The sequence below is a fragment of the Vipera ursinii genome, assembly GCF_947247035.1.
Source record: "Vipera ursinii genome assembly, chromosome: 3".
NCBI lineage: Eukaryota > Metazoa > Chordata > Lepidosauria > Squamata > Viperidae > Vipera > Vipera ursinii.
Window position 1 is genome coordinate 146083376 of NC_139516.1, and position 144179 is coordinate 146227554.

General features: G+C 41.0%; 1 protein-coding gene across 1 annotated transcript; it reads right to left on the reverse strand.

The window, feature by feature from the left end:
* Nucleotides 1-22514: 22514 nt before the first annotated feature.
* NEDD9 (neural precursor cell expressed, developmentally down-regulated 9) lies at nucleotides 22515-88140 on the reverse strand. Its single transcript, XM_083359936.1, has 7 exons — nucleotides 87926-88140; nucleotides 59046-59468; nucleotides 33113-33214; nucleotides 30424-30525; nucleotides 26918-28111; nucleotides 25392-25481; nucleotides 22515-24295 (listed from the first exon to the last, which is right to left on the reverse strand). The coding sequence occupies exons 1-7, from the start codon at nucleotides 87935-87937 to the stop codon at nucleotides 23786-23788; spliced, it is 2433 nt and encodes an 810-aa protein (XP_083216062.1). The 5' UTR covers nucleotides 87938-88140; the 3' UTR covers nucleotides 22515-23785.
* Nucleotides 88141-144179: the final 56039 nt, after the last annotated feature.

Consider the following 144179-nt stretch of genomic DNA (forward strand, 5'->3'; position numbering starts at 1 on the left):
TGGAAAGGAACAACCAGATCCCTGCGGCGCTAATCTTTCTAGATGCTGAAAAAGCTTTTGATCAATTGAATTGGCAATTTTTGATGAAAGTTTTAGATAAAATGGACTTTGGGGAAAATTTTTTACAACCGATTAGGGCATTATATCAAAAACAAACTGCCCGAATTATAGTTAATAATAGCCTGACAGAAGCATGTAATATTGAGAAGGGCACAAGGCAAGGGTGTCCGTTATCGCCCTTGTTATTTGTGTTAACATTAGAGATATTATTGGTTAAAATACGGAACTCGGAAAAAATTAAGGGTATACAAATTAGAGATCAGGATTATAGATTGAGAGCATTCGCAGATGATCTGGTTGTTACAGTGACCCAGCCAGAGAACTCTGTTGTGGACCTGATGGAGATAATAACACAATACGGGAAGGTTTCTGGATTTAAAGTTAATATACAGAAAACCAAAATTCTGGCCAAAAATATGACAGTTTCGCAAAAGGCTCTCTTAGAAGGATTAACTGGATTTGAGATTGTTAAAAGGGTTAAATATTTGGGGGTGCTTTTGTCGCCCTCTAATACAAAGTTATATAAAAATAATTATGAAAAATTATGGGGGAAAATTCAAAAAGAATTGGAGAGTTTGGAAAAATTGCAATTGTCTTTGTTGGGACGGATCGCAGCAGTGAAAATGAATGTCCTGCCTAAATTTTTATTCTTATTTCAAATGATACCGATTCTTAAGAAAGATTCTAATTTGGAGGAATGGCAGCGAGGTATCAATAAATTTGTTTGGGCAGGGAAAAGGCCACGAGTTAAACTTAAGATTATACAGGATACTCGTGAGAGAGGTGGTCTTAAAATGCCTAATCTTAAACTATATTATGAAGCTGCTGCATTAGTAGGAATAAGTGATTGGATTAATTTGACACAAGAGAGATTATTAAATCTTGAGGGCCACGATTTGTTGTTTGGCTGGCATGCATATTTGCTGTATGACAAGAAGGTAGACAATGTGTTTAGAGTGCATATTTTAAGACAGGCATTGTTGAGAGTTTGGAAGAAGTATAGACATAAGCTAGATTGCAAGATACCACTGTGGGCAATTCCAAAACACGCAATAGAAAATATACATGCTGGTTTCAAACATGATGTGACTACGTACAAGGAGATCCTAAGCTTGGAAAGAAATGTTTGGTGTTTGAAATCATATAGCCTCTTGCGAGAAGAGAAGGTTGTTCAAAATTGGTTTCAATATACTCAGTTACGGGCCAGGTGGAAAGAAGACCAGAAAAATGGTTTTACAATGACTGATGAAAATTTGATAAAGCAAATCAGAAATCAGGGACCAGCACATATTAAACGGATATATCTTGCGTTGATAGAGATTGATTTAGAAACAGAACTTGTTAAGGATTGTATGATAAAATGGGCCCAAAATATCCAGGAAGTTATTACAATGGACACGTGGGAAAAGATTTGGGTGAGGAATGTAAAATTTACACAAGCTCAAAATCTAAGAGAGAATTTTTACAAAATGTTTTATAGATGGCATTTAGATCCTAAAAAGCTTGCAAGTATGTATCCGAATTATCAGCCTAAATGTTGGAGGTGCGGTGATGAAGACGCAACATATTTTCACATATGGTGGACTTGTAAAAAGGTTAAGGCCTTTTGGATAAAAGTCTGGTGGAACATGCAGAAGATTTTTAAACAGAGGATAAAGTTTTGTCCGCAACTTTTTTTGTTGGGAATAATTACAGATGCTACAGTTGTGGACACTAAGTTGATGTTGAATTTAATTACGGCAGCAAGACTTTTGATAGGTCAGTACTGGAAAAAAGAGGAACTGCCGACCATAGAAGAGTGGACCTTAAAGGTTTCCGACCTGGCTGAGATGGCGAAGATTTCGGCCTATTTGAAAGATCACTCGCAAGAACGCTATATTATGGAATGGAGAAAATGGATTGAGTTTATCCAGAACAAGTATAGGGTTAAGAAGTTTTACGTAGCATTTGAATAAGTCTTCTTTCTTTTCTTTTTCTATTTTAGTTTTTCTATATATATTTAATATTACTAAGGTTTGTTTTATCCTATATAAGCTAGAGAGTGATGGATTTTAGAGTTTATGGTTGTTAGTATATGGTTGTTTGTGATTGTTTTTTTTATATATACCTTGTATTTAGCTCTGGGAAGTCGGGGGGGGAGGGGGGGAGGGGGAGAGGTAGGGGGGGAGGGAGAAGGGAGGGGGAGGGGGGATTTTTAAAGGAAAAATTGTATGTTAAAACTTTTCAATAAAAAAAAAATATGACAAAAGCTCTAAGCCTAGAACAAGAAAAAGAGGAAACCCCCGCCCCACCGCCTTCTTACAAAGATTAAAAGACACCATGAGAAGGTATTCAGGAATGGACCCTGATGACGCAGCAAATGTACCACTCGTTAGGATCCAGTTCGTGACTAACGCTTGGCCAGATATTTCAAAGAAATTGCAAAGACTGGATAACTGGACTACCAAACTTATAGATGACCTATTAAAAGCTCAGAAAGTGTATGTCCAGAGGGATGCGGAGAAAGTAAAGCAAAAAGGGAGAATGATGGTAGCTACAGTTAAGGAGGTAGTAAAGCAGCAAGGACCCTCACCTCCTCGAGCTCCGGAAGGAGGACCAAGGACATGGGAGACCAGTTTGGAACAGGGGAAGTTGGAATCAAGGATTCAGAGGAAGGATACAAGGAAGTAGGAAAGGCATGGGCCGAGAGGAATGCATAAGGAGATGTTTTGGGTGTGGCCAGCCTGGACATTTTAAGAGAGATTGTCCCATGCAACAGAAGGAAATGCAAGTATACAAGTTAATGGAAGAGGATGAGGATCAATATTAGGGGTGTCAGGGGCGCTTTATATTTAGGTCCCATGGAGAGCCCTTGATAAATTAGTGGGACCCAACGAAGAAGAATTAGTATTTCTAATAGATACAGGAACAGCCTGAACCTCTGTTTCTGTAATTAACACCGGAAATGAATTTAAGTGGACAAACGATCAAAGTTTCTGGAGTAAAAGGGGAAGGATTTCAAGTCCCCAAAATAGATTCCCTGGAAATTAGGGTAAAAGATGGGGAACAGAAAATTAATATTGAGCTGTTATATATTCCCAAAGCTGGGGTAAATTTGTTAGGGCGAGATGCTCTGATGGCATTACAATTAAAATTAGAATTCAAGCCTGAGGCATTTATGAGAAAGGAAGAGGAAGATGAGATCAACCCCTCTGTTTGGGTGAAAGAGGGGAACTGAGGGGGATTACAGATCCCTCATTTAAAAATCAACTTGAAAGAACCTAATGAAATAATTAGGCAGAAACAATGTTCCATTTCAATGGAAGGGAGAAAAGGTCTGCAACCAGTCACTGATAATCTCTTAAAAGACGGTCTTTTGGAATCCTCAATGTCACCTTATAATACTCCGATATTACCAGTTTTTTTTAAAAAAACACACCAGATGAGACCTATTGAATGGTCCAAGATTTGCACGTTGCAAGCAGTGGGAAAATTGAAAGGGCTAATGGAAAGATAAAGGAATCATTAACCAAATTAATTTTGGAAACTCACATGCCTTGGACAAAATGTTCACCACTAGCCTTGTTACAAATCAGGACACAACCTCGAAGGAATATTGGGTTATCACCATATGAATTGTTATTCGGGGTCGCATTTACTCCGGGACAGGTTTGTATAGACTCCCTACAAACAAAAGATAAGAGTCTTGAGGCAATATGTGCATAAACTGTCCAGATATTTTGATTATCTTAGGAGACAAGGATTGCTGGCACATTGATTTGTATTTTAGATTGTAAGCCGCCTTGAGTCTTTGGAGAAGGGCGGGATATAAATGGGATTAAAAAAACAACACACCACCCTTGGAGTTTCCAGTCCATAGATTCCAGATCGGAGATTGGGTGCTGATCCAGAGTTGGAAGGAAGAGAAGCTGGTTCCGAGACTGTGCACCAATACACTGAGACTGCAGAGAAGAGTGCGATATAGTGGTCATTGAAGACTGGTGTCCCGAGTACCAGTCCCAGCCCCTGCTGCAGACGGAAGTGTTAAGACAAGAAAGGGAGGAAGTACCATTCCAGGGTGGGACAGAATTGGAACAATATCCAACTTCAATATGACCTTGATTACAGGAGTAATTAAAATATGGATTATAGTGGGAGTAGTAGAGCTCGGGAGCATATGCAAAGGCCAAAGTACAAATAACTCTGATAGCTGTGATGCCTGCATTAAAACCACCAAAATGGGTAATAAGATAACCAAAACTCTTAACATATCATACCCAAATGAGGACTGCAATTTACCAAAATAGGCTAGCATCGGTTTATTTATTGGTAGAAGAAGGAGGGGTCTGTGGAAACTTTAATTTAACCAACTGTTGCCTACAAATAGACAACGAAGGGAAGGCCATTGAGGAAATAACAGACAGAATGAGGAAAATAGCCCATGTGTCAGTCCAAACCTGGACTGGAATTCTTGATGATGGGTGATACCTGGGAGGAATTTTTAGGAATCGGAAACAAGCTTTATTCATGTTAGCAGTGGTATTTTCAGGGTTAAATGTGCTTACCCTGCTTGATCCCTATAATAAGAAGTATTGTACAAAACACGGTGGAGGATCCACCGCGCTTTGCAAACCACTTTTCTGTTTTCCCCAGAATAAAACTCTTTTCTTACCAATCCAATTTTGTTGGTGTTTTAATTCTGTTTCTAACAATGGGACACTGTCTAGAGTACTTCAGAGGTTCTGAAGTCTATGAGGAGAGGTATTGCCAATCACTGGCCTATATATTGCCCTCAAAGCAGGTCTTCTATTTCCTTGGTGTGAAGACCTCAGGAGGCCCCCTCAGCATTCACCCTTTACCAGAATTTATGCTGGGCTGTTGACAGGAGAATTCAGCTGAAAGCAGAAATGCAGACGGTCCTGCTTATAGCAAACAGAAATTTTGAGAGGAAAAAAAATCTTGAGAGATTCATGGAATATCTCGGAGGAAGAAGAAAGTTGACACAAATAGGTCTTCCTACAATTTCTCTTTTGATGCATTGTCGTCAACCTTCTCACTAAAATTAAAAGACCATTCCTGCATATTGTTGCCACATGGGGGCATCGCTCAGCCAGGTTTGTTAATATGTCTTCTCTTCTGAAAAGCAACAGGCTTTTTTTAGCAGGAAAATTCCACTGGTAATATTTCTTCCAATTTAAAAGCAAACGCTGATAATGGGCATACCACATTTCAATCTGCAGAACTATGTAGAGTTCGTTCCCTTCTTTCTTCTTCTTCTTCTTCTTCTTCTTCTTCTTCTTCTTCTTCTTCTTCTTCTTCTTCTTCTTCTTCTTCTTCTTCTTCTTCTTCTTCTTCTTCTTCTTCTTCTTCTTCTTCTTCTTTTCTTTTTTTTTTTTTTAAAGGCTTCGATTGTTTAAGATGTAGTTCAGGCCCTTATCAAACTTCTGTGAGTTGGGAATGTTTCTTTGTTGGAGAGGCAAACACACTGCCAGAGAAGTACCAAGATTGCCAGAATTGTGAACCTGCCTCTCAAGCTGTGTTGGGTATGTATTTCTTCGATCTTCAGCTGCCAATTCAGGCTGGTGCTAAAGAAGCTTACTTCACAATGTGACATTTTTGTAACCAAGGTAATGGAGGTGCATAGCCACACAGGAAGTCAGAATCGGTACACAGAAAAAAAAAGATGCAGCTTAACACATATTGGTACAATAAGGTTGCCCAATATGGCAAGAGTATTCATTCCAGTTCAGGCTCTCTCTACTTTCTATGGCCCATCTCTTGAAATTCCACAAGGTTCTGCCATGCTAAGGAGCAATTTATTTTAAAAAAAATTTTTAATCCCATTTATATCCCGCCCTTCTCCGAAGACTCAGGGCGGCTTACAATCTAAGCACAAACCAATGTGCTTAGCAATAGCCTTCATTCTATGTATATGCCTGCTTATTAGGGCTTTTGCCCCCCCCCAAGCGGCATTATTACAAAGTCAGCTTATTGCCCCCAACAATCTGGGTCCTCATTTTACCTACCTCGGAAGGATGGAAGGCTGAGTCAACCTTGAGCCTGGTGGGATGCGAACCTGCACTAATTGCAGGCAGCTGGTGTTACTTAAGGAGGCATTAGCCCACTGCTCCACCAATGAATTTATTTTAAAAAATTTATATGGCCACGCATATTGTAATTACCACCCTGGGTGGCACACACAAAGAACAGAAACAAAGAAAAATAAAAAATCAGTAAAAACCTGATAAAACTTATTTTTTTAAAAGACCTCATGGCGCCCTGGGGCAGGACTTTCCCATAGGTCTACACACATCTTGCTGGTCTCTTAACCTCATCCTGCCTCCCCCCAGTGCTTGGGGGAAGAATCAGCTCTTCAAGGTCTTCCAGAAGGCAAAGGGTACTGCAAGGTTTCTGGGCGAAGTGTCCACATGGGCAGAGTCAGCTACAGAGAAAACACACTTGCTAAGTCCTGCTAGATGGCAACATTTAAGGGAAGGAACCTGGAGTATTCCTGGAGAGCAGTCCGGCACGTAGCCTAGTCCCATGCATATTTAGGACTTTCGAGAGGATAACCAGCACCTTGAATGGTACCTGGAAGTAAACTGGAAGCAAGTAGGCTTCTTTGTGAAAGCTTTGTGATGATTGTCACCAGTGGCGTAGCGTGGGGGGTGCAGGGGGGGCCGGCCGCACTGGGTGCAACATCTGGGGGGGGCGCTCACACTCGCAGCTCTCTGCCCCTGCCTGGCTCACTCACTCTCTCTCACTGCAGTGCTGGCTGTACGAATCCGATCCGAGCCGCCGGGTCGCCGCCCACTGTGGAGGAGGGGGGTGCCAGGTGTGCGGTAAGGGGGCGCAAATTACTTGCCTTGCCCTGGGTGCTGACAACCCATGCTACGCCACTGATTGTCACGGAGACCTGGCTACACCCAGCTGTATCCAATGCGGCAGTGGAGTTGGCAAGCTGAGTCATTTATCGCTCCGATAGAAATGGCACTTCCAGTAAAAGCAATGGAGGAGAACTCTGTATCTACAGTATATACACAGTGACTGGTGTGTTAACAGCAGAGTAGTCTATACGTATTGCTCCCCAGATGTGGAGCTGATGACTGTCACATGTAGGCCATTTTGTCTGCCTAGAGCAGCCATGTCAAACTCGTGACGTCACGTGACGTCACACGACATATCGCGACTTTTTCTCCATTGCCAGCAATGGGGTGGGCGCGATTTCGGGATGACGTGTCCAGCCTGTGGGCCGGCAGTTTGACATGCCTGGCCGAGAGAAATCACTGTGATAACTATTATAGCTGTCTATATTCCACCTGATGCCAATGTCAGCGTGATGCTTTCTAAGCTATACAATGTCATCTCCAGGCAGCAGCAAACTCACCCAGAGGGCGCTCTTGTCGTGGCTGGAGACTTCAATCTAGCCCAGGGGTAGGCAACTTTGGCTCTTTTATGACTCGTGGACTTCAACTCCCAGAATTCCTGAGCCAGCATAGCTGACTCAGGAATTCTGGAAGTTGAAGTCCATGAGTCATAAAAGAGCCGAGGTTGCCTGCCCCGATCTAGCCTTTCTAAAGACAGTTCTCCCTAAGTTTGTGCAGTATGTGCAATTCTCCACCAGAGGGAAGAACACTTTAGTCCGTGTGTACTCTAACCTGAAACAGGCATACAGCGCAATCCCCCTCCCCCACCTGGGTACATCCGACCATCTTTCACTCCTGTTGTGCCCAAGGTATGTCCCTCTCAGAACCCAGCCAGTCATGCAAATGGTTAAAATCTGGCCAGTGGGTGCTCTCAGTCAGGACTGTTTTGAAACCACTGAGTGGAGTGTATTTGAACATCAAGACCTGCATGAACACACTGATGCCGTAGTCTCTTACATCAAAGTGTGCACTGACAGTGTAACAACAGAAAAGTGCATCAGAGTCCATGGGAATTGTAAACCCTGGATGACGGCAGAGGTACGGACACTTCTGAGAGCCCGGGATTCTGCCTTTAAGGCAGGGGATAGGGATATATAGAGAGAGGCCAGGGCAAATCTTAGAAGAGGCATTAAGACGGCAAAACAACCATACAAATATAAGGTGGAGAACCACCTAGCAGATAACAACCCGAAGCAAGTGTGGCAGGGACTGCAGCACCTAACTAACCATAAGGGTAATACGAGGAACACAGTCAACGCTGATGCCTCATTGGCAGAGGAGCTGAATATCTTCTTCACTCGCTACGAGGTGAAAAAAACAGACCCCGTAGCCTCTGCTGGCCGGCCTTCTGATTCTCAGCCACTCACCCTGTATGAACATCAAGTGAAAGCTGTATTGAAGGCTGTGAATTCCAGCAAAGCTGCAGGTCCCAATAGGGTGTTGGGGATAGTGGTAAAGAATGGTGCTGACCAATTAGTGGGGTCCTGACAAGGATCTTTAACATCTCCCAGCAAACGGCCTGTGTTCCATCATGCTTGAAAGCAGCCACTATTGTCCCAGTCCCGAAGAAAACAGCAATTAACTGCCTAAACAACTATAGACCTATCACACTAACGTCTGTAGTGATGAAATGCTTCAAAAGAGTGGTTCTCCAACACCTCAGGACCTGCCTCCCGCCGGACTTTGACAAACATCAGTTTGCCTACAGGGGGAATAGGTCGACAGACGGACGCTATACCTACTGCTTTACATTCTGTAGTGAGCCATCTGGAGAAACCCGGAAACTATGTCAGGATGCTTTTCATTGACTACAGCTCGGCCTTCAATACTATTCTGCCGAGCATTCTTATTGAAAAGCTGACTGACTTGGATTTTCCCTCTTCCATCTGCGACTGGATCAGAGACTTTCTGACGGACCGGCCACAAACAGTGAGGGTTGGGTCTGTCCCATCCAGCTCCCTGAAGCTTTGCACTGGCTCGCCACAGGGCTGTGTGCTCAGTCCCTACCTGTATTTACTGTACACATGATTGTGTATCATATGACCCATCCACTGTGATCATTAAGTTTGCAGATGACACCACCGTATTGAGTCTCATTACAGGTGGAGATGAAACAGCGTATAGGGGAGAGGTTCAAAAATTATCCTCATGGTGCCTAGAAAACAACCTGTACCTGAACATCAGCAAGACAAAGGAGATGGTGTTAGACTTCTGGAAGAAAAGAGAGGAACCCGCCCCACTTTACATTGAGGGGGGCTGTGTGAAGAGAGCTTCCTCCTTTAAATTTCTTGGAGTCTATCTCAGCGAAGATCTCACCTTGGAAATCAACACAACCCAGGTGGCCAGAAAGGCCCAACAGAGACTCCACTTCCTTAGGGTCTTGCAAAAGAACAAAGTGGAACAACGACTGATGACCTCCTTTTACTGGTCCACTATAGAGAGCGTTCTCTCACATTGCATTATGGTGTGGTATGCTGGCTTGGCAGCTGGGATAGAAAGACACTACAGAGGGTGGTGAGCACAGCATAAAACATTGTGGGCTGTCCCCTGATACCACTAGATGACATCGCTAGGGCCCACTGCCTTAGAAGAGTGAGGAAAATCCTTAGGGACGACTTACACCCTGGTCAGCACCTCTTCACTCTCCTACCATTAGGTAAGAGATATAGAAGCATAGCCAGCCGCACCAACAGGCTGAAGAACAGCTTCTACCCATGTGCTGTCAGACTTCTGAATGGAAAATAAGTTCATGTCAACATAGTATGATAGACTTGTTGGACCAGCGCAGTGTGCAATACGTTCACATGGTGCAATAAGATTGTGTGTTTGTTAGTAGGATTCATTGTGTTGGGGGGGTGCAGGAAGGGAGACTCAGCTAATCTCATTGTACACATGTTGTACTCTGACAATAAAAGTTGATTTGATTTGATTTGGAAGCCAGTGCAACCTGTGGGAATAAAATGGGCAAACCTGGAGCAACTAAAACTGCGCAAGTCACCACATTCTGGGCCATTTATAATTTCCAGATGTCTTCAAGGACAACCCCATTGCAATAATCCAATTTTGCTATGTGAGGCATCAGAAAAGTTGTCTTATCCCTGCCTCCAAGTTCTATTGGAGAGAAATCAATCATTTTAGTATAAATGCCAGTCCTGTACCCCAATGCAAGTCAGGGCAACAAACAATTTTTTTTAAATGGAGAGGACATTTAATGCCCTTGGCCTCTGCAAATAAGTCACAGCTAGAGGCTTTCTTATGGAAAGCATTGCTTCACAACTACCACAATAGCAGACAGAACTGACAAGCTTCTGAACCCACTGGAGATCCTGTCAGGGGTCTTCAGACTTGGCCCTTTTATGACTTGTGGACTTCAACTCCCAGAATTCTTCAGCCAGGCAGGCTGGCTGAAGAATTCTGGGAGTTGAAGTCCACAAGTCATAAAAGGGCCACGTTTGAAGACCCCTGTCCTATGCGATGGGAAAGTAACAGGTAATAGATGTTTTCAGGATCACCTTCAGCTTCCTGCAGGTCTGCATGGACTTTTACTCCGTGTCTTGCTAGTGGGGTCCTGTAGGGCTGCTCTCCCCAATTGGAAGAAAAGGAGCTCAGAATAGGTCTTTCCAACTGTTAGACCTATTTTTAAAACTGGTGTACACATTGACTTCACAGCCTTTTGGCAAGTCTGTTTTGACCATTAAAAATATTTCTAAGTTCATCTGGTAGTTCAAATGTTTTCCTTCACGCGAACGACAAGCATACCTCTGTTTTTAAATTGCCTACTTTAAAAGAAGCTGCTGAGGAAATGTAACCAGATGACTGGAATTCATCTAGATTTAATCAAAGCAGCTGTAACCTCGTGTACTTCTCTGAAAGTACAACCCGACTTTTACATTAAGCATCCTTGGCTGAAGGAAATGTACAAGAAACAACCCCTATCAATGTAAAGCTGCAAAAGCCTGTTGACACTACCTGTTTTTGTTATAAGCAGAGAGTTGCAAAATATCACAAGTCCATCTTGGGCAAAGCTTTTAAGTCACTTTCAGGGTGCATGGCTGACTAAAGACATACTTTCTGAAGAGCTAAGGGAAGTGAACTTGATAGAAATAAGCAATTATTACCTAAACAAAGAGGGCTGAAACACTATATAAAGTCTTGGGAAGAAAGATAATATTTGGAAGCGCCTGAGGCAAATGTCTCCCCGATTCACTGGGCTGTAAGAAGGAGGGGCGGTACAGCACAATCAGACCTGTGAGATATTTTTTACTATAGTCATGCTCAGTAAAGTATAATTCTGATTTTCCTGTGGAGTTGAAGGTCTGGTCTATGTAGTGCAGGGGTGTCAAACTCGCAATGTCACTTGACGTGTCGCGATGTATCGTGACTTTTTTTCCATTGCCGGCAATGGGGTGGGCATGGTTTCGGCATGACGCATCCGACCCGCGGGCTGGCAGTTTGACACCCCTGACCTAGTGGGTTGATGCTCCCTCAGAGATTTTTAAAGAGGCAATTTTCTGACAAGTCTCCAATTACCTTGTTTACCCCTGCAAGTGCTCCTGAACTTACAACAGCTCGTTTAATGACTGTTTGAAGTTACAACAGCACTGAAAAAGTGACACTTGCAACCACTGCAACGTTCCCATGATCCAGATCAAAATTCAGATGCTTGGCAACTGACTCACATTTATAACATTGCAGTGGCCTGGGGTGATGTGATCCCCTTTTGCAACCTTCTGACAAGCAAAGTCATTGGGGAAGCCAGGTTCACTTAACCGTCTTACTAACTTAAATGACTGCAGTGATTCACCTAACTGTAGCAAGAAAGGTCACAAAACAGGGCAAAATTCATTTAACATGTCTCGCAACAGAAATTTTGGGCTCAGTTGTGGTCATAAGTCAAGGACTATCTATAGTCTTTTATAGAAAAGAGCCCAACAGGCTTGCTGCTTTCAACACTGCAGCTGAACCAAATGGCTGCTGCAGTTTCTCTCATTATCCCCTCCCAAGATTCATTTCCTTTCTTTGTCGGCTGTCGGTTTTTTTTAAAAAGGTTTTGTTTTATCCTGCCTTTATTTTTAAAAGTCAAGGTGGTGGACATAATCTTCCTTCTTTCTTCTGTTTTCCCCACAACAACCCTGTGGGATGAGTTGGGCTGAGAAAGTGACTGGCCCAAAGTCACTCAGTTGACTTTCATGCCTAAGACCGGACTAGAATTCATTCCCGATTTCTAGCCTTGAAGTGGACACCCAGTTTAATGGTAGAAGGGGAAAGTAGACAAATGAATAAAGAGTTTCAATCTCGCTTCCAGAAGATTTAGAGGTATAGGACAGATGTGGCTAATTGGGAGGGGGAAAGAGCTGAGCTTGGCCCTCATTTAGAAGTTCTTGGGGGCAGGTGAAATGAACTACAAACAGCAATTAGATCCTAGACTAGGAAAGAGGTGAAGTTGGTTTAATTTCAGCTATGGGAGTAGAGATGGCCGATGTGAAATTTATGGGTGAAAACATGAACCTAGCCCAGGAAAATAGGAAGGTATGAGAAAGAAATGGAAGACTTCCTTTCCTTTGGACTCTCCTTGGTAAAACAGGAGGGAAGGAGAAATATGCTATCAGACTTTCAAGATACTATTATGGTAGCCTACACCATTCAACAAGGTATTCTATTATTTCTTTTGGTACAAGTTTCCTGACATAGTCTACCTCAGGGGTAGGCAACCTCGGCTCTTTTATGACTCATGGACTTCAACTCCCAGAATTCCTGAGGCAGCATAGCTGACTCAGGAATTCTGGGAGTTGAAGTCCATGAGTCATAAAAGAACCGAGGTTGCCTACCCCTGGTCTACCTCAAAGAACTGATGGGAGTAAAAAAAAATAAGATAGCAGCTGCTGCCAATTCAAGACCTTTTCTTTTTGGTTCAAATTGCAGCACATGTAAAAAAAAAGGCAGGTTTTGATCGTAGAGTTATGATCTTGATTTTCTAAACTACAGTCCACACATCCCCCCCTTGCGGATGCTTGGATTTTATTTATTTTTGGTTCCATTTTCAGAAATCTTTGGAAAAGACATGATGGTTGGAAAACAAAGGCAGGCTAGCAAAAGTTGTCGGTGACATGAGCTTACAATAACACTAAAAAGGAGGGGCCCCCCAACAGATGATCCCGATGATCTATGGCCATTCGATAATGAATAGGCAGAATGGCCTGAATCACCGAGCCAATTCTAATTACATGTATACAGAAGCAAACTGGATTTAGTTAAATACAACTGATAGATTTACTCCACATATATGTAATGCTTTGTATCTTCGATGGTAGAAATTTTGATAGGCCCTGAAAAACCATGCCCATTCAAAGGTTACTTATGGCTTTTAGGCCTCAGCTTCTACACCACAGTGTGACAGGCTTTTTCATATACCTAAATCGATAGGCTCCAAAATCTGAGCTAACATTACCAGACAGGTCCCAAGACAACACACAAACAAGTACTCAAAGGATAGTAGTACTACTCACTGCTCCATTTTTTCTACTACATCTCCTACTACTACTCCAACTACTACTGTACTTCTTACAAATCCTACTGCTGGAGAACAATCTTTGCTTTAGGCTGCTTCAGGAACACACAGACACAGACACACACACACCTCCTTTCTTCCCTGACCCCACAACCACCACCACCACCACACCCAGTTGCCTCTCTGCTCAGCTTTTATAGGCAATAATAGCTGTGCTGGCCAGGGAGAGGCCTTAAAGGGACAGAACAACCAGCATAGTTGCTGGCCATTTTGTAGGCAGCTTGTTCTCACACATTTTCTTATTAACTAGGACATTAGGAGGCAACAACTTGAAGGATCCTTAGGTGATAACATAGATTTACTTTTTTTCTATAGCTTTTAGCCATTTGTTGGTTGATTGGATTTTTGCAGCCTGAATCTGGTAAGTGGCGAGGGGTACATCTGCCCCTCTAGGACCAGTATTTCCCCAACCTTGGTAATTTCCAGGAATGCGAACTACAACTCCCAGTATTCCACAGCTAGCATGGCCATTGATAAGAATTGGCAACTGGGTGTGGTGGTGTTGGTTGTGGGGAGTTGAAGTCCACACTCTTAGAAGTTGCCAATGTTAAAAAAAATCTTGTTTTAGAGGCTCCTAAACTGTAGTTCCCAGCATACATTACCATTGATCCTAGTATCTAGGGCTGCTCTGAATTATAACGGAGTGGGGTGAAGCACTCAAATTCTCCCAGGAAGAGAGAAACAAAGAAATGATTCTGAGCACTTTGACTCAAAGTACAGTAGTGCTACTTGACCAAAGTCCAGTAAGGAAAAGAGTTTGTAGTGCAGGCAATCTATTTGTTTTCAGAGAGCCTGTCCTGTTTCCTTTAAAAGCCAGACCAAACAAACCAGGGAGGTTATTTTTAATTCTTGTTTGAAGGCTCATTCATTAAAGCTATTGATAGCCAGCTCAAGTCTGCCTCAAAGATAAAAGCTTTTGTGGAGACTGCACTTAGGCATCTTTCAAAAAAATAAAATCTTGCAGGATGAAAAGGCAATGAAAATCCATTTCTCTCTTTCATGTCCCTCTCCACTCATCTGCCTGGGTTTTTCCATTTCCACATAGCTGAAGGCAGAGATTTCAGATTTAACTAAGCAGAGAGCCCAGAATAGATTGCTCAGAAACCACAAACTGTGACAACATGATTCCCAATTCCTTCTTTTATAGTCAAGAATACAAACCTTTGCAGAATTTCACAAGGTTCACTCAGTTGATTTGGTTTTTTTTTAAGCATGCTAAGCAAAGAGGGGAAGAAAAGATACTCTTGGATCAACATTTTATGGAAAAGCTCAGGTTGAGTTGAATTAATTAAGTAATGTACACACATGGATAAAATGAGATTAAATCCATGGGTGCCAGAATACTTATACATTTGACTGTAACACTTAGGAATGTTGAAACTGCATAGATTGGTATTGTGAGAATTAGAAGCTGGTGCTGGTTTTCAGAATCTGAAATTGGAAGATTTGGAAGTGTCTCTCTTCAAAGATAGTGCCAAACTATAATGCAGTATAAAGTATGTAGTAATCCAGATTGCCCATCCAAATAGAGATCACTGTACAATCCTATTCTTTAGTGCGGTGTAGACTTTATGTTTTATCCTGATTAAAATAATCCATATTTCTTCCTGCTTAAGATAATTATATGTAAGGTCATCCATTGAGCTGTTGTCCAAATTGAGAAACTCAGGTATTTTGTTAACAGAATAACAGAGTTGGACGGGACCTTGGAGGTCTTCTAGTTCAACCCCATGCTCAGGCAGGAGACCCTATACCATTCCAGACAAATGGCTGTCCAATCTTTTCTTAAAAGCCTCCAGTGATGGAGGACCCACAACGTCTGAAAGCAAGCTGTTCCACTGGTTAATTTTTTTTGCTGTTAGGAAATTTCTCCTTAGTTTCAGTTTGCTTCTCTCCTTGATCCATTGTTTCTTGTCTTGCCTTCTGGTGCTTTGGAAAATAGGTTGACTCCTCCCCCTTCTTTGTGGTAGCCCCTCAAATATTGGAACTCTGCTATCATGTCACCCCTAGTCCTTCTTTTCACTAGCCTAGCCATGCCCAATTCTTGCAATTGTTCTTCATTTCTTTGAGTCTCCAGGGCCCTAATCATCTTAGCTGCTCTTTTCTGCACTCTTTCCAGAGTCTCAATGTCTTTTTTATAATGTGGTGAAAAAACTGAACTGGGTTTACATTGTTGAATTAATATCAGCAACAATCTGATTCATACAAGATTAAGATTAAGGTTGATTATATGGATCCACAAGGAAACTTTGTTATGGAAGTGTAAGGGGAGAAAGATGCCACTCACCGATGTTTTAAAATACAGGTGAAACTCGAAAAATTAGAATATCGTGCAAAAGTTTATTTATTTCAGTAATGCAACTTAAAAGGGGAAACTAATATATGAGATAGACTCATTACATGCAAAGCAAGATAGTTCAAGCCCTGATTTGTCATAATTGTGATGATTATGGCGTACAGCTCATGAAAACCCCAAATCCACAATCTCAGAAAATTAGAATATTACATGCAATCAATAAAACAAGGAGTGTACATAGAACAATATCGGACCTCTGAAAAGTATAAGCATGCATATGTACTCAGTACTTGGTTTGGGCCCCTTTTGCAGCAATTACTGCCTCAATGCGGTGTGGCATGGAAGCTATCAGCCTGTGGCACTGCTGAGGTGTTATGGAAGACCAGGATGCTTCAATAGCGGCCTTTAGATCTTCTGCATTGTTCGGTCTCATGTCTCTCATCTTTCTCTTGGCAATACCCCATAGATTCTCTATGGGGTTCAGGTCAGGCGAGTTTGCTGGCCAATCAAGCACAGTAATCCCACGGTCATTGAACCAGGTTTTGGTGCTTTTGGCAGTGTGGGCAGGTGCCAAGTCCTGCTGGAAAATAAAGTCAGCATCCCCATAAAGCTTGTCTGCGGAAGGAAGCATGAAGTGCTCCAAAATCTCCTGGTAGACGGCTGCATTGACCCTGGATTTAATGAAGCACAGTGGACCAACACCAGCAGATGACATGGCTCCCCAAATCAACACAGACTGTGGAAACTTCACACTGGACTTCAAGCATCTTGCAGTGTGTGCCTCTCCATTCTTCCTCCAGACTCTGGGTCCTTGGTTTCCAAATGAGATGCAAAAGTTGCTCTCATCAGAAAAGAGGACTTTGGACCACTGAGCAACAGACCAGGTCTGTTTTTCTTTAGCCCAGGTAAGACGCTTCTGACGTTGTTTGTTGTTCAGGAGCGGCTTGACAAGAGGAATACGACATTTGAAGCCCATGTCCAGGATCCGTCTGTGTGTGGTGGCTCTTGATGCACTGACTCCAGCCTCAGTCCACTCCTTGTGAAAGTCCCCAACCCTTTTGAATGGCCTTTTCCTGACAATCCTCTCCAGGCTGCAGTCATCCCTGCTGCTTGTGCACCTTTTTCTTCCACACTTTCCCCTTCCACATAACTTTCTATTAATGTGCTTTGATACAGCACTTGGGGAACATCCAACTTCTTTTGCAATTACCTTTTGAGGCTTTCCCTCCTTATGGAGGGTGTCAATGATGGTTTTCTGCACAACTGTCAGGTCAGCAGTCTTCCCCATGATTGTCATTCCTACTGAACCAGACTGAGAGACCATTTAAAGGCTCAGGAACCCTTTGCAGGTGTTATGGCTTAATTAGCTGATTAGAGTGGGACACTTTGAGCCTAGAATATTGCACCTTTTCACAATATTCTAATTTTCTGAGATTGTGGATTTGGGGGTATTCATGAGCTGTACGCCATAATCATCACAATTATGACAAATCAGGGCTTGAACTATCTTGCTTTGCATGTAATGAGTCTATCTCATATATTAGTTTCCCCTTTTAAGTTGCATTACTGAAATAAATGAACTTTTGCACGATATTCTAATTTTTCGAGTTTCACCTGTATCTTTGTCCAGATTCTGGCCCTTCAGAGCCTTGAGAAATGGGAGGACAGAAACAGAAGGAAATTATATCTTATTTCTTCTTTAGTTAAATAGGAATCTGCAAATGAGTAGAGTCCACCGATCACATGGAAGAACTATTATATTGCGTTAAAGTTACTGACACATACTTGCTTAGTCTGCGTGTTATCTGCCCCTTTCACTTTAAAGCACTCCATAAATATGAATTTCAATTTCCAGAAATCTCCGCAAAGCTCAAACTGGCTAGGGAATTCTGGGAATTTAAATCCATGTTTGTTAAAGTATCCAAGTTGGGGAAAAATGGAATAAAACTAAGTATTTAAAACCTGATATTAATTTATTTTTTCTCAAGCCATGCTAAAGAAATTTCCCTCAATGCTATAAAAAATGGGTTTGGAAAAAAGAGCCAATCCAAAAATGTGTTTTCTCTGTACACATGTGATCTTGAAATTATAATATTGTAAAAAAAATGATCTTCAGAATATTTGTGTGAACTGTATTTCATTCAAAAGAGAAACCTATTGGAAAGAAGACCTGTAATAATATTCCTAAGCAAATCTCAACCTCTGGTCAAGCTCATAATGTAGTTGAGGTCTTGACCTAGTGCACAGGTCTGCAACCTGCGGCTCCGGAGCCACATGCGGCTCTTTCAGCCGTCTCCTGCGGCTCCCAGTCCTCTGCCATGTGCAGTCCCCCAAAAAAAGTGGGACTAAAAAAGTTCAACCAATCAATTCAAATATGCAGGGTAGGTGCATATCTCGCCTTGGCTCCACTCTTCAGTCAAACCTTGTTCTGCGCATGCGTGCTTGTACGCACATGCACACACATTTTTTGCGGCTCCCATTTTTTCCTTTTGTGAGGGAACCAGTTCCGAGTGGCTCTTTCACTGTTTCAGGTTGCTGACCCCTGACCTAGTGCTTAAGAACTGGATGGGTATGAACAAATGCAAACCTAATCCCAGGAAAGCAGAATGGTTTTGAATTAGGAAATCATCTGATCCCAGAAAAATTCCATCTCTACTTCTGCACAGGGTAACATTCCCATCTAGTTCATAATTGAGGAATATTTCTTGTTTCATAGTTCCTGCTCAAGGGCCAGGTGGCAGCTGTAGCAAGGGGACTTTGCACAACTTGTGTGCCAATTATGATCTTTCTTGGATTAGGGGGCACTACTCACTGTCATTTATGGTTAGCCCATAGTCTGGATTGGTTTATGGCAATGCACCCTCCATGGGGTTGCCTTTGAAGATCATTTAGAAGCTGTGGCTGATCCATAATGTTGCGCCTTGAGAAGTTATGGCTGCTCATGGTTAATTCAGGTGACTCCTCTGCCCTCAAAGCTCTACTAGTTACATTTGCATCCTTGTGTAATTTAATGTGCTAGTTGTTGTCTTTAAAATCCCTGCATGACTCTGGACCTGACTCTCTTCATGTCTGCCTTCTTTCAGTAGCTTTTGCCTATTAAGATCAGATAGAAGACGTTGCCTTCAGACCTTTTCATTTGCGGACCTTGAGGACTTTAAAATATGATTTTTCCTGAAAGCCATGCAATCTCAGCCTTACTGGACCTTAAGGCAATTAAACCTGTCTTTTTCCAAAGGCCTTGAGAAAGAGTTCATGAAATGCTTCTGCTTGACACATTGCAAGCTGTGGTTTCCCAGTAGGGTCTCTTTCTTTAATGAGTTCACATAAATACTTTGATTTTTCATTATTCCATAGCTTGCAATAAGAAATCTGTTGGAATCAAGTTTGTTTATTGTCCAGGGTGAGATTTTGAATTATTTGTTTGATTTGCAGGTACATTTTAAACTGTATTTAATGGAACTCAGTGTATAAGCTACTCAGAACCAATTATGATTGGAGTATCACATAAGACAGCTACCCAACCAGCCCGCTAGCAAGCATGTAGCAGCTTTGTGTGCTATCAGCTACAAACTCAAAGTGATATGTAAGCAGTATTTTCTTGTTCCATTCAGTGATCACAGATAATTGGTACCCGAAGACGGGATGAACAGTCATACATTCATTCAGGACTTCCAAAAAAACATTCCTCTAGCTCTGGAATGCAATGAAGACCTTGTAACAAATTCCAAAATCATGTTTAAGAATGTCTCGGTTTCAACAGCGGACTTTGTAATTAGGGTTTTGCTGAATTGGGTCGTTTATTTCAGAAAACTATCACTTCAGACATGCTTTGTGGAATAAGTCTTAGTATTATAAAACCATCTCATTATGTGAGATAGCAAAATAAATGAAATATATTCGTAGCCTTATTTGCAAAATGGTCTTAATGTTTTGCATGTGCCAAATGAACCTTTAAGGCTTGGAATTTATCCTAGGGAACTCCCACTAGCACGGCTGGGATTTTCCTAAGGCTGAGGAAGCAACATCTATGGCCCCCAGAACAACTTAAAATGTAATACATTACTTTATGTTCTGGTCCTTTCAATGGCCCAACATATTACTGCACTCACTCCCCCCTCCAAAAAAAATGCTTACTGTTTTGTTGTTTTTTTAGTTTTTTCAACTTTATTTCCAATTTTAAGATGGGGCATACAGTATGTGTATCTGTGGGTTAAATAAGCAGGTACACAGTACAAGTCTCAATTTAGCTACTTGAGAAGGCTTTCAATAGATCCAGATGGAACTTGCACAATACAGTAAATGGCTAATAAATTTGAATGAATGAATGAATATGCTTATTTTACTTTACTGTATCTAGGTAAAGATAAAGGTTCCCCCGCACATGTGTGCTAGTCGTTTCCGACTCTAGGGGCCGGTGCTCATCTCCGTTTCAAAGCCGAAGAGCCAGCGCTTGTCTGAGGACGTCTCTGTGGTCATGTGGCCAGCATGACTAGACGCCAAAGGCGCACGGAACGCTGTTACCTTCCCACCGTAGTGGTCCCTATTTTTCTACTTGCATTTTTACATGCTTTCGAACTGCTAGGTTGGCAGAAGCTGGGACGAGTAACAGGCGCTCACTCTGTTACGCGGCACTCGGGATTCGACCCGCCAAACTGCCGACCTTCTGATCGACAGGCTCAGCGTCCTAACCCACTGAGCCACCGCGTCCCTTTTACTGTATCTACAATATGGTTAATTTGTATTTTTATCATATTTTATTCTTATTATGTACATGTTTCTGTATTGTTTTGTTTTGTTCCAACACTGTAAGCTGCCCAGAGTCACCTTGTGGTGAGAGAGGCGGCCAACTAATTTAATAAATGAGCAAAATTGTCCTTCTCCTAATACTACCTTGTAGAAAAATTGTCAATTCTTAGCCAAGCAACTTAACTGGGTGAAAAGTTCTTGATGCTCGCTGAGCTTGGTTGTTTGCCTGCCGATGTTTCATCACCCAACTAGGTAACATTGTAGCAATAGAATTTAGACTTATATACCGCTTCATAGTATTTTACAGCTCCCAATAAGCGGTTTACAGAGTCAGATTTTACCCCCAACAATCCGGCTCCTCATTTTACTAACCTCGGAAGGATGGAAGGCTGAATCAACCTTTTGCCAGTGAGGAACGAATTGCTGGCAGTTGGCAGAATTAGCCTGCATTCTATACTGCATTCTAACCGCTGCGTAATAATAATAATAATAATAATAATAATAATAATAATAATAATAATAATAATAATAATAACAACTTCCAGTGTTGGAGCATTCAGAGCTTCTGGAGGCAGGTTGTTCCACTGATTAATTGTTCTAACTGTCAGAAAATTTCTCTTTAGTTCTAGGTTGCTTCTCTCTTTGGTTAGTTTCCATCTATTGCTTATTATCCTGCCTTCAGGTGCTTTGGAGAATAGCTTGTTGTCCTGCCTTCAGGTGCTTTGGAGAGTAGCTTGACTCCCTCTTCTTTGTGGCAACCCCTGAGATATTGGGACACTTGCTATCATGTCCCCCCTCGTCCTTCTCTTCATTAGACTAGATCAGGGGTAGGCAACCTTGGCTCTTTTATGACTCGTGGACTTCAACTCTCAGAATTCCTGAGCCAGCATGGCTGGCTCAGTAATTCTGGGATTTGAAGTCCACGAGTCATAAAAGAGCCAAGGTTGCCTACCCCTGGACTAGACATACCCAATTCCAGCAACCGTTCCTTATATGTTTTAGTCTCCAGTCCCCTGATCATCTTTGTTGCTCTTCTCTGTTGTCATACATCTTGAGTGTGTAAGTGAGGTTTGCTGCCTGTTCATATATAGTGTTGAATAAATGAATCTGTAAGCCTGTTTCAGCTCAGCCTACCCCACTAGGTTGTTAGGGAAATAAGTTACCTATGTAAGATGTTAGATACTAACCTAACAAAAATAAAAATTATAATTCTTATGAAGAATGATGTATAATAACTGTAAAGCAGCAATGAAAGTATTCCTCACCATGCTTTGTTGGCTAATCTTAGATCAAGGATACCACTTGCAAAAAATCAGTATGAAACAGAACAGTAGCAATCTCTTGACTGCAATTGGCAGTCCCAAGATCTGAGTCAACATGCCTAGGATTGTAATGTAAAGCTTTATCTGACAAGTAAATATACTGACTACAAAGACCCAGACTGCAAAAACATGCTGTTGTGTGCAGAAAAGACCTGTATTTTATTTAAGTTGACAAGTTATCACAAGGTTGTAGGTAACATTTAGTTAACAGCAACCTGCTGCATAAGCAGTGTGCGAGAGTTAGTTTAGCTCAAATGTTCACAGAGCAACAAAGACAGAAACGCCATTAAACTTTCAATCATGACTGAGCATTGCTAGTGCACTAGCCCTTTAATCCTCACTGCTAGACTTTAAAGTTACCTTTATTGAGTGGCAGCAACTGTTACTCTTAAAGGAAAAACTCTGAAACAGCAGGCGGTTGTAGCACCATTAATGCAGGGGTCTTCAAACTTGGCGCTTTTATGACTTGTGGACTCCAACTCCCAGAATTCCTCAGCTAGCATGCCTGGCTGAGGAATTCTGGGAGTTGAAGTCCACAAGTCATAAAAGGGCTAAGTTTGAAGACCTCTGATTTTGAATATTGATGAAGCACCCGTAAGCGATCATGCAAGGAAAGACTTAGGACTGAGAAATGTATAAATGTTAATCTACTGTAAATACTTAACAAGATTCATATTGATTTTTTTTTCTTGTTACATGGAGAGGATAGCTCAGCCTGCAACTGCTGCCATATCCACAAGTTTGTGGTATAAGTTTGCCTTGCTTGCAAACTATTGGGCTCAGGGCTGGCCACTTGATGGAAGCTGTGCCCCATGCAGTAGTCTTGTTCAGCTTCTCTACCTCACAGTTGGTAAGTGCAGATGCTAAAATCATGCACTGTTCAAATGAATCATATCTATTGTCTTCCTGGAAGAGAAAGATACATATCTAATTGCTGGTTGTGGTTTGTAACTCCACACTTCGACCTTTTCAAGCATCACGTAGTATACTTTTCAGCCTGTATTATCTGGTTCCTTGTAGCCTGAACTCAGTTCAGGGTGGATTCTGACTCTGAACATTATCAGATCATCACAAAGGGGAAACCAGTATTATTTTAAGGACAGCAGATTTGGACAGCTGAAAATTGAAACAACCATGACAAGAAAGGATTAGCATTTAATATGTCTTTGCTTTCATCTAGAGTTACCGTAATCTAGATTTCTGAAGTCCAAACTGCTGGCCCTTACTCTTATGAAGTGTACAATTTATATCTTTCAAAATGGCAGTCTCCAGAATCTAAAGAAAAATTAAGACCGTCATTCTGAATGTGTCCCTTTTGAAATGAAATGTGTGGAAATAAACTTGCTTTCATTTCCAAATAAAATTTACAGAGCATTAGTGTTAAAGGGGTATAGTTTATTTACTAACAATTAATTATTCCAGATAGGGTTTGTAGGCCTCTTTGCTTTGGACATAAAACAATATTTACTTTTAAGAGTTGCCCTAGCCTTTACAACATTGTCTATGTGACATAATTAAGCTAAAATAAAATATACATTGTAGACCCCAAAAGGGAAAAGTAGCATCAGGTTAATGGGTATCCTAAAATCAAGCCCTTATATACATCACAGAACTGACAGATGCTTTTGTTAAGGTGCTTACATAATAGATTCTATGAAATGTCCTCACATATACATATACGGCAATACCACTTGATATTTATAAATGTATATCAAAACCAATAAATTGAGATTGCTGAAAACCTTTGTAATTTCTAATCCTTAAGATGAATTTAAAAATTTCCATATAAAAACATCTACAGAAAAAATACATGATCAAGTTTAAAATCTGTACATATTATAGAAGACACATTCCAGTTCCTTGTTGATGTGAGTCCATCTTGTGCATCTCAATAAGAGGTCATGTGAGCCAACGAACACTTAAACAACTGTGCGTAATGGGAAAGATCTGTCACACGGTCCACCATATCTTGCAAAGTTGCTGTGCTAGGATAATTCAAGGCAGCCACCTTGGTTGACATCACTATGCTTTTGAGCAAGTCACACAGCTGGTTGCTGGAATTCATGATGCTGTTGCGCATTTCCTGAGTGGTCAACTGCCTAGTCAGTGTATCCCCAATGAAGACCAGTTTATGAGCACTTAAGATGACAAACTTGCTATGAGCGACAAAGATCCTTGGGGGCTGCGCAGCACTGATGCAGCTGAAGAAGGCATCAATGGCATTCAAGAGGGAATTAAAATGAGTTTCACATTGTTCTGAATAAAACAAAAGAAGCTGCCTGTCTTGAGTGGCTACCAAGTTCTTTGTTGGGTGAAGGCTTTGAGGTGATTTCCACTTTGAGATGTCATTTTCAACCGGCTTTGTGATTTCTTGCTCCAATCGCTGGAACTGATTCAGCTGAAAGGCAAACAGGAAAGTCAACACCATGTACTTCTATCAGTGCTTGATACCCTTCCTTTTAGTAGGTTGTTGAGACCTGACAAGTTCAGCCTAGGATCAGTGGGCTACAGTGAAGAATCCCAAGATGGGAAGAAGTATAAAACATTTCTTAACTGTTGATTATTACGATCTTTATGTTACAAGCCTGTAGACTGTCATTTGCAAGGATTACACAGATTTAGGAATGCATCAGTGAGCAACAATAATCTAACATCATCATGATTATGATGACTTAAAAAACAAACATCCCCAATGGGTACTCTCTAATCATCCAGGAAAACTGAAGAAACACAAACAGGTATGAACTGTTGAGTGGCATTTGGGAAAAGACAGAAAGCTACTGTGGGTGAGGAATCAGAGTGTAAACTGATTATTATTTTTTTATTACATTTATATCCCGCCCTTCTCCGAAGACTCAGGGCGGCTTACAAGCTTGAACTCCTTATAGCTTATAGTATTCTGGAGAAGATCACTTGCAATCAATGGAGGCTTTAAAAAACTCTTCTTCTCCACCCACAAATTCATGCACATTTTTCTCAAACATGGTTCCTTGTAGGAGTGGGGAGAAGACTTGTCTTGGACTCTTCCTACTCCATGTATGTTAATTCTGTTCTGAAGCAGAGAAAATATAGCCAGGAATTAGAGTAGTATTGTATATAATGTACTTCTACTTTAATTTATCTCTTTGTAAGTAAATATATACTTGGAGAGATTGCTTTCTTTTATTTCTCTCATTTATTAAACTTATATGCCAACCATCTCACTGTCTAAGTGACACTGGGCAACGTAAGGTGTTTTTTTTTTAAGCCTCTGTTGATGCAAGTGATCTTTTAGGGACAGGCATGTCAAACTGCCGGCCCATGGGCTGGATGTGTCATGCCAAAACAACGCTCACCCCATTGCTGGCAATGGGGAAAAAGTCCCGATACGTCACGTGACATCACGAGTTTGACATGCCTGTTTTAGGACAACATTTTAACTCCTAGAATTCCAGGTCCTTGTCTTTCTATTTTGCCTTCCTGATTCTTAGGATGCTACCTGTAGGGATCTTTACCTGATGATGCTCCAGTTGCATCTTGTTTTGCTTAATGATGTTTTCTTTTTCCAGCAACTCTTTCTGTTGCCTTTCAAACTCTTCCTTCCCCTAATCAGAGAAAATTTGAGATACAAACAAAAAAAAAGTCACACCACACGAACAACATCTCTTGAGATGGCAGTTAACTAGTTTATTAAACAGCAGGTATTTTATTATGTTTACACTCGGGTTTTTCATTGGTAGTGAGGAAAAAGTAAATGAGAACAGTGAGAACTTATAGTTTTGATGTGATCCTAATAAAAAGAGTTGCACAACCTGCGAAATGGTAGGGGAGGCAGTAGAGGGTTTTTGTGCATTCTGTCATATGGCTGTCATATGGCTTTTCATTTTTAATTCTATTGACCTGATGATGGTCCAGTTGCATCTTGTTCTGCTTAATAATGTTTTAACAGGAGACAGAGAAAATGGCTGGTTACAGCCAGGATATATCCCTGGAACCCACAAAGCAACTGGCTTGTCTTGGCATTTCCATTCTCTGCTGCACAAGTAGGGAGAATGGAATTGGGAAGGACAATAATTACTCACTGGCTAGAAAATGAAAGAGCTGGCAGATCCATAACACAGGTCTTAGATATGTTCCAATATCTAAGGGGTTGCCGTAAGTGGTGGGATTCAAATACTTGCACAACTGGTTCTCTGCGTGGATACAGGCCTGGGCGTCCAAGGCCTAGAATGGACTTCCAGAAGTGGCATCCATGCACTTCCGGCAGGTGGTTCTAGGCCTGGGAGGCCCTCTCCAGGCCTCCAAGACCCAGAACGGACTTCCAGAAGTAGTGTACGTTCAGCCAGTTCTCCGAACTCAACAAAATTTAGCTACTGGCTCTACTGAACCGGTGCGAACCAGCTCAATCCTACCACTGGTTGCCATAAAGAAGAGGGAGTCAACCTATTCCCCAAAGCTCCTGAAGGCAGGACAAGAAGCAATAAATGGAAACTAATCAAAGAGAGACGCAACCTAGAACTAAGGAGAAATTTCCTGACAGTTAGAACAATTAATCAGTGGAACTACTTGCCTTCAGAAGTTGTGGATCCCTCAACACTGGAAGTTTTTAAGAAGAGATTGAACAACCATTTGTCTGAAATTGTATAGGATTGCCTGCCTGAGCAGGAGGTTGGATTTTCAAGGTCCCTTCTAACTCTTATTCTGATATCTAATCAGGCCTAAAATATCCTGAACTCTCATATATCTTGATATCGAAAGACATTTTTGTTGCTTAACCATCAATCAGATTTGGGGCATTCATGACTGAATGATTGGGAGTATACCTGAAAAGCAACTGCTTGGGAAGTCTACTTCTAAACAATGTGCCTATGACCACTTCAGGCATAGTTTAAAAGGACAGTTAAAAGATGGATATTATTCGCTATAGCTAAATGGATAGAAGTAAAGCAATAGTAAGACAGGACTGCTGACTTCAGGTCCTGCTTATAAACATCGCAGAAACCTCTGGCTGACACATCTAGAAAAGGTAGGTGGAACTTACCTGCAAGTGCACGTAATCGTAATCATCCATCCAGCTCTTTTCTAAGCTATTATTGCTGTTGCATTGGTAAGGCTGTTTTTTAGAAAGGAGTGGTGATAGAGAAGTGCAGTGGTCCTGGTTTTTATCCCCAGGATGCAATGTTAGAGCCTGAGGATTATCGTACACATAATCAGCCCCAGGATTCATGCTCTCCGACGCATTTTTTATATAGGAGCTGCAAGGTCCTTGTTTGAAGAGCACCTCAGCATTGACGCTGATGCTGGTGGTCAGTTGTTTGGCATCATCTGGGATTGTCCTTGCCACCATAATGAAACGATCCAGGTCATCACATTTGTTCTGAGGCTTGTTGAGTGCTAGGACATTCAAGGACCAACTACAATTACTGAGATCATGGCTAGTCTGGGTCAAAATCTGATAGGAATCTTCCAGTCTCTGCAGCTCCCTCCTCATTTTATTGTAGAGACTAAGTTCTGAAAGATAGGAAGCATTGGCAGTTGCCCCCTTTGCCAAATGTAGGTAGTCGACCAATGACTGTTCCACTTTGTCAACCGCAGTATGTATCTTATTGATGTGTTTTTCCATGTTCTCATACGACCGCCAGTCAGGACCGATGAAGGCCATCAAACTGGAGACAGCATTTTCTACTGTGTTCTGATTCCAATAAAGTCTCTCTATGGCTGTGTCAGGATCCAGTATTATTCTTCTGTCCTGAGAAGGACTAGCTGAAAAAGAAGATTCCTTTGATGTTGTGGAAGACGTGGACATGTTGCTCCGGGTGCTCCCTGTACTTGAAAAAGACAATCGGTTTATCCCATCAGTAACATCCGGTAGCCTTCTAGTGTCCTGTGTCACCTGTGGAGGGACATCATATATTCCTTCTTTTCCATCTGGGTTCAGACTTTCACCAAATGCCAGATGCTGTCCAGGAAAGGGAATTCCCCGAGGGGTGTCATAAATATCTGCCTGGGGAATTATTTGCTGTCCAACAAATTGAGTTTGGTAGCTCACTGGAATATCATAGAGGCCTTGCTGGAGAGGTGTCAGCTCAGAAGAGACAGCTGCCTTGGCTATGGGAGGAGGGACATCATATACACCTTCTGAGCTCACTTCATGCTTTATGCAACCAGCCAAATCAGGCATTCGTTCTCTAGCATCCACATCATCTCTGCGTGAGGAAGAGGGGTTGGTACAGATCTGGAACATAACAGGCAAACTTAAGTTACTATGCTGAAAGAAATATCTTCATGACATTAAGTTATCAAATGTGTAAGGTAAAAGGTAAAGGTTCCCTCGCACATGCGTGCTAGTCGTTTCCAACTCTAGGGGCCGGTGCTCAACTCTGTTTCAAAGCCGAAGAGCCAGTGCTTGTCTGAGGACGTCTCCGTGGTCATGTGGCCGGCATGACTAGACGCCAAAGGCACACGGAGCGCTGTTACCTTCCCACCGTAGTGGTCCCTATTTTTCTACTTGCACTTTTACGTGCTTTCGAACTGCTAGGTAGGCAGAAGCTGGGACGAGTAACAGGCGCTCACTCTGCTACGCGGCACTCAGGATTCGACCTGCCAAACTGCCGACCTTCTGATCGACAAGCTCAGCGTCCTAACCCACTGAGCCACCGCCTCCCTTATTAAATGCGTATGACTACCATTTGCATGGACAACAAGCAGTGTTACTTCGTGGAAGAGCTATTTCCTGGCTGAATACGGTCAAATCCCAGAAAAGATAATGTAATGGTTTGAAAATAGCCAACGAAAGCTAGTATTGGCCCAGAAAACAATTATTTAGATGGTTTTCCTACAGCACAGTTAACCTGTACATTATGAAATATGAGCAGCTGGATACATGAGTTCCTAAGCTACTATCTTGTCAAGGACAAACAGAGCCCAACAAATATCAGATCTTGTACAATGGATACCTGGCAGAAACTGACAACTTGACCCTACAACTTACATCTCATGGATACTTTATACATGCTCTGTATAAAGACTTGATCCAGTTTGTTAGGCATATGGTGTTAGCCTACAATGTTGGGTTGAAAATATATTAGCCATAATGCTATGTCTTTAAGTTGTTAATTGGCCAATGGGTGTGTAAGTGTTCTCATGGCCATAAGAGGAAGCTAGAAACGTAGCTTCTCTCTCTCTCTGAATTCACTGCTCTCTACTACTACTGTTTTTGCTCTGCTGTTGGTTTACTACTGTTGTAAACCTGAACTGTGTATTGACCTCTGGACCAGTAAGAAGACTTTGTAGTTTGGATTACTCCTTGGACTGTTGCTATTGTGTATGACTTGGACTGTTTATTTTTGACTGTGCATTTTTGTTTTTACACCACCTCAAAGTAAAATACTTTTTGCTTTTACAACTCAGTGTACTCCTGTGTGTGACTCTTACTGCTCTCAGTACCCTTCCTTGTCTGTGCAACCCCTTGGTAGCACAAGGAGACCTCTGCACAACAAATTCCTTAACACAGTTTACACATCAGCCTAACAGTCACTGACTAGACCCATTTCACCTGGCCCCTAAATCATCAAAATTATTTGCATGTCACTATGTAGTACTCCTTGAGCCTCCTCACCTTTCCACACTGTAGCTGGCTAGAACGCCCTCCAGATACTCAGTGCCCTGTCCTTTCCCTTGCTCTTTTGTTGCTGTGCATCTAAGCGTGTACGTTTAAAGCTGTTCCCTAGTAATATAGCAAAATTACTTCAGATCAGCAACACGGGAGAAACTGTGTCGTTCAATCTTCAATCTAGGAGGAGAAGAAAAATTCCAAGGGCCGGGATGAGGAAAATATTCCTGCCAATGGAAACCTTCTGCCCCACCACCAGTGACAAAAACTAGCAGATTTATTTTCACTGTGTTAATTTTCCAGAGCAGCAAAATTGCTGATCAACTTTTAGTGTTAATTGACTTGGTGAGGGAAGACTGCAACAGCCTTACAGCCTTTCCTCGACTGGAGTATGTGGGAGGGCCCTTGCCAAACCAACTGGATCGATACAACTTGCTAAACCAAAGGAGTAATATTAAGGGTTCATATGATGTGTGAATCCAGTCACTGTATCACAGAAGTGAAGTTCAAACAAACTGGCTGCATAACCAATGTGCATCCTGATATTAACAATGCATAGAGATTTGTGTTGATGGAGCCTCACAAAAGATTCTATCTTCTTTATAGTTTTCGAACTCCCCTTAGATAAGTACAAAGATACAATCAGTCCATTGCATGTGTACATTTTTTTAAAAAACAAACACTAATTACAAGAATATCTTACCTAAGGATAATAATTATGCTCAGCTATATAGCTTTATAACAGTTATAAAAAAACCAAACAAAAAATAAATGAGCTATAAAGCTTGAGGGGAATGTTAAGAGGCCCGGAGTTCAAAGCACTCTGCTATTTCTCCCATCTTTTCTTCAATGCAAAATATACTTTTTGTTTAAACATGTCTTCAATCCAGCATGAAATTACATGTTTGCTTTAAATGGAACTTCAATAAACTTACCCCTTTGGTGGGTGGAACATCGTAGATCCCTTGAGATTTCATATCACTCATTTGAGCTGCTTGTGGAGGACTTTTAACTGATCCAGGGGGGACATCATAGATCTAAGCAGAGAAACAATGTATTACGCAAAAGAAAAACCTCTTCAACCTTGATGAAATCAGTCTGGGCTCTCTAATTGATTCCTTGGCAAATGGCATGTCTCGGTAGGATAAACTAAAGCTACTCCAGCCAATAGCCGTGAATGTCTGTCCAACGTCTTCTGACAACAAGCAAAATTTGTTTACGGTCTCTCAGTCACCCTATTCCCCCTTCCATGAACTTTTGAAAACAAAAGTTTGGTTAATCAGCCAAGCGGCTTATTTCAGGGCCAGCCCTACAACGATTAGGTAGGTGCAATGAGGCAACTGCCTCATGGAACAGAAGTTGGGAAGCAGAAATAGCTCTTGCTCATTCCTCCTGACTCTCCAGGATGACCTTAGGAAGACACAGCTGGATGTCTCACATTAGCCCCTTCCAAAGAGGTTGCTCATCTCGGAGGACCTAAGAGTAGGACTAAAGTCCACTTCACTTCTGCACGTAAAATGAAGGAGGAGGCTGGGGGTGGGGTGGGGGGATATCTGTTTGTTCTTTACCCCTTGGCAGTGCTCTATTGCTGGCAGATTTTCTGCCTCTGATGTTTTTAAAGAAACACACCAGAAGCAGATGAGTGAAAGTCCGCTTTGATTATCGGGGGATTAACTGCCATCAAGGCTTGGAAGTGCTCGGGATTTTTTTCAGGGGAAAAAAAAAAGAACCAAACAAAGTCATCTAGTCATTTAAGGGTTCTTGCACAGCTCAGCAGGCAGTTGTAGCCAGTCCTGGTTCTCGGATCAGTTTATTTTTATGTTCAAAGATGAGAGACAGTACAGCAAAGCAAGCACAATATGCTGTATTGTTCCCCACCTTGGATCCGTAATGGGGAAAAAAAGATTTACATATTAAAAACATAATGTACACAGTGATTCTCAGCTAGAGAAGATAAAAAGACAGAGTTAAGTCCTTTTCACTTTATAAAACTGTGAAAGACCTTTGGTAGGTCAATTATTTTTCAGTCTAAATGACTGCCAAGAAGAAAGAACCAGGTAAAGATGTATTTGAAGCCATATATGCAGTCAGGCTCAGGATGATCCACATTGAAAAAAACAAAATGAAAACAGACCTTGATCCTTCTGAAGTTTTAATTCTTGTGATTTATCTCAGCCCCCCACCCCTTGCTGTCATCTTTACTTTAAATATGAGTGCAGCTGCTGCTGATAACCATGCTTAATCCCCACACTGATGTCTAATCCCCAACAATTTTTATGAGGTGCAAGAACACTCCTCACTCTGTTGCACCAAGACCAGCAAAAAAAATATTCTCTGCTATATATTAGATGTAGAGCTACAAAGATTTTATAAGCTTGTGTGTGTGTGTGTATTATTTCTCTATTCCTGAAAGAAAAGCTCAAATAATGCCAAAATAAAACCAATTTCACATTTTGTGGATCACAGTACTAATAAAGTCAGAAGCTATTGAATCCCTTAAGGAAAGAAAAATAGATCTGGCCACTTTGAGGCCTCCTTACACCAATCAGCAGGAATGTTGCAAATTATTCTTGCAAGCACGTTCTTCCCCCTCCCTGCCCACCGTTTTCAATCCCACTGGAATATGTTTATTTCAGTGAAGTAGACTAGATTTCATCAGGGCTTGCCCAAATCTTGGTATAGTATGTGACCATGAATAAAATGAAACTCGGTCTAGTTAGCCCAGTAGACATTTAACACAATAATAATAATAAAAAAGATTGGTTCTCAGATAACTACTTCCTGTTAGAGTAAAACCTCAAATTAGTGGATGCCAGTGATTTTGGATGTAATGAACAAATACTTGGTTTGCATTCAATCCCTGTTTAACAGTCTAATGTCTGTCAAGTTTCTGTTAAAGTGTGTTTATCTACTAAATCAAGACTTAATTGCAAATGACACCATTATGCAAACAACACACATGTGGATTTAATGGACATTTGTCCGTTCTCTCTGTCCCTACAAGGACTCTCTCTCAAGTCAAAAGGTTTACTGCAGTGAATTGATGTTCTACCAATATTGGCTCTATTTATTGTAAATGTTCATGGGAAAAATGGTTTCAGCATTTAGAAAAAAAATTCTATGCAATGGACAATATTTATGGCCTTCACATATTTTTTCATGAACAGTTGAATTAGCTGTCTCTCTCACAAAAAAGAGGTAGATTTTTTTTCCTTTTCTGCTTCCCAACTTTCACTGTATTTGTAAACTATTCTGGCCATCTAGAGAGTAAACAGTACATCTTATCGAGATCAAAAAGAAAGCAAATCACATGTTTAATTTAGAACAGTGGCTCCCAACCTTTTCTGTACCCCGCACCCCTAGAAAGTTCTGATATATTCTCGCAGCCCTTACAAAAGTTCAAAATAACAGCAACGAATTATGCATCTACAGTATAATTTTGAAAATCCAAGTTTTCGCACCCCATGGAATATCGTCTTGCAGGCCCAGGGGGTGCCAATACCCCCGGTTGGGAACCCCTGATTTGGAATGTGACAATGAAATCTGTGCAGAACAACAGATACAATGTCAAGACCTTGGTGGCAACTTAATTTCAGAGCTGATGAAATTTTTATTACTACTTACCCCTTGAAGAGGACGAACTGGTAGGATATCGTAGGCATCCTTCTGGTATTTGCCAGGAAACTCGTAAACATAACCTTGTCCTGACCTGATTGGAGTTACCACCTAAAAGTTAAAAGAGAAGTACACAAAAGTATAAACAGTGACCATTTGTGGATGCATTTTATCTGGTGGTTTTATTAGTGAGAAACTTAATGCTTCTTATTTTGGATAGAAAAATATGCACACCCAGCTAGGACATATCGTTTAGTTCTGTACTGGATCATAATGAATGGCTCTGTTTGCACATTATTTTTCTTATGGTTGATGTGATTACAGTAGGCTCAATTAAACTAATTGACATATTGTTCACAGGGCACATTGAACTATCAAGTAAGATCACAGACTGAGTTCAGTTGACATGCTAAACTGGAATGTGGCTAATTTTAATTCAAAGCCAGTGTGATTACAATTTGGACTGATCCACCCTACACCATCCTCCCACAATTGCAAGTAGCAAGTGAAGGTTAGGCTTAAGTGTAGGAGTCAGAAAGAATAAAATGGATTAGAAATATAGTGAAGTCAAATCCTTTTGCCTTTTCTGCCAAAATTCCAATCTGGATTAGGCATGTCACATTTGCAATACATTTTTTAAAAAGCTAATGATGAAGTTGCTAATTGCTTTATCTCTGTTTTGATGTATTGTAATAAATCAGCCTCATAGTTTCATACTAATCTTGGGTAACAAATGAAGGCTTTACAACAAATTTGACAATGAAAGGCAACTTTTTAGTTTTGTGTGTCTTTAAAAATATTATAAATCCATCTACAAATAGTGTTTATAGAATAAACTGATACATATGTTAGGGACAAAACTAACATATGTCTGAAGATTGATGGCTAATCAATGAATTGCTTAGTTTACATTAAGTGAGGGAATCAGAGGAATTGCTTTGATTTCCTCAAATAGGTAGCAAAAATCATTAGATTTAATGTATGAGTTTGGAGAAAATGTAAGTAGAATGGATTCATATAGCTATTTTTAGTGGGCAGTCACAGTAAACCAGTTCATACAAATCAAAAGTAGTTTACTCTGGTTTAATTGACATACAAATCTATGCCAATAAAGTTTTTTGGCAAATAATCATAACTGAACCATGGTTTGCTGTACAGTTCACTAATTCTATCTTACCACAGATGATTATATCTGAACTCAGAATTGGTATATAGTATTGGCAGGAACTAACCAAATAATTGTTTAATAAACATTATTCAAATATTATCATAGATTAGAGTTTGGTGACAAAATACAGCATGTTGTTTTTTCTGAATTATTATATTAAATCTTATGGTTTCCCCCTTCAGATAGGTAGAATGGCTTGGCTAATCATTTTGCAGTAAATCTGGGTTTATACTTGAATGATTCAGGTTACATGAATATGTTTTTTAGTGGGTTAAACTAATTCTCCATCCAGCTTTTCAGTGCTTCTGGAAAAAGTCTTCACCATCACCAAATATATGATCCTTCCAACTAGCAATGTGAGGGATTAAACCCAGAACCTTCTGTGTGCAAAAAATTCATTCAATTAACTGAAGCTTGGGCACTCCAAATTTGTTCAACCTGTTTCCCAAAAATCTACCATGACCACATGAGTAGGGTGCAAAAGAAGATTTGAGAAATCTGAAGAAAAAGCATTTAATAAACCTGACAAGCCGGCAACAAGAAAATCATCATTAGAAGTATCAACATGTCTTCAAGCTACATATATTTTGCAAAACAAATGTCTACCCTTGGGGCAATAGGCACCTACTACAAAAGTAGATGCTTTTCTTTGTCATTACCTGATTCAGAAACACAGGTAGCAAGAATGCTGATTTTTCTAAGAATGGAAGTTTTGTTTCAGATCTCACATCAAACTTGAATGCATTCTGGCAATTTAGAGAACTGTTTCTCCCCTGCTATTTAGATGCTAGAAGCAAAGCACTTGACATAAAAGTTGCAAGATTTCTTCCCTGGCCTAAGTTCATACAGACACAACAAAATTAGAGTCTAAATAAAAGTGACATGGGTAACTATGTAAACTTAGGACGAATATATAAATATTCTCAGATCCTTATTTTCCATTGAAATACAGAAAGGTACGTTGCCCATTAGAGATGAGATTTCATCTCGAGGGTTTCACTTGAAGCGCTTAACTGCATGCAATCATTTGATTGGTACATCAACTTAGTTAACCAAGCGTATAATGTGAATTTGTGTTTTATGTAGGTCTTTATAACCCTACAAATGTGTTAATGCATACAAACACACAGGAAACAAATGCCACAAGCTGTTTCAGTTTCTTTCACTCCTTTGAAAATACAAACAATTTTAGAGTCAGTCTATTCTTAAGACTGATGCACAAAATAATACACGTTAGACAAGGGAGAGGGAGGGAGAGAGAGGGAGAGGGAGAGAATGAGAATCTTTGGGCAAACACTAGTTTAGTGTTCAGCTACTAATACAAACCATAAAGAAAAATTCTCAATCATGGCAATTTTGAAATCTGCGGTGGCTCAGTGGGTTAGGATGCTGAGCTTGTCGATCAGAAGGTCGGCAGTTTGGCGGGTCTAATCCCGAGTGCCGTGTAACAGAGAGAGCGCCTATTACTCATCCCAGCTTCTGCCAACCTAGCAGTTCGAAAGCACGTAAAAATGCAAGTAGAAAAATAGGGACCACTATGGTGGGAAGGTAACAGCGTTCCGTGCGCCTTTGGCATCTAGTCATGCTGGCCACATGACCATGGAGACGTCCTCGGACAAGCACTGGCTCTTCGGCTTTGAAACAGAGATGAGCACCGGCCCCTAGAGTTCCCCCGCATGCACGTGCGGGGGAAACTTTACCTTTTTACTTACTCTGAATTCTAGCCAAGGATACCTGTATCATATGCATTTCTGGATGTTAATATTTTCTTAGGAATAATAAAATGAAAATATACACCCCTTGCAAACAGGGATACGCTTTCTTCCTTGTATTTATCCTTAAAGGCTTGCTGTTCACTCTAAGGAGGGCTTCTGGGAGTTATCCCAAACCTGTGTGAACATCTAATCTTTGCAAATGGTCAAATCATCTGTTGCAAAAAAGGCCCCATATGCTTAGTGTTGTAAATTGTTTTGGTTTTTTTGGCGGAGACTCTTAGTTGTGCTGCTATAATTTATGACTTAAATAAAATGATTGAAAATTATTTTTTTAAACCAATCAAGTGTTGATTCATTGACCCAGCTTCTCTCCTGAACCTGAAATTATGGGCTGAGTCACTAGCCTAAAGTCATCCAGGTGGTTTTCAGGATCATAATTCACAATTTCCTGGTTTCTAGCTTGGTACCTTAACTACTACAGCAAACTGTCTCTCCAGTTACTGCCAGGATTGGTTTTGTAATACTACTGGAATTACATTCTCTTGGATAGGTAATCACAAGCATTTTCAAAATCAATAATCAACAACTGTCTGGCACATAATTTTTAAGATTCAAAACCCACTGCAAAATGACAAAATGATTGGCAGTCTTATTTTTAGAAGCACATGGAAAATAGTCTATTTGGAATTCTAAATGTGTTTGTAAATCAACTTGATAGATGTCCTCCAAATATGTAAGTTTTATTTTACATAAAATACATAAAATAAAATACAGGGCTCATTAATACAAGTGAAGTTTCATGCCTTGATATCCCTTGGTATAATGTTTGCAGTTTTTTGTTTGTTTTTTAATCCCCATGTATTGGAGATAAATATTTTCTCACCAAATATTAGCATCTTTAATGAGTTATAATGACTGCCTTTTTCATATAATTTATAAAAGGGCATGTCCAGAGAATCAGAGCTTTCTATCTCCCATGCCTTTGGACTGCAGTATAAAATGCTCCCTTGACAAATTCTGTTGTTTGGAATAGTTTTGCTGATTTATTTTCAGTACACCCCTGAGTTCTGAAGGAGCTGGCAGATATGATCTCACAATCACCGAAGGAAAACTTTCAGAGATTCTGGAGCAATGAGGGGAACTGCCAGAAGACTGGAAAAGAGCTGATGTGGACCCAATCTTTATAAACGGGGAGGGGTGGGGAGTGGATCCAGAAAACTACAGGCCAGTCAGCTTGACATCAATACCTGGAAAAATCCTAGAAAGGGTAATCAAGTCGATGGTTTGTGAGTAACTAGAAATGAACGAAGTGATCCCTTGACGTCAGCATGGGTTTGTTAAGAACAGGCTACACCAAATATTATGGACTTCTTTGATACAAAGACTAGTCTTTGACTCACAAGCTTAATGTGGAGCCTGCCCATTATATTCGCAAGTCATGACAGTCATTAAGCACGGTGACCTGCTCTCTCCGATGTGGCTGTTAAGCAACCATGTGGGTTGTTAAGTCAAGCACAAGCTACCTCAAGTGTCCGGGAGGCATGGGTTAGGGTTAGGCACCCTGTGCTTCACTTCCCACACCCTGGGGATCCTGCGGGTATTGGGCCTGCTTTTCCCCCCTACACACACACTGGGTCACTGCAGGCATTGTGCTGTCCCTCTCTCTCAACGCTAGGAACCACGGAAGGTTAAACTACTTCCGATAACCTGCCAAGATAATGGTAGGAACTGGTCCAGGCAGTCACCAGAAGTCAGGTGTCTCCCAGGAATTTAACCACATCAAAACTGAGACTGAACCTTTGTCTAATAATCCCAGAGTAAAAGAAATGGACTTTTATCCCATATTCATTAGGGGTTGCATCTAAAAGTATAAGCCGTCAGGAAGAAAATGCTTATGCAACCTTGGTGGAGCAGTGGGCTAATGCCTCCTTAAGTAACACCAGCTGCCTGCAATTAGTGCAGGTTCGCATCCCACCAGGCTCAAGGTTGACTCAGCCTTCCATCCTTCCGAGGTAGGTAAAATGAGGACCCAGATTGTTGGGGGCAATTAAGCTGACTTTGTAATAATGCCGCTTGGGGTGTGTGTGTGAGAGCCCTAATAAGCAGGCATATACATAGAATGAAGGCTACTGCTAAGCTTGTAAGCCGCCCTGAGTCTTCGGAGAAGGGCGGGATATAAATGGAATTAAAATTAAAAAAAAAATAAAACCAAATCTGAATTTTCACCCTCTGTCTTGCTCCATATATTCTTACATCTTGCCTAGGAAGAGCAAGTATCCAACAGAATATGTTTTATATTTCTGGCAAACGGTTTATTCAGAGAGTGTTTGTGGTGGTGGGAAGCCCAAATGAAGCATGCCTCTGAGAATGACTGGTTCAAAGAACTTTGAAATCCTTTACAGTGCGGAACTAAGATCAGGCAAATGCTTCAACAGAATTGTGTGTTTATCTGATCATTTACAAAGGCTTTGCTGGGAATACTGACCTTGAGAGAATTGCATGTGGGGAGGAATTAAGAAACACAGGAGCTGCCACTCCTAGGACCCTCTCCCTGAGATAAACATGGCCCCTTCCTCAAATGATTGGAGCAGCCTGCAAACCCAGGGGTGATAACATTCCGTTACAGAAATGTTACTGGAATTTTACATTTTGTTTTATGAGTCTGTTACGTTTGCAAATAAATAAGTCAAGCTGCCCATCAAAGGATATTCTGGAGCTACTTCATCACTCACAGATCCAGATTTGCTGTATTAAGAGCAGAGAAAAATCTCTTAAAATATGGTTTTGCCAACAGGCCTGGGGATGCCAGGGACTCTGAAAAATGGATAGATTGTATGTTAGATCTTGACTGCATTCTCCCATATTTTTGTTGATTTTTCTGTTTTAATTGTCTTTAATGTTTAATTAATACTTTGTTTTAATTATTTTTTATTCACATTTGATTATGTAAATCAGATACACAGACAGACGAGGCTGGTGGATTCTCCTTCTATTCTTTCCAAGACCAAAAATCAATTATTTTTCTCTATTGCATTTCAGGCCCACTTAATTCTCCAGCTCCTGTTTCTCTCCTTAGGTTTCTGCAGTATCCTCCATCACTTAATTCTCAGGGAAACTTTTAAAAAGAATGCAGCAATCGTCAATAACAGGAAATCAAGGAAAATAAAGCAAAAGTAAAAAAAACAACCTTGGCAAAAGTAGATTAAAAGGCTTGGAAGAAGTTGGGTTGGTTGGGCAAATAGTTGTGGATTTCTCCCATGCTTGTGCCTCTCTTGGGGGCCTGAAAAAGGCAAGCATGGGAAGGATCCACGTCGGTTACTCAACATACGTTATTTTTTCCTACCAGACATTGCCAGGACAGTGCGGGTTCCAGCCTTGTGGAAACAGCTTTGGAAATATATGAACTGGTCTTCAGATTGAACTAGAATGCCAATGCCTATCTGGACTAGGCACAGCTGGTATAAGGATGAGGCTGCCACATAAGCTCCCTTCTGGTCTACTGTCTATCACTTATGGTTCTACCCTCTCTAGGTCTTCCACTGGGCTGTGCATTTAAAGAAGCAAACCATCCACAGATTCATTTTGTAATGTAGAACTTAAAATAATGAACTCCCAGAGGAAGGAAACAGAAGAAGAAGAAGAAAAAACATATCCCCTCCTCCCCAGTTGTCTCTTTGCCCTCCCTACTTTTGAGCCTTTCTGGTATGCAGGAATCTGTTTCCTGAGGAACCTCAAGGAATTGAAGGTTTTCATTTCTCCCTTTCTCTTTCCGAATGCCTGTGGTCATCTGGTTCTTTAAAATTGTGCATTTTGGACCAGATTTTTAAACTTGTTTATGCATTAACAAAACCAGATGGTGTACCCACAACTCCTTTTCCTTCTCTCATATCTCTGACAATTGCCAAATGCTACGATAATTTCTTCTGGGCAAAACAACAGATAGTGTTCTTGACTCTGCTGAGGCAAGTAACGTACATGTGTCAGTCCTGCAGCATATAGGAATGCATTAAAAAAGAGAACAAAGTTGGATGTCTATCAGAGTTGTTCCTTTTCCAAAAGTGGTGACTAGGGCCGTTCTTGTGCCAGCTCTGTGTTCTGTTAGCAAGAGAAATGCTGATGGTGCATGTACTGTGTCAGGCATCCAGCTTTGCGGTTCATTAAATCCTTTTTCCTTACCCAAGGAAAAGTGAGTGGAATTCTTCCTTTTTGTTGCCTAATATAGAAGGACAGAAGAGCATTGGAGAAATGTCTTGCAAGATTGGACTTATGGTCTAGCTAATCCACTGTTCCTTCAACATAGCTAAGAATCAGTTTCATGGAATAATGTAGACAAAGGTGTCATTTAAGTGGAGAATTAGAACTATTATTACTTCAGATATGTTATCGGTTAATGTTTTTTTCTTCTTAATGGAATTCCATTGGAATTATCATTGTGGAGTCAGACAAGAAGCGGCACAAATACAGAAGAGAAGAACAAATATATCTCTATTATGTTAAGGCACTAATACTGATCTACTAGCATTCAGTTTATGCATATCATGGAAAATCACTGGTAATGAGAAAGTGCAGCATCTTGAACATGCTTTCAACTTTAAAATAGGGTTGTGCAATGTTTCAGATTCAATTTCAAAAACACCAAATCTATTGGTGACTCATTAAAGCTGCCGCATCTTTTATATTTTTGCAATAGCCATGCAGTCCTGGAAGTAGATGCAACTGTTGCAGTGAATTTGCAGATGGACGCTGCCTTTGCATTCTTGCATGGTCCAAAGCTTTTCTTCCCAATCAAAACTAAAGAGATGAACAACAAAACAACTTGAACAAACTATACACAGCATTCATTAATCCAGGAATGCTAGAATATTTCTACCTCCTTTTGGATCGTGCCATGAGAGGGAGAAGGGGTTCAGCATTTTTCAAAACCTATTTAAGAAGTTTTGGATCTAATGTTCTGGATGAATCAGGACCATCTGAATCAGAGTGGAAGATTTACTTTTAGAAATTGCTGAACTCCCACCCCCTTAACATGGAGCAGTATAATCCTGGGGGAAATGGACAGCTTTGAAACATTTAATTTTGCAATCCCTAAATTAAACATATTCACAAAGAACCACGGGCTTAGTTTGCAGGTTAATTTTAAAGCAACAAAATTTTACCAATCGATCCCAAGTGTTAATGCTAAGCAGATCAACTCTGAGAGTTGTTACATCTACAGACCAGCTCAGAAGAGTAAGATTTCCCCCTTTCCTCATGGTGCAGTTTTGCTATAAAATTAGACCACTACCGTAAGTTCCTCCTTGGAGTCACCAGTGTTCTCTTCTGACTACTATTGGTTAAGAGCAATGCTGTAATTTCTCCCAACCATGAGGCAGAAGCCACACTATAAACTGCACGGCCCATCTTACAAAATATTTAACTGTGTTTTTAAAAATGAAAGCCCCAAATCCCACAGGATCCCCATAAAATTCTCTCCACCAATTAAGGGAGAGGGAAAAAAAGTAGCTTCACCCACTTTGCTTGAACTCCCCAAAGTGCAGCCTAGCCATCAGAAAGTGATCCACCCTTGGGACTGAAGGACTGCTGCAGTAGGGTTGCAATAAAACAGTGATAGCAAAACAAAAGCTAGATCAAGAGACAATATGGTAATAAATCATCACACTTAACAGTTTCAACTTTCCTGCTGATATTGTGGGTAAGGGGCAGGAATGGATTACAAACAGCAAGCTTCTTCTACGAGTTTATAACTGCAGTGAACTTTGAACAAGGTTAGAGTTCCCTTATTCCTTCAATCATTACAGAACACTATCTAAGTATGTGATAACTGTGCAGAGTTGTAGAAGTGAGCAAGTCCAAACAAGGTGGTGCATTTGGCAAGATTAGTTATTTATTTAGACCTCTTTCATGTCTCTCCTAAGAGCCTGAAAAGCACCATGGCAACGTTCGACTGTATTCTCTTGCTGATGGATGGAATTACATTTAGAAGACCAAAAGATTCCCCCTTCTTTTGAAGTCCTCTTACATTCCCCACATCTTGTCTAAAGAGCTGGGGAGGCCTCAAATAAAGTTTGGGAGGGCTCACAGAGAACTGCAGAAGGTAGAAAAAAAACCCACACAGAACCGTTCAATAGATAACGCAGGAGTAACCTACGTCCTTATCACACTTTTGTTTCTCTAATCATGTACAGTAATAATACAGGAGTTTTGATTGACATGGTGAATCACTCAGAAACTACACCACGCCTTGGGAGATAAGCATAGGTCATAAGATGGTTCTTATTATCTCTCTAAGCCCAAAAATCTCTTTATGCCCAATAATTCTATATTATATAATAAGCACTATCATATTATAATATAATAAGCATCATTATATTATAATGCTTAATATATATTGTTTGTTACACCTTTCTAAAGACTTTCAATAGTTATTTGAAGTTGTTTATTCAGAAGGAAATGCTTTATAAACAAACTTTGCTTCCCTGTATTCTTTTAACCTTGTTCAAGGTCAAAAGGAAATGATGATATAACATGACTCAACAAAGGTCATTTCTGCCTATACTTCTAAATGTTTTAAGAATTGGCATCAGATTGAAGAATTTTGGATGAAGGCGCTTTCTTTTATTTCCTGCTATAGGCCAAAAGTCCTGTTAAATGGCAGTTTCTAAAAATAATACACAATGTAATTAAAACAACTTGTTCTTAATGAAAGAATCCAATGTTCTCTCCAGCTTTCAGAATGTGGTTAACATTGAAACATGCAGCAACTTAAGTTGTATTATAAAACCTAGATTAAAAATCCATTCAGTGTTCACTGTACTGGAACAATAGCAATTTGATGACATCTGCATACAAAGAGATCATTTTGTTTTTGCAAAATAAACTAATTCATAAACTGTCCATTCATGGTGATCTTATTATCACCACAGATTGCCCAATGTATCTGTGAATACTCAGTTCTTTTTTTAAAAAATCAACAAGCACATGACAGATTTTCCAATTTTTCTTAGAAAGGCTATGTATAAAGTAATAGCTAGCAAATCATAGAGATAAAAAATTAGAATGGGCAATTCTAATTACAAATCATAGCACTTTGGAGTAAGTAATATGGAATCCTTTACATATACAGAACTTTACCCTACAGACAGTCCTTGACTTATGACTGTAATGGGGCTTGTCCATCATGGTCATAAAGCAGGTCACCCACATGACTGATCTAGTTTTACAACATTTTTTGTTGAGGTCATTAAGCTACTGCCGCAGTCACAAAATGAACCAATTGGTTTGCTATGGACTGCTTTTTCTGAAAACCAGATGTAAATGCCAACTTTCAGCAAAAACATTGTGAAACATAGCAACAGCAATAGCAATTAGACTTATATACCACTTCACAGTGCTTCACAACCCTCTCTAAGTGGTTTACAGAGTCTTCATATTGCCCCCAACAATCTGGGTCCTCCTTTTACCAACCTTAAGTTAGTAACATGGTTGTTAAGTGACTCTTGCTTGCCCATTGACTTGGCTTGTCAGAAGGTGGGAAAAGGTGATCGTGTGACCCCGTGTAACCACCATAAATATGAGTCAGTTGCCAAGCGTCTGAATTTTAATCCTGTGACCTTGGAGATGCTGCAACCATCATAAGTGTGAAAAATGATCTTAAGTCACTTTTTCAGTGCTGTTGTAAGTTCGAATGGTCGCTAAATGAAGTGTTGTAGGTCAAGACCTAACCTGTACACATCACCGAGAATACATGTTTTATTTAAATTTAACTAAATAATTTGGTTAAAAAATTGGTTGATTAACTTTATTGGGATTGCTGCCCTTTTGCAAGGCTCATGGCAAAACCCATCAGGTGAAGCCAGCATCAGTTCTGACTCACAATTAGCCAGTTTCACAATAAGTAAAAAACACCCTTATGTATCACCTAGCCCCATAAAGAGTTTTATCACCTTAATGGAAGATAATTTCTAGTTATTAAGTTTTGCTTTAGTTTCACAATGTTTCCATGTACAAAAAAATATATAAACGTGGGTGGAGTGACAGTTTCCTGGAAGAATCAACTCAGCCACAGCCCACAAGAAAGATTTTTTTAGCACCTCCTTCAATAAACCCTAGTGCAAAAGCCCAGGTCTTCCATGTATTTCTTCCGGAGAGAAGGAGGAAAAACGTGTTGGCCATCTGTTAGGGCAATAGTTTAATGCTGTAGGTGGCAACACAGAGTTAATCATCTGAGCAAATGTTTGTGCCACTTGTCTGAGCATATGTAGCTAGTAATTATGTATATCTGTACTTTTATGGAGAGCGCTGCACATGACTGCAAAGAAACTGCTTCTTTGTAAAGATGAATAAAATTCTGTGCAGCTCTGCAGTTGCATTATGAAAAGGATGAAGAAACAGAACCACACTGAAATAAAACAGAAACTTCTTTCCAACCAGCCTTGTCATTAAATGTTCTCCAAGAGCTGGCTGTGGCCTGTAGTATGTTTGCCTAGTTAGCAGCTGGATCTTGCTCACAAGTACACTCAGCATTGGCCAGATGTACTGTTAGATTTCAGTTAGTCTTTTGTAACAAACTCTGTTTGGATTCTCCTTGAAGCCCTCAGGAAGTGCTGTTAACCAGAGTTTTGACAGAAAAAAAGTGTATTTATTCATTTAGACAATTATGGCCCCTTTATGTCTATGGAGATTCTCAATCATACAGGTCATGGTTGTCCCAAAAGTGCATTTCAAAAGGCAATTGGACTTTTTTTGTTTTTTTTCTCCTTGAAAATGTTTCGCTTCTTACCCAAGAAGCTTCTTCAGGTCCATGCTGGCTTGAGAATTCTGGGAGTTGAAGTCCATAGGTCGTAAAGGGGCTAAATTTGTCTGCTCCTGATTCAGACTCTCCATTTCCTTCAAGAGCGCAAGGCTTCCTGCTATTTCCCACTATAGCATAAAGTCCTGTGAAGGAAGTTGGCCTGCACAGAAATTATTGGCCCAGTCATCCAGTGAAACTCCAGGGCTGAGAATGAAGTAGAAGCTGGGTCTCTAAGCTGCCAGTTCTACACCTGATCCAGTATTCCATCATCTGCTGAAAACTCTCCTATTGAAACAAGCATGCATTTTGTAGTTGATTTTATTTGTTCGTTTGTTTGTTTAACAGTTTTTTTGGATAAATAACTCAAGGTGGAGAACAAGCAAAACACATCTCCTATTACCCCACAAAATAATAATCCTGTGAGGTGGGTTGGGCTGACACAGAGTGACGGGCTCAAAGCCCCCTGGCTGGTTTTCATGCCTAAGACAAGACTAGAACTCACAATCTCCTAGTTTTTAGCCAGGTGCCTTAATCAGTAGACAAAACTGGCTCTCTTTGTTGTTGTTAGTTGTGAAGTTGTGTCCGACCCACTGCGACCCCATGGACAACGTTCCTCCAGGCCTTCCTGTCCTCTACCATCTTCTGGAGTCCATTTAAGCTCACGCCTACTGCTTCAGTGACTCCATCCAGCCACATCATTCTCTGTTGTCCCCTTCTTCTCTTGCCCTCGATCTTTCCCAGCATTAGGCTCTTCTCCTTACTGGATTGCTAATAGGGTTTTTTATTTTTGTTACTGTTCTTTACAGTTATTTTTAATATGTTCATATTTATTGTTTCTATTATTTTTATGTTTAGCAAGGTGCACTGAGTGACTTTTTTGAGAGAGAAGAAAAGCAAGGTATAATGTCTTCTAAAATAAGAATAGAAAATGGATTGTCTAAATTTCTAAAAGAAGTAAAAATCTAGACTGCATTAAAATCAATGGAGCTTGCATTCAAGTGGATATATACACACTTCTCCCAGAAGAACGAAGCTGAAGCCACCAGCCTGAGGATGACGGATGAGATTTCGTCGAAACGTTGCTCTTATACCTTCAATTCTACATGGGAAAAAATATATATATGCTGCAAGGGTTTATCATTTGGCTTTCATAATCAGGATAAAAAGTAATTAATGCTCTCTTGCCAAATTTGGTGTGAAAATGAATAAATTCACTCACTCAGTCACAAAAGACTTTGTATACAAATCCTGCTCTGTAACTCAAAACTTTTTATAGTTACATTAGTGAATCACAACTTATTCTTGGTTGAATGAGTCTTCAATTAGTGGTTTTCTGAGAAAGCCTGCAAGCTAAAGAATAATCAGAGACACAGATGATAATGGCTGAAATGAATGCTCAATAAATATGTGCAGCAAATAAAAGATGCAAGCATTTCAGATTTTGTTACACTGGAAGCAAGCATAATGCATTTAACTGCAGGAGCCTCTTATACAGTACTTTGATATATGGGCAAACTTGTTCACTAGAATTCAAAAATTAACCCACATGCATTTTGCAGTCATCCAGAGATCACCAACATCCTAGAAATCTGATGCTTCATGTTATAGTATTTTCTTTTCCAAAGCTGTACCCACTCAATCAGCTTCCTGCATCAAGGACTCAGTTACTTGATTTGCTTGACACCAAAATTAGGAAGACATGTAACATTTAGCACGGTACATAATATCGGGACGTCATTATAGTCTTCATGATTATGAACTTATCTACAAAGACACTTTTCTCCTCATAATATGAGGCCATAATAGTCAGGCTGGCTACTAAGGTTGAAGCTCAAGGGCAACAAAGCAACTTGTCAGCTTTAAGTAATGAATTAATGGATGATACTACTGTATGAATGTGTCAGAGAGAGCAGCTTGGACCAGCAATGAAGAAGCACACTATTTTCAAGGCGCTAGTTTAGAAGGATAAAAAGATACTAGTTGGGACACTATTTCAATGACGAGAGAGATTTCTGCAGAAAGTAAGCTGGGGAGAGAAAAAGGAGCAGTTCATCTTGAATAGGAATACAAGCCTGCATTCAGAGAATTGCACTACGAAGGAACCAAAAGTCTAAGCGAGCCGAAAGTTAAAACAGACTACTTAGGACAGTGATGGTGAACCTTTTAGAGAAAGAGTGCCCAAACTGCAACCCCAAACCCACTCATGTATTGTTGGGTGCTGGGTGGGCGTGGCCCATTGATTGGGTGTGGCCCATTCGGTGGGCGTGGGACTAAAAATTCAATCAATCAATTCCAACTTTGTGAGATCTTTTTTTTTTCCCGTGAGAAGTTGAAATTGATTGATTGAACCTTTTTTTTTTGCACACGACAGCAGAGGCCTAAAGTGAAAAGGTTTTATAAAACCCAGCTGAAGGCCTAGAACTGGGGCGACGGCGCGCATGCCCACAGAGAGGGCTCTGTGTGCCACCTGTGGCACGCGTGCCATAGGTTCGCCACCACGGACTTAGGAAATTAACATGTTTGAAAATTGGTTGCCAATTGGTTCAACTCTTTGTTATAACTTAAATCATTGGCAACTTCTGAAAGCTGAAACTTCACCTATCAGAAGTTAACTATTGGTACACTGAAATGCAAGAGAACAGTCCTGAAGCATCCTCAGAAGATAATATTTTCAACAACAACTTTATTGATTAGCCCTTGGGCCAAGACTGAGTGGCTGTGCGTACAGGCATCTCGAGTGAACCATTCTATTCCATCTTTAATGATGGGAGGGTGAGGTGTTACCCCCCGTCGATAGGGCTCGCAACTTGGGTGTCCTCCTGGATTCGCGGCTCAGCCTTGAAGATCATATAGGAGCCGTGACCAGGGGGGCTTTTGCCCAGGTTCGCCTGGTGCGCCAGTTGCGGCCCTATCTGGACCGAGATGCCTTGCGCACGGTCACTCATGCGCTCGTGACCTCCCGGTTAGACTACTGCAATGCTCTCTACATGGGGCTGCCCTTGAGGACCACTCGGAGGCTTCAACTGGTGCAGAATGCAGCCGCGCGAGTTGTAATGGGGGCCTCCCGGTACTCCCATATAACACCTCTGCTCCGTGAGCTGCACTGGCTTCCGGTTGCCCTCCGGGTGAGATTCAAGGTGCTGGTGATGACCTATAAAGCCCTAAATGGCTTGGGTCCGGGATATCTGAGGGAACACCTGCTGCCGGCATCAAGTTCCCTTCGTCCTGTGCGCTCCCACAGGGAGGGCCTTCTCAGGGTGCCGCTGGCAAAGGATTGCCGGCGGGCAACACCCAGGGGGAGGGCCTTCTCTGTGGGCGCGCCTGCCCTCTGGAACCAGTTACCCATAGAGCTTAGGACTGCCCCTGATTTTTGTTTGTTCCGCCGGGACCTGAAGACCTGGCTCTTTGAGCTTTCCAGCCAGGACTGAGGATTTTTTTAAAAAAATTAACTTATTGTAATTGGGTTTTTAATTAGAGATATAGGGGTTTTAGATTTTAATCAAAGAAAATTTAATCTATTTTAATTGCTATTAATTTTTGTATTGTAATGTTGTTTTGATTGCCTTGTGAACCGCCCTGGGTCCTACGGGAGAAGGGCGGTATATAAGTTTAATAAATATAAATATAAATAAATATATATCAAAGTGGAAAGTTCCAGCAACAAACCGTCACCAAAACTTGATAAAAGCAATCCAAAATGGAATTTGATAAAATACAATTTAAAATGGAATTAAAATAGAATACAATTTAAGGTGAAATAGTAATAAAATACAAATTTAAGATATAGATAAAATATGATAACATTATATTTCGGAGTCGCCCTTGCAATCTACCCCAATCAGTCCCACATATGCAGATCTTAACTGGATCATTTTGTTTAAATACTGTGCTACATTAAATGTTATTTTCAAGTTCTGACCAGACATAAGACAAGTTATTTTGATATTTATTTATTTTTATTTTTATTTTTTATTACATTTATATCCCGCCCTTCTCCGAAGACTCAGGGCGGCTTACAAGCTTAGCAGTAGCCTTCATTCTATGTATATGCCTGCTTATTAGGGCTTTCACACACACCCTAAGCGGCATTATTACAAAGTCAGCTTAATTGCCCCCAACAATCTGGGTCCTCATTTTACCTACCTCGGAAGGATGGAAGGCTGAGTCAACCTTGAGCCTGGTGGGATGCGAACCTGCACTAATTGTAGGATGGGGATCCCAATGGGTCATTCATTTGGTATATAGACCAAGATACCTGTCTCTCACCCTCTTATACAGACAACAGTCAAATAGGATGTGAGCCAGGTCCTCTACCTCTGCCGCTCCGCAAATGCAGAGACGCTCATTGTACGGTATAGCATGAAATCTCCCATATCTGACCATTCTATCAAGCTGTTCGAATCTCACTCCCATAAATATCTCCCTAAGATGTTTTGGGAGTTGTAACTTCAAATAACTGTCCACTTGAAAAGTACATTTGTATCAGAAGATAATATTGAATGGGAGATGAATGTTTTTGTTTTGAGTTTCTCGAAGGAAAGAGAAGATACACATTTATTCATTAATTCATCTATGAGATTTACTATAGGCACCAGGCTAGAAACTGGGAAGTCTGCGAGCTCTAATCTCAACCTAGACATGAAAACTGGCTTATACATTTGCTGTTAATATGGCCCAACAGACTAAACACAATGCTTTTATCATCATGAATTCAACTTTTGAAACCATTGTTTTATATGATAACCTCATTTTTGAAGAATATTTTCCAGTACTGAATAAAAGCGATTAACTTCTATTTGAAAATAAAAATAAAAATTAAGTGACAGCAGAGAATATAGAGCACCCTGCTCACTAGAACCACAACTATTTTGGCATATTTAAAATGAGAAAAAAAACTGTATGTTGATGTTTAGACCTCCTTCTCTAAAGTAAACTTCACTTTGAGAATTATGTAGCAAGAAATTGGGGCATTATGTGACTAAGGTTGAAACGAGGGCATGTGGGAGGGGGGAAGTATTCTCCAAATGGAAAAAAATGGTTCATGATCTAACTTCAAATAGTGCAGATGTTTTTCTCCCTTTGATGTTAAAATATCTTGTGCAGAAAGAACAAAGTTTAGCTGCTTTCACCATAACCGCAGCCTCTGGCTTTTAAGGAGCATGTGAACAACAGCAATAAACAACAATGGTCCAGAGAAAATGTTTATTTTCAATCTTTTTCCCTCCTCTCTTTCTTCTTAATTGAGGTCGTGATTGCAGCTTAATTGGAAGGAAAGACATGGGAACATGGAACAGTATAATGATGAGACTGATTACTCAGTGAGCCTTTGCCAATCTCAGATGGGATGGAGAAAAAAGAGACGTTCTTTTCTTTTGATAAGGGTTTTTTTTAAAAACACATTCAGAGTCTCATGGAAAGCACAGTTTTGCTCAGAGATGTTTATATGATCCCATGGATGCCTTTGATTGGGGTTATCTATTTAGTCTGTGATACGATACTTTAAACACTTGGTAGCATACCAATTTTGGAAATACATTTTTAATAACAAATAGCAGGCTCTGGCTTTGCTTCGATACACAATCCCTCTGGGCTGCTTTTGACTGGGATTTAATTATGAGCTAGAGCTCAGCCACAGTATTTGTTGACAGTGCCAAGATTCAGACCCGGAATAAACAACATTGTAATAAATGGTGCCATGGACACACATTCAAGAATGCGTTTAGCTTCTCTACTAATATTCCAAGTGAAGTACCCTTTCATTTGAGATTAAATGTCAGGGATGTGGGATAGATCTAATTAGGTTTTTCCGTCTGGTTCATCATTGTCAGACTTATTCTTAATAATTTTAATAAAATTATCCAAATATAAAAATACAAATGAAAATGAAAATGGTGGGGAAATGGGAAAGGAAAAAGGGTGGGGGAAAGAGAAGTGTAGGGTAAAGAATAAAATGATTTCCCCATCATCAATCTTATTCTTGATGACACAAAACCTTTTAAGGATATTACATGTTACTTACTAATCATCATTCTCTATATCTAATTTCTAGCAACAATGGTATATTAAGGGATATTGAAACAGTGTCAGGAATCAAAAAAGCTCTCTCTATATATCATATAGTGGTTATCCATTAATTAAACCCAAACCAAATCACATAAAATAGTTATATCTGTATGGGTTCAACCCATTACATTTTCTTCCCACTGGAGTGGTCCCTATTTTTCTACTTGCGTTTTTACGTGCTTTCGAACTGCTAGGTTGACAGAAGCTGGGACGAGTAACAGGCGCTCCACCCTAGACAAGTTCAAATCACCAGGACCAGATGGACTACCCCAAGGTTCTGAAGGAACTGGCAGATATGATCTCAGAACTACTGAACTATATCTCTCAAAGATCCTGGAGCAGTGGGGAACTACTAGAGGACTGGAAAAGAGCTGATGTAGTTCCCATCTTCAAAAAAGGAAAAAAAATGGATCCAGGAAACTACAGACCTGTCAGCCTGACCTCAATATTTGGGAAGTTTTGGGAAAAGATAATCAAACAACGAATCAGTGAACACCTAGAGTCATAACCAAAAGCCAACATGGGTTTTGTCAAAAACAGATCATGCCAGACAAATCTTATTGCATTCTTTGACCAAGTGACAAAATTAGTGGACCAAAGGAATGCTGTGGATATAATTTACCTGGACTTCAGTAAGGCATTTGATAAAGTAGACCACAACCTATTACTTGATAAGATAGACAAATGTGGGTTAGATAGCATCACCACCAGATGGATTTGTAGCAGGCTGACTGGCAGTACTCAGCATGTGGTCCTCAATGGAACTGCATCTACAAGGAGGGAAGTGCATAGTGGGGTGCCCCAGGGCTCTGTTCTGGGCCCAGTGCTCTTCAAAATCTTCAATTATTTGATGAGGGGATAGATGGGGAACTCATCAAATTTGCAGACAACACCAAGCTGGCAGGAATAGCCAACACTCCAAAAGACAGGCTTAAGATACAGGAGGATCTGGACAGACTTGAAGACTGGGCGCTATCTAACAAAATGAAATTCAGTGGTGAAAAAAGTAGGCTCCTACATTTAGGGAAGAAAAACCAAATGCACAGGTACAGTATAGGTTGTGCCTTGCTCAATAGTAGCAACTGTGAGAGGGATCTTGGAGTCCTAGTGGACAATCACGTAAATATGAGCCAGCAGTGTGCTGCAGCTGCCAAAAAAGCCAACACAGTGCTAGGCTGCATTAATAGAGGGAAAGAATCAAGATCACATGAAGTGTTAATACCACTTTATAACACCTTGCTAAGGCCACACTTGGAATACTGCATCCAGTTTTGGTCACCATGATGTAAAAAAAAATGTTGAGACTCTAGAAAGAGTACACAGAAAAGCAATAAAGATGATTAGGGGACTGGAGGCTAAAATATATAAAAAACGGTTGCTGGAATTGGGTATGTCTAGTTTAATGAAGAGAAGAACGAGGGGGGACATGATAGCAGAGTTCCAATATCTCAGGGGTTGCCACAAAGAAGAGGGAGTCAAGCTATTCTCCAAAGGACCTGAAGGCAGGATAAGAAGCAGTGGGTGGAAACTAATCAAAGAGAGAAGCAACCTAGAACTAAGGAGAAATTTCCTGGTAGTTAGAACAATTAATCAGTGGAACAACCTGCCTCCAGAAGCTGTGAATGCTCCAACACTGGAAGTTTTTAAGAAGAGACTGGACAGCCATTTGTCCAAAATGGTATAGGGTTTCCTGCCTGAGTAGGGGGTTGGACTAGAAGATCTCCAAGGTCCCTTCCAACTATTATTATTATTATTATTATTATTATTATTATTATTATTATTATTATTATTATTAAAATTTTCTCACTCTTATTAATTACCTTCAGAATCCAGATGTACACATTCATTCAATCTATTTATTTACTCCCTCAATCATGAACCCTGCACCAAATTGTGCATACACCTGGAATTTGTTAGCAGCAGTCTGAGGCTAAGGTATTTAGCAATTCCACCTCCCCAACTCAAGAAGGGTCATCATGCGCTCAACTGGTACCACATTGCTAGTCCCACCCCCCCAGCCCTAGGCTTTCCTAATAGGTTTATATACACTCTGGGAAACATAGTTTATCTGAGAATTCCTATTGATTCTCCTAATCATTCATACTCACACAAATGCCTAAATAATCTACCTGGGAAACTCCCCTCACTCATAGTACTTTCACTTCAAGGGCAGGCCTCCTCCCATTCTTTCCTACCTCCCATTAGAGAGCTGACTCTAAGCGTCCCACTAGTTCAAGGGTAGGCAACCTTGGCTCTTTTATGACTGGTGGACTTCAACTCCCAGAATTCCTGAGCCAGGAATTCTGGGAGTTGAAGTCCACGAGTCATAAAAGAGCCAAGGTTGCCTACCCCTGCACTAGTTCATCATAATTGCTACATTCTTTGAGTAAGAACTAAGGGACTACACCATTCTGTATTATATTATGAAAATCATGCCTTGTTTATTCCAACTCTGGTCAAACTGGCTTCAATTGCCATTCTAAGGGATAATGATAATATATCAAGAGCAGGGCAGAGTAAAAAGCAGACTGTGACACAAATCTTCTGCAGATTGACTTCAAACCACCTCTGATTTATTCTGTATTTTGTTGATCTTGCAGTTTCACAACCATTCAACCAATATAAAAACAATAGAACTGAAGGATATACACATACAGGAGAAAAACTTTATCAGTATTCTAAAAATAAATATAAATGTGCAGAGAAAAATTGATAAACTGCACACATTTTCATTGCTGCCCTACAGAAGCAAGGTTATGGATCTGGCAGATCTATAGAGAGAGAATTTCCCAAAATTAGTGCCCTTCTAATATAATGCAACAAGTTCAGTTCCCAACATCCAAAGAATATTTAGAAAGATTTTGTAAGAATCCAAAAAGTAGTTGAGAAGGCCAAAAGAGTCTAAGATTATACTGTTTATAAAGATTGTCTACTTAAATTTAGGCTGAAGTCAAATAAATCTTTAGGCTTATGATATTAGATTGGCAAGGATTTATAACCCATAATTGTTGATTATTCAATTATTGATAGAAATTCAGTTTACCAATCCAGGAAAGTCTATTGTGGTTTCAACTCTCTTCATATTTTACTCGTGTGATCAAGACAGGTGCTTTGAAACTGTTCTATCATTATTTAAGTCAGAAAGTGTCCAAATACACACATTTGAAAGTTCAGCATCTTGTTCAATGGTATGAGGTTTCCTCGAGTTGGAGTGTTCATTTATCTTCTAAGCCCTGATCATTATAGCAAGATAGCATTACCCATGATGGATATATCAAATGGGCAAGATGTCAGATGGACAATTTCAAGCCTCCTGTCCACAGCCCAGAATGCCTTGATCCACTTGGCTGATCTAGGGCATTTCCATACCCTTCCCACAGCTGTTCCTGATAATAAATAGTAAAGCCAGACAGTTCCCATCCCAACATTGCCACAATTTCCCATTTGCCTAAAGTTTCCTAAAAGCTACAGGCAAGAAAAAGGAATTCTCAGATTGGAAAACTAATAATGTAAGTTACTTTAAGATCACCACAAAGCTAAAGAATGAACAATAGCAATTAAATCTAAACATTTATCACTGCTGGTGGGAAAACCTGGATAGCCATCAAAGAACTCAAGATTGTTCAAGAATTATGGACTTTTAGACAGTCAGAATTATGCACTTTTAGGCAGAAGTAACAAGCATGTTGTAAATGTAGCTGCAACTCAAGCCTTTTTTTTTAAAATTTATTTTTGTGACAAACAATCCTGGTTGAGAATCTCATTTTCGAAAAGGGATTCAAAGACTTATTCAAGCCATCCATCAATGATTTCAGCCAATTTGAAAGCATTTGTTTTCAGAGCTTATTTCAGCACCGTTAAGAGAAGTTGATCCAGCAATGGCCTTCACATTCCTGAGTTATGGCCTCACTCTAATCACCTGCCTGGAGACGTCTCTCTGACCTGCCTTGCCATGCCCGCCAGCAATAACTGCTGTGTGAGCATGGTTTTATAATGCACAGTGCTTATCTAATGGAAACTGTTAAGCAGCAAACACCGTGTTCCACAGAGGGAATTAGCCACTTGTAAGGAGCTCAGTGCCCACTCCACAGGCAGCTTTTCAAAGATCTCTTTGAACAATTGGTCCCTGCAGATATCTGCTATTTTGATAGAGGCACATGGACGAAGTGGCGCCAAGTTCCTGCCCAACTCATTTCCTGATATGCTAGCTTCGTGACATATTTTTCATGCTGAGAATCATTTGCAGATGCTTATTCCAGCTCTGCAACCCTATTTTCCCATGTTATGGTCACCTCAGGGTGGTGCACACAAATACTAGATTAAATATAATTATGTACGCATGGACTCATCGTTTCGTCCTTGATGTGTATGCATACTTACATACTCTCTTTTTCTGTTCTGTTGTCTTACGCACAGTTGATGTGCTACATCCAGGACAGTCCTGGAAGTCTATTTTTTACCTAGATGCTGAATAAATAATATGTGCCCCTTTCTCCTTTATATAAAGCACATCTCTACCTCTTAAAAGAAACTTGCAAATGTAGAGATCTGTTGCATTTATTAATTAGTTTATAATCTTGCCTTCTCATTGGACAAGGATGATGACAAACTGTGGTTTACATGGGAAGATCTTGCTAGAAAACAGGAGTCAGGCATTTGCAAGGCAGGCTGAAGGCTTCCAGATATTTTGATCCTCTGCTATTAATAAGGCTCTCTGAGATTGTGTGAGATGGAATATTTTTAACTCCACAGCTTTGCCAAGACACACAGAATACTTGCAAGTATTGCCTGTATTAAGCACAGCAGCTCATTTAATCTGCTAAGGACAGGTGTTGTCAATTGAATTAACCGTATTCATAATTTTAGGTGTCAAGTATTTATTTTATTTGTTTTTTATTAAATTTATATGCTACCCATCTCCCCGATGAAGGGACGCGGTGGCTCAGTAGGTTAGGACGCTGAGCTTGTCAATCAGAAGGTCGGCAGTTTGGCGGGTCGAATCCCGAGTGCTACGTAGCAGAGTGAGCGCCTGCTACTCGTCCCAGCTTCTGCAAACCTAGCAGTTCGAAAGCACGTAAAAATGCAAGTAGAAAAATAGGGACCACTACGGTGGGAAGGTAACAGCGTTCCGTGCGCCTTTGGCGTCTAGTCATGCCGGCCACATGACCACGGAGACATCCTCGGATAAGCGCTGGCTCTTCGGCTTTGAAACGGAGATGAGCACCGGCCCCTAGAGTTGGAAACGACTAGCACGCACGTGCGGGGGAACCTTTACCTTTACATCTCCCCGATAAAGCGAATCTGGCTGGCATGAAACCAGGAGCTCATCAATATACAGATTCTTCTGCAAGTAGAAAATATATGATGGGAATCCATGTCATATTACTTAGGGTTACAGCTTTAGGTTGTGCAATTTGGCTTTGATTTTAACCTTGAGTGTAGGTAGGATTCAATTTACAACCATTCATTTAGTGCAGACATGTCAAACTCGCGGTCATGTGACGTATCGGGACTTTTTCCCCATTGCCGGCAATGGGGTGGGTGTGGTTTTGGTGTGACTCATCCGGCCAGTGGGCCAGCAATTTGACATGCCTGATTTAGTGACTATTCAAAGTTACAACAGCACTGAAAAAGTGACTTATGTCCGTTTTTCATACTTCTGGCCATTGCAGCATCCTCCATGGTCAAGTGATCAAAATGTGGACACTTGGCAACTGTATGAGGGTTCTATTTCCCAGGGTCATGTGATCACTTTTTGTGACCTTCTGACAAGCAAAGTCAATGGGGAAGCCAAATTCACTTTATAACCGTGTTATCAACTTAACAACTGTGGCAAGAAAGGTCATAAAATGGAGCAAAACTCACTTAACAACTGTCTCACTTAGCAAGAGAAATTTTGGGCTTAGTTGTGGACATAAGTCAAGAACTACCTGCATTCATTTTAACTTTGCTTTGGGTTCCACCTGTCCACTAGACGGTCACTCCTCAAATATACGTTTTGCCAAGGTTTAAGCCCCAAAGAGTTTCCAGTACAGTGATGTCAGCCTTTCCACTTCAGAAGAGGAAGAGGAGGAGGAAGAAGAAGAGGAGGAGGAGGAGGAGGACAAAGAAGAGGTAGCAGTGGCAAAGAAATTGTTTTGAATCAAGGTATTTTATGTAGGGATTTGGTTAAGCAGATCAAATCAGTTTAGACATAATTTACACTACAGTTTCAAAATCCATAGAACCCAGTTGGCCACCTGTCACCTGTTATCCCCCAATCCTACTTTGCAATCTCCAAACCACCCCACACCACAAGCTGCCCAAATTTGGTAACAACATTTTCAGTGGCGTAATTTGTTAAAGACTTTTTGTTAAGCCAAGGGTTAGAACAGATAGGTTATGCCTCAGTGGGGTTTTTTTTACACTCCCATTTCATCTCCTTACCCATCCTCGAATCTCTGCCCTCTCCCCCAAATGGACACAAAGATTTTTCCCGTGATTAAATCAAGTATCTGTGGATGGTTTGCCCAGTAAACAAATGAACTAGAAAGTCATTTGCTGCCTGTAGAAAAAGATGCCTATTGCAATGGGGGGGGGGGGAAGGAGGGAGGAATCGGCAGTCAAAATATCAGATTAGGTTTTCCAAAAAACAAACAACAACAAAAAAGGTTGAACAGAAAATGGAATTCTTAAAAGCTATTAATGGTTTTGAGTTTCTCTAAATGAAGTGGGGGTGTGATTTAGGGTGAGGATTTTCTGCCATAGCTGAAAAGGCAGCCAGAACCTCTGCTCCTATCAACTGCAGTGTTAAGATTAAACCTTGGCACTGCCAGACATGGACTTCCTAGCTGTTGTATGTCATTGCAACACATTCATAATGGCTAAATAATAAGACCCAAGTATTCCCGATAATATTCTGATAATCCTGCCTTCCAGCCTCATTATCAGAGGAAATGCAAACAGTTTTTCCTCCAGCTTTTAATAGGCAATTACCTCGACTCATGTGAAGGACATATTCACGCTGTAGAGGAGTGCCAGGTGACACTTTCTTTGCTCTAAATGTTACCCTTTTAATTATCCAGACTTCCTGTTTTTTCTGGCATAGTAATAATGCCACTCTTGCATCATTTTTTCCACATATCCTGCAGCATAAATTTCTTAAACAAATCTGTACTTTTATCTGAAGCTGGCATTTGCATAAATTTCGGTACAAATAAATAAAAGTGTGACCGACAAAATGCGTAGGTGACATGCTCTAGGAGGCTGCAGACAACGTGAGCCACACTTAGTATCATCTGTGGGGATTTATGTTAACAAAAATCTAAATCTTAATCCTTTCCAAAGGAGCCCCTAAACGTTTCAGGTCTTCGTATCAGCATATAGGCCAGTTAATTTACAATTTGAGTTGAATTAGTTAAAGTGAAGGGTTGTTTACAATTCTTTGCAGTCTATCCAGGTTGACTGAGTTCCCCCTACTCTATAGTACGAAAGAGAACACAAGTCCCTTGGGTGTGTGATCAGGCATCATTTGTGCTAGTATGGGACTAGTGTCCAAACTGTCCAGATGTTGACCCAAACTACTGTTTCCCCTTCTGATTTGAATACATACATTTAGAAGATAGAATTCATAGGAATTATCTAATTCTACTATTCCCTGTAGAGGGACGCGGTGGCTCAGTGGGTTAGGACGCTGAGCTTGTCAATCAGAAGGTCGGCAGTTTGGCGGGTCGAATCCCGAGTGCCACGTAGCAGAGTGAGCGCCTGCTACTTGTCCCAGCTTCTGCCAACCTAGCAGTTCGAAAGCACGTAAAAATGCAAGTAGAAAAATAGGGACCACTATGGTGGGAAGGTAACAAGTGTTCTGTGCACCTTTGGCATCTAGTCATGCCGGCCACATGACCACGGAGACATCTTCGGACAAGCGCTGGCTCTTCGGCTTTGAAACAGAAATGAGCACCGGCCCCTAGAGTTGGAAACGACTAGCACGCATGTGCGGGGGAACCTTTACCTTGGTTACCTTACTATTCCCTGTAATGCTTTGACCATGATGGCTATCCATCCCTCTTGTTATTAGCATACTTCACTTCTGATACATTAAATGCATACATAAAATATCACTACTGTGGAAAAATCCATCAAATCCAGACACTTTTTCAATCCCACAATAATGTATTTCATGCAAATGCTTTGGAAAGAGATGCTTGAAATATCAGTTGCACCAACCTTATTGCCTGCATCAACTCCAGCAAAACTTCTCTGCCCGGATGGAGGCACTTGGTAAATATCGTGGGCAGTAGGTACCTGGTAGATTCCATGATTCAGATGAGAAGGTGGAACTTGATAGATGGGATCCCGAGAAGAGGTATGTGCATTTGGCACTTGGTAGATTTTTTGCTGAATAGGGGATTGAGTTGCTGGTCCCGAATTTGGCAAGTCTTGGTGAGATGGACTCTCTTGTACAGGGCCTACCAGAAGCTTCACACGGTTTCCGGGAACAATGCCTTGCCGTCCATGTAAAGAGCAGAGCCACCATCCTTCCAATCCTTCCGTGTTTTGTTCTATCACGGTCAAAATATCACCTTTCCGGAAGGCCAATTCTTCTGCACATTCTGGGACATTATCATAAAGGGCTCTTGCCATAAGATTCTGCAGAGAAAACAGACAAGGGAAGGAGAGTTTAAGTATAATACTGCTAATTAGTTGCATAATCAAATTTATGATAATAAACATTTTAAATAAACAAAACAACCTGAATACATCTGCCTTTACTTAAAAACATAATTACCTTTATTTTGGTAGTTGTGTGGAAGAGTCTCTAAGTTACATCTTAAGATTACTCTCATGATATACACTTCAAATGTTTAATTTCTGATCCAGAATTCATAATTTTAGACTGAAGCATTTACTACCCTGGGTGAGTTTGAATTTCTAAACTTCAAGAGGGCATGCAGTTTGAAAATTGATAGAAGACAATATTTGTAGCTCAGGATTGAACTGTGGGCTCCTTGGTGCTAAGCTAGTTTTGGTGATGATCCATCCTAGTTTGGCAATGAAATGTTTGCAAGAAAATAACCAAGCTCAGAAAGCACCAAGGACCCCACAAGTTGGAAAGCTTTGGGTAGGCCTTTTCTTGGTACAGATTTTTTTTAAGCCACTACATTTGTCTTTTCAATATTCATGCAGTAGGATTTTCATTCTTTCCAATCATTTTCCCTCTCTTACCAATGTCCTTTACTTCCACCCCAAACCCATTTGAAAAGCAACCAGCTCAATAACCGCACAAACACAATTCAGAAATAGCAATCAGAACAAAAATGATTCTGGATGCTAAAACACTAAACCAGAAACCTCCTGGGAATGTGGGAGAGGAACTAAAAACCTGATTTCTTGACATCATAGATAAAAATAGCTGCTGTTGTTACTGTTGTTATTATTTTAAACATATTAGCTACTCAACTTCAGTGAATTCTTCATGAGGCTTCAGATTCTCTTCCAATCATTCTGAGCCACTGAATCAGAAATGTTAATATAAATGGACTGTTTAGATTGCTGTCTAATCCTTTACTTGGGAGATAATTCCTTGTAAGTGAATGCTTTATGTCAGGGGTCTTCAAACTGGGCCCTTTTATGACTTGTGGACTTCAACTCCCAGAATTCCTCAGCCAGGCACTCTGGCTGAGGAATTCTGGGAGTTGAAGTCCACAAGTCATAAAAGGGCCCAGTTTGAAGACCCCTGCTTTATGTAGTATGTTTTTTCCTGTCAATTCAGCACAGCATTCTTAATATCCAAAAGACTACTTTTCAGTGTTTTAGTATTCATATTCCATCAAAGGTAGGTCCCTTCTAATTTCCAAGATACCAAATAGGAAAATATCGATACACTGAGGGCTCCCAAGGTGCCTTTAAGTTTAGCTTCCTGTTCTTGAATCCAGTTCTCTCCTAAATCAGCTTCAGTTGAAGAGGAAATAATCAAGCTAAAGAAAGACAGGCATCTCTAGCGTGGTCCCGATCTTTCTTGCTTTACTTGAGAGAATGAAAGCAGCAACACTACGGTAGGTTTCCATACCAAGGAAATGTGAGCATCCAACCTCACAGGCTTTGGTAAGACATCACCCTGCAAAACACCTCAGCCATCCTCATCCTAATAGGTGGTAATGTTAGCCCACACCTGTTTTTTAAAAAGCCTGCTATCTCCATTCATAGACAAAATATGCCTTGCCCTCATCACCTCTCTTTTTGTCATATGTGGCTGTCTGGCACCTTCTGTACTGAGCTTGTCAGCCAAGCAGGCTTTCGGACGAAAGCAGACGAACTATAGAGAGTCTTATTCTTAGAAACTTTCACAGAGTTTGGCCCGGTAGATGTAGCAAAGCACAGCTATTCATTTGGTGGCTTCAAAGAGTTGCAAACTCTGAAAAATCATGAGGAACGTATACCTGGTTCTGCTAAAGTACACAACTTTGCCTGCAAAGACATCCAGTGCATCTCATTTCACCTATTTATAAGTTTTGCTCAAATTGCTGCTGCAACTGCAAATAAATAATTGCCTGAATTCACTAAAACCATAGCTTGTTCAAGCAGTTTAATCTATAAATATAATAGGATGTGAGAATAACCTTGAGGAACAGAAGGAAGAGCCTCTATTATGAATAGGATTCTCATTCATAATGGTTTTTCCAAGTCTGGTCTACTTCAAAGGGCAGACAATAAATCACTGGATAGATTTGTACAACACAGTAAGCTGTAAACCATGATTTATTAACCACAATAGTCAGGTTCATGCAAGACATCAAGGTAAAGCCATACAAGTCAATTTATGGCTTATCGCAATCACTAAATCCAGCTACTTCCCAAAGGGTTATACTTCAAAATCACAACTATCACAAAACTATGAGAGATAGTGTGGTCCAGTGGTTAAGGTGCCAGGCTAGAAAGTGGGAGAACCATGAGTTCAAGTCCCGCTTTAGCCATGAATGTCAGCTGGGTAACTTTGGGCCAGTCATTGTCTCTCAGCCCAACCCACCTCACAGGGTGGTTGTTGTGGGGAAAATAGGAGAAGGAAAATGTGTTGGATAGTTTGCTGTCTTGTAAAAGTAATAAATGCAGGATATAAACTATAACACCCAGTTTGGAAAACCCCAGTTTGTCATACAAACCAATTTAACAATATGTTTACTTTCTTTCTCACATAGTAAAAAAAAAGAGAACAAGTGTTCTTTTCTAATTATTAAACCATTTGATTAAAAAAAATTGCATACAAAAATGATTCATATTCTGTTGCTCACACCTTCCCAAAAGTATTTTTCATGCAAGTGGCCCTGAGGCAACTCCAGCCACTGCATTTGCCGCTTTCTTCTCTTTTGGTGTTCTCCAGATGTGTTGGGATTGTAATTCTAGAGTGCCCAGCCGTTTGCCCTGTAGGATAGAAATTCTGGGGAATGATTTTTCAATACATCTGAAGGGACCAAGACAGGGAAAGCTGAACTCTGCATTGGCCCATAGTATTCCATCTATTTTAGTTGAAATAACACACACAGCTATGAAGAAATTTTTTTAAAAAAAATTGTTCAAGATAATATAAATTTATCATGCTGTAAATTGATCAAGAATGACGGTGGATCAATTCTACATTCAGCTTTTTTAGCCTATTGCCTTTTTTGTTGTCTTAAATTAAGAACAAGATCATTATAAAAAATTAGGCTAGTTTGATGAACAAGAATTAGTCTGAACATTTTGCATAAATGGCAGATTGCATTTAATAGCTCTGTCAGCAAATTAAAGGAGCTTTGGCTGACTAATCACCTGCCTTTTAACAAATTATGAGCTAGATTTAAATACATTTACATATTCCCAAGATAATCAACTCAGACGTTAAAGGAAGGACATTTTTAGTGTCATTCAATGTCAACCAAGATATAAGCCCCAGGAGTTCAGTGATATTTTTCTAAGTAAATGGAATATATTCTTGGCCTATTTCAGGGGTGTCAAACTCAATTTCATTGAGGGCCGCATCAGCATTGCGGTTGCCTTCAGGGGGCCGGGTGGGTATGGCCAGGGTGGGCGTGGCCTACTGGGTGGGTGTGGCTAGAGTGCGTATGGCTTACTGGGTCGGCATGGCCAGCTCTACATCATTCGCATCAAGGGGGCCTATGGGGGGCCTGGGCAGGAGTGGGACAGATCTGAGGGTCTCTGGCAGGAGGGTCTCTGGGCCAGGGCCAAGGCAGTGGGGGCCGTTCCCTCACTGTTTCCAGGATGGCTTCGCGGGCCACATGAAACCACTTCGTGGGCTGGATCCGGCCCCCGGGCCTTGTGTTTGACATGTCTGGCCTACCAGGCTCAAGGTTGACTCAGCCTTCCATCCTTCCGAGGTAGGTAAAATGAGGACTCAGATTGTTGGGGGCAATAAGCTGACTTTGTAATAATGCCGCTTGGTGTGTGTGTGTGTGAAAGCCCTAATAAGCAGGCATATACATAGAATGAAGGCTATTGCTAAGCTTGTAAGCCGCCCTGAGTCTTCGGAGAAGGGCGGGATATAAATGGAAATAAAATAAATAAATAAATAAAAATTTGGAATCTCATGCCAGCTAAACACATATCCTCCTCTTCAAAGTGACCTCAGTTTCTTTATTTTAAGCAGACAGAAGCAGGTTTGAGCCATGCCTGTTTCTGCTGTGAGGGTGCCTATGTGCTCCTAAGAGTGAGGGTTGGTTGGTACAGTGGTTGAAGCACTAGCATAGAAAGCCCTGGGCTAGGAACAGGGAGACTGTGGGTTCAAGTCCTGCTTTAGGCATGAAGCCAGCTGGTGACTTTAAGGCAGTAGTTTCTTCTCAACCAAACTGCATGGATTGGTCCAAGCAGTTACCAGGAGTCTTACCTCACATGCCCAAGGCCACACCCATGGACAAAGGCTTGTGAGTAATATATGTTCTTTTAACTTCAACCTCTTCGTCACTGTTTGTGGCTGGCATTGATCACCAATATCCCCTACTGAGGTTTTAACAATTTTCAGAGATTGCTAATATGAAGTCCTCCAGTCGCCTGACATGATATCTCTCAGGGTCCTTTGCCTTTGTCCCAAAACAGGAGACATCAGGTTCATGTTCCCCCTGTAGTGGATATGTCTGTCTTTCTAAAGATTGTGCACGGATGGCTTTAAAGACCCAAACTGCTTCAATTTCTAAGCAAAATCTTTTGCTAATCTCACTCAGAGTGAAAAAATAAAGCATCATCCATAGAAGGGTAGCATTTTCTGGGCATGCTAGAGAGGGTGGAAAAGAGCTAAATATTTTGATTATTATTTTTTTTAATTCAAAGCAAGGGAAGTTTAAAAAAAGTTATTCTGGAAGGCAATGAGCCAACGGGCAGTTAGTACTAGGGTGGGACGACAGGGAGTATCCATCCTGCCTGATAAAGTAAACAGGGAGATTGAGAGTGACGTAAGTCGATCACAAGAACATAGTAAGGATATGCAGCCTCAGCGTAAACAGTCAAACAAGAATCAATGCACCGTAAAGATTAAGTACAGTGGCTTCTTTAATATCTGTTTGCATTTAGTGCAAAAGACAAGATTGTTTGTGGACAGCTTCCCTGGCCCTCAATAATTATTAAGAAAACAGCTGAAGAACGCTTTACCAGCCTTTTTTTTTCCCTTGCACCCATTTGAAAGAAAGGAGAAGGAAACGCTTCCAGGCACGTATCTTTGTGTACCCTGAGCAATATACCAGGCTGATTTTTCCCCCCTCTTCATTACAGACTGACACCTACGCACACCAAGAGTTTATTGTAACAGTTTCCGTGGTAGCTATCACCTTTTCTGAGTAAAAGGAGGCACCATTCCCACCATGAACTGTTGTATCTTTTATCTTGGTAAGCGTGGGGTGAGGGTAGGGGTGGGGAGGTTGGAGGAAAGGAAACAATAAGAGTGATGTAAGTGTCTCAGGCAAAAGCTAGAGCAAATGATTGCCATTGGCCAAGACTGTTTTTTTTTAAAGGAAGAATTTGCAGCCAATCTTTCATAGACCGCTTTATTTCCCTCTCACGGTTTGCCTTGCTTTTTACTCCAAAAGGGAGATTTCTGCGGCTGCCGCCCTTATGTCGTTCAGGAAGTTGCCGAAGGCCACGTTGTTGTCCCAGGCCTTGGGGATGGTGTAATTTTGGAGCTGTCAGTTTGCTTTGCCTTGCTTTATTTGGATTTTGCACTTTCTTTTCATCAGCTGAATTTTACAGTACTTGTAAGCCGCCCGTTTAAATTAAATAAAGTAACAAGCATATTTACAAACTCCCAGGAAGGGTGAAAGATTGCTGACAATTCTTTGTCAGGAATTACTCTGAAAAAAATCATTTCCTATTCAGGTTTCCCTGCCTTTTCTCCCCCAGTTGTTGGAGATGGTACTGTATATATATAATTTTCCCTTTCATTTTATCCTGTGAATTATATCAGACTGAAAGGAAGTAAGTGCCACAATATGACATAAACTCTTCCTTTCAACAGACAGAGAAGAAAACTTTAAGTCATTAAAAGAGCCTTCTGCTTACCTTCCTCCTGATTGTAAGAAATTACATTCCTATAGCTAGGAAACCTGTTAAACCTTATGGGCTGATCATTTGTGAAATTTCACTCCCTCCCCCCCACCCCCATAAGGCAGCCAAAGGGAGTCACTAAGATTAATAACAAAAGAAACCATGGGATTAAAACAAGGTCAGGGAGTGAACCAAGGAAAATTCATGCTGCGTTGTATGCCTGATAATGAAAAGCTCTAAATGCCAGCATACAATTTTATGCCACTCTTTTATGCCTCAACCTCGCCTCCAGCTTCTCTTATCCCTCATCCCTGGGATAAAGTGTCTATTGTATTGCACTCTCAAGGGAAAACCCACTGAAGCATTGGGTGTGACAAATCTGCACAAAGCAAAAAAAGAGGCAGTTCTTGTAGGAACTAAAACAATCTGTTCCCACTACAGAGTTTAAAATTGCAATTCTGGAAAATTTTGCTTTGTTTTGTCATAACCATTCAGTAGATGCAAATGGTGATCTTCACCAGACATGAACAAGTAAAGATGTTATCTAATTGTCTTAGCCACAGAAATATGTATAACTGATTATTAATATTTTTTTTAAAAAAGCTGGTTGTTCTGTTTGCAAATGTATAATTACTTCTAGCAAATTCTAGGAAAAGATTTTCTACGAAAATATCCAGATCTCTACACAGCTCTGAGAGGCAGTCAAATAGCTGTACAGCATGGATCTATGATATGTTATTCATTTACTGTATACTTGAATTTTATACAGTACTACAAAGAACAGGAGAAGTGAGATACAAGGCTCCTCCAGTGATTCTGGTAAAGGACTGGGTATTTCCTACTGATCTGGGTGCTTCTCTCAAGTATTATTTAATACAGTTTTACTAAGTTCATTTGGCACACATGTAAGCATGAATACAAATTTTGTCAGTAACTCATTAAAGTAGCTGCATCTCCTTCCAGGTCATCAAGCTGCAGAATTTTCTTTACAGAAGCCATTCAGTCCTACAAACAGAAAACAGGTGTTGTGTACATGCTTCTTTGTATTTCAAGGCACCTTCTCTGAAGCAAACCCAAAGCACCTATTATGCAGACCTATTAACTCATCACCAGCATTCTATTGGGTCTTGGTAGAGAAAAATGATGGGTCTCATCATTTAATAGAGTAGGGATGATAGTTTCCAGAGTCCTAGAGTTTATTCTCTTAATTCTATTTCATTCTAGCTGGTCTTTAAAGGCCCCTTCAAATGTCATAAAATCTGCAGTCCTCTTCCTTCACCATTCCCGTTTCCTTGTCCATCATTCTTTAGATTATCTTGTTTTATGACTTCATATCAACTTTGAGAGTCTCCTAAAAGCCTTCATAATAAACAAAGTAAGACAATAAGATTTAAAAGGCTTTTAAAAATATATCAAAAGAACAGCTAAGGAGAAATGCAGGTGTGTTCAAAGAAAGGAAAGACTCTCACTTCTGACATGCAGTCCTCCAGCCAAAGACAAAAGGTTTTTCCAAGAAGAGATTTGTATGTATTTTGTGAAGAAAGAACAAAGGCTTTCTTTGTGGAAAGCTTTGGCTAAAAATAATTCTAAAACGACACTTATTATCATTAAGAAATTCTGCCTATCCAACTCATAAGCTGGGAGATTCATTTTCAACGCAAATAAAAAGCGAAGATTTAAAAATCTTAGAAGAACCATAAGAGGATGCTAAATGCCAAATCTCTGCCATTTCATTTTGGTGCATCTCCCAAAATATCAGCCCTGAAGCTGAGCATTGTTAACTTGTCTGAAGGCCACAGGCAGAAGGAAACATTTTGGCCTGGGCAGGAAAACGCAAGTATTTCTATTTATCATTCCATGGAGCTATCACATTGTAACTAACTCCCTGTTTTCCTATACCACATCACATATGAGGTCCAGCAAAGGCTGCAATGAAACCATCACCAGCTTTAGACAACAGAAGTAAAAGCAAGAATTCAAAATGCATTTATAATCACCATGTACATGTTTTTTTAAAAAAAGGTAATTAGGGCCTTGCTGTTTTAAAAAAAAGTTAAACCACTTGCATTCTTTCCCCTGGCATAATGTCCTAAATTCACATCCAAGATAAACCCTGCACTGCCAGACTCATTTTAAGGTGTGGCAGGGCGGGCATCCAACAACATAGATTCCAGATGTTTCATTCTGGTGTTCAAGGTTTTGATGCAGTGCAGGAATGATTCAGGTTTTAGGATAGAACTTCTGAAGGCATGCTGGCTAGTGTCTCTTTTTCTAATTAATTGTCTTCCTTTGAAGTCAGTTGGGAGATGAATCTGAAAACAATAGTTGATTTCATTCATTCTGCATCTCTAGTACCATGAAAGAAGTTTCTCTAAAGAAGTTGTATTGGATTTTGCTGTGTACCACAGCTAAATGTGAAAGAAAAGAAAACAAAAGAGAAAAGATTTTCTGTCCACCTCCTTTTAATAAAAATATGATTAACTAATATGATTTCTCAAAGCAACTTACTTGCTTATTGGCAATTATGATTATAATATAACATATACTCTCCTCTCCTCCTATCCATATTTGGTTGTATTTCCTCTCCTATTATTCCTTTTGAAGGAAAGAGAGAACAGCTAAATAACGTTGGGGCAGGTACAGAAATGTTTTTCTGGGAAATTTCTTAATTTATCTTCAAATCCAAATCTATTGGGGGCAATTCTCTCTTCCTTAATGGTATCCTATTCCCATTTCTCTATTAAAAAGCTATACAGACAGCAAAGTAAACAGCAGAGATATCACCCTGCCAACAAAAGTGTGTATAGTCAAGGCCATGGTCTTCCCAGTCGCAATGTATGGCAGTGAAAGTTGGACCATAAGAAAGGCTGAGCGCCAAAGAACTGAGGCCTTTGAACTATGGTGCTGGAGAAGACTTCTACGAGTCCCTTGGACTGCAAGGCGATCAACCCTGACTGCTCTTTAGAAGGCCAGATCCTGAAGTTGAAATTCAAATACTTTGGCCACCTAATGAGAAGGAAGGACTCACTGGAGAAGAGCCTAATGCTGGAAAAGATTGAGGGCAAGAGAAGAAGGGGATGACAGAGAATGAGATGGCTGGATGAAGTCACTGAAGCAGTAGGCCTGAGCCTAAATGGACTCCAGAAGATGGCAGAGGACAGGAAGGCCTGGAGGAACGTTGTCCATGGAGTCGCGATGGGTCGGACACGACTTCGCAACTAACAACAACAAAAGCAGCAGAGGAAGAAGTTCCTACTGAAACATAAATTAGTTTAAGAAATAAACCCACTGCTGTTAAGTGCTAGAGAGTAGGAAAATGAGAGGTTATTAGTAAGGATTTCTAAAGAATGTCATCTGATCTCTAGTTTCTTACAGAATGAATGAGTTGGAACTGAAGTAACATGTAAACTGGGAAGCATTAATAGCCAAGTGAAGGGAAGAAACAAGTCACCCTAAAAGGCAAGCAAAGTGCTTATTAGGTATCTTTTCTTTCAGAGAAATTGAAGTGACTCCTTTAAAAGCCCCCTTTTTTTCATTGTCAGCTCATTTATCCATCCATGTTATCGACTATCCAAGATTTATTCCTGGATAGACCATCTCTCCCAGGTCAGCGGTCCTCTGCAGACCTTGACTGCAAGGAGGGAAGCAATCAGTAGGAATTCCAGTTTGTTGAGCAGATATTCCATCTGTTGGTCTGTTCACTCTAAGAGAATGCTGTTGTAATTTGGGTAGATGAGAACAGGCCGAGGACAGGGTTAGTTAGATCACCCACTAACACCACCACTCCCCCTCAACAGCCTTTCTTCTTGAAAGAGCTGAGGAGATCGCAGGCACAGCAGTTATTTGCAGACAATCAGTCAGAACTGCTTCAGCTTGGATCCCGGTGTTGGGACAGGTCACAGTGAGGTATCCTAGGCAACCAATTATCCTTACACTGTATTTTGAATTCTTTTCAGCCTTGCAGATCTTGAATATGCAGATGGGCAGTTTGCAGAGATGTGGACTACCACCTATTTACTTGCCTCCTCTCCCTCCTGGTTGATCCAATGGGTCAGGATGAGATTGCCCCCATACTTAACGGACATGATTGATGCTTGGGAAATGTTTCCTACACCAGGAGTCGCCAACCTCCGGGCTGTGGCCCACTATCGGGCTGCAGCCTATTCGGAATTGGGCCGCACAAGTGGCTAGTCAGAGCTTGTGAACACGCTTGCACACACAGCACAACTTGTGTGAGCGGCGGGCTGGCGGACATTCATGCGTGTGCTGGCCTGCCGCTCATGCAAGTCGAACTGCATGTATGTGCGCAGGCACACCACTTGCATACGGGGTTGCATGCACATGTACACCAGCTCGCCACTCATGCAACCCAGTTCCTCTCTCTCTTTCCCCCCAGCCGGGCTGCCAAGCCGCAAAGGTGGGGGGCTGCTGCCCTACACTCTTTAAATGATACTGAAGACATTTCCCCTTGACCTGGAGAATCTGTACAATTACAGGCCAGCCTCAAATATTCAATTATCACATTTCTGAGAAAGGTGATTGGCTTTCTCTTTATTTATTTGATTAATATATTAAAGAAGTTAACAGAAGAGAAAAAATCTTAAAATTAATTAACAATTAAAAGTCTGGAGGAAACAATATTGGAGTAGTGGGCAGGGAGGAGTATGGCAATGCTTGCAGTCATCACAGTATGTGAATTATAAGTCTGTGTTAGTCTCTGAATGAATATAGCTGAGAATGTATGGCAGACATTGTTGGTCCTTTTTAATTCGATTACATTCGTGTTTCTGTATCTTCTTACTTCACACCTCTGTTCAAATGGTAACTGCTGGAATATACTCATATTCATATAAGGGGTTATTTTGCTTAGGCTCTCTTATAAACCCTTTTAGGATGCTTCTTTGTAACCACTTGAGTATGCAATGTTTTGGATGAGCAAGAAGCAATCTCTTTTTCCTAATCCATAGCAAGGATATGAACCATATCAAAATATGGGCTGGTTTTATCCAACTATGCAACTCAATAAGGATCCATGCAAAAGACCAAGCTTAGTACTCCTAGTTCCTCTCCTTCCTAGCCAGAATCCAAATAATTAAATGGGGCCTAACACAAATTGTGCTTGCCAAACAGGCTGGAATAATATTGAATTCTAGTTTATTTTCTATCTTGGCTAGAGGGAAGGGTAGCATTCAAGGCCAGGGTTTTGCTTATACTCCTTTCTGCTCCTGCATACTTTGTTAAACCAAGATTACTGTTCCATGTGAACACAGCCATTACCACAAATACTCAAAGCAGCCTTTCCTATGAATTTCAGCTAACCATAAATGCCTCTTGTGAAGGAGTTGCTATTCTACAATTCACATGTGCAAATGAGTAGTTAATCAATGAGGCCATTCACAATTTTATGGTAGTCCCTGTAAGTAAATGTTCTCCTAAGCCTTGAATGATACTTTAACAACTTATTTTAAGCTAGGCTAGTCTAGGTAAAGTTGAAACACCGTTTGCTTGAAGAGTGTTAATTTGAAATACCTATGAACATACTTACATCTGAAAATTCAAAACAGATTGCAGGGTGGAGAGTTTCCTGCTTATTTATTTGCTTGGTTTCTCCCCACATTGTCATCCTAAACATAGTCCTGACTCAGACCCATCATACTAACCCCATTGATGAATCCCAGCTATCTTTGAGAACATGTTCACATACTACAGTATGAGAAAAGCAAGACATATCTTGCACCTTTTCTCTGTGATGCCCCAAATTATTTGGAACTGACTGCTCACTTTCTTTAAAAGATCAGTATATCAAGAGACTGAATGGAATACTGCATCCAGTTTTGGTCGCCATGAGGTAAAAAAAGATGTTGGGACTCTAGAAAGAGTACAGAGAAGAGCAACAAAGATTACTAGGGGACTGGAGGCTAAAATATATGTACATATATGTACACTGTGAGAACAGACTGTTGGACTCGATGGACCAGGAGTCTGATCCATCAGGGTACTGCTTATGTTCTTATGTATAAAGCACCTCACAAGGAATGCAGAGGAAGACATTATGATATCTTTATAAAATATCTGATTTGAATTGTTCTTCTTGCAATGGTGTAAGGGGCATAAATCTTCTCCAAGACATGTCCTGAATAATCAGAGAGACACTTGCAGGCAATATGTTTTCAGGAAACAGGGAGAAGCAACCAGACTCTGATCATATTTCCCAAACTCCATGGGGTTTTCCAGAGAATTGAGAGCAACTCTGGAGTGACATAATTTTATAAAAAAAGAGAAGCCTTCCCTTTTTTCTTTTCCAGCCTAGTCTAGTCAAGGCTTTACAAGCTGCACAGACTCACAAAATTTGTCCTAAATATATTTAATTCCAATTTCCTGAATATTGTTACCTTTGAAAGTGAAAAGGGCTTTTTTTAAGGGCACAATATATACCGTAGTGCTTTTGGTCATAGACAAAAGTACATAGACCAAAAAGTACACTAAAAGAGAGACAAATAGATTCTGGCAAACTAAGGTAAGATTTCACTACAATTTAAACATTGCTCCACTAGAATCCATAGACATATGGTGCAAATATTTAAAGGCAACCCTAAGAGATGCAGAGTTGACAGATACAATTATAACTTTATGTAGTTTATGCTTCTTGGCAAGCAGTATTATGGCATTTTGTCATTCCACTGTTTTCCAGTTATTGTCTCATACATTTTAAATGATTTAATTTGTGTAGATTTTATTCAACAAATATTTTCATTTGGGTTATAACCAATCTTGATGGGGGTTTTTTTCAGAATAAAGAGAGAGGGTAAGTGCTTTAAAGAAAGAAAGAATAGGACTGTGGATGAGGAAATTGTCTGTGGTTTAGGAATTCATATTTACAAAGACTGAGGTTGCTTGTGTGGTGATAGAATATATTGCATAACCAACCATTAGGTTGAAAAGGATACGAGATGTCATCTTGTATTCAACTTGCAACTATCATAGAGCATCACTGGGATAGAAACTGAAGGATAAACTGGTCCTGAATTTTAATATGTAAACATTTTATCCAGTGATAATACTGTAATGCTATCATTATCAAAGACATCAGACAGAGTCTAGTTCTCACCCCCACTACACTTAACAGAATAACAGAGTTGGAAGGGACTTTGGAGATCATCTAGTCCAGGGGTAGGCAACCTTGGCTCTTTTATGACTCGTGGACTTCAACTTCCAGAATTCCTGAGCCAGCATGGCTCAGCTTGGAAACCTCTCCTTTTCCCCTCAGCATGGCTGGCTCAGGAATTCTGGGAGTTGAAGTCCACGAGTCATAAAAGAGCTAAGGTTGCCTACCTCTGATCTAGTCCAACTACTACTGCTAAAACAGAAGATTCTATACCATTTCAGACAAATGGTTGTCCAATATCTTATTAAAAACCTCCACTGATGGAGCACTCAGAACTTCTGAAGGCAAGCTCTTGTATCGATTAATTGTTCTGTCAGGCAATTTCTCCTTGTTTCTAGGTTGGTTCTCTCCTTAATTAGTTTCCATCCATCGCTTCTTGTTCTGCTTTCAGGTGTTTTGGAAAATGGGCTGCCCCCTCCCCCTCTTCTTTCTGGCAGCCCCTGAGATATTGGAACACTGCTATCATGTCACCCCTAGTCCTTCTCTTCATTAAACTACTAGATATACCCAATTCCTGCACCCGTTCTTCATATGTTTTAATCTCCAGTCTCCTAATCATCCTTGTTGCTCTTCTCTGCGTTCTTTGTGGAGATTCAACATCTTTTTTTTTATATTATGGTCACCAAAACCAGGTGCAATATTCCAAGCGTGGTCTTACCAAGGCATTATAAAGTAGTACTAAGACTTCACATAAACTTGATTCTGTTCCTGTATTAATGTAGCTAGAACTGCATTGCTTTTTTGATACCTTGGCTGGCTCGTATTTATGTGACTGTGTACTAGAACTCCAAGATCCCTCTCACAGTTACTACTATTGAGCTAGGTACCATCTACAGTATTCTATACATGTGCATTTGGCTTTTCTTGACTAAATGTAGCTTACTTTTCTCATCACTGAATTTCATTTTGTTAGATAGGGTGTTGAAATCTTTCTGTATCTTGAGCCTATCTTCTGGAGTGTTGGCTATTCCTGTCAGCTTGGTGTCCCCTCCTCTGAAAAGCTTCTAAAAAGCTGTAATTCAATGGGGAAGAAAAACAACCATATATGACATTCCCTCTGGAAGGTCTTGAAAAACTACTTCAGCAATGTCTAGTTAAAAGCAGAATGATGTGACATTTTCTGGGCAATCATCTATAGTCATTTAGTCCTACAAAGCACAACAAATAAGAAAGGTACAGATGATGTTTCTGCTCTTAAGAATGACAATATCAGAATTTTTCTGCATCAACAATTATTCTGAACCAATGGATTAAGCGTATTTCTTGATTCTTCACAGCCTTTTAACTTTTTTGTTGAGACTAGATTCCACTTAGCAAAACTTTATTCTCACAATTATTAAGCACAAGCAGTTCTCAGAGACTACAGTGTATGAATGAATCACAGGGTTTCCCTGCGGAAATTCCAACTTTCTGGTCAATGGGGCAACTCTCAAGAGGTCTCTTATTATGCTGCCTAGATTCATGCAGGCTAAATCCATTCTTATTTCCTCAACTTCATTGGGAGCATACTAATCCATCTGGGTTGCATGAATGAATGAATGAACCCATGAATGAATGAACAGGGGAACACACAAACTTCAAATGGGAGGAATGGCCCCCTTTTCTTAGAGGCCAAAAAACCAGCCAGTCTCTTCAACTCGCACAAACAAAGCTCCCCTGTTTTAGCAAACTTACTCCTCTCATTTGTAAGTTACATCTATCAGCTTCCTTAGGGACAGCAAATAATGAAACCTTGGAAGCTTCACTCTGTTCATCCCTGTGTCATAATGTTCCATGTCTGAAATCAATGGGGCAAAACTTGCATGGGGATGTCATGACTTTTTTTTGTGTGTGTCTTTTTGACAAAATTGTCCAATTCCATGGAGCCTTCTAGTTATATCTTGTCATACATCTCAGGCTGTGAATTAAGCCTTTCACAGATGAACATTTTCATTATTGCTCAGAATTGAACCAAAGAAAGGAAACAAATTCTCCAAAAAAGCAGCATATGGGATTCAGCACTGGATCTTGGACCTAGTGTGTGTAAACCTCGTTGCTCAATCTGCATTAGAAATACCTTGTTCTCATTTCTGCTTGGCAGAATACAAACTTCACCACAAGAAAAAATCAAAGTAATAAAAGCTGACATTCCATTTACGCACTTGGAAATTTGTTGAGACAAGTGTAGATCTGAGTATGCATGGTAGGATTGGGGGAATGAATAATTGGATGTGGATAACTGGTTCTATTGTTTTGCTACATTTTAATTTGGACCTAATGAAGAGTGAAATATGTATTTCCTCTTTCTCTCTATTTTCCTGCCCAGACAGCTTAAAAGAACCAAATTGGATCTCACAAGTTATGATGGGGTGCAGAGATGAATAAGCACTTGCACATCATCACCTACTCATTATTTTCATAAAATTCTGAGTCACCTTTCATGCTCATTCACAGCACCCTTTCTGAGAATGTAGCAACCCATATCCATCACAAGGTCATTATGGATTTATCATGCTTGAATTAAGTTGTAGTAAACTGAAGATAGGGAATATGGCATCCCTGGGTAGGCAGACATCTATTGCAAGCTCCCTTTTAATACTAAAACAAATAAGCAGAAAGTATAAATTCCAGCATAATTTCATAGGAATCGAATCTCTGTAGGGCAAAGAGTAAAGACACCCACAGGAAATATAAATGGAGGGTGGCTACAGGTGACCTATTGCCTTCTATCTCTGAAGTCAATTTTCTCCATTATTATCTCACTGGGAATTCCAGAGGTTGCAGTCCAAAATATTTGGAGAATGCTACGTTTGACAAGGCAGGCCTATAGTTTAAAACCTGAATATAGCAAAACACTGTTCTAATTTCTTTTGTATGAAACTTATTTGAGATCCCTCTGGCACAGTATTGGTTTGGTTCCTGCTCCTTAGCTTGTCTGATGATATTATTTGTTCCAAAACTTAAGTACAGCTTCAGTTTGAACTCTTTGTAAGAGAGAAATGAAGCAGATAAATAAGTAGCCTTAGTTATTTCCATGTTAGTTCTGCTGAAAGCTGCTATACATTTTCAGAAGGTATATATCCAAAGTTGTGCACAACTGCTATCATTTGCTTCAGTTTAGACAATTTACTTTTGGATCACACAACCCAAACACAAAGAATGAAAACTAGTCCTACTGATAAATATGTATAGAAAACCACCTTCATTTCACTACTTTTAAAAAGTCTAAAGGTCACAAACAAAAACTAATTAGTAAACAGAATGCAAATTCCCATATTTTCACAAAGCTACCCTTTTCTATGACGCCAAACTTTTATTTCCTATGGCATCCTGTCACTGCCTCTCTAATTTGTCTGACTTTCCTTCAATCAGACTAAACTTAATTACACTCAAAGTATAGGACATTCATCTTGCATTCATTTGATGGGGATGCAAAATTGTAACAAGAGAAATACTGTGTTCACGTAATCCTTAACTTACTACCCGAATTGAGCCCAAAATTTTTGTTGCTAAGTGAGACATTTGTTAAGTGAGTTTTGCACCATTTTATGACCTTTCTTGTTACTTAACTGAATCACTGCAGTTGTTAAGTTAGTAACACGGACCTTAAGTGAATCTGACTTCCTCATTGACTTTGCTTGTCAGAAGGTCGCAAAAGGGGATCACATGACACTGGGACACTGCAACCGTCATAAATATGAACCAGTTGCCAAGTGTCTGAATTTTTATTGTGTGACCATGGGGATACTGCAATGGTTGTAAGTGTGAAAAATGGCCATAAGTCACTTTTTCCAATGCCATTGTAACATTAAACAGTCACTAAACAAACTATTATAAGTTGAGGACTATCTGTACTAATTGTGGCACATTACAAATTCCAAAAAGAAAATCAAGACGAGCTTTACACTTTCTCCCCTCCTTCCCCTCCCCCTTCTGCCTCCCCTCTTTCCTTCTTTCTTTTGAGACAATTTTGATCTACTGTACTTGGCTTCGCTTCAAATGTGTTGCACTACAACCCTTCATCATCCTAATCTATATGGCCCTTAATCAGGCTGGCAGGAGATAAATACAACCAGAGGGCCACAAGTTTGGAAGAAGGCTAATATAATATTTTTGCTATTTATGTCATGTTTATAACATATTTCATATCGAGAGTAATCCTTTTAAAATAGCAAGTGACAAGACTGATTTCCTTCCTTGCCATATCAAGGCACGCAGTTATGATGGTATGACTGATGCCTCGTCTTTTGCTGATCTCATTCACCATCCTTTACGTCCTAACAGTCAGAGGGTAGTAATCAGGAATGTCAAGTATAAACAGTACATTAGGATTTGAGACAGTGCATGCCGTTCCTATGCCCTTTACAGAGTTGCATGCTTGGGGACTTTCATTACCTTGGTTACAGAAATTTTTTTTTTTTTTGCAAGCAGATTATTAGAAATACAGTCATTCTTCCCGGTGACACTGTTTTAGTTTGCCTTGGCAATGGAAACTTTGTATTTAAGGCAGTATGCAATCCAAATGGCAAGCATTACAAACCAATTTGTTCAATCATCTTTTTTTCCAACAAATTATATAAAAACAGATAATCAAAACTCATAGTTTCTGCATTGGTAACAGAAACCATGTAGATTGTGAACTTGCCACTTGGGAGTTCTGTTTCTGATTCTTAATCACCTAATGAAGTTTCTCTACAGGGGATTTCTGGTATTTTAAAGATAATTGGCATGTAAAGTTTGTTTGCAATGTGATTGTGCTAGTTCGCACAATCGGTTGTGGTTGTATGCACATTTTCTTTTTCTCCATTCCAGGCTGCACAAAAATGGAGCCTAAATTAATGCATACTTGCTTGGGCTCCAGAAGCTCAAAGGGGCCCAAGAAATTATACAGGTAGTCCTCGGCTTACAACAGTCATTTAGTGACTGTTTGAAGTTATAGAGTCACTGAAAAAAATTATGCATGACTGTTTTTCACACTTATGACCGTTGCAGCATCCCCACGGTCACATGATCAAAATTTGGACCCAGTGACCTGTCAGTGAAGGTGAACCAGAACTTGGTTCTTCTAGCTTCTGGTCCAACATCTTAATCATTAGTAAGCACTCACTATCTTGGCTGATGTAAACAAAACAATGTTTAATCTAAGATTAAATAATTTAAGATTAAGCAACAACTTTAATCTAAGTTTAAACAACTTAATTAAACAATTATTTAATTCCACTGCCTTTTGCAAGTCAGCATACATAATACTGAGAATGTGAGAAGTTTGTCCTGCAAAGCACCAAGACTGAAGAAGACTGTGACGGTAATCCTGACCAGAAGATGTAAGGAAGAAAACATGGCCTCATAGTCTAAAATTTTAATAAAACTATTTCTCAGAAATATTTTATTTTTTCCTTTCAGGAACAAATTTCTATCATACAAACAGCAGCAATTGCTATTTTTTCTGCTCCATTATAGAAATAACTGACTGAATCTCCAGATTAGTAAACCTAATGGATATGTCCTTTTAAAGACTGCTTAAATCACTTATTTCGTGACATAGTAGTATTACTGTCACACAACTGGTGGGGAGTCTGATTTTTTCCCCTGTTTAATAGTTTATAAACATGGCATATGAGATTTTTGAAAGAAAAAATAGTAGGCAACATGACCTATGAAGAACTTTACCTGAAACAATAGGTTGGCCAACTTCTCGCCTGCCCTTCCTTGACTTAAGACTGGTTTCATATGCTATATTAAATTGATTAATGTATTATATGAATTGAATCACTATAGGATATAAACCATGGTTTGTGGATTAGCATATTAAGTGAACCCAGCCATTATAACCAACTTACCATCCTTGGTTTATGTGTGAAGACAACTTCAAGTTACTAACTTGTAGCAGTGATGTAGCTACCGTAGTTGCAAAGTAGTGGACTCTGGTATCATTTATATGTCAATATGATTATCCTCCTGGGGATACTTACTACTTTAGAATCTATAGTTCTGCATCTAGTTACTGTTTTGACTACTGCAAGAATCACAAGACAACTCCATTACTCTTTCAGACCACACAAAAACTAGTCCATTTCAATAGCCAGAATTTGCACCTATTAGTTGATTAATAGAAAACTGCATAATTTCTCACCTCTTACGTTTCTATTTGTTACAGAATATCTAAAAGCAAGATTATATGGAATTTAAACTTAGTTTCTATAAATTAGTTTAGGGAGAAAAACCAGCAGAGCCTTGCCAATTTCCTTGAGGCCAAAAAGGGACTGCTTTGTTGTACTGTCCTTCTCTGGGAAACTTTCTTATGGTCTCTTGGTTGAAACTGAGAAGCAAATTTGGTCAGGGAATGTGGAGGAACCCACCCAAAACTGGCCCTAAAAACATCTTGCTATTTGCATGTATTCATGTATGAGTAGTTATAGCACAAGCTCCTCAACCCTAATTTCTTTTCCTTTGGCCAGAAACTTCCGGTAACTCCTCTTCTAGTGGCAGCTGTTACCATCTCCCAGAATATGGTGCTTACTGCAACTTCCCAAGTTACAATTTTCTGCCTTGGAAACGCACCCACAAATCACTCTCCTAAGGACAAATTACATAGTAAGAGAGGTTTTAAGTACCAGAATCTATGCCATTCAGATGTCAGTAGACAGAGAAGTAGTAAAAGGCTTGAGAAAATGCTGATCTAAGTCCTTTCTTGGGTTTATGATAAAGTGGATCCAACTTTTTTTGCAATTGTTATATAAAGGTAAAGGTATCTCTGCGGGTTTTACTTCGCTAGTCATGATCAACTATAGGGGGTGGAGCTCATCTCCAGTTCTTAAACCGAAGAGCCAGCATTGTCCGGAGACCACGTTTCCATGGTCATGTGGCCAGCATGATATCACACCGCAGCACAGAGCATATGGTGAAACACGCAATGCTGTTACCTTCCCACACGCTTATACCTGGTACCTATTCATCTACTTGCATTTACATGCTTTTGAACGGCTAGGTTGGAGGTGGGTACAATTTTTAAAATATTTATTTCAGCCCCCAAAGGTACCACAGCAGGTGATGTGATACCACTGCAGGGAAGGACAAAGGTGGTGATTTTAGATGGGAGAGGGGGGAATAGTTCTAATCTACGGTATTTTCTTTCATTTTCCACTCCAAGTATAATTACACTGTAATAATTTCATATCATGATTTCTGAAATCTGCAAAAAAGGGAACGTAGAGGGCCATATGTGGCTTTTCTTCATAGGTTTCCCACTTCTGTAATATAGGTTTACATTTTGCAAGAGAAGAACACTGTATGAAAATTAGATGAAGACAAAGATATTATAGCCTTCTGAGATTGGACTAGTCTACCAGAAACTCCTTGTTAAATACCAACCAGCACTTTTTGGAAATCCAAGTTCTGTATCATCTATATACTTGATTTCAAAACTGCTAGTGAAGTTATCTGAGATACATGCATGAATTTTCCCATTAATAACCAATTAATGAATATTGATTGAAGTGGCAATTTTGAGGTGCAAGAATAATCTCTAACCAAGTTACTCAGTTTCAGAAAACCACTGTGGTGACGGTTTAGGCAGCTAAATAAAATACAAATACATAATAGGTTTTGGAAGGTTGATTGGCTTGTTTTACAGAAAGCATTTATTTAGCTTTAAGAAATTATAATTGCAAAGACTCCTTTTTTAATATCCCTGGAATCAATAAATGTATTCCAGAACAAAACACTTGTGGACTTCAGATTAAGAATGCTAACCATAGGTAAACAATTTAAAAAAAGAGTTCTTATAAAAGGTAAACATACTAGTCCAACAGAAAATGTTTTATGGAAATTAACAATTTTCCATCTTTTGTCTTTCTTTTGCCTAGCCCAGTGTTTTTCAAATTTGGAAATTAAGATCTGTGGACTTCAACTCAAAATTCCCCAGCCAGCATGCTGGGAGTTAGTTGCCAAGTTTGAAAAACACTGTATAGTCTGTTCTGTCTAGAATTATATAACAATCTCCTTAACTAGAACTGTTGATTTTTGCTCAATATAGAGAAGGCATATTATAGAGCATGAAATATTTTTTCTGACTAAAATGGGTAAGTTCAAAGAAGCCTGGTATTAAATAGGTTTATTAGTTTGAATTTTGTTGCAAGAGAGATACTTAGAAATACCAAGCTGCAGTGCATTATGCATAACCAGAAAAGAATTTGTAATCAAACCAAAATATGCCACATTAAATTAAGCGACTGCTGGGTTTGCACATCGCACTAAAACAGAATATACTTTGTTTGCTATTTTAGCATGTTGTGTTTATCCAGCCAATTGTGGTTTATTCAATGCTGCATGATTTAACGAACCATGGCTCACAATGCATGAATAACGAAATAGCTTTGGATTTTAATAGGACCATGCGCCTCAAAACAGATCTCCCATTTCTTTCCAATAACAGGTGTTCTGAACTGATGTGAAAGACTTCTGAAATTTCTAAACAATTAAAAAACTGAACAATTAAAACAAATGAACACTCAGTCACTTGTTTTGGGGAAACTCAGGCACTTATTATAGCCTGGGTACAGAATTTACATATGTGAAAAATATACCCGCAAAGCATAAACATTTATGTGCCTACTCAGCAGTTAGTCACTCCTAAGTAGATATGCCAATTTAACTTCAATCTCGTGCTTGAGCAAGAGAAATTTATTGAGCAGACTTCGTTGTCCAGCATAAATGGTTGAGGTGAAATGATCTGATTCAGTTACACTACTTTGGGATTCTCTCCCAAAAGCAAATTACATAGAAACCAGTAAAGTATAGGGCTCCTAAGCAAACTTGGTTGGAATCTTGTACCACTTTAGTTAGGGTTCACGAGCCTAAAAATAGAAAATGAAGTCAGTGTTGTCTCCTAATGACATCACAGACACATCTATGGACCTTTCTTAGCAAAAAGCCTGTCAAAGTAATCCAGACCAGGAAAGCAAAACCAAGAATATTAATCTTTACTATCAGGTTACCGTAACAGAACTTGCAAGTCTGAAAGCATTTCCCCACCCCTTGCTTTTACTTTCCAGAGAACTAAGGAGCCCTCCCCCCCCCCCGGATACTTTCTCTACCCCCAAACCTCCTTTGGACTGAGATTTCTCCTCCTACCAGACTGCTGCAGTGTTTCTTCACCCTGTCAACCTGAAGGTGTGTGGACTTCAACTCCCAGAATTTTGGGGATTGAAGTCCACACATCTTCAAGCTGCCAAGGCTGAGATATACACTGGGCGGCTGCTGCCTAAACTGTACCTCTTCTTCCAGTATCCCAAGTTATTGTCACAGCTCATTGCATCTAATTTATGCTCCTCACATTTCCATCCAAGTTTTAGACTGTCTGATGCTGCTTAGCTTTTTCAAAATCAAGTCAGACTGGCTAAATGTCATAATTCTAACAACTGCAATTCTTAGAATACTGTACTGCCTATCTTGAAGTGTGCTGAATTCAGCACAAAATTGTTTGACTACTCCAAGCATATAAACTGGTCAACACCATACATGGTAGCCATATGGTAAGATATATGAAAATATAGTTGTCATTAATTATAGTAATGACAGCTGTTTACAAAAATGGTTCCCACTGTATCAGATGAAAACATCGCATGGAATCAGAATTTAGAAGAACTAGATTTCTGCAGTTGATTAGGAGAATGGAACCAAGCCAGAGTTAGGCCATGTTGCAATAACTAGATTATTTTCATACTGTATCAATGTTATCACGGTCAACTGGATATAGTCCAGTAATTCGAGAAGTTTGATGAAGCTGGTCTTTCAGCAGGATTGATGGACTAATCCTTCTCAGGTCATTCTTTCTAAGGAGTGCATCCACCAAACCATAATATGAAGAAAGAGCAAATTTTCCTTTTGTCCCATTTCTTATATACGAATAGACTTAGCCTATGCCAACAAAATGAGGTATCTACTTATGCTCTGAGACATTACTTTAAGAGCTAAAATATGGTAAGAGCTGAATAGAATCTCCATTTGAAAAGGACGCCAAAGCTCAATGTTAAGGCAGACTATGCTAGTGTTGGGAGGCTCCAGAATTCAGAAAGCAAGCAGAGGTTTTGAATGAATGGCACCTGCTTCTGCTTGAGGGTTTGAATACTGTAAAGAACAGCATGAAGTAGACCTTCCTCTCCCCCACTTCTGCCTTCCTACCATTTTACATCTTTTGGGCCTGCTGAATAATTGGGGAGAAGGGAAGTCATCTTCAATGTTCTTCCGGAAGCCAACTTTTGGGAATTCCTAGTCTCTCTCACCTTGTTACATAGAAAGGAAACATGCAGTCCGTAGGCCTCACACGATGACCCTTTCTAGGATAATGCTGGGTGGTCACTGGCTGATACTAGTCACAAATTGTGGACCATTAAGCCATGCAATGTCCACTCAGTTTTCACCAGGAAAAAAAAACCAAAAAACAAAACTTGAGCACATCCAAAATAACCTTGCAAGAGAAAAGTAAAAAGGAAGAGAATCAGCTCTGCTCGTTTGTGTAACATTATGTTACTGCCCAGTTCTTGCAGCCTCTAACATCCAATTTGAAAAGTGAAAAAAAAAAATAAAACCTCAGGGGTCAGCCAAACAATAATTTTACCCTCATTTGGGACATGTCAACAACATGTCTGAGTAAATGAGCAGCAGTCTGTCCTCTACAAGTCGCAGTAACAGTTCCACTACCTTCCTTCTGTTTTCTTCCTGATGCTTGTCATCAAATAAAGCTCCTGTTTGGAGAAGACCCTGGCCTATTCCTATTGCTCTAACAGAGCTGGGTGGCTTAGATTTAACTACTTTTCAACTCTTCATCTAGGTCAGACATGTCAAACACAAGGCCCGGGGGCCGGATCCGGCCCACGAAGTGGTTTCATGCGACCCGCGAAGCCATCCTGGAAACAGCGAGGGAACGGCCCCCACTGCCTTGGCCCTGGCCCAGAGACCCTCCTTCTGCCAGAGACCCTCAGATCTGTCCCACTCCTGGCCCAGGTCCCCATAGGCACCCTTGATGCGAACTATGTAGAGCTGGCCACGCCCACCCAGTAGGCCATATGCACTCTAGCCACGCCCACCCAGTAGGCCACACCCACCCAGGCCATACCCACCCGGCCCGCTAAGGGCAACCGCAATGCTGATGCGGACCTCAATGAAATTGAGTTTGACACCCCTGATCTAGGTCTAAAGAGTATGTATTGGATTGTGAGAAACAGACCCAGCACTTTATGCAGTACCAAACTACAGACCCACAATGGGCCTTACAATGCTATTGAGTCCCTAGTAGTTGACTAAAGCCACCAATTGTTGGCCCTAGTGCTATGGCTAATTGAAGCCAAATTGCAGGTAGGAAAGGAGGGTTTTTATGATTGCAGCTGCCTGAGGTTCCTCTCAAGAAATGGGAACAGGCACTTTTTAATAAAATTACAGAAAAAAGAGCTAATTACCTTACTCCTAATTATGTTTTTGCAACCCATGGTATTGCAGATGTGTTGGCCCACAGCTCCAACATGCACCAATGGTATGATGGGAGTTATAATCCAGTACCTGTGAATGATGCCAAACTGGGGAAAGTTGTACTAATTTCATGTGAAACTTCAAGGATCTTTCTGTCTAAATTTGCTGGTAATCATACAATAGCTGGTGATAAGTGCAATAGGTGTGCAGTTATTATAATTCTCAAGTGTCTACCAAATGTGCAGTTTGCATGTGCCCGATGAGTTTTGATAAGGCATGGATATATTACTTTTAGGTACTATATTTAACTTGAGGCATGAATCTATATACTACAGGTAGTCCTCAACTTACAACAATTTGTTGAGTGACTGCTCAAAGTTACAACGGCACTGACAAAAGTGACTTACGACCATTTTTCACACTTACGACCTTTGCAGCATCCCCATGATCATATGATCAAAATTCAGACGCTTGACAACTAGTTCATATTTATGGCCGTTGCTGTGCCCCAAGATCACCTTTTGTGACCTTCTGACAAGCAAAAGTCAGCCAGATTCACTTAACAACACTGTTACTAACTTATCATCTGCAGTGATTCACTTAACAACTGTGGCAAGGAAGGTCGTAAAATAGGGCAAAACTCACTTAAAAATGTTTTACTTAAAAAATTTGGGGCCCAATTGTGTTCATAAGTCAAGGACTACCTGTACTAAAACCCTTATATCCATTTGAATATTGTAACCTTCAATTGGGCAAAGCAGCGTAACAAAGGGCAACAATTTTTGAATCAACCTGTCACAAATGGGTTAATTTACAAAATGCATCCAAAATCCAAGACTCACGACTCCTGTTGGATTAAAATTTGGCAAAGTTGTGGCCAGTTCAGAGCTGCCATAGTCAGCTAAAGTCACATGATCTTCATTTCCAAGGCTCCTGCCAACTTTCTATAAGAAAAGTCAATGAGGAAGCAGGAAGTAGGAAGTCACTCCCATTCCCACGCATCTGCCTGCCCATGGTCATTCAGTTTCTCTGTTTACATAAGAATATCCCTGAAACAAGGGGTCATGAGTTGTCTAATTATGATTTATTCTCTTATTTTTGCGTACCCAGGCTCCTCCTCTCATCATAGGCTCCTAGAAGGAACACAAAACTATATCTTGAGAAACACCCCCCCCCCCGCATAAAATAATGTGAACATTTTTTGGCAAAAGGAAGAGCTTTTTAACAAATGTTCTAGATCTGTCAATCTTGATATGCTTCCTTTCCCACATCCTAGTCGATTTTAAGAAAACACGGTTGCAGTAGATGTATTTGCTAAATTCATATGCCAGGTATGCTCCATGGCTGTGCACACATCAGTGCACAAAAGACTACAGTGTCTTCCTAGATCAGTGTTTGTCAAACTTGGCCAATTTTAAGATAGATGGACTTCCAAAATCCAGAATTCCCCAGCTGGCTTTAAGTTGCCAAGTTTGAGAAGGGCTGTCCTAGATTTTACTCAGGTAAATTTTACAGAGTAAATTTTACTCCAGCAACAATCAAACCACAATTTCCTTATTTGTAAATATATATATTGAAGTCTGTGGAATTTCTGAGCAAGCATGTTCAAATCTAAAATAAGTAGTTTGGAAATACAATAAATTATTCTGATTGGAATGAACAGAATTTTAGTAAAGCATTAGATATTCCAGTGAATGAAATTATAGCCTCTTTATTAAAAGGATAACAAATACCATTTATGCAAGGAATTTAGTGTAGAGAAATCATAACGATCATCCCTTGCTCACTTGTCTGATTCCAGATGTCCTGGATTACAATTTCCAACATCCACTATCAAAGCTTGAAATGCCAGAAAGTATAGTCCACCATATCTATAGGCATCAGATTGAAGACGACAGCACTTTGCTCCACTGTTAAGCATTTCTACTTAAAGTAAACAAGCAGTACTGCTTACCAAAATATGATTTTTCATGGGAACTTTTCACAGTCTACGTACATTTCCACAAGACAAGGTGAAGTCCTACCTCCTCTCAAGCTAACAGCTGATTGTTATGTCACAAAAACTATTTTCTTCAGTACCAGGAAACAAAATCCTGATTTATGATTTCAGAAAAGTGAAACACTTATGTTGTTTAGAGTCAAAACTTGAACAGCTCCCAATGCAACCTTTTTATCATTTTTGCTTAGGCAACATTAATACAGGTAGTCCTCGACTTATGACCACAATTGAGCCCAAAATTTCTGTTGTTGAGACATTTGTTAAGTGAGTTTTGCCCATTTTATGACCTTCCTTGCCATAGTTAAATGAATCACTGCAGTTGATTCATTTGTTGTTAAATGAATCTCATTTCTGGTTGTTAAATGAATCTCATTTCCCCATTGACTTTGCTTGTCAGAACGTTGCAAAAGATAATCACATGACCTTTGGGCACAGCAATGGTCATATGTATGAACCAGTTGCCCAGCATCTGAATTTTGATCACATGGGGATGCTTCAAAAGTTGTAACTGTGAAAAACAAACAAGTCACTTTTTTCAGTGCCGTTGTAACTTTGAAGGGTCACTAAATGAACTGTCCTAAATCAAGGATTACCTGTAGATTGTTTCACAAGTAAGCAAAAGATGTTTATAAGTAACTGAATGCAATCAGAATTGCTTCTCTTTTAGCTGTCCATTCAAGACTGATTTACATGGTTTTTATGAGTACTAACCGTTTTGTTTGTCATATTTTTACCTTGCATCTTAGAAGTTAAACATTTGCTATGTTTATGACAAAACAGAGCTAACAGACTTATTTGTAAGTAATAAATTGGCAGCATGATGTAAATCAAGTTCCTTAGTTCAACAGGATTTAGGCTCAGATAAAGGGCACTGCGTGGGACTTACTTAATGCAATGCGCTTGACTCAGAACCATGTCAGATTTTATTCTTAAAAAGAACTTTGCTCCAGGGAAGCAAAAATGATGTAAGTGCCCAGCATTTTGGTATCTCAGGAGCAAACAATTCCCACATTGGAAGCAATAAAAGCAAAAAATAAAATAAAATAAAAGTCTCTCCTCAAAGTCTAGAGCAGCCTTTCTCAGTCAGGCACCAGTATGGCCAGTCTAGAGAAAAGAAGGACTGGGGGTGACAAGATAGCAGTATTCCAGTATTTGAGGGGCTGCCACAAAGAGGAGGGGGTCAACTTATTTTCCAAAGCACCAGAGGGCAGGACAAGAAACAATGGATGGAACCTAATTGAGGAGAGAAAGTAATCTGTTAGTAAGGAGAAACCTCCTAACCGTGAGGACAACTCACCAGTGGAACAGCTTTTGCCTTCAGACGTTGTAGGTAGGGGCTTCATCACTGGAGGTTTTTAAGAAAAGACTGGACAGCCACCTGTCTGAAACGGCGTAGGGTCTCCTGCTTTAAGGAGGTTGGACTAGAGCAGCGTTTCCCAACCTTAGGAACTTGAAGATGCGTGGACTTCAACTCCCAGAATTCCCCAGCCAGCATAGCTGGCTGGGGAATTCTGGGAGTTGAAGTCCACGCATCTTCAAGTTCCTAAAGGTTGGGAAACGCTGGACTAGAGGACCTCTAAAGTCCTTTGCAGCTCTATTCTGAACTGAATTGAATGCCCACGGAGGCGGAGAGCCGAGAACACCCCGCAGGACGCCAGGTCGGGAAAGCTCCGATTCAAAGGCGGGAATAAAGTCGATCTGAAAGATGTCGCGGCCGGAAGGTAGCAACCCACTTCCACCCCGCCTAGTTTTAAATTCCCCCGGGAACCTTCTTTTGACAGACAGACCGCTTGCAGACTGAAGCCGCCTTGGCACCATCCGGGGCGCTCGCTCGGTTCCCTTCCTTCCGAGTTCTTCCGAAGCAACTCGGTATCTCTCTCTCTCTCTCTCTCTTTTTTTTTTTTTGCCACGAGCAGCTGCGAAGTTTCTCACTCCGCGGGTGCACTCAGCCCACCCCCGGCGGTCTCTTCTTACCTTGTACTTCATGCTCGCGGGCGGGAGGGGAAGGGTCTCTGCTCGGCGAAATCCGGTTCGACTTACAGCCGGCGGCTGGCGCGAACCGAGCGCTCCATTGCCCCCCGCCGCCGCCGCCGCCTTTCAGCGCAATGTAAATAAGAGCCTCCGAGCGCCGAGGATGCGCCGCTGGCGTGCCAAAAGAGCGCCTCGCACGCAAACGCCGCCGCCGCCGCCGCCGCCGCCGCTGCGCTCCCAGCCAGTCTGAGCTCATTGTTTTGCTCGCAGCGGGGCAAAACGCTCGGCTCGTTTGCATACCGCCCCGTGATTGGCGAGAAAGCCAGCTGAGCTCAGGAGGACGGAGAGGGGAGGGGCAGGCGACGAGGCGGATGTCGCCCCGCCCTCTTGCTTCTCCCCCTCCCTTCCCCCCCCGCCCACACCGAAGTTTTGCTCCGAAGTCGATCGCTTCGCGGGGAGGGTGGGGGGGGGGAATGTATACAGTTACGTTACGTTTTCAGTGCCCTGGATCTGGATCTGTTACTTAAACCAGCGTTTCCCAACCTTAGGAACTTGAAGATGCGTGGACTTCAACTCCCTGGCTGGGGAATTCTGGGAGTTGAAGTCCACGCATCTTCAAGTTCCTAAGGTTGGGAAACGCTGACTTAAACGACTTCCTCGCCCGAGTTTCTTGCAGTGTTGTGGCTTTATAAACCGCGATTTTTTTTAAAATTCCATTTATATCCCGCCCTTCTCCGAAGACTCAGGGCGGCTTACAAGCTTAGCAGTAGCCTTCATTCTATGTATATGCCTGCACATTAGGGCTTTCACACACACACCCCCAAGTGGCATTATTACAAAGTCAGCTTAATTGCCCCCAACAATCTGGGTCCTCATTTTACCTACCTCGGAAGGATGGAAGGCTGAGTCAACCTTGAGCCTGGTGGGATGCGAACCTGCACTAATTGCAGGCAGCTAGTGTTACTTAGAAGGGACGCGGTGGCTCAGTGGGTTAGGACGCTGAACTTGTCGATCGGAAGGTCGGCAGTTTGGCGGGTCGAATCCCGAGTGCCGCGTAGCAGAGTGAGCGCCTGTTACTCGTCCCAGCTTCTGCCAACCTAGCAGCGTAGCAGAGTGAGCGCCTGTTACTCGTCCCAGCTTCTGCCAACCTAGCAGTTCAAAAGCACGTAAAAATGCAAGTAGAAAAATAGGGACCACTACGGTGGGAAGGTAACAGCGTTCCGTGAGCCTTTGGCGTCTAGTCATGCCGGCCACATGACCACGGAGACGTCCTCGGACAAGCGCTGGCTCTTTGGCTTTGAAACAGAGATGAGCACCGCCCCCTAGAGTCGGAACGACGACTAGCACGCATGTGCGTGCGGGGGAACCTTTACCTTTATCTTTAGTGTTACTTAAGGAGGCATTAGCCCACTGCTCCACCAAGGCTCCATAAGATTTCCTTACGGCGATGCGGTCACAGCCAGATACGCTGGGAAAGGTAGTAGACACGGGCCGTACTCGCTCGGCTTATTCCGCCTTGGCTTGAAGGGCCGTTTTAGAAGGCAGGAGATCTGCTTGGTTATCTTGGTTGCTCGTTCAGTTCTTGCCTGATCTTCTGCACAGGCTCCCCTTCGTGCTGCTGCTACGGCAGGTTTACGGAAGGAGGAAAATGCCAAGATCTCGCAAGAAGCATACCTATGTTAGGGAAGCCTGATTTAGAGCGCAGCCCTAAGTGTCAAACCTAAGATATGCAGAGGATACCACTCTAATGGCCGAAAGTGAAGAAGAACTAAAGAGCCTCTTGTTGCGGGTGAAGAAGGAGAGTGCAAAAGTTGGGTTGAAACTTAACATTAAGAAAACCAAGATCATGGCATCCGGCCCTCTCAATTCCTGGCAAATAGATGGGGAAGAAATGGAGGTAATGACAGATTTTATTTTCCTGGGCTCCAAGATCATCGCAGATGGGGACTGTAGCCAAGAAATTAAAAGACGCTTGCTCCTGGGAAGGAAAGCCATGGCAAATCTAGACAGCACACTAAAAAGCAGAGACAGCACCCTGTCAACAAAAGTGCGTATAGTCAAGGCTGTGGTCTTCCCAGTTGCAATGTATGGCAGTGAAAGTTGGACCATCAAAAAGGCTGAGCGCCAAAGAATTGAGGCCTTTGAACTGTGGTGCTGGAGAAGACTCCTGCAAGTCCCTTGGACTGCAAGGCGATCAAACCACCGGTCAGTCCTGGAGGAGATCAACCCTGACTGCTCTTTAGAAGGCCAGATCCTGAAGCTAAAACTCAAATACTTTGGCCACCTAATGAGAAGGAAGGACTCACTGGAGAAGAGCCTAATGCTGGGAAAGATATGTATTGTAAATATTTTTTTAAAAAAACTCTTTAATAAAAAAATCTGGTCTTGTAGGAACCACCAACTCTTATCTATGGTTTTGCTCACCGTTCGTTCCCTTACAACCCCAAGGTACCTCTGTTCACAAGGGGAATTTACTTTAATCAGACTTTCACAATTGCAACTCCAAGACAAAGATGGAAACTTGTGAAAGGCTGAGTTAGTGAATTACTTGATCACTTTTCACAGGAACTTTTGTGGCTCTGGATTTGTACCTACATTCTCATGTACCAATCTCATGTATGGAATGCAGGAATTGAGTCATTTACTCGGTCATTTATTTTTCCACTATGAGATGATAGCAAATCTAGCCTTATCTCTTTGGCACCCCAGTTCTGAGCAGGCTCTTCTATAAGAATATAAGAATAACTCTGCTGAATCAGATGAAGGCCCTTATCCATCCAGGATTTGTTTCTCAACAAGATTTCTGTGCTACAATTTTGAGAATTGTAAAAAAAAAACCCTTTGTCCATTTTCTCATGGTATGCATCACATTGTGGAATTCAGTTATATTCCCCCTCAGACTCTTGTTTTGTTTTTACTAAATTATGGAGGCTCAAATTGCTATCCCCTTTTGTTGTAGGAAAAGTGTTTAAACCTCCCAATCATCTTGGTTGCTCTGTACATTTCCCAATTCTAATTCTTTTTCAAATGACATCCTCTAGAATTGTCCATAGTATACCAGGTGCCAGAATGCCATGGATTTGTGTAGGGTCACTCCAGTGATGGCAGTTTTATTTTCAATCTTTTCCTAATGGTCCCTAACATGGACTTTTTTTCACAGCTGCCATACATTAACTTTACTTTTCATGGTTACAGACAGTTCAGACCCCAATAGTACATAATGGCAAGAAACAGAGGTAACCATGAGGACAGGAGAAATAATTTTAAAAATCCCTGAACTGGTAGCCTAATATGGCTCATATACATGAAATCTCACACATATAATTACATGGTTGCAGCCATTAAGTTGATTTTTTTGAACATCACTGCCCAGAACAGACCTGATGGGACACATATGTGCTTTTTCCTTACTTGTTTTTTTTCTTTTGAAAACATTTCACTTCTCATCCAAGAAGCCTCTTCAGTTCTAACTGAGTGGTGGGATTGTCCTTTGGGACAATCATGATCTGGATGATTGAGAATCTCCATAGACATTTAGCGCTGTTGGGAATTCACATGTCACCTCACTTTCCTTTTCTTGTTTCTCTACATTGATGGTCATGAAGATAATGGTGGCTCAGTTCAATGCTGCTTTTTGAAGGCATGGGGAAAGAAAATGGGAGTGATGGCGGGAACAACCTTTTGATAATAGATATAGAGCCTTGGTGGAGCAGTGGGCTAATGCCTCCTTAAGTAACACCGGCTGCCTGCAATTAGTGCAGGTTCGCATCCCACCAGGCTCAAGGTTGACTCAGCCTTCCATCCTTCCGAGGTAGGTAAAATGAGGACCCAGATTGTTGGGGGCAATTAAGCTGACTTTGTAATAATGCCGCTTGGGGTGTGTGTGAAAGCCCTAATAAGCAGGAATATACATAGAATGAAGGCTACTGCTAAGCTTGTAAGCCGCCCTGAGTCTTCGGAGAAGGGCGGGATATAAATGGAATTAAAATAAAATAAAAAATAAATAATGTTGGAAGGAATATCGGCACAGCAGCTGCAGAGAAGTCAGACCATACTTTCACTGAAACTTCCTTTATTTCTCACCATAACCCTTAGAAATCCAAGGAGCTAATCAGTCCCTTTTGAATTTGGGTATAGTAGTACACTACAGTGTTTTTGCTTGCTTCTGTTGCTTGTGCAGCACTTTCCAGTCATGTGTAGGATAGCAATATCTCAGTATCTGCAGGAGCAGCATTTTAGTTCTTTGTAGGAATTTAGCAAGTAAGGAAGTGGGCTTTGAATATCTAATTGCATTACACAGGAAACAATTGTCTCGTAGTGGTTAGAACAGTTGCTTTGTCCACCGAGACTCTGAATAAAAGAATCAGAAAGCAAAGTAAAGGTAGTCCTCGACAACCACAATTGACCCAAAATTTTGGTTGCTAAGGGAAACATTTGTTAAGTGAGTTTTGCCCCATTTTACGACCTTTCTTGCCACAGTTGTTAAGTGAAACACTGCAGTTGTTAAGGTCAGGGGTCCCCAACCCCCAGTCTGTGGACCAGCACTGGTGTGCAGCATGCCAGCGAGCGGGCCACACAAACAAGCAAAGCTCCATCCTCAGGATGCAGGCGGTATTCAAAACCACACACCCCTCTGGTCCGTAGAAAAACTTTTCTCCATGGCACCGGTCCCTGGTGCCCCAAAGGTTGGGGACCTCTGGTTAAGGTAGTAACATGGCTGTTAAGTGAATCTGGCTTCCCTATTGACTTTGCTTGTCAGAAGGTCACAAAAGGTGATCACATGACCCCGGGACGTTGCAACCATCATAAATATGAACTAAGTGTCTGAATTTTGATCACCTGACCATGGGGATGCTGCAATGGGTCATAAGTGTGAAAAACGATCATAAGTGATTTTTTTTTCAGTGCTATTGTATTTTCGAACAGTCACTAAATGAACTATTGTTAAGTCGAAGACTACCTATACACAGAAGGGCCTGTTTGTGATTCTAGAGCAGTGTTTCTCAACTTCAGCAGCTTTAAGATATGTAGACTTCACCTCCCAGAATTCCCTAACCAGTATGCACTGGAATTCTAGGAGCTGAAGTTCACGCATCTTAAAGTTGTAGAGGTGAAGAGGGCTTGTATCTACATTCTTTGTAGATGCAGCTTTCTTGAACGAAGATTGCAGGTTAATTTTAAAAGCAAAACCTATGAATTAAACACTATTTAACTAGAAATGGCAAAAGGAGAGGAATGTAAATGTATTTTCCAGAATTCTGGAGAATTGTTATGTCCTAAAGTGGATGATCATTAAAATTCATGTTGTGGGGAGGGGGATCTCTGTATTTTGGAAAGTTAGTTTGTAAATTAAGATGGAACAAATTTATTCTCCAAGAAAAAGAAAAATAGACTCATTTTAAACAAAAGAAAGTAGAATTGCCTTTCTTGATTCTTGCTCTTCTTTTGCCAGTTTTCACATTCACTGCATCATAATTGGCCCTTCCCTCATCCCCCTCCACAAGAAATGGTCTCCAATAATGCCTCTAATATTATCTCTGCGTTCAAAAAAATCAAACCTTTATCTTGCAAAAGGAGAAAAAGGGGAAAAAGGAGGGGTGGGGTTTATGCCTTAGTCAAGTTGACAAGTGACATAATTGTTTAAAATGACCCAACTTGCTTCTTGGTTGCATCTGTGAAATAAAGGCCATAGTGAAAAAGTAATCTGAGTTCACTAGGGAGCAAGCCAGAGAGAAATCAAATGGTGAAATGCTACTGCCATTCCTTCTAATGAGGCTTAGATGATTCCTGGCCAGACATTCACTATCTTGACTGGGAGAAACTCCAGCCAGACAAAACGATTTGAACTAAAAAAATAAAAATATCTTGTCTGAGACTCAAAGTGTTCTGCTAGTAGGACTTGGGGTTTGTTTCTTTTATTCTGACCAACTTGGACCTGCACCAAGTATTCCTGAGACACAGATGGACTCGGATTGCTTCCAAAGTCTAAAAATGAGTAGAAAGCTGCGTTCTCTTTTACCAGATTACTGTACGAAGTTTCCATTTCAGAGTAGATACAGCTGGATTTCCAGCCGCTCTGAACAGGGAATTTGGATTTTAGTTCTTTTATTAGGTATCATCGGGCTATTTCTAGATTCATAAGAGGGTCCTCAAGACATATTTTTAAAAAACAATGTTTTTTAAGGAGCAGATTGAAGACACTGCATTATATGTAACACTCCATATATATATATAATTATGCAACATACTATTGTTGTCAGAGTGCAGTGAAAATTGTTTTTTGCACACAACCAAACAAATAAATGCTTTTGTATAAAATGCATAAATAGAGTGCTAGCAATTTATTTCCTTCCTTTGAAGAACTAGGGAATGAGGTTTTGGTGTGTTTTTTTTTTTACTCCAGGACCAAGATCAAGCTTGGGATAGGGTACTGAATGAATGATGCCCTTTGTACTGTCTCACTGGTCAGCCAGTAGGAGCTCTTGATTCTTAAATAGTTTGGCCTTTCCAGGTCAACAGAAGTGAGGAAGACTGCAGCTCAGTTTCATTTCTGTGAGGGATCAAAGAATGGAAGCTAATATCTGGAGCTATTCACCTGGAAGTAACCTACAAGAAATTTGGAATGGACACTGGTGTTGCTTTACTTTAACTGAAAAGATGAACGGAATGGCTCTATGAATAGTGTCATATAGGTAGTCAGTGAATATCTCTGCCTGATATAAGGAATTCCTCATGGAGTTTTTGTTTAATGGGGATATTTAAGTTCTTCCTTAGCTTACCTTCCTGATTAGTACAACCTCTAATATTTTCTAATCTGAGAAACTTTCTTTGTTCTCTAAACTTTCTATGAAAATTAACCTCTTTGGCAAACTGCCCATCTAGCAGTTTGAAATCATGCAAATGCAAGTAGATTAATAGGCACCATTTTGGTGGGAGGGTAACAGCCTTCTGTGTTCATTGGGCCTATAGTCATGCTGGCCACATAACCATGGAAATTGTCTTTGGACAATGCTGGTCCCTCAGCCAAGAAATGGAGATGAAAGCAGCGCTCTAGAGTAGAGGTCCCCACTTTTTGGACACCAGGGACTGGTTCCGTGGAGAGAAGTTTTTCCACGGACCGTAGGGTGCGTGGTTTTCTGTGCTGCCTGCATCCCGCAGATGGGGCTGCTTGTTTGTGCGGACCAGTTGCTGGCAGGCCACGGCTGGGTACTGATCCGCGGACTGGGGGTTGGGGACCTCTGCCCTAGAGTTGGACCCAACTGGACAGGGAAACCTTTACCTTTAAAGCAAGGTGGAGGAAAACTGGCAGATGGAGAAGAGAATCCATCACTGCCAGAGTTCTACCCACTTGCTCTGGAAGTCAGGATTGTTTTTATAATTAGAGAATTATTTAAGCAGTAGAATTAGATTCCTGTTCTCTTTTCTTTCTTCTTTTTCTAAAGTCCTTCGGGAGAAGGGCGGTATACAAATTTAATAAATAAATAAATAAAATAAATAAAGTAGACAACAGAACTTGTTACGCATTTAGAAGCAAACAATCAGGTTATCTGGAAAACAAATCCAACATTTTAAACTTGGAAGCCCACAATATTTAAGTTCAAGAATATTCAACCCGAATCTTTTAAAACTATCCTGCTATTCTTGGGGGTTTCTTCAAAAGCTGTATTTATTCTTTTCAGGTATAGAAGACTGCAGCTGACTGCAATTATTTTTACACTGCTCAAAAATGTGATTGTATTTCCCAAGATGTCTGAAACTGAATCCACTACGAAAGTGATACTGAAGATGGTGGAACTGCAAAAGTAAAACAAACTCTTTAAAGGGCATTTGCGGTTAGTGCAACTACTTCAAGTTTTCCTAACAACCCTAGATGTTAATGGTTTTACAACCTGATATTATATTACTGTTCCCTCTTAGAAAATTTAGTGTCTGACACTAAGTCCAATAAAACTGGATACTGAAACGGCTATTTTAAAGTGAGCTGTGCTTGAACTTCCTAGTAGGCTATGACTGGTTTCAGAGGGCAGGTTAAACACATGGTTAGAATCACTGGAGGTCAAGTAAGTGGAAGGCCAATTAATCTCTAGTCAGTGGAATTTGAGATTTTCCAGTCCTTTATTTATGTATTTCTTTGCTGTGCAGGCCTTCCTGGAAAGTGACTCTATCAACAAGTGACCCTTTCTTCTAAGTAAACTTGCATAGCATTCCACTGAGGCTGGATTTTCATGGAAGGAAGGAAGGAAGGAAGGAAGGAAGGAAGGAAGGAAGGAAGGAAGGAAGGAAGGAAGGAAAGTTTATTAAACTAAAAGAGATGAGTGATATCTGGTCAGTTCAGCCCTGGTTATGCAAACCAGTTGTTACTTTTTTCCTACACCATTCAGCACTGCCAATCATCCAACATCCACATGGGGGCTGCATGAACATCTGTCATATTGTCCTGCCCACATAGCCCAGCCCCGTCTTTCTTCAGGACAGTCACAAAAATCATTATGGCAACCCCATGAGCACCAGATCAAATCTTGGGCTTTGCAAGCCTCTCTCTGCATGGAAGAAGCAGAAGAACATATTTGCTCGATAGGAAAAAAGAGTTCTGATCCAATCAGATACTGGATGGATCAGATGACTCTGGAGGGAGAAAAACAAGTTTAAGTTAGCACAATGAGATTTTTTCTTCTTCTTCTTCTCCTCTTTATCTGCTGGAGGTAGACCTGGCAAGACATGTGGCTGAAGTCACTGGCTCTGTTTGTACGGCATGTTAAACTTGGTTATGTGGATTTGTTGAAACTGATCAGATTGTTTGGGCTCTCGTGAACATGAAGTACAAAGAAACCTAACCAAAGTTAAAGCTAAGAGAGAAAGTTACTTTCCTTTATTTACCTTGTTGAAGGGAGCATCCTTACTTGCCTGTATGTAAAGCAGCACTTTGATCAAATTTCTGATATGCTGCCTTCACAGGCAAGTACTACTATATATTTTTTAAAAAATATATCACTAAATATCATCCACATCATTAACTTCAACATGTTCTGTCCATTGGCTGAAAATGGAGATGTATCTGTCTCTTAAGGTGGCTGCATCTATTAAGTATAAGGAGGGGATATGTTTCTCTTGAGAGCCAGTTTAGTTTAGTAATTAAAGGCATGAGTCTGGAGACAAGAAACAATGAATTCTAGGCCTGCCTTAGGCACAAAGCCAGGTGCTGGCCAACAATTACTTTCTATCAGCCCTAGGAAGTAGGCAATGGCATACCACTTTTGAAAAACCTTGTCAAGAAAACTGCAAGGACTTGTCCAGGCAGTCTCCCAGAATCAAACACAATTGAATATAAGGGGAAAAAGTTTTCTTTTATGACCATCATCACTGCTATAGAAATCATGGAGGCTCTAAATTTTAAGGTACCCATAAAATTCTTCTCGTGTTATAATCCAAACTCCTAACTTAAAACACAAATTGCAGAAATCATTTGCTTGTGGGTTACACCAACGCCAAGCTTTTTAGTTAAAGCTGTGAAGGACAATGACCAGAACACTTTTGATTTAATTTGAGTGACCCAACTGAGTGACCTCACCATCCCTGGCTGTGGAATTCTGGGAGTTGAAGTCCACAAATCTTAAAGTTGTCAAGGTTGGACACCCCTGCTCTAGATATAAAAAGGGGAAAAACTGAAAAAATAGGCCACAACAACCTCCTGTTCAACTATCACTGCAGAGAGTACTGTTGAAGAGAGATTATCTGAATTCTCCTTGGATCCTATGAGTCAATACCTTGTTTGCATTTTCTTTGTTTACTGTTTTAATTACTTTAAATTGGTTTTGTGGTGTGTTTTTAATGGTAGACTTAATTGTACACTGCCCAAAGACACTGTGTGAGATGGATGGCCATATAAATATAACAAACAAACAACTAAATGATACCAAAAAACTAAATGCTGGTCATTAAAGGTAGTTCTTTGGTTACAACTATTTGTTTAGTGACCATTCAAAGTTACAATGAGGCTGAAAAAAGTGACATGACCATTTTTCACACTTAAGACTTAGCATCCTCAAATCACATGATGAAAATTTTGATGCTTGGTAACTGGCATGTATTTATGACGATTGCAGTGTCCCAGAGTCATGGGATCACCTTTTGCAACCTTCTGACAAGCAGAGCCAATGGGGAAGCCAGATTCACTCAACGGCCATGTTACTGATTTAATAATTTCAGTGATTCACTTAACAACTCTGGCAAGAAAGATCATACAATGGAGCAAAACACTTAATGCTTAGCATTGGAAATTTCGGTTCAATTGTGGTTGTAAGTTCAAGATGACCTTTATTTACATTGTTCAGCCCTGAATTAACCATTAAGCAAGATAAGGCATGCTTAGGACATCAAGGGAGGTGGGGCCACCACAGAGTATTTTCCCCTAGCTATCAAGCCCTATCAGGCAGATGGAATCAGATCCACATGTGTAAAGTTCAAGCTAACTATTTTATTGCATTCTGCCTACAATACAGGAATCTCCGCAGACAGCTCGCCTTCCTTTGGGAACAGATACACAAGGTTTCATGGGGCTTGGGGAGGAGGGTCAGTCCTAGATCTCTTGTGGCTGCCCAAAGATTTAAGGCTAATTCTTCTCTTGTGCCCTCCTCCCTGCCTTGGTGGGTGTTTCCCAACACACACACAACTTTAGTCAATTTTTTTCTAAATGTCCTTATCTGATCTGCCATGATCAACTTTACTCTGCATTGTTAAAGAAACATATTCTTCAGCATGGTGAATGAGTAAAGCTTAAAAGCTTGACTTGGAGTTTATCACATTTCCCCCCCACTACATGGTGTAGTAGAGGAACATCTTTGCTAGCCTTTGCCTAGGCCCTAGGGCACAGGTCTGCAACCCGCGGCTCCGGAGATGCATGCGGCTCTTTCAGCTGTTCCCTGCGGCTCCCAGTCCTCTGCCATGTGCAGTCCAGAAAAAAAAAGTGGGACTAAAAAAGTTCAGCCAATCAATTCAAATATGCAGGGTAGGTGCATATCTCGCCTTGGCTCCACTCTTCAGTCAAACCCTGTTATGTACATGCACGCATGTACGTGCATGCGCACACAGTTTTTGCGGCTCCCAGTTTTTCCTTTTGTGAGGGAACCGGTTCCGAGTGGCTCTTTCACTGTTTCAGGTTGCTGACCCCTGCCCTAGGGCATCAGTTGGCTTAATTAGACCTTGCTGTAGCACAATTGTTTGTAAAAAAAAAAGTCATTATAAATTATCAAAAACCTAAGAGATTTTCCTAACAACCCTAAGATTCATTGCTCATTAAAAATCGGGTTGAAGGGCAGATTAGATTTTTTTTGAGGAGTTTGGAGTAATTGTCCAATCTTCTTGAAGGAAAACTACTCAGATAAACTCTGTATCTTTATCAGAATAAGGACATAATCCTAGATGCCACTGGAATCAGGGAGGGAATTATATACCTGCTACAGTCAAGCTATTTGCCCTTAAACAAGTAGCACAATTGTCCTGTACAATGTACAATAATTCTGATACATATCAAAAGTTCATTTGGGCTTTTTATGATACTTAGATGTATGTCCAACATGACACCAAGATTAAAAAATGGTCTCTAGAATAGAAGTCAAAGCATGTTTGCTTGCTTGGATCTGGAGTGCTGCCATTAACAGCACTCATCTGACACAAATCCAAGTGGAAGGGTTGCATTGTAGCAGAATTGCAAGCATATCAATTGTCTTTGATGCAACTGCTGACTGCTACTTAAACTGAGCAAAGGAGTCAGTTAAGCAAATGATCAAAGAGCCACAAGGTGAACTTAGTCAAATTTCAAGGATGTGCTGACCTCTTCGAAAAAGTTGTTTTTCATTGGTTTGCCAAAAAGTCACTTGCTCATCCTAAATATAGTTTACTAGAGCCTCCCTCAATGCCACCCCCTCCCGCTTCAGAAGAGAGAAAGGAAAGATAAAATAATATTCTAACCATGCGTTGCCCTTGTAAGCTGGGAAGTGGAGTCAAAAGTACAGGTGATTTTGATATGTCTATATACCACTACGGTGGGAAGGTAACAGCGTTCCGTGCACCTTTGGCGTCTAGTCATGCCGGCCACATGACCACTGAGACGTCCTCGGACAAGCGCTGGCTCTTCGGCTTTGAAACGGAGATGAGCACCAGCCCCTAGAGTAGAAAACGACTAGCACGCATGTGCGGGGGAACTTTTACCTTTTTATATAACTATATATGATATTCACCTCTATATAAAAGGTTAGATACCTGGCCACTTGGATGGTTTGGCTAATGTTGCCTTTTAGTAAATAAAAATCCCAAAGTACATCTGACAGGTCCCTTCCCACTACAGAGGGGTATCACCCAGTGAAGCTCTATAGCAATCAGACAGTTATTTGCCTATGATAAGGGGAAAACTCAGTGCCTGCCACCTTCAGACCACTTTCAGACCTTCAGACCACAAAAACCAGCCCTGATGTGTGATCTCTTAATGTGTGTTGTGGCCCCAATAAGTTAAGTCAGGTCCACGTCATTGGCCATGCTGTCTGTAGCTAATAGGAACTTCTGGAAGAACTATGTTGCTCAAGGTAGAGACTGGGAAAGATGCTTTGACTCTGGAGAAATAAATAAAATAAATAAATAAAAGGTCTTAGAGGTATTCATCTGCAACTTTCTGCAGTGCTGCAACTACAGTACTGTCTCGATTTACCCCATTGTCCCTTGACACACTGAATCATCATCTCAACACATGTGGGCCTCATTCCCCTGTCTTCCTCTTCTTTAACTCCTGTAGCAAGTCCATTGCAGACTTGCGTGTATTGTTTGGAAAATCTTGAAGCTTTTAATGTGGCTTCCACCCCTTTCACTTAAACAAAATTGACTGCTATGTTCCCAGAACGCAATGCATCCACAACAAAGGGAAATGTCCCTGTGGCCAGATAAACTCCACGAATGCCTCTAAGACTATTCGTAATCCTTTTTATTAAACAGGAAATTCCATTAATAGTGCAAAATCAGTCGCATGCTGTAAAACCTCATTACTCTTGTGGTCTTGCTCTGTATATCTTTAGTGGAAGGATATGTCCCAGAAGAATGTATAAGTTCAGAGCAAAGCTCAACTATATAATTATATGCTCATAACTATTTTTGTGCACTGGGGAAATAATAGATGGAGACAGGGAATACCTAATACCTAACAGAGATTGTGTCTGGTATACGGATCATCCATATACCAGATGCTGACGAAACAACCTATGCAATTCCTTCTGTAGGAAGGAATTCTGCCCTAAGTAAAAATATGGCATGTACAGAAATCCCAAAGCACACAAAACCGTACCTGTTTGTTCTGCATGTAAATGGTTAGACATGGAACTCAGTCTGGGGTGTTTTAAGAAGCCCTGATGAACATAAAGCTCCACGTAGACCTCTGGGCTAAAAGCAATATGCTGTCTCTAGCACACACTGTATCTGTTCCTCTAAATGGCTGCATATTTAACCTGTTGGAATGAAGAACAGATTCATGGCTGCAATTCTAGTCTCTCTTTTGCCCAATCCGTCACAAGCTGGTGTGTTGGAAGCGAGAGAAGAATCTGAACTATGTAGAGAAGGGAAGAAAGAATGGAATGCACAGATGTCGCTCCGGGGAACGCAATTGCTTCTAATGACACTTTCAAAGATTCTTTCATTTCTGAAACAAAGCCGAGCAGGCAATCTTCTGTTGCTCTGAATACCCATTCTCTTCTCTATTCCCCACCCACTTAAAAGTACCCACTCTAATACATAGACACACTTTAGAAGTAAAAGAGAGAGAGTGAAATAGAGAGAGAGAGAGTAGCAACTCCCACTTGAACCAAGAGCAAAACAACTAAAAACATTCTTTTTCTGGCTCTAAGAAAACTGGAAACTTCTTACCAAACAAAATTCAGTGCCCATAACTCCCACAAACACGTTGGATTTATTTCAGGCCTCTTTAACTGAAATACTGTTGTCATTTTCAAATATGTATTATTCTCTTTTCTCCTACACACATAAACACACAAACACAGACTTTCTGATTTCCTCCATGTTCCATCCCAGTAATTAGGAAATACGACTTTCAAAAGATCGGAACAATAGTGTTACTGTGACACAGGATTCTTGGTGAACAAAGCAGGAAAAAGATTCAATATTGCATTACTGAGGATTTATTTCACTTTTATTTCTTTTCCATTTTGCAAAAAACCTACACTCCTGGTTTTTAAGCATAAAATGTGAACAGCTCCCACACCCAGGAATATATTAGAATAAGAATATTAAACGTGTTTACTCATTATTTATTTGTTGCTTTAGAGAATGGATTCCTCACAGTGACAAAAAATTCAAAACAAAATTAACATCATAAAGCATGACAAAATAAAATCCAAATCCAACCTACAAAATTAGCATGAATTTGGGCACCAGCAAAAGCACATCAACCATAGAGAAGAACTAAAACCTACTTTGCTAAAAGAAAAAAAAACAACAACCCTGAATGACCATCGGAGATGAATAAAATAATTTCAGGACAGCATAAAAAGGAATGAAAGAATTGAAATTCCTTAATCTGGTATTGAAAAGATATTAGAGTGAACACCAGGTGAACAAGTGTTTCTCAAAACACTCCCCAGGATATCACTCCTCAGAAAAAGGACTCATATTTTATGTGGCAATATTCATGAGGCATAAAAGTACCTACGGGACACAACTGTGCAAAAGCCCACCGAGGGGAAGGGCAGTGGTGGGATTCAGCCAGTTCACATCACTTCAGCAGAATCGGTAGCTAATTCTTTTCTTGCCCAGGCCCAGAATGGACTTCCAGAAGTGGCATCCGCACAGAGAACCGGTTGTTCACATATTTGAATCCCACCACTGGGGAAGGGCGTTTATCTGGGTGGTGAGTGGGCCACCTTTTCAGCTTTGACGGCCATATCAGTTGCTGAGTCATTAGCAGTGAGAAACCAACGATTCTATTCCCAGAAGCCTGATGATCACTTGCTCAGCTGATTGAAAAGAGCAAAATTATTGGTTTCCCACTGTTCATGAAAAAAAAATAGTGATTGTTTTACTGCCAGCTACTAATAGTGGCATAAGGGACGCGGTGGCTCAGTGGGTTAGGACGCTGAGCTTGTCGATCAGAAGGTCGGCAGTTTGGCGGGTCGAATCCCGAGTGCCGCGTAACAGAGTGAGCGCCTGTTACTCGTCCCAGCTTCTGCCCACCTAGCAGTTTGAAAGCACGTAAAAATGCAAGTAGAAAAATAGGGACCACTACGATGGGAAGGTAACAGCGTTCCGTGCGCCTTTGGCGTCTAGTCATGCCGGCCACATGACCACAGAGACGTCCTGGGACAAACGCTGGCTCTTCGGCTTTGAAACGGAGATGAGCACCGGCCCCTAGAGTCGGAAACGACTAGCACGCATGTGCGGGGGAACCTTTAACTTTACCTTTACTAATAGTGGCAAGGCTTGCAGAGATCTGGTGGGGTGGGAAATTAGGCCTGAGGCTGGAAGGGACCCTGAGGGGCAGGAAGCAGAGCATGGGGTGGCTCAGGGTCGGTGAGGCCTTGGGGTGCTTAAGGCAGAAGGACCTGGGCCTACTCTAGGTCTCCCATGGCTTCCCTAGCCCCATGTTCTGCATAATTGACTGCCACAGAGGAAGCAGTGATAGGGGTCATCGGTTATCACATGGCTGCCTCACTTAACTACTGTCACAACATGTCATAAGTCAAGGACTACCTGTAGTGTCTTTGTTTTTATTTAAAGATACTTGATGTAATTGAATTAAACCCATCTCTCTTTACAAATACATACTCAATGGTGGGCCTATATTGTCTAAGAGTATTCTTCATGAAGGTCAAATTGTATGCATATCGTTGCCGAAATGATGTGTAAAAGTTACATTTTATTAACACTGCACTGAGCACACACATTTAGGAAAACACACACACACATACAATGTAAAAGTTATGTAAGTTTCTATTTTAAATTCATCTGGTCCTAATTTTCTAAAGTTACTGCCTCAGAGCTAATGCCAAAGGACTACATTTGATTTATGGAAATACTTTAGCACATTTTTCCACCATGATAGTGTGGAAATGAATTTATGGCACTTTTTGTTGTTGTTAGAAAATATTGTAAACAACCAAAAATCCTTTAAAGAATTCTTTATTATTAAATACCACAAGGCATACCTAATTAACAAGGAACCTAGGAATCAATGCAACACATGTTAAGAGCATTCCACATAACTTACTAACTTTTTCTGGTATTGAACAAATCTATCTATCTGGTAAGTGGAGACTAAAAAATGTTTTGTTTGCGCCAAACATTCTTTTCAAGCAAAGGCTACATTTTTGAAGGCAAATACTGAAGCAAACCTTGTTACGATGTGCCACTAGCCTTTAAAAAAGCAGCCATCAGTTTATATAAACTTATTCAAACTCAGACTATACAAAAAAAATTCAAAAATTCTTCATGCAAATGGAGATTATTTTTATTTATTCATTTATTCATTCAATTTATATGCCACCCAGCTCACTATCGAAAGGATCCTGGGGCTTCAAGTTTGGGAGATTAAATCAGAATCCTGAGCTGTGGATTTTCTTTAACTGGATCCGGGAAGAAGAGGCAGGGCCCATATTCTAGCATTCTCCCTCAGAAAGCTTTGAGACGTTTGCCAAATAGTGGTATGAAAAAGCAGGTTGATTTATTGAAGCCTGAATAAGGGCATGAATATATCTGACAAAAGAGGATTTAAAAAAAACAGTTCTGAATTTTTTTCAACATATGTAATGACTATAGATAAATTAAAATTTGCAAATATAATTTCCAACAGGTGTGCCATCACTTGTACATTCAGAATGATGCAAGGGTACAACATTGCCAGCAACCTTTGTGTTATATATGCAATAAGTTCAAGAAATTACTATATATTTATATACTGTGCTGTAATTCATTTTTTTTACCAGTAATATTCAGTGGTGGAATTCAAACATGTGAACAACCCGTTCTCTGTGAGCATGCCACTTCTGGAAGTCCATTCTGGGCCTGGGCAAGAAAAAATTAGCTACAGGTTCTGCCGGACTGGTGCAAACTGGCTGGATCCCACCACTGATAATATCCTGTTGTCTTTATCTTCAGAGCAGTCTTTCCTGCCCTTCACTCTTATGGAAGGCAACAAAAAATAAAGGCAGGAATGATTAAGTGCATTTCAGTCTTAGAAATACCAGATGACCTTTTCCCGAGGCTTCTGAAATACAAATTCATTTTTTATGAAACAGCAAACAAAGATCAGGATGGAAAGCAGATAGCTATCTACCTTATTGTTGATGGCTTTTATACCTTACCATTTTATGCTCCATTCAAAAATCATACAAAGAGAAAGAGAAAGCAAAAAGGCAGACAGGAACTTACAACTGGGTAAGAAAATGTTCAGCAAACAGGCTGGCCACAAAAGGAAGCAGTGCTGTAAAACTCTGCCCTTTCTGAAGCAAAAAGAAGGTCCCAGCCCTCCTGACTAATCTCAAAACAATATTTTAAAAAGTGATACAGACTGTGATTTCCTTAGGGTTAGCAAAGGGGAGGGGAAGCATTGCCTATTTCAGGAAGCTGCTTGTATCTGATGTACAATGGAACAGGGGTCCCCAACCCCTGGTCCCTGGCCCGCCAGGAACCAAGCCATGCGAGCAAGCAAAGCCACATACATGCACACACCGGATGCAATGCAGTGCACAAAACCACACACACCCCTCCATGGACTGCAGAAAAACTGCCCTCCACAGAGACGGTCCCTGGTGCCCAAAAGGTTGGGGGCTGCTGAAATAGAATATTATTTTTCTAAGTTTGTAACATATTTATTCCGAATGGAAAATATCAATTCAAGTAGGAATGGATCAAAGCAAAGGTAAAGTCACATGAATAAATGAACAAATAAACATATACTATAAGTAGGCAAACTACTACTATATCACTATGCATTATTTGCTTGTGTGAATGCAGAGATAGCGCTTTAGCAAGACTGAATAAGGAAAGGAGTTTGCAGCCTTTGGATGTTACTACAGTTACAATTCCTGTCTTCCCTTGGTGGCGATGTTGGTTGTGATTGTAGGTGTTCAATACCTGGAAAGTGACAGTTTCCCCATCTTTATGCCCATTGGACCTTTTATTTGGAACAAAATCATGGACACCACTTTGGATTAAGTGAGGGTGCAAAGTTTTGAATGACAGGGTCTGGCCAAATCCAAACAGGCATTCAAAAAAATTTGTCCAAGGACAAAGTACACTGGATTTTACTATTTTCCCAGAATGCAATACCTGTTTGAAGAATGGATTTGTTAAGTTTGACATTCTATAGGGCTCTGAGGTAAAATGAGGTCTCAGTTTGTTGGGAGCAATATGCTGACATTGTAAACTGCCCAGAGAGTACTATAAAGTACTATAGGGTGGTTTATAAGTCTAAGTGGTATTGCTATTATGATCTCTAAATTACATAAGCTTTTTCTGATTTACAGCCAAGCAATCAATTTAATTATTCAATGTCCAAATACACAGTGAAAACTAATTGATCTCTCTCTCTCTCTCTCTCTCTCTCTCTCTCTCTCTCTCTCTCTCTCTCTCTCTCTCTGATTATTGCACCGTATAGCTGCCTGAAATAGTAAAGAACTGAAAATAAATTCTTCAGGGAGTGAAGTCACATAATTCCGCAATCAGAAATTTACTGCTTACAAACATTTTTCCATGATCTGTTACAGTACTCTATGTCCCTTCAGATGTCTGGGGCATAACTAGCATGATCCCTCCTTATTGGCCAAACTGTGTCTGGCTAATTAGAACTGAAGTCTCAGATTTCTGGAGAACATCAGGTTACTTTCTCCTGGTTGAGGTCATTGCCCAAAGAAGGATAGGTTGATTGGAATGACGTATAAAGTCGCTGATCTCTTTTCTAGGAAGGCCCGTTTGGTCTTCTGCCAACCTGCATTTTTTGAATGTGAAATAGAAAGAGGCACATATTACCTAAACAGTTTTCTGTCAGAAAATTGACAGAATAAGATCCATTTAGTGTTTTTTGGAACTGATTATTTCAAGGGAAAAGCCATAATAAAGGAGTATAAAATTATGTGTAATATTCACGTGATCGTCACATCATCCAGAAAAGATGACTAGGGGAGATTTAAAATAGACCAAAAGAGAGTGATTTTTAATACAAATTGTGGCATTCAGATTCTGTAAAGGAGCTCCTGTAAAGGAGCTTAAACTGAAAGCCACGTCTTCCCCTTTTTGGTTATAAGCATGTTTTTCCATTAATGTTGTAGCACAGGTCTTCCTCACAAAAGAGGGTACAAAAAAAGAAAATAAATTTATTATAAACTGTAAACTCTTGGTTACAACATCTGACTTATTTTTAAACGTTTAGCCTTTCCTGCTACCCCTCCTGATGAAGAGCTCTGGAAAAGCTCCACAGTTTTCTTGCATATCCTTTGCTGGTATTTAGACTGATGCCAATAAATGTACTTTCCACCATACATTTTGGATTTTTGTTAAATTCTCATGACTAAGACATAGTACCCATCTTTGCTTCTTAAATAACTAGCAGCCTGCACCTGCTTTGTTATACATGTTTATCTTGCGATTGAACTAAACTGATTTTTATTTTTTTGTCACTAAGCCTTTTCCTTTTGTTGTAGAGTCACTGGTGGGGGGAAAGAGATGCATAACACTCCAGTGGATTTGGTGAAGTGTGTAGGTCACTAGATGGAGAACATATCCTTACACGTATTTGATGGATAATGAGAAAGAGAGCCTGCCGTGAGATAACAGTATTTTGGTGGTCTCTTTGAATAATTGAAGGAGCTTACAGTAAAACAACTGCCTTAGGTCATAAAACAGCAAGCTGTCATTAACTGCTTTTCTGAGAAACCATAATTATTATCCAACACGAAGGATGAGAACGTATTTTGTCTGCTTTAGGGATTTAGAACTATTTTATCCTGGCCCTAATTAGAAAACATCGTAATAATCTGTAGCCTGGGGCTTTTCCTTCCCACCCATGAATGGTTGCTTAATCTCAGCCACTCGGAATGAAGAAGAAAGCCGGAAGAGCATCCTGTTCAAAGGTTCTACGTACAATGGTATCATGTATATATAATCAATGTTTAGGAAAGATGCTTTAAGCCTGTATATAACAGTGTTTCTAGTTATTTCAATTTAATATCTTTTGAAACAGTGCTTGACTTCAACAATTTGTCCAAACTAGAAGAGCTCAACTACATTTGGTGGGCCACTGTATATAAAATAGCTTGAAATGGTAATTTTGGATCTTTTATGATTCATGAGTGCTTAACATGTTATGAAAAATCATTTAGCTTTAGCCATCTGGCCACCTATTGCAGAAAACAGGATATCAGCTTAAATTACCTTGAACAAACATGGGTTTTACATATATGGTAGTCCTTCAGGTTCAAAGAAGACATGTTGTGGTGCGGTTCATCTATGGACACAGAGGTGGCTCTGCAGTCCCGATCTGGAAGGGCAGAGACTAGCATCATGAGGGTATTGAAAGTCCACTTTAGTAACTATGACAGTCATTTTTTGATGCTGCTCATGGTTTTCTATCAATTTTTGGTGGTGCTAGGCTTCATAGCACAGGATTCGCCAGCAGGTTCTGTCAGCAACTGCAGCTTCTAGATTCCTTGGCTGGATGTCACAGTGGCATAGGGTTTATAGACCTTGTCTGATCAACCTTGAGGTCTCTTCCCAGACGCCATTACACCAATAGAGCAACTGGCGAGGCATATATATGGCAGTCATTCATTCTCATGACATGTCTCGCCCATCTCATCTGGGCTGTGTTAATCAGGAACTAATTGCTGGTGGCCTCTGCAGAATCCAAAACCTCCAGGTTAGAGACATGATCTTGCTAACAGATACCAAGGGCAGAATGGAGAGCATGCATGTGAAATTTCTCCAGTTGTTTGTTATGTCTTTGGTACAGCAACTAGAACTCCCATCCATGTAGGAAAAAAAGAATAAACACTATTTTGTAGGCTTTTAGCTTTGTGGAAATGTGGACTCATGTGACTAGGGTGCTGGATCAGAGGTTAGCAAGCCTGTGTTCGAGACCCAAATGCTACCACAGGGCAGGGTGAGCTCCTGTCATTCTCTCCAGCTTCTTGATGGGGACATGAAAGGAACCCCACAGGTGTCCCCTGAGCAATGGGGATGTTACTGGCTAATCCTTTCAACCCAAAAACACTTTAAAATGGTGCCTCCAACATGAATGGGAATGGGAACCCCAGTGCCTTGCCTTGCTAAATCAATTTCTTTATCCAAAGACCCATTGCTTGAGATGATGTTTCCCAAGTATTCTGCTGATATTGAATCACTTTCGGACAGTCCTTGATATAAAGGGGTTCTATTTAGCTTGAGGACCCACTGGGTCAGCCTGTGATCTGTCCAGCACTCAGCACCTTGCATGGTGCTGGTGCCACTGATGTCTTTAAAATCATGCTGCTGTACTATGACATAGTCAAGTACCAATGTTTGGACCTAAGATAATCCAAGTATTATTATTTTTTTGCAAGTCTAAACATCCTGTTAGTGATGCACAGATTATGCTTGGCACATTTGCTCAGAAGCTGCAGGCCATTATTTAGTTTTTCCACTCCGTGTCTTCCAAAGACTGTTCCAGTTGTTGCTATCTGTCCCAACCGAAGTCCCACCCCGAATGCCAAATTTGTCACTGGCACAGGCTGTTCAAATAATCTAGTCCAGCTCCTGGTAGAAATCTCCCTTGTCTTCATCTGGATTTGTGAAAGTTGATGCATAGGCACTGACAGTGGTGACGTATCAGGACCTGCTGAAGGGAAAGCAGAACTTCATGGTGTGTTAATTTATTCCAGTGGGTAGAGTATACTTCAGCAGAGGAGTTTTGATTGAAAAATCTTGTCCATGAGTCCTGCTGTCAATCTGTGGTTTCCTGTTCCAAAGGAATGTATATCCACTCACTGCTTCCTATAATGAACCCTGATCTGCCCACCTGGTTTCAATGAGTACAGCAATGTCCATCCAACAGGTGGTTCGGCTGCTGTGAGTACTGTTCATCTTTGAGGCTTTGACTCCCGGTCACGATCCAGCAAGGTACAGATGTTCCAGGCTCCAAAAATGAATTCTCTTTCATTCTTTTTTTTACTTGCAGTACAGATAAGTAACATTCTGCTGCTAAACTGATCAAACGTGAGTTTAGCTCAATCCCAGTGTGGCAGAACAATAAGTGACCACTAACTTGTCCTGAAAATCTGTCCCCAAATTACAAGACTTCCAGTCATTAACCAGAAGTCTCTAGTTCCATACATAAACAAACAAGTCTCTAGTTCCATGTATAAACAAACACACATACAGATTGATTCAGACAAAACAAGAAATTAGCTAGCTAATATGGCTCACAAATGTGGAACTAAAGACTTGGAAAGTAAACAGACTTAAAGCCAAAGAGTGATTTCACTCATCTTTCTCTGTTTCAATACCAAAAAAGCTCCTTGTTTCAACTACTGTATATATCAACAACAAAATTGCCCTTATTAAGCAGGGGTAATTATTAACCTTAATACTGTACTCAAAATGCAAATATCCTCTTTAAAGAAAAAAAAATCTTTGAAGTTTACTTCAATTTGTTTTCTCTTTCAAAATGCTGCCAATTCCCAGCCTTATTAGGGCCTGATTTCAGTTGAGAAATATCAGAGAATGGAAAATCCTCCTGCGTGTGTAAAACAAAAGGCTTCAGAAGGCCAAATCTCATATTTCTTGATCAAGAAGAAGACAAAAAAATGAATCCATTTCCATTTATTTTAAAACTTAAAAACATTGAAATTTTGTTTGCTCATGCTGTAACTTGGAACACATCAGTTCATTTCATCCTGGATCAGTAGGAGTCCCAGCGTTACTCTCTCTCTCTCTTTTTCTCAACTGCCAAAAAATATAAAAAATAACAGGTAAGCCAAAAGTTAGTGTTTTTAAAAAATGGGATTCAAATATGTGAACAACCGGTTCTCTGTGTGTGGATGCCGCTTCCCGAAGTCCATTCTGGGCCTGGGCAACAAAAAATTAGCTATCAGTTCTGCCGAACTGGTGAGAACTGGCTGAATCCCACCACTGATCATGGCCCTCCCATTGGTGATACCCTCCTTTCAAATAAACAAAAAAGCCATACCTTTCAGAAGAATCAGACTTCATCCTACGAAATCTGAAATCTTGGCTCCAATGAATGAAGATTTTTATACAATAGGTTGCACCATTCTTAACGATACAACTTATTGTATAAGGATAAATATTGTACAAGGATAGAGGTGTTTTTTTAAAAAAACACCTATTACAATGTAAATAAAATAATTCTGCAAACATATTCTATGAGATATAAAAATACTCATTGAATTATTCTTCAAATTGGAAAACAATGGACTTTTTCTCCATTCGTTTAAAATTAAAAAGGAGGCAAGTGTAATACTTGCCTTTTAAAAATCATAAATTCAGACAAAGGATTAATAAACAGAACATTGTTGCATGCTTCCATAAAGCTACCCTTCTTCATAAATCACAGAAGTTTCACATGTATCAAGTCATCCCCTCCAAGGAACAAAAACAGTGTAAAAATAGCAATGATAGTTCTCTTCCCCACCCATCAACAGTTTTCCATACATCCTACTGACTGAAGGCCATTGAATTCTGACCACAAATCCAATTATTAGAAGCAATCACAACCTTAGATGGAATCCTGGATGGCTGACAGGAAAGTGTAGTGTGGAAGTCTGTGTGATAAATACTAAAATCATACCCATGTGTTTTACTTTTATCCCTCAACTTTCATTGGCAATCTGAATTGATATGAGAAAATAAAGCCTGCCGATATCGTAATTCATAGAGAAGCCACTTAATATTACAGTATGTCATTGACCCATGCAATCTGACTGGGAATTTTCAGAATCTCAGTCCCAACATCTTTTGGCAATGCCACTCTGGGAAAAGTCGGGAAAGCAGTGTTTATGGACAAGCTCTTATATATGTATGATTTTTTTCAAGCAACTTTGGCAATAGCAATAGCACTTAGGCTTATATACCACCACATAGCACTCTCTGAGCACTTTAGAAATGTCAGAATATTTCCCCCAACAATGAGGGTTCTCATTTTACCAACCTTGGAAGGCTGGAAGGCTGAGTCAACCTCGAGCTGCATCAGGATTGAACTGCAGACTGTGGCTAGAGTTAGCCTGCACTACCGCATTTTAACCACTGTGCCACCAGGGCTCTTGGAAATCTAAATATGCTTCAAAATGAACCTTACAAATCCAGCAGAACCAAACAAATACGTATAGCTATATCTCTGTCACTGGTTAATGTTTACCAAATTTACACAGATTTTATTTGCAAAACATGCAGAACTGTATTTGCCTTTGTTATTCGTAGATAAACTATTAGCTTGACCTACTTGGCAGCTGTGAGAATCATCTATCTAACGTGATTTAGATCCACATCGACCTGTGCAGAGATGATAATTAGATCACTAGGTAATGTACGTTTCACAAAGTAGATCACTCAGTGTTATAATGGCAGAAGCACTCACGGACAGGTAGTTCTTGATTATGACCACAATTGGGACTTTCCATTGTTAAGCAAAATAATTGTTAAGTGAATCGCATCTGTTCTTATGATCTTTTTTCCCATGGTTGTTAAGTGATTCACTGGAGTTGTTAAGTGAATCATACAGCTGTTCAGCAAATCTGGCTTTCCCCCCATTGCCTTTGCTTGTCACAAACCAGCTGGGAAACTGGCTAATGGTGATGATGGGACTCTGGGATAAAGCAACCATTGTAAATGACATGACAGTTGCCAAGTGCCTGAATTTTGAACAAGTGACAGTGGGGATGCTGCAATGGTCATAACTGCAAGGACAAGCCATATGTCACTTTTTCCAGTGCCATTGTTACTGATAGCTAAACAAATGGCTGTAAGTCGAGGACCACTCTTTAAGCAACTCCTGGCCTGCTAAGACCTATTGAAGTCAAGTCAAGAGACAGATATTTGCTTCCGGTTTAGATGGATCTCTGAATTAATCCCCAGGGCTAAAGGGCTCATGGGAGGGTTCGTCTTCAGTGTAGAAAAAAAGAAATGACTATGTGGCTGCAGAAAAGAGCACGTGGAGAAATAAATGCAATAAAAATGAAAAGACATTTCAATATCAAGTGTTTAGGAATGAAGGGATTAAATGGAAGCATTTCGTTCTGACAGATAGAATTGCTAAATTCCAGCGATAAAGCATTCATTATCAGGTGTTTCAGAAAAGTTCAGAGCCACACAGGTGAAATTACCTGCCTTTGCTTAGTTAATCTATAAGAAAGATGAGCCGTAAGCTGGGCCAGTAGGGCACACCACGGTTCTGCCTGAGCATTAGTTTTCATTTAAGCCTGGAGTCTATGAAGAATATATAAACGTTGTTGTTAGCTGCGAAGTCGTGTCCGACTCATCGCGACCCCATGGACAACGTTCGTCCAGGCCTTCCTGTCTTCTACCATCTTCTGGAGTCCATTTAAATGTAACCCTGAATAATTCCAGATTCTATTTTCCACACATAATGAAGGCAAAGTGAAACAAGGATAGGCAGACAGAAAGTTGGTTTAATATCTACTGTACTAATATCACCTTTTCATTCAGCACAGTACTACCACTGAAGGTCTTGCTAGGAGTTGTGCACCATAATTCCTGTAGGTCTCAAAACATACCCAATAAATAAACTGAAATCATGGATGTTGAACCCAGATTGGAAATGGGGTTTCATAAATATCAACTTTTTAATCTTTTCAACCTATTAACTAGTTTTGGTATTAGGGAAGGAAGCAAGATACTCCTTACTGGCTCCTCTGCTTGTCTCTGTGTTGATATAAAACTTTAATTCTTTGCTGCCTTCTAGTGGTTGTCTGGGTTTTTGTAATCCATATATGTTATGGCTAGGATATTCCTTGCATATGACTTCAGACAGCACCGCCCACTGCAAACCATGATAGCAATAGCACTTAGACTTATATACTGCTTCATAGTACTTTATAGCCCTCTCTAAGCAGTTTACAGAGTCAGCATATTGCCCCCACTAATCTGGATCCTCATTTTACCCACCTCAGAAGGAAGGATGGAAGACTGAGTCAACCTTGAGCCAGTGAGAATCAAACTGCTGGCAGTAAGCAGAATTACCTGCAATACTGCATTCTAACCTCTGCGCCCCCACAGCTCTTGATGATGATGTCAATATAATGACGCTCACATAATTATATCATCCTACAAATACCACCTTTATATATACTGCTCAAAAAAATGAAGGGAACACTTAAACAACACAATGTACTGTATTTAATAGTAGGATGTCTTATCTTGTGTTCCCTTTATTTTTTTGAGCAGTATATTTGCATCACATTTGGCACATGTACATTAGTCACATTATTTATGCGATGAACTTGTTACCCAGAAATAGTTATTTGCCCCCATTGCCCCTCCCCATGACATCCATATCTCTAGATACACTTAATGAGCTTGTTCTATTCCAACCAAAATGTGGACTTCAGTCTATGAACAGGAAGATTCCCATTGGGTTATTTCAAAAATTTCCTTATGATTTACTTTGCTTTTCTATCTACAGGAGCGTGGTGACCTAGCAGTTAGGACACTGGGCTTGTTGACCAGAAAGTTGGCAGTTCGAGACCCAAGCACCACATGAGTGGGTGAGCTCCTGTTACTTGCCCCAGCTCCTCCCACCTAGCAGTTTGAAAGCATGCAAATGCAAGTAGATAAATAGGTACCACCATTGAGAAAGTAACAGCATTCCATGCATCTTGGCATATAGTCATCCCAGCCACATGGCCATGGACAAGGCTGGCTCCCTTGGCTAAGAAATGGAGATGAGCACTGCCCCCCAGAATCAGACACAACTGGACAGGGGAAACCTTTACCTTTCTACATTTATAACTAGTATCTACATTTTTAATTGGAAATGCAATGGATTGAATCTCCAAGTGTCCTGCATACAAAGTACTATATGTTCTATTAAGCTGATTAAAGTGAAGGATGAGAAGATGTAGTTTCCAGGTTCATAAGAACTTCAGGAAATTTTGAGGTAATAATTGCAATCATTGGGAAATTATTGCAAAATAGGCAAATGACACACATGCCCTGACACACTCATGTATGCTTGTGTGTATGTGTGTGTATATATCAGACACCCTCAATAACTCTTTTGTTTTCACGTTGCTTCATCCAGCTGAGCTTCTTTGTTTCTATGACTTTGTATGATTATTGATAAAATCTCCTAAATTCTCTACTTTGCATCCCCACTCCTTGGTGTATGGTGCCTTAGCGATCACTGTTAGCAACTCCACCAAGCTATTTATTCTGCCTAAATGCCAGGAAACAAACCAATAGGCAATAAAACACAATAGCTATTATCAATTTACAAACTATTTCTTCCAAACAATTGTGCCAAAGAAGAAAAGAACTGCCGATGCTTTTTAATGAGGCATTTGAATGAACAATGGCTGAGGTCCAGGTGTTTGAGCAAATGGGCATGCAGACTTAAGATACAGCCTTTTATCTGGCGCCATGCCCTCTTTTGATTGTAAAGGTGCAGAGAATAATGGTAAAATAAGAAATATTGACTGTATACCATTATATAGCATCAGATCCCTGGGCAAACATGTTATTTTATTCGCTGCCAGTTTCATCCTGCTGCATGGAGAGCAAAATTTTCACTTGGCTTCAAATTGGGAAACAGAACAGTAAATCCAGTTTGGTGCTTAGCAGTAAATCTCTGCAAAGAGATATTTAGTACAAACAACAACAACAACAAGATGTTGAGATCTTGGAAAAAGTTGAGAGAAGAGCAACTAAAATGATCAAAGACCTGGAGACCAAAACATATGAAGAACGGCTGCAGGACTTGGGTTTGACTAGTCTAAAGAAAAGAAGAAACACGGGTGACATGATAGCAGTATTCCAGTATTTTGAGGGGCTGCCACAAAGAAGAGGGTGTCAAACTATTCTCCAAAACACCAGAGGGAAGGATGAGAAACAATGGTTGAAAACTGACCAAAGGGAGAAGCAACCTGGAATTAAGGAGAAACATCCTAACAGTGAGGACAATTAATCAGTGGAACAGCTTGCCTTCAGAAATCGTGGGTGCTCCATCACTGGAGACTTTTAAGAAGAGACTAGACAGTCACTTGTCTGAAATGGTATAGGTTCTCCTGCGCGAGCAGGGGGCTAGACTAGAAGACCTCCAAGGTCCCTTCCAGCTCTATTCTATTTAGTGTCTGGATGCAATGATGGGATGCAATTAATTGAGATTGAATTCTAAACCCCAAAGGCATTGTTACTTTGAATAATGTTGTATCCCACATAAATGCTCATTAATAAAAAAAAGCTATGCATTATGTTATACAATAATGCATGCATAAAGTCCTTTCATAATCTTTTTCTATCTAGCCTACCAAACTTTCTCCTGACCGTGGATCAGGAGTACAATCCTAGTTTGCACACCAGTGAACAAAAAGGTATATGTCCCAATCACTGTATCTATGTGTGTATGAATAGATCTGTTTGAAGGGGGTGGTAGCACCCCCTATTTTAGGCTCTGTGGCCACTGATTCATATTTTGTCACTCTTGGAGATATTTCATGATCCAGTCCTGCTCTCAGGCTGAAAAAACAGTTTCTATCCCTGCTGTAAGATAGAAATACATAATGAAAGGGTTAATAATATGTAATTTTTACCACTGACAGGAAGGAAGGAAGGAAGGAAGGAAGGAAGGAAGGAAGGAAGGAAGGAAGGAAGGAATAGATGAGCCCAAATTTGGGATTTGGTGACAATACTTGGTAGCAATTTGCAAGTGGGTGAAGCTGGAGAGGAACACCTTTTTGGATCATGTTTTAAATGCGTTCATTTCTAAATTGCTGACATAAGACATCAACACAATAAAACTATGTATATAATTCTGAGGTCACTAACTGTACAGCATTTCTTTGCTCCCTGGGACAATACCATTCCCCACCCTTGGTACGGTTACTTTGTGTGACATAGCTAACTCCTATCCCCCGCACCTACGTTTAATCAAAGACAGAACTCTCTATGCAGACATAATTTAGTCAGTCTGTCCTATTTTCCTCATTTTGAACAAGAAGGTTAATGTTCAGTCTAGACAAAACTGGTCGGCCTTCGCTTGTGAACCTTAATCCCTGCAGGACACTTCGTCTCTGAACATGTTTCTTATTTTCCAGACAAGCCTAGGGGATTTGAATCTTTCAATAAAATTCCTGGCTATATGCAGGCTGCCTTTTAGTACTGATTTATACATCAATAAAGCATTTCTAAAATCCCCATACCATCAGAGGTAGAGAGTAGGTTTTAGACATGTAAATAACATGGCTTTAAGGCATAGTGTATTTGGGCAATAATTCATCCTAGCTTGTGACTTTTCAAAGTGGATTGCAAGTTCTGAAAGTATAGAACAGATTTGTTTTTCTTTGTAATGCGAAGAAAAGATCTAAGTACCTATCAGGCTTGTTACTGTATTTTTCTTATAATGGACTACATTATGTTGCTTTTGTAAGAAGTGAACACCATATTGATATCCTGTTCCGTACCAGTTCTACCGTTGTCCTGGTAATTCAATGTTCAACCAACTATCAGTGCTTGTTATATTAAAGAAAACAGACAGTTTGTTCAACCTGTAGAAGTATAATAAAACTTCATTCTGAGCCTGAGATTTTCACAAAACAGTTTCTAGGCATTTTCTCTAGGGCAGTGTCAATCTTAACAATCTGACTCTTTATGTACTTAATTTCTTGAACACATTGGAAATTCTACAAGAGTGTACCAAAGCTATATATGGAAGTCACACTAAAACCATGGTTTACTGTGATAAGAACACATGGAAACCTCTTGTCCTGCTTGTTCCAACTCTGATTCATGGGTCTGCTACTCCTGTACTCTCTGGAGAAGCTGTGAGGAGTTTAAAGTTTTTGCTTCCATTTATGATTAACATTGTGGTATTGCCTGAATCTAATGTAACTAGGATGATTAATTCTGATTTGCTAAAATAAAACAGTTTCAAAGTGTGGGCTGCAAATCTAGCTTGCTCAAGATTAAGCATAGGATGTCTGAATATTAATTAAACTCTTATTTTTGTGCATCAGAGAGGAAGAATGAAGAGAGGAAGTGTATAAGTTTGGGGATTATTGTGTGTTTGAAATGTAGCCAGTCTGGAAATGGCATTTGAAGCTGCCTTTAAAACAATAATTAGAGCTGAGCAGTAATATCCTGATAGCCAGTAGAGGGCAGCAACAGGCATACAGGACACTTTTAATCTTTGCTGCTACCTAGGAGTTGCCAATGTTTTTGCAGCCCATATTTTACTGCCTTAATGTAATCTTGCATTATTTTTTAAAAGAATGTTTGGCATAAAAACCAATGTAAATATTTTATTGATCAGAAAGGACAAATGGATTTTTTTCCAGAAGAAAACAAGCAATAAATTTATTATTTACAAATTTTATAGCCTTACTGATTAGTCAAACCAATTAGACACTTGATCTCTTTTCCCCTCCCCAAAATACTTGGGGGAAAAACATACCTTCTCTGTTTTGAAGCTTGGCTAAGTTCTAAAGTTTAGCTGAAACATTCCCCAAAAATGTCTTAATTGGTAAAATGATCTCATCTGGGCAAATGTTATGTAATACTGATGATATATAATTACAACCTTTGGAGGGGCTCACATATGCCAGTCACAGAAACACACAAAATCCCACAGCTAAATCCACATTTGCACTTGGGACAAGAATGCCAGTTTCTAGTGGTTTTGGTCAGTAGCTGTTTTCAAGTATTCACACAGCAGCAAAGTCTAAACAAGAATGTCTCAAGGTAATTGCTAGTGGAAGCCCTTTGATGGATAGGGTAATTTTCATAGCATTCCTATTGACTTTCTTTACACCAGTTTGTATAGCCTGATATCAGAATGTATTAAATATAAGATCATCAACTTATAAAGTGATGTTGCCTTGGTTTGGCAAACTTTGAGCCCCACACAATAGTGGACAATGATTTGGTGAAGCTGGCTTACAGCGTGACTGCAAAAAATATATATCCTGGATTCCAAGTATGTGAATCAACCTGAGCCAGTGTTACAACAGACTGGACTGCAGGTTCAACCAAGATCAGTGCCCAGCTGAGCGTTTGTGGTGGTGTAATGATCTTTTCCTGACTTAGCACTGTTCATATTGCCTGCAACCTCCTTTTCAAGATACCTTTTGAAAACAACTCTTTCTTTACGTTTTTCTTGAATAATAATAATAATAATAATAATAATAATAATAATAATAATAATAATAATAATAATAATAATAATAATAATAATAATAATAATTTTATTTATATACCACCCTTCTCCCGAAGGACTCAGGGCGGTGAATAGGGCAGATATATAAAAAATACAAAAATATAAAAGTTAAAAGAAAATTAAACATATGCCCAACTAAAACAGTAAATACATATATTTAAAAATGACAATAAAAACCCAACCCATCCCCCATTAGGCCAGGCCGGCTTGTTCAAATAAGAATGTCTTCAAATCGCGACGGAAGGAGCAAAGGTCGGACGCCATCCGGAGCTCAACCGGCAACCGATTCCATAGCTCCGGGGCACCCACAGAGAAGGACCTCCCCCTGGGGGCCACCAATCGACATTCTCTGATCGGTGGCACCCTGAGGAGGCCCTCTCTGTGGGAACACACAGGGCGGAGGGAGGTTGATGCCGGCAGCAGGTGCTCCCTAAGGTACTCCTTAGGATGAATGTAAAGAATGAATCCCCCCCATTTCCATTGTCTCTGTAATACAAGTTTTATATGAAATGCTTTTAATTTAGTGGAATTTTGCTGTTGCATTTCAATCACATTTATTCTGCTATTTGTACAATTATACAATGTATAATTACACGTTATCCTCAGACAAACTGTTCATACCTCTGCATACTTGTTAAGGAAGACTGTGGCATGATTCCTAGCATCTTAGATTGTTAGCTGGCTTTTAATAATAATAATAATAAAGTTGGAAGACCTTGGAGGTCATCTAGTCCAACCCCCTGCTCAGGCAGGAAACCCTATACCATTTCGGACAAATGGCTATCCAGTTACTTCTTAAAAACTTCCAGTGTTGGAGCATTCACAGCTTCTGGAGGCAGGTTGTTCCATTGATTAATTGTTCTGTCAGGAAGTTTCTCCTTAGTTCTAGGTTGCTTCTCTCCTTGATTAGTTTCCATCTGTTGCTTCTTGTCCTGCCTTTGGGCGTTTGGGAGAATAGCTTGTCCCTCCTCTTTGTGGCAGCCCCTGATATATTGGAACATTGCTATCATGTCCCCCCTTGTCCTTCTCTTCATTAAACTAGACATACCCAATTCCAGCATCTGTTCCTTATATGTTTTAGTCTCCAGTCCCCTAATCATCTTTGTTGCTCTTCTGTGTACTCTTTCTAGAGTCTCAATATCTTTTTTACATCGTGGTGAACAAAACTGGATGCAGAATTACAAGTGTGGCCTTACCAAGGCATTGTAAAATGGTTTTAATACTTCACGTGATCTTGATTCTATTCCTCTGTTAATGAAGCCTAGCACTGTGTTGGCTTTTTTGGCAGCTGCAGCACACTGCTGGCTCATATTTAAGTGATTGGCCACTAGGACTCCGAGATCCCTCTCACAGTTGCTACTATTGAGCAAGGTACCCCCTATACTATACCTGTACATTTGGTTTTTCTTGCCTAAATGTAGAACCTTACTTTTTTCACCACTGAATTTAATTTTGTTGGATGGCGCCCAGTGTTCAAGTCTGTCCAGATCCTCCTGTATCTTAAGCCTATCTTCTGGAGTGTTGGCTATTCCTGCCAGCTTGGTGTCGTCTGCAAATTTGATGAATTCCCCATTTATCCCTTTGTCCAAATTGTTGATGATGTTGAAGAGCACTGGGCCCAGAACAGAGCCCTGGGGCACCCCACTACATACTTCCCTCCATGTAGATGCAGTTCCATTGAGGACCACATGCTGAGTACGGCCGGTCAGCCAGCTACGAATCCATCTTGTGGTGATTCTGTATTACCTGCATTTTTTTATCTTATCAAGTAGAAGGTTGTGCTCTACTTTATCAAATGCCTTACTGAAGTCCAAGTAAATTATATCTACAGCATTCCTCTGATCCACTAATTTTGTCACTTGGTCAAAGAATGCAATAAGATTTGTCTGGCATGATCTGTTTTTGACAAACCCATGTTGGCTTTTAGTAATGACTTTATTTGCCTCTAGGTGCTTGCTGATTCATTGTTTGATTATCTTTTCCAGTATCTTCCCAGGTATTGAGGTCAGGCTGATAGGTCTGTAATTTCCTGGATCCATTTTTTTTCCTTTTTTGAAGATGGGAACTACATCAGCTCTTTTCCAATCCTCTGGTAGTTCCCCAGTGCTCCAGGATCTTTGAAAAATATAGTTCAGTGGTTCTGAGATCACATCTGACAGTTCCTTGAGAATCTTGGTTCTGGTGATCTGAATTTGTCTAGACTAGACAGGTGCTCACTTACCATTTTCTTGCCTATCTTAACCTGTGTTTCTACTCTGTTTTTTATGGCACTATTTTTGATAGGTTGGTCTGTTTTTTCCCTTTGTGTAAAGACAGATGCAAAAAACAAGTTAAATAGTTCTGCTTTCTCCCTGTTGCTTGTCACCTTCTTGCCACTTTCACCCACTAATGGACCAATCATTTCCTTTACTTTTTTCTTGTTTTTTACATGTTGAAAGAAGCTTTTTTTGTTATGGTTGACATTGGTCGCAAGCCTTAGTTCATTTTGAGCCTTAGCTTTCCTCACTTCATCTTTGCAGGCTCGGGCTATTTGCTGATATTCTGACTTAGTTATGTGTCCCTCTTTCCACTTTCTATACTTGTCCTTTTTATCTTTCAATTTGTCAGATAGTTCTTTATGCAGCCATGCTGGTTTCTTTTGAGAGCTGTTATTTTTCCTTGTCATTGGTATTGTACTAGACTGGGCCTTTATTATCTCACTTTTCAAAATTTCCCAAGCTTCTTGAGTTGTTTTCCCCTTGAGGATTCTCATCCATGGAATCCTTCCCAAGCCCTCTCTAAGTTTATTGAAGTCTAGGACTCTAATTTGACTGTGTTCTATTGCTTGTGCTTCCATAATGTTGAATTCCAATATTGCATGATCACTTCCTCCCAAGGTTCCTGTGGCTTCAACACCTTCTATCATTTCATCTCTGTTAGTAAAAATTAGATCCAAAATGCCTAATCCCCTAGTTTCCTTCTCTACTTTTTGGGTAACAAAGTTGTCTGCTAGGTTTGTCAGGAATCTGTTTGATCTTCCACTTTGTGCGGAGTTTGTCTCGCAGTTGATGTCAAGGTAGTTAAAGTCCCCCATTACTATTGTGATGTGCTTCCTACATACCTTAGTTAGCTGACTAGCAAAATGTTCATCTATTTCCTCTGTTTGGTTGGGTGGCCTACAGTATACACCTATGGCAATGTCATTCCCCCCCCCTTTTATATTGACCCAAATGCATTCAAGTTTACAGTTTTCATTATTGTTGTGCTCTATTTCTGTAGAGATGTAGTTATTCCTTATATAGAGGGCAACTCTACCTCCTCTTTTATTTGGTCTGTTTCTTTTAAATAATTTAAATCCCTCTAGCTGTGTGTTCCATTTGTGAGTTTCATCCCACCATGTTTCCATAATGGCAACAATATCATATCTTCCCTCATTAACCTGAATTTCTAGTTCACCCTGTTTGCTGTTCATACTCTGTGCATTGGTGCATATTACTGGATGCCCTCTTTTCTGTGCCAAGGGATCACAGGTGGGTGGGAATCAATGGGGAGGTAATAAAGAGCTGTGGTGGTGCAGTGGTTAGAATGCAGTGCTGCAGGCTACTTCTGCTGACTGCCGGCTGCCAGCAGTTTGAGTCTCACCAGCTCAAGGTTGACTCAGCCTTCCATCCGTCTGAGGTCGGTAAAATGAGGACCCAGCTTGTTGGGGGCAATAAGCTGACTTTGTAAACTACTTAGAGAGGGCTGTAAAGCACTGTGAAGTGGTATATAAGTCTAAGTGCTATTGCTATTGCTAAAGATGTAAATTCTGCAATCTGATGCTGCATCTTCTCCTCCTTCTAGTCCACAGGCTTGTGTTCAGGGCACACACACTTTATTTGACCTAAATTTGTGAGTGTTCATCTCTACAGACATCTAGTCTGTATCCAGTGGTGGGATTCAGCCTGTTCGCATCACTTTGGCAGAACCGGTAGCTAAATTTTTTGTTGCTTAGGCCCAGAATGGACTTCCAGAAGCGGCATCCACACAGAGAACCGGTTGTTCACATATTTGAATCCCACCACTGTCTGTATCAGATATCTCTGTGCACAGCAGGGAGACTTTGGAATATAACTGATATTTCAGCCTGTTCTCCATTAAATATACGCACAATTACAGGAATGAATAAATGTAAATGAGCAGTACTTGCCTATGGATTTTTTTTCTTTTGTACATGTTCTAATGATCATAGCTACAAAAATATATTCCTTATGATAAGTGCTACTCATCATTATAGCCTAAACTCAGCAATGTGCTACAAGCAAAAATAGGACAAGCCCACCTCATATGAGTAAGCATCTGCTTACCCATTTTATGATACAACATAATGAAGTTAATGATTAGTCCAGTTAAAATAAATCCCTGGTTCTGTGTATGAAATGACAGAATAAACAGTATTAAGGTAGATGGACTGATAGTGATAATCAATGCAAAGCTGCTTTATATAGTCAGAACAGACCAAGCCATGAATAGGTCTGCTTAGGACAGCAGTCTGAATTTCAACAGATTTTTCACTTATTTTATTTAAGAGATTCCAGTACCTCTAATTGGGTAAAGCTGATATTTAAATGTGTTCTTCATTTAGTTTGTGAGAACAATATTCCCTTGCTGAGATTACTCAAGTATGAACAAAATGTAATTTAAGGCTCCAGCTCTCTAAATGTGAAATTTAATAATCATCCAGTGTTTTTCCACAATTCACTTACTATTTATTAGTCCAGTGAACAGTTTTATTTGTGACTTGAAAATAACTGTCTTGGTAGGAATCCCCCCTTAATATTTCTTTTTTTTCTGTACTCATAACAGTGTGTTTCCCATCCAAAATTTCTTATTCCAGAATTTCCCTCATAGAGGTTTTATCTGCGATACGGTAAGTTGAGAAATATTGTGTGTGTTTCCAAGCATCTGATTGAAATGAGATGCAACTCATGAAAGCCAATGACATTTAATAAAATTTGTTACTCAGAAAAAGTGCTACCACATTTCTAATTTATTTGCTATGGTAGACTAACGTAGCTCTCCTCTCTCTCTCTCTCTCTCTCTCTCTCTCTCTCTCTCTCTCTCTCTCTCTCTCTCTCTCTGTGTGTGTGTGTGTGTGTGTGTGAGAGAGAGAGAGAGAGAGAGAGAGAGAGAGAGAGAGAGAGAGAGTGTCCTCGGTCTACAACTGGAAACAACAGTATTCTCAAGAGCATCCTAAAAGGTTGTTGTTGCTGAATATAGCAAGAAGGATTAAAGACAAAATTGTGTACAAGTTGCAGTTCTATGGGAGCTTCTGGGCATAGAGCAAAGTCTTCAGAAAATGTCATCTTTTTAAAGGTGTTTTTCACTGCAGTTGCACTCAGGTTATTATAGTCATTTGGGCAGTTATGATTTACATAAGTAAAGCTGGATGAAATACCATGTTGTGTGACTGGATTCCTGTTTGCTTAATGGAAATTTAATGCCTGGAAGATCTGGCCATTCTTAATTTTGCTTAAGTGAGCAATCCAATGGAGCACTCAGATATTCGAAAAGGAAGATGAGTTGCCCCTTCCTGTTCCATTAATAGAGACTTTTGCTGATGGGAAAGGAATGCAGTTTAATTCACATTTAATCTAACTATGAAATGTGCTCAACTGTCATTAACCTATATAAAGGTTTTAAAAATTAATCATTGCTTGGTGCAAAATTTGGACTGCATGCATAGTATAAATGCTGTTTTATAGAACAGATGTTAGATGTAATTGACACTGGGTACAAATCAGAAATAGCTGTTTACAAACAATTCTTTTGAACTTCACCCTTGGCCTTAACAAGACTTGATAGAAAACATTTGTACGCTTGATTTGTATGCTTGACAACCTTGAACGTGCAGGGAAATCTAAAAACAGAACAGCAGCAAATATTTCATTGACATATTTTGGGCTTTTGAAAAACAGAGTGCAAGAGTACATTTGCTTTGGTACCAGAAATACATTTTTGGAACAGTTCTTTTCTACTATAGTTTCCTCTCAGTAGTAGTCTAAATTCTGTATCTTCATAGATTTTTCCCAATGTTTCTGACTGGGCCCAAATGTGGCCTTGACTTTGAGGGAACTCTTCTAAAACATCAAGTGATATTTAAGGAACAACAAAAAAAGCCTTTATAGAGACAAATAAAATAGTACAAAGGGAGACTGAGGTCAACCCAGATTGCTAATAGAAACAGAAGTTTTTGATGGACGCACTCCAAAAGCCTAACACAGGGGTAGGCAACCTTGGCTCTTTTATGACTCATGGACTTCAACTTCCAGAATTCCTGAGTCAGCTGACTCAGGAATTCTGGGAGTTGAAGTCCATGAGTCATAAAAGAGCCAAGGTTGCCTACCCCTGGCCTAACACTTTCTGGCAAGCTGACCTCTGTGCAGCTGTTGCATTTCTAATTCTTCTGGTGTATCAAATCAATATGATTTCCCATTGGTGGTCTCATTAGCTTTAAGGTCACAGAAGCATAATTCCTTCTCTCTTTTCATCCCATTCTAGCCAGCGACCATTCAAAGTGACAACAGCACTGAAAAAACTGACTTTTTTTCACACTTACAACCATTGCAGTATCCCCATGGTGACAAAAATTTGGACCCTTGGCAACTGGCTCATATTTATCACTTTTGCAATATCCTGGGGTCATGTGATCTCCTTTTGCAACCTTCTGACAAGTAAAGCCAATGGGGAAGCCAGATTTGCACTTAACAACCTTGTTACTAACGTAAACACTGCAGTGATTCAGTTAACAACTCTGGCAAGTAAGGTTGTAAAATGGGGCAAAATTCACTTAACAAATGCTTCACTTAGCAACCAAAATTTGGGGCTCAATTGTGGTCATAAGACAAGGACTGCTTATATTTCCTGTATTGAAATTAGATTCAACAGCCTATACAGGGACTGGAGAGGAATGAGGATTTTGTTCTTGGACAGTAAAGTATACTGGGTTGTTCACAGCAGAATGATGCAAACGACATTGCAGTGCAATATTATTGAACGAATAAAATATGTGTGTTAAGATAGAGGCCTGTGTCAATGAAACCACAGTCTTCCCAATCTTTTCCCTGATTTGTCTGCTTCTTTCCATCTAAAGCTGCTACAATAAATGCACTGGGAAATATGGAGATTCTTTTACTGATAGTTGAGAACAGCAAAGAATGAAAAGCAGACAACTGTCTGATTTTTGTGTTCCCACCAAATGAGGAAAACTGTTTGCTTGGCAAAGGCTCTGCCCATCTGTTTGGATGCAGAAGACACTTCCCTTGAGAGATAAATGAAGTGGTATTTGGGAAGTAAGAGCCAACTGCCTCCTTTCTTCTGTGTCTGGTGTCCAAAGACGGAGGGGAAAAAATGTAGCTGCTTGAGCAAAATTTCCTAACTCCATTCCAAACTTAAAATATTTATACATTTAAATTCCATTTACGACACACAGAGATATACACACAAGCATATACAAACCTTTACACTAAAAACACGAGAGATCTCTGAGATATGGAGATGTGAAAGTCCTCTTATAGAATATAAATAAACATTTGTCTGTTTTGGACAACATCCAAGGGTTTTTTTTTTCTTTTCTTCCCTTTCTTGCTCTCTCAAGAATGTGATTCGCATTCACATAGTTCTGCTTTTTGGGAATGGAGAGATCGGCCCATGCACTTTCTTCCAGCATCACAGCCATGGGTTTCCACCAAGCTATTGTTTGGTCTGGGTGTCTCTTACTTCTAGTTCTTGCCAAATCCAACATTCCTGTTTTTGAAATCTCTTCTAAACATGTAGCACAACCCAATTTCTTTTAGGACACCTTCAGTCTATTGAGGACCGATCAACTACCACTTAGAGGCCCACTGTTCTGCCATTGATAGACATATATATATATATTGGGTTGGGGAGACACTTTCTCATGAAGGAAAGAAAAAAGTCAAGGATTGACTACTGGAGAAAATGGCCAAACTCCAGCCCAAACACATGCAATGTTGAAGTCAAAACTTTTTAACATCTTTTGTTCACTTAGTAAGTTTACTTAAAAGTAGTCTGTGGTGGGATTCAAATACCTGAACATCCGGTTCTCTGCATGGATGCAGGTCTGGGCCTCCAAGGCCAAGAATGGGCTTCGAAAAGTGACATCCATGCACTTCCTGTGGGCTGTTCTAGGCCTGGGAGGCCTCCTCCAGGCCTCTGAGGCCTAGAATGGACTTCCGGAAGTGACATCAATGCACTTCTGGCGGGCTGTTCTAGGCCTGGGAGGCCTCCTCCAGGCCTAGAACGGACTTCCAGAAGCAGCATGGGTTCAGCTGGTTCTCCGAACTCAACAAAATTTAGCTACTGGTTCTAGTGAAGTAGAAAAGGATCTTAGGAAGCTCCTTTTCTACTATCTTTGTAACAGAAACATTGGGCACTTTACTGGATTTTGATGATTCTGATTATATTTATGATCCCATACACAGATAGCCCTCAATAATATTAATTGGGATTGGCAACTTCATCGCTAAATGAAATGGCTGAAAACCATGATGTTATGTGACGGTGCTGACTTACGATAGCAGTTGTGGCAGGGTCCCAGTTGCCATCATTAGGCAAATGCCGTGGTCACATGATCACCCTTTGTGGCCTCCTGCCAGCTTTCCCACTGACTTTGGTTATGGCAAATCACATGACTGTGGGATAATGCAACGACATCATTGTGAACTGGTTGCCGAGAATCCAAATCATGATCAGATGATGCAAGGGTGCTACAGTGGCCATATATATGAAAACCCTTCAGAAGCCCCCTTCATTCAGTGCCTTCACAACTTCAACTAGTTGCTGAATGGGTGGTTGATCAATGAGGATTGCCTATACCAGGGGTAGGCAACCTTGGTTCTTTTATGACTCGTGGACTTCAACTCCCAGAATTCCTGAGCCAGCCATGCTGAGGGGAAAGGGAGAGGTTTCCAAGCTGAGCCGTGCTGGCTCAGGAATTCTGGGAGTTGAAGTCCAGAAGTCATAAAGTGGCCTAGGCCAGGGGCAGGCAACTTTGACTCTTTTATGACTCGTGGACTTCAACTCCCAGAATTCCTGAGCCAGCCATGCTGAGGGGAAAGGGAGAGGTTTCCAAGCTGAGCCGTGCTGGCTCAGGAATTCTGGGAGTTGAAGTCCAGAAGTCATAAAGTGGCCTAGGCCAGGGGCAGGCAACTTTGACTCTTTTATGACTCGTGGACTTCAACTCCCAGAATTCCTGAGCCAGCCATGCTGAGGGGAAAGGGAGAGGTTTCCAAGCTGAGCCGTGCGGGCTCAAGAATTCTGGGAGTTGAAGTCCACGAGTCATAAAAGAGCCAAGGTTGCCTACCCCTGGCCTATACGGTTTCAAGATGTGCTTGTTCTTTTGTTAAATACTTCCCTCGTTAACTGAAAAAAATTTATTATAAAGATTTTATTCATCTAGAACAGGGATGGAGAACCCTGGCTCTTTTATGACTTGTGGACTTCAACTTCCAGAATTCCTGAGCCAGCGTGGTTGAAGTTCACAAGTCATAAAAGAGCCAAGGTTCCACACCCTTGATCTAGAACAATAGTTTTAAATGTGAAATTTCAAGTTCAAGCTTGAATGATTGTTACACTGATTGGTTGAGATGCTATAAACCAGACATCTTGGTGGGCTGTTAACCAAAACCAAGGTGTTGTGCTGTGCTACTGTGTCCCAAAATGTCTGTAAACTATCAAATTCATTATTTTTCACTTCTCTTGCTTTTCACGCACATGTAGATAACTCATAAGAGCAGATGTACAGATAGACTGTCCAGAATATCTATAATTTCAGATAAATTGATACAAATTCAAAGGTTTCTACCCAGTGGTGGGATTCAAATAGGTGAACAACCGGTTCTCTGTGTGGATGCCGCTTCCGGAAGTCCATTCTGGGCCTGGGCAACAAAAAATTAGCTACCGGTTCTGCCGAAGTGGTGCAAACCAGCTGAATCCCACCACTGTTTCTACCCCTTTCTCTACTGGCCCTCTTTTTACTTATATATGCTCATACTGTGGTTGCATATTTTTCCATATCCATACTTCTATTCTTTCTAGTTTTCTTTTCTTGCTGGGTGAGGAAATTTTCCTTTCTTCCAGTTTGCTGAATAGGAAGGCATATCGCTAATCTACTCGCCCGCTAAGAAAGAGCCCAGAAGCAATGGTGGCTATGAATTGCATCAGGAAGAATGTGTGTTGGGAGGACTTGATTTCCTCCCTAAGCTCCATCCCTGTTAATTTTCAGGAAATTCTTCAAGACCTGGCTGTGCCATCAGGCCTGGGGGGTCCCAAGGGGACCAGGGGAAATTCTAAGATGGCTCCTGGACTGCAGTTAATATTCTCTCTGTCTTGTGCCTTGTGGTTTCTTTCTTTTAATAATGACTGTTTGAAGTTTTAATAATTGTTCTTATACATTTATTGTTTTAACTAATGGTTAAAACTAGAGTCTCTCTGTGCAAAATGAGCAACTATATCAATTTGATCAATAAACAAATAAAACTTTGCGAGCTGTTATTCCAGCACACCCAGCACACGCATTGAAGTCCATAAACAATAATATATTAATTCCTAGGGCTGTTAGGAAAAAAAATCGGCATTCAAATCAAATGCAGAGTGAGATTTCCCCCCCCCAAAAAAAGAAATTCTTATATGTATAGCATTCTACTATCTCTGCTCTCCATTTCTTCTTCATTATAATTGTTATGTATCCAGGTGCAGGTCGCCTACATAGCAGCGGCCACTAGGGGGAGTTGGCTTGGACGGTTGGCGGGAAACCCAGCCGGCGGGAAACCTAGGGCCAACCCCATTGGCTAGCTGCCTACCTGGCCAGGTATTTAAGGAGGCCAGGTAGCCCGTGTTTGCTCAGTACGGACCCCTTCAATAAAGAGCTGAACCTGTACTCCGGCTGGCGTCTCTTCCTTGCATCGGACCCACTACATGATAATAATGAAGTGTGTAAGAAAGAAGATGGTATGCAATACATTTTACTACTGTGTACATGGTTGTGAATGGGTTGTTTACATAGTACAGGAAGTCAAGCAAGCCCTTTCTACCTCTTGCCATTTCTGAACAGATTAAACTTTGTGAACTTCCACTGAAGTGAAATGTTGAAAATTTATATCCAGCTGCTGTTTGCCTTGCAAGGACTGCAGAACACAGGAAAGGCTTGGGTCAGGTCATTTTCTCCTACTGTTTAGAGGATTTGACAGGTCAAAATGTCCTCCTCTATGGTGCAGGCTCTTTAAATATATTTTAGAACAGAAGGGAAAGGAGTGTGAAAGACGGGGAAAAAAAGCAATTTCTGGATGACAGAATGGCTGGACAAGCTTCTATGAACTACAAGCCTTCTAGCAATATTGGGCTAGTTCTCTCATGGTTAAAAGTCAACTTACTATTTAGGAATGAGATAAACTATGATAAGAAATGATCAGATGTATCTAGAAGATCCCAGGGTGGGGAAGGTTGTCTTAAACATTTTAAATTGAAACATTTATTGAATGTCAGCTGTAGTGTATGCTGGCATAGCATACACATGTGACAGCTGAATAAGGAGGCGCGGAGCTGGACAGCTCCGTGCAGGAACAGCGTTCAGCGGGAAAGCCAGATTTAAAGGGATTGGCTGCCCAGCTGGCGGGAAACCTGAGTTTAAACCTATTGGCCAGGTATTCACCTGGTCAGGTATAAAATAAGGCAGGTAACCTTTGTTCCCCAGTTTGGACCACGTTCACTCCTAATAAAGTCCTTGCACACCTGGAGTTCGCGTCTCATTGATCCATGAACCCAACACAACAATTGGCGACGAAGGTGGTATTCTGCTTCGAAGGACTGTCGGATCCCCACAGGGGTGGCATCTGCTGGGCAACCGCCTGAAGTCGGAGCAGGATCCGATGGATCAGATGCAATGGCTGCGGTCGGTCAGACTCCCATGGCTGCGGTCGGTCAGACTCCTGTTTTCAATAGCGCCCAGCCCGAGGAATGGGAAGCCTTCGTGGGCCAGCTGGAATTCTATTTGAAGGTGAACCGCATTACAGAGGATGGCATGAAAGTTGCCGCTCTGCTCAGCACATGCGGAAAGGACATTTACAAACTGGCAGTGGGTCTATGTTCACCCACGGCCATCGGTGAGGTGAAGTATGACGACCTCATCGACAAGCTGAATCAGCATTTCAATCCGCACATGTCTGAGATGGCTTGGATGTACTAGTTCGTAAAGAGAGACCAGCTGCCAGGTGAATCCGCATCAGCATTCATGGCTGCAGTCCGGCAGGCGGCTCACCTGTGTAACTTTGAGAACTTAGAAAAAAGTTTGTGGGACCGAATCGTCTTCAGTCTCAGGGATAGAAAATTTAGGCAGAAATTGTTTGCCAGACCAGGTCTGACCCTCAAGCAAGTACAGGAGGAAGTACTGGCCTGGGAGTTAGTGGAGAGGCCAGAGCCGAACGAATCCAGCCGTTGCAGCCAGGGAAGCACCATTCATCAGACGCACAGGGCCAGAGGAAGCAGCGAGGAAGGGCTTGTGACAGAAGTGGACGCCCTTCGCCTAAGAGCTTCCTATCCAGTGAGTCAGCGTGATAGCCCAAGGGGTCAACGGTAAACATCTGCAGCAAACAGCCAGGACAAGAAATGCTCCAGGTGTAAGTGCTGTGCGACTAAACTGAAATGTGTCGGGTGCGGTGGAAACCATCACCGCTCCACCTGTAAATTCAGAACAGCCAAATGCTGAGCATGCAGCAAGACGGGACACATCGCGTCCGTTTGCAGGAGCCGGAGCCGTGACACTCTGCATGAGGTGGATGCTGAAGCTCACCTGCCATCAGGTACTGGGGTTCCGAAACGCATCGCGCCTATCAGCTACACCGAGAGCAGACGGGCAGTTTGTAACACGGGGACTCGCCAATCGCTCGCCCCCAAAATTAAGCTAGATGTGCAGCTCCAAGGGGTTACCTGTAAAATGGAGCTGGACTCTGGCTCTGCTGTCTCAGTCATTTCGCACGAGACCTATAAGTTAATCTGCAGCCGGAGCGGCCAGCGGGTCCCTTTGAAGCCATCTAACATCACCCTTACCGATTTTCAGAATACCCCAATACGAGTCCGGGGGGAGGCTACCTTCTCTGTGAAGTACAAAGAGTTCCAGTGGCCCTTGAATGTCCTAGTGGTCAAGGGGCAGAGGACTAGCCTTTTAGGTTTAAGCTGGTTCCAAGCGCTGGGAATTCGCATTATCGGAATTCACCAGACCCAGACCCAGACTCTCAGCATCGAATCCGTGTGCAAGGCGTTTGCAGATGTGTTCGATGACACACTGGGAAAATACACAGGTCCACCAATTGCCTTCAAATTGAACCCCAACATACAACCCATCAAAATAAAACCCCAGAGGGTACTGTTCGCATTAAAGCACAAAATCGAGTGGGAACTCGAAAAGCTAGTCGCGCAGGGGGTGTTGCATGCAGTTGAGGGAGCAGAGTGGGAAACCCCCATTGTCACCCCACTCAAGGCAAATGGTGATGTCAGAATCTGCGCTGATTATAAATGCACAATCAATAGAGCCTTAAACACACATGCATACCCTGTGCCTACAGTCAGCAGCATCTTAGCATCACTCCAGGGAGGCGCAATCTTCGCCAAACTGGATCTTGCTCAAGCTTATTTGCAATTCCCAGTCAACCCAGAGACCACCGCTTCACAAACAATAGTCACCCACAAGGGGGCATTCCGGGTAGACCAGTTGCAGTTTGGAGTTAGTGTCGCTCCAGGCATCTTCCAGGAGGTGATGGAGCGAACGCTAAAGGGTATACCGGGAGTCTGCCGATATTTTGACGATGTTCTCATCGCAGGGGACTCAGAGGAGGTTTTGGCAGAATGATTGCAGGCTGTTTTGGAAAGATTCGTGTTGCTGGCCTTAAGCTTAAGAGAGATAAGTGCAGCATTGGAGTGCCAGAGACAGAATTTTTGGGGTTTAGAATTGATGCTCAGGGGGTTCACCCCACAGCATCTAAGGTACATGTAATCAAAGAGGCTCCCACGTCCAAAAATAAGGTGGAGCTGCAAGCTTTCCTGGGGTTACTTAACTTTTATCACGCTTTTTTACCCCACAAAGCATCTATTGCTTAACCTTTGCACAGATTATTGGACAAGCACTCCACGTGGAACTGGACCAAGACACAAGACTCCAGTTTCCAGTCCTTAAAAAACCTTTTGGCAAGCAATGCCACAATTACCCATTTTATAGAGAACAAACCAATTTGCATTGCTTGTGATGCATCCCCTTATGGGGTGGGGGCTGTGTTGAGCCACCTAGAGGATGATGGCAGACAAGTCCCTATTGCATATTACTCCAGGACATTGTCAGTGGCTGAGAGGAACTATGCACAGATAGACAAGGAGGCCCTCGTTGCTACACCTGCCAAAGATCTCGGCCACCACAGCCGCATGCCCCAGTCCACAAGTGGGAAGAAACACACACACCCTGGTCCAGAATACACATTGACTATGCAGGGCCCTTGCACAACCAATCATTCTTGGTAGTGGTGGACAGCCACTCCAAATGGTTGGAGGTGGTACCTGTGAGTAGCATGACCACAACAGGGACTGTCCAGGTGCTCATGGGACTCTTTGCTACTCATGGCCTTCCTGATGTATTGGTCTCTGATAACGGTCCACAATTTACCTCCTTGGAATTCCAGGCATTTCTGAAGACCAATGGGATTAGACACGTCACCTTTGCTCCCTTCCATCCTATGACTAATGGCTTGGCTGAACGCATGGTGCACACCACAAAGGATGCATTGAAGCGCATCATCCAAGGTGACTGGAAACAACGCTTGGCCAAGTTTTTACTGCACCAACACACCACACTCTGCACCGCTACCAGAAAAAGCCCAGCCGAACTTTGTTGGGGAAGGCGTCTCATAACTACTCTTGACAGACTACACCCAGACAGAGTGGCAGCAGACGTGGAACACCCAAAAGCCCCCAAGGAGTTTTCAAAAGGGGACTCCATTTGGGCAAGGAACTACAGTTCCGGGGAAGCATGGGTGCAAGGAGAAGTGGTTGAGAGAACAGGCCAGTTGTCATACATCGTAAGGGTGGAGGGGGGCCTCCAATGGAGGAGACATGTTGACCAGCTCAGGCGTCGAGCACCTGAAAAAGTGCCACCTGGAAAAGTGCCAGCCAGCAACAATCAGGAGGCCCTACCCAGACCTGAACCTTCTCAGAGGGACCAAAGAGACTTAGTAAACAGAGACGCATTTCCCAATCCTTGGGTTTTGGAACAAGTCAGACCCCACCAACATTCGGACCTGAGTAACGGGGCTACAACATCTTGTACAAGCCCAGGGAGTCCCCATAACTCCAGGTCCAATGAGGACAGGTACATTCCCTCACCTGAAACATCACCACCTGCACCTGGGGCACATCACAACCCCAGGTCAAACAACTCAAAAGGCAACACCAAGCATGAAGGGGGGAACCCCTGAGATGTTCTGGCCGATCCCACAGGCCTCCTGCTTACCTCTCAGAGTATGTGCAAACTTGAGGGCGGCAGGGGAAGCCTGTGTGGGAATTAAGTGTATATAGTAATGTTGGGGGGGGGAAAGTTTGGAAATTTGAAAAGGGTATTGTCCTTGCTTATGGGGAAGGGGTGTAGTGTATGCTGGCATAGCATACACGTGTGACGGCTGAATAAGGAGGCACGGAGCTAGACAGCTCCATGCAGGAACAGCATTCAGCGGGAAAGCTAGATTTAAAGGGATTGGCTGCCCAGCTGGCGGGAAACCTGAGTTTAAACCTATTGGCCAGGCATTCACCTGGTCAGGTATAAAATAAGGCAGGTAACCTTTGTTCCCCAGTTCGGACCACATTCACTCCTAATAAAGTCCTTGCACACCTGGAGTTCGCGTCTCATTGATCCATGAACCCAACACAACATCAGCTGTGTGGCATATTTGCATTACAACAAAGTGATAGAAGTAGAATTATAGAAGTAATAAGTTTTCCCTACTTTTCAGTCAGCATTCATTTTACTTATTTAGGAAATTTATGTGGCAAATAACTTTGGGAGGCTTACAAAGCAAACCAATCAAACAACACGAATATTACAAATAGCTATCATAAATGACAAGGAAAAAAAAGACATTTCACCTATTATCCTAAATTGCAAACTCACTTGCTGTTTTAACCACACAAAAAAACCAAAACACTGAGTTCCAGCCTCAAAAAGCAGATCACTTCACGAAGAAAGACTGAAAAGATGCTTCATTCATTCATTCATTCATTCATTCAATTTATATGGCTGCCCATCTCAGATAAATGACTCTGGGCAGCTAACAAGGTATAAAAACAAGATAAAAAAACATCTTATCAAAAACCATGAAGAGCAAATATAGCCATGTGTTTTGAGTGTCCACCAAGCTGGTGCAAACTATTCAAAAAATGCTTCATAAAGCATGTTAGTGTGAGCAAAGCACCTTTCAGTGTTCACTGAGTTAACTTGCATGCATAGTTCATGGGGCTGCTTCTCAATCCACACCTTGAAGTTATAGAACTTGACTGTCACAAGATGGTTGTACAGATGAGCTATTTAAGCCACCTGGAAAGACCCAGACTGGGGAAGATTGAGGCTCTACCCTAAATCTGTGCCCAGCAAGCTAGTCCAAAAGGTGTTTAGAAGAGGTTGAAATCAGAGAAGCAAGGTCTACATTTTGCAGCTTCATGATAACAAAGTATAGGTAGTTCTATGCCAGAATTTGCATCATTAAGCAAAGCAGTTGTAAAGAATGATGTCATGTGAACATATTGTTTAGCCATGGCAATCTCTGCAACCCCAGTTGCCATTGTTTAAGTGTGCACTGTGGGATGTTTAAAAAGAACCTCATCTGACCACAACTTGCATTTTCCTGGCTTTCAACAAGCAAAGACAAGGGGGAAGCCGGCAGGAAGCTGTATGTTCCAGTCATGATAATGTGACTCACAAACAGGCCAGCAAGCAGGTGAATACTACAGAATAGAGGCAGGCAAGGGAATGCTATGGCATGGCATGAGTGCAGGGGGTGGATGGATGCTGTGGTGAATCACTGTCATGGATTTGCCCCTGGACCCCTCTCCAGATGTGACTTCAGAGGAGAGTGAGCTTAAGTCTGCAGAGGAAAGTGTGGAGCAAGTATTGCTCAGGATCAGGGCTCAGAGAATACTAATGTGATGGAGCAGCCTGTGGCTCAGATGAGGCACAGGCTGAGGGAGGCATGCCACAGCTGCAGCAATTGGCCAGGAGGCTCCAGGCAAGGACTGTGAGCAGCTGCTACCTAAGGAGGAGGTGGAGTCTACACCTCCTCCTGATCCAAGAACACATAGAACAGAGAGGAAATAAGCACAATGCCTGTCAGCTAGACCAGGGGTCCCCAACCTATGGGCTGTGGCCCACATGCTTTTGGCCAGCGGGCCACAGAAATGGATGGTCAATGTGTGCACACGTGGGAGTGCATTCCCCACCACTTGTGGTAGCACCTGCGGCCCCATTTGTGCACGTGCATGGGGCAAATGGGGACACTAGCGTGGGGCAAATTCTGTGACTCATTTGTGCATGCGCGAAGGGGGCTACTAGCCCGGTTGGGTTGTGCAGCCCATTTGCACATGCATGAACGTGCTGCTAGCCCCCGCGGGGTGTGCAGTCATTCATGCATGCGCACGGTGTCACTGCATGCTGCATGCACAAACAGGGCCTCTAGTGCCATGCCAGGGTGCGTGGCCCCATGCACGCATACGCAGGCACAACTTTTTTTAAAAAATTTATTATTTAAAACTTTGGACAAGGTGTTAACAGTCTGACATTCCTTCTTGTCTTACATCATTTTTGTGTTTTATATACATATATATATATATACTGTATGTATTAGATTAGAAATTAAAAAAGAAATTTTTAAACTTCAAGCATTTGCGGAAGATTTGGTCTTTATCATGGAGGATCCACAACAATTGGGACCGAAACTGTTGGAAGAATTAGATAAATATGGAGAAGCCGCCGGGCTGAAAATAAATAAGGGTAAAACTAAAATGATTGCTAAAAATATGACGAATAAACAGAAAGAAAACTTGGCTAGGATTATGGATATACAAATAGTTAAGAAGATAAAATATCTAGGAATTACTATTACAAGTGCTTTTTTTGTAAAAGAAAAAGGTGCCGGAACTCACACATGTCATACAACCCGCCTTGCCTACCCTACAAGGTTCCATCCAAAAAAGGTGCCGGAACTCCGTTCTGAGCGTTCTATGAGAAAAAAAGCCCTGACTATTACAGCCAGATGCGCTTCAATCAAAGAAGACAATTATGACAAAATAGTGAAACAAATAAAAGAAGACCTGGAAAGATGGGGAAACTTGAGCCTTTCATTGTTAGGGAGAATTGCTGTCGTAAAAATGAATGTACTACCTAAAATCCTATTCCTCTTCCAAAATATTCCTATACAACTTGATCAAAAAAAAATTGGGAACCTGAACAAATTGACATTAAATTTTATATGGTGCAGGCAGAACTTTTGAAGTTGCTCTCCTTCCCTCTGGTCTGCGAGCCTGGAAAGGTTGGAGACCTCTTTAGCACCGTCATAACTTTGAACAGTCATTGAGTGAGTCGTCATAACATGAGGACTACCTGTAATATTTCTGACCTCATTCTGCGCAGAGTGACGTGTAAACATTTAAATTTAAATGGTCTCTACATTATTCCTTAAACAGGATAATTTAATCTGTTGGGTTTGTGCAAACTTACCTAACAAGCAAATGATCCTAAACGCGGAACCGTCAGCATTTCCAATTAAGTCAGTAGATGGAATTTGAAACACAGTGACCCAAGTATCTTTCTGCAAATTTAAAACCGAATAGAGGAGGAATGCTCATAGCACAGGGTAAGAAAGTTATTTTTAATATCAGAAAACTGTGACGGATAGGTATTTTTGTTTCACCCGGTCTCTGAGAAGTTATTCCATCTCTTCAAATAAATTATACCCAGAATGATAAATTGGATCAACTTGAGACCAGACAAAATATTACATCAAATACATCACACATAGGACATTTGAATGATGTATCAGTTACCTTCCCCAGGCACAAGAAATAATCAGTCAGTTTCTTAAAATATTCTGTCTGGATTTTGAAAGGCCGCATGAGTTCATTTGGCTTCTATTCCTAATGGGATGAGTGCTTAGGGAAGAGCTGATGTTAAAAAAAAGTTAAGGAGAAAAGAAAAAAAAAAGCATAAGCTGTTTTAACAAAAGAGGCCAAGGTGAAGTCATTGCATTGTCCCCATTCTCAAAATAGACTGTTTAAATGAAGGGAAATGTTGCACAACCTCACTACTAATCAAGGTTTTCTGCCAAAACATGCACTCATTTTTCTTTTGGGATTGCCTTTCATGGGGAAAATTCATTCTTCCCCGAATTCCTCTGTTAAATAACAGCAGTAACCACTGTGGATGGAAATGAAGAACTCTGGGTTATGAAAGAGATGAAATAAAGAAGAATTAGGACCTATTTAGGATAATTGAAAATTCAGAAGGGGAAAGAAAAAAGTTGCTTATGATAGGTCACCAAGAGTTTATCCACTCTTTCATTCAGCATGAGCCTATTTCCCACTGCTGATTCAAAAGCTGTTCAAAATCCTTAGCTTGTTTAAAAATTATATTTGTTTTACTAACCCTTCTCCTATCCATATCCCCATCTCCATTTGCTGCTAATCATGGAGGACTAAGTCTAACAGATTTGAAGAGGAAAACACTACTTCAATCTGTGAGCAGCTAAGGGTGGCTTAGGCTTTCTCACTCCTAGTGGTGATGGGATATGTGAAAGATAAAAGCATGAGAACTGTTATGTACTGGGCTCATTAGTAATATCACATGGGTTGCTGGAGCAGCTAACGGCTCTCCAGCAACCCAGACTACAAGTCTCCAGCACTATAATTGGCTATCCCTAGGCAGCAATGTTTGCTTCAAACCTATTGGCTGCCGCCTAGGGGCTAGACTGTATATTGTGGCTAGTTGCAGCCATTTGCCAGTACAGATTCTGCACGAAATAAAATATGAGTTTCCCTGTACTCCGTTACCTCGTCTTCATTCCTGTGCCAAAGAACCCGCTATTTAACATTGGCGATGAAGGTGAGGTCCTACTTCACTAAAAAAGAGTTGAAGTCTACGAGGGGAAGGCAGCGCACGCCAGAGGGAAAAGGCATTTCCCCCCCTGTCAAGGTCAGCTAGCAAGCTACGCTAGCGACCTGGTGCTCAGTGGACTCATTCCATGAGCCTGGAAGCAGGATTTGGAAGGAAATGCAGGAACCAGCAAAGAAAGAATGCCGAAGGTTGGGAAACTTCGAGAATTCAACGTGAAGCACCCGGAAGAATGGACATCTTATTTGTTCCAGGTAGAGAACTACTTCAGGGCAAATCAGATCGTGGAAGAAGGGCTGAAGGCCACAACTCTACTCTGCGTGTGCAGCCCAGCAACCTTTGATTTGGCCGAGAACCTTTTTGCGCCAACACCAATTGAAGCGGTCTCCTACGCAGACCTCAAAAAGAAGCTAACCGGACATTTCCAGCCCAAGATGTCTGAAATGGCTTGGCAGTTCAAGTTTAACCAAAGAGTGCAGCAACCCGGGGAATCAGCTTCAGAGTTCATAGTGGGCCTGAGGCAGGCCGCATGCCTTTGCAAATGTTCAAATTTAGAAGAGCAACTATGAGACTGGCTTGTCTGTGGCCTACAGGACAGAATGCTTCAGCAGAGACTCTTTGCTAGACCAAACTTAACGTTTACTGGGGCACAAGACAAAGTCATGGTCGATCAAGCTGCCGGGGGCGCAGTTCAAGCAGTACAGCCCGCCAAAACGACAAAGCTTGAAGAAACGGTCCACCTTGAGGATGCCAAACACAATGATGAATCTTCTGAGGAAGAAGAGCCCGAAATCAACAGACTCCAAAAGCAACCCAATGCACGACACCAAAACAGCCAGCAGTGAAAGAATCTCTTATCTAGATATAAGGGGTGCGGCGGCAACCATTTTTGTGCTGATTGCAGATTCCGATCAGCCACGTGCAGAGCTTGTGGAAGGACAGGCCACATAGCAGTGGTTTGCAGAGCCCGCCAGAGAGACCGGCCACCCAAACACCTGTCAGAAGAACCGACTAGGAGAGTGACTGGGGCCCAGGGTCCAGTTAGTGTGGGGTTTTTCAGAAGCCGTAGAAGTGTGTGCCACACCGGGGCTTGATGCCCCCTCAAACCCAAACTCAGGCTCTTGGTAGAGCTACAAGGAGTTCCATGTAAGATGGAATTGGACTCTGGCTCTGCAGTCTCAATCATTTCTCAAGACACTTTTAATTTCATGTGTAGGCACAGTAACAATTGGGCCAAACTAAGGCCCTCAGATATAATCCTAACTGATTTTCAAAATGCTCAAGTTAAACTTAAGGGAGAAGCCACTTTGACATAAACTCCTATAGTCACTCCACTTAAAGCCAATGGGGAAATTCGCATTTGTGCTGAGTATAAATGCACACTAAATAAAGCTCTCAAGCAACATGCTTACTCGGTCCCAGCGGTCAACCACATTTTAGCCTCCTTGCAAGGGGGTACTATTTTTGCTAAACTTGATTTAGCACAGGCCTATCAGCAATTGCCGGTTGATGAGGCCACAGCTGTGGCTCAGACAATCGTGACTCACAGGGGGGCTTTCAAAGTTAAATGCTTACAGTTTGGAGTCAGTGTTGCACTGGGCATTTTCCAGGGAATCATGGAGCGTACACTTAAGGGTATTCAGGGTGTCTGCCCTTATTTTGATGATGTTCTAATTGCAGGGGAATCCCCAGAAGTGTTAGCCAGTAGACTCAGGGCTGTGTTGCAGAGGCTCTGCGAAGCAGGCCTCAAATTAAAAAAGAGGAAGTGTAGTATTGGGGTTCCTTCAACAGAATTCCTGGGTTTCTGAATTGATGCTAACAGCATTCACCGTGCTGATTCTAAAGTGAAGGCCATTAAAATGGCTCCTAGGCCCAAATCCAAAGGAGAGCTACAAGCATTCTTGGGCCTCCTAAACTTCTATCACACATTTCTACCTCATAAGGCAGCAATAGCAGAGCCCCTCCACAGGCTTCTAGATAAGAACGCTCCATGGAAATGGACTAACTTACATGAAAAAAGTTTCCAGGACTTAAAAGCACTATTGTCAGAAAAGTCCACTGTAACACACTACAAAGAGTCTAAACCAGTATGTCTTGCTTGTGATACATCTCCATATAGGGTGGGGGCAGTTTTAAACCACATAGAAAAAAATGGAACACAGGTCCCTATAGCATTTTACTCAAGGACATTGTCCTCTGCTGAGTGCAACTATGCTCAGATTGACAAAGAGGTCCTAGCCATAATTGCTGGAATAAAAAAAATCCATGACTATTTATATGGCAGGGACTTTATGGTCTTTACAGACCACAAACCTCTGTTGGGACTCTTCAGAACAGACAAACAAACCCCCCACATACTTTCTCCAAGAATGCTGAGATGGTCTATTTTTCTATCTGCATACACCTTTAAATTGATTCACAAACCAGGCAAAGAAATGGGCCATGCTGATGGCCTCAGCAGACTACCACTGCCACTAATGGAACCAGATCTGGCTCCAGCTGCTAGAATACTGTCCATACAGGACATACCTGAATTTCCCCTCCATGGGGGGGGACATTGCTGCTGAAACTGCCACAGATAAAATACTTAGTAGAGTATTGTCATGGGTATACACGGGCTGGTTGGATAAAAGCCCAGGTTCTGAATTTCAAAACTATTTTGTCAGAAGGCATGAGTTATCTGCCCACAAGGGGTGCATTCTATGGAGAAACAGAGTCATAATTCCCACTTCCCTAAGAGACAGAGTTTTACAGTCATTACATGAAGGCCATCCAGGCATTGTCAGAATGAAAGCTTTAGCTAGAAGCTACCTTTGGTGGCCTGGCCTTGATAAGGACATTGAGGCACAAGTCCATGGTTGTTATACATGCCAGCAATCTAGGCCTGAAATGCCACAGGCATTTCCAATCCACAGGTGGGAGGAAATGCACACTCCCTGGTCTAGGATTCACATAGACTATGCTGGGCCCTTTCAGGGACAGCTCTTCCTTATAGTAATGGATAGCCACTCCAAATGGCTGGAAGTAATTCCAGTTCCTAACATGACTACTGCTAGGACGATCCAGGTGCTGAGAAAACTCTTTGCCACACATGGGTTGCCAGATGTCTTAGTTTCAGACAATGGGGTCCAATTCACTGCTGCTGAATTTCAGGCCTTCCTTAGAGCTAATCTCATCAGACATGCATGCAATGTCTGCACCCTTTCATCCATCTTCTAATGGTCAAGCTGAATGCATGGTGAGGACAACGAAGGAATCACTCAAGCGCATTGTCACAGATGACTGGCATCACAGATTAGCAGATTTTCTACTCTGCCAGCACTCTATGCCCTGCACTGCTACAGGCAAAAGTCCTGCAGAACTACGTTGGGGGAGGTGATTGATCACTAAACTGGACAGGTTGCATCCAGATAGAGTGGCAGCAGAATCCTCTTGACCAAAACCCCCAAGGGGGCTGCACATGGGCGATTGGGTTTAGGCCAGGAACTATGGTCATGGGAATCTGTGGGTTCCTGGTCAAATTACCAAGGTATCCGGACCCCTATCTTATGAAGTGGGGTTGGAGGGAGAGTGAGTTGTCAGATGACACATTGATCAGCTCAGGAAATGGTTTCCAGAACAGCCACTAAGTGAGGACTGCATCATAAGTCCCTCCCAAGGTCCTCAAACTTGTGGCCAAGCCAGCCCTCACATGGACTCTCTAGACTTTTCCATCATAACTGAGGGGGAACCAGAAGGAGAAGTGGGGAGTCCTGGAATGCAACAAGGATCCCCTGAAGGAGCAAGCCATCTGAACTTCAGCATCCACTGCGCCTACTCTGCTGATCAGTCTGACTCTGGGGTGGGCCAACCTGGAGAGGCCAGCCAGAGAGCATCTAATCCCCTTGACTCTGGAGCACAAAGGGACACAAGTCTACTCAGCCCACTGGGTAAGCTGGTAGACCACAAAGTGAGTGGAACTCCGAGACATTCCACTAGGGCACACAAGCCTCCTTCATATCTCGCTGATTACGTTGTAAAATAAAGAGCTATAATATTGTATTGCTGTATGCCACTATACTACAGAAACTAGTGCTATAACTGTCTAAATGTGCTATCTTTGAAGCCTATTCATTCAGACATTGTTTAATAATGTTGTAACCTATATGGGTTGCTTTTTCTAATACTTTTATTTAGTGTGAGTCTTGATAATTGCATTGAGACTAATTGTGTTAATATTGTCTGATCTAAGAGGGGAGGGGTGTTATGTACTGGGCTCATTAGTAATATCACGTGGGTTGCTGGAGCAGCTAACGGCTCTCCAGCAACCCAGACTACAAGTCTCCAGCGTTATAATTGGCTATCCCTAGGCAGCAATGGTTGCTTCAAACCTATTGGCTGCCACCTAGGGGCTGGACTATATATTGCGGCTAGTTGCAGTCATTTGCCAGTACAGATTCTGCACAAAATAAAATATGAGTTTCCCTGTAGTCCGTTACCTCGTCTTCATTCCTGCGCCAAAGAACCCGCTATTTAACAAGAACCCAGCAGGCAAAAAATCCCACATGTTGCCAGGTAGGTATTGTCATGTCACTATTAGGTGAATGTGAGGAAAGGTCCACTGTATAAAAAGAAAATTCACTCTGAGTCTCTCGGCTACAGTCTTTGGCTTCTCCCCAAAT

Bases quoted from the DNA above. Each gene is read 5' to 3' on its own strand.
- NEDD9 (XM_083359936.1), bottom strand. The intron at 28,112-30,423 runs GTAAGTTTATTG...GTTATGTTCCAG, and splicing joins ATGTTCCACCCACCAAAGGG to ATCTGTACCAACCCCTCTTC. The intron at 25,482-26,917 runs GTAAGTTCCACC...TTCTCTGATTAG, and splicing joins ACGATTACGTGCACTTGCAG to GGGAAGGAAGAGTTTGAAAG.